Source organism: Eurosta solidaginis, chromosome 3 (genome assembly GCF_040869045.1).
Source record: "Eurosta solidaginis isolate ZX-2024a chromosome 3, ASM4086904v1, whole genome shotgun sequence".
In the NCBI taxonomy this organism is placed as follows: Eukaryota; Metazoa; Arthropoda; class Insecta; order Diptera; family Tephritidae; genus Eurosta; species Eurosta solidaginis.
In genome coordinates, this window is record NC_090321.1 from 160,140,313 (window position 1) to 160,284,491 (window position 144,179).

A 144,179-nucleotide genomic window follows, 5' to 3' on the forward strand; every position below is an offset into this window, starting at 1 on the left:
TTAGTATTAATTAAATTTTGACACGGTCTCGGTCGATTTAAAGTCAAATGGCAGTGGAATTGCTGGAATCTTTTTGGTAAGTGTTTTTTTATGTGTGTGAATAAATTCTTATCGTACGCACATACTGAATTACCATTACAAAAGGTACCTGCAGTATATATTTATACGTGCATACATATGTAAGTACCCAGCAAAAACTGGCATAAGCGTTTGTATGAAATAAGGGATATACTCGTGTGTGTTTAGTAGCCTGCATCGTAAAGTCGAATACTATACGATTGAATTGTGCCGTTTTGTAAGGATGCGCACTCTGGTAGCGACTAAATTGAATGTAAAGAAGCACGCGAGCATTACGAGTTTTCGAGATTCGAGAATCGCGCCAGAACCCGAGTTCTCGATTTCCCGATAAAAAATTAGAATATTAAGAGCAAAATTATATCAATATGTGTTGATTGAAGTATCATTGGAAAGGCAATATCATGGTGGAATCACCAGGTGAAGTAAGCCGTCAATTGTCTCGCTCTAAATTCTTCTTTGTTCTGTCATTCGGCTATCTGAAAAATTTTCACCAATGCTGTCCCCGAAAAAGTGTTGTCTTTTTGCATTTTTCAGGAGTAAAATATGGTAGTTTTAGTACTTTTTTCACATAAACTAGTAGATGAATATCGATGGACCTTGGCTTTCATAAGTAAGGCCGTGCTTAATTATTAGGTTCATATTTTGATGTTTCCATTATATATAAATTGTAACAAGTCTTTGGTAAAACAAACTATTTGTATTCACGTCAAATCCAACAAGGATTTTCGCCTGTGCAGCGCTACTGAAGACTTTCGAGAAATGTTTTTGTCATTCCTGCATCATGAACATCAAAACTGTTGTATTACACCTTATTTATGTAAAAACTTCGCTAAAACAACGGATTTCTAAATATAGTTACAAAAAATAAAAATTGTAACTCATTGTTGTTGTTTTCCCTAAAAATTATACCACCACAATTGTAATTTAGAATATATGAATCGGGCTCGATCGGATCACAATGGTTCCATCTGGTTCTAGGCCGACTGCCACGGGGCTAGTATATCCCTTGGCATATTTTAGTAATTAATAACATGTTAACATTAGCAATACATCATGAATTCAGCTGTCAGGAGTTTTTGGGGGACCTTCGGATTCAATTTGTATAATATTGTAACGAATTTTACTTGCAAATCCTCTTATTTGCAATCCTCTGCTAAGATCGAATCACTAAACTGTTGAATAAATAACTCCAACATTGAATAATGTAAAAATGGCCTTTATTAAAGTACTTCACAATGACACTTATACTTTGCTACTCGCTGGCTTAATAACCAAACTGATTGATAACTCAAATTGAACTCTACTATTGGCCGCCAGATCGCGTGCTTAATCAATAACTGATTGATTGCTCAACTCAAACTGAATTACAGCGCCTCTTCATCTGTTGCCTTTTATACCCTTTGGTTTCCTCGTTCGCATTTTTCCAGAATGTACTAGAATTGTCCATGAGCTCTCAAACTTCTCAGCTATAACTAAAATTGCACAATTTTATACATCTTTTAGGCGCTTCCAGAATCTACTAGTCCAGTAGCTCTCAAACTTCTCAGATATATGCATGTGTTTGCGCATTGACTCTCCGCTGCTCGTATTCGTACATGGTACATATGTGTAGACGCAATTATTTATTCGTTTATATAGATACATAAAGATTGAATTATTGATGTGAATGTTTGTAGTTTACAGTCTCTCGCGCGCACATAGGCGGATAAGTAAATGCATCTGTGTGTGACATCTCTCTGGGCTGCCTTATATATGTGTATACTTGATTTGATTATTAACGTAAATACTGCTTGGCATGGCCTTAGCATCGCCTTAGTGATGCTAATATCCGTGACACTGCCCTCCACCTAAGTCTGATCGTCCCGATCAGACAAATCTCCCGATCTAACTGCCGCTATCATCTCCAAATGTACCACTATTCTAACCCGTGGTTTCCCAGTGGTTTGTATGCGGTAGATGGTATCACTGATCTTCTTCACAACTTTGTACGGGCCTTCCCAACTGCACCGAAATTTAGCTGGAACACCTTTCCGCCGGTGAGGGCTGTTTAACAGTACCAAATCTCCCGCCAAGAAACCTTCCGAATTAAAGTTCTTGTCATGCCAGTGTTCCATCTTACTACTCATTACCCTGGGCCGTTCCTTCACACTCTGTTGTTTGGTCAATGAACCACTTCGTAGAGCTTGCGCTGGACAGATTTGCTTTGCATAATCGGTATCGTTCCCACATTTCACAACAGTATTGCGATCCGGCTTGAAACACCCTCGCATTCTTTCTTCGTTTTAGTACGTCCGTTAGGGCTTTTCAATGCCAGTGTTTCTCTCACAAGTACCTTCGGTTTTGATTTGTTTGGCCCATTTGTTCCATCAACCTTTACCTTTGAATTTCGTGGCCTTCGTTGAGTCTTCTCCACCAGTACCCGGTTACTGCTGAACCCTTTTTCCAAACTAAAGTTAAGTGGCACATCTTGATTCTCATAACGCATCACCCTTCTCTGCATATCGATCTTGATGTCATGGTCAACCAAGAAATCCACTCCCAATATGACTTCATCAACGATCTCTGCCACAACGAATTTGTGTAGAACCATGACTTTTCCAATTAATACCTCACATACCACTTCGCCTTGGACTTGATTATACTCGCCTGTGACCGTACGCAACCTTGCTCCAGGTAATGACTTTACTCTCCTGTAGACCAAATCAGATCGAATCAAGGAATGAGATGCCCCCGTATCTACAGTCAGTACACGCTCTTTACTATCCACATTCCCTCTGATGGTAAGACTGCTTGATTTCCTTCCAATCTGCGACACAGATATCACAGGGCATTCAATAGCCGGGGCAAGTTTTCGTTCCTTACATCCGACACGCTCTTGCTCATTTCCGCCAGCTTTGCGTTTACGGCCACCCACATTGTTGGAACTATTAGGACCAAGATCGCAATGACGTGCAATGTGACCTGGGTTGCCGCACTTGAAACATTTAATAACTCCGGCATTCTTCTGTTGAGATCCCTTCAATGCTTCCAAAATTGTGTCTACCCACTCTGGCCTTTCTACTTCCACACGGCGTGCTTTGAAAACTGGCTTACACAGAAGCGACGCTGTTTCCTGAATCAGAGCATGCGATACTGTTTCAGCAAATGTTAGTTTTGGATTCGCATATGTAGCCCGCTTCTATTCCACATCTCGTATGCCATTTATGAAACTCTGGCTTTTTATCTTCTCGGTGTATTCCACGGGTGCGTCCGCATTTTCGAGATGAGCCAACCTTTCAACATCCGAGGCAAACTCCCGCAAAGTCTCATTCGCTCTTTGGTGACGGTTTTGCAACTCAATTTGGAATATCTGTTTCCTATGCTCGCTTCCATAACGTCTCTCGACAGCGGCCATCAATGCTTCATAGTTGTTCCGCTCTCCTTCGGGAATCGTCTGTAGGATTTCGGCTGCTGGCCCTTTCAATGCCACGAACAGAGCTGCAACTTTATCCTCAGCATTCCAGTTGTTCGCTGCCGAGGTCTTCTCAAATTGGAGCTTAAATACCTGGAATGGAACAGAACCATCGAACGTTGGGGATTTTACCTTCAGAGTAGACGTTGAAGTGATTAGACGGTTCAATTGTAACTCCTGAATCCGATCTTTCAAAGCATCCATCTCGGCCTCCACTTTATTTTGCCGTTCACTAACAGCCTCCAGCTGCGATGACAATTTTGTTTCCTGTGCCTCCAGCTTTGTTGCGATACGTTCTTCTTGTGCTTCGAGCTGTAATGTTATGCGTGCCTCTTGTTCTTTTAATTGTTCTGCAATTTGTGACGCCATGTGTGTGTTCTGTTCTTCCAATTGTGATGCCATATATGTCTTCTGTTCTTCCAGTTGTGATGACATGTTGGTGGATATTTGTGATGACATTACTGTTATACGCGTTTCTTGTGCTTCAATCTTCGATGTAATCTGTGTCGACATTTCTGACATACGCGTTTCTTGTGCTTCAATCTTCGATGTTACTGTCGATGTTTGAGCAGTTATTGCAGCCAATATCATGTTCAAGTCGGTGCTGGTAATTGTCTGCGATGTTTCGTTTTTCTCTTCAATTTTTGTTGTTGTCTCGTCCCCATCAGGATAAAAGACATACTCGTCCACATCAATTCCTTCTGCCATGCCAGTGTTTCATCTTACTACTCATTACCCTGGGCCGTTCCTTCACACTCTGTTGTTTGGTCAATGAACCACTTCGTAGAGCTTGCGCTGGACCAATTTTCTTTGCATAATCGGTATCGTTCCCACATTTTACAAGAGTAGTGCGCTCCGGCTTGAAACTACCCTCGCATTCTTTCTCGGAAATTCGTTGATTCGTTTTCCTGCGTCTTTTAGGTTTTGTCAATGCCAGTGTTTCTCTCGCAGGTACTTTTGATTTTGATTTATTTGGCCCATTCGATCTATCAACCTTTACCTTTGAATTTCGTGGCCTTCGTCGAGTATTCTCCACCAGTACCCGATTACTGCTGAACCCTTTTTCCAAACTAAAGTTAAGTGGCACATCTTGGTTCTCATAACGCATCACCCTTCTCTGCATATCGATATTGATGTCATGGTCAACCAAGAAATCCACTCCCAATATAACTTCATCAACAATCTCCGCCACAACAAATTTGTGTAGAACCATGACCTTCCCAATCAATATTTCACATATCACTTCTCCCTGAACTTGGTTATACTCGCCAGTGACCGTACGCAACTTTGCTCCAGGTAACGGTTTTACTCTCCTGTTGACCAAGTCAGATCGAATCAAGGAATGAGATGCGCCCGTATCTAAAGTCAGTACCCGTTCTTTGCCATCCACATTCCCTCTGACGGTAAGACTGCTCGATTTTCTACCAATTTGCGACACAGATATCACAGGGCATTCAATAGCTGGATCTAGCTCTCTATCTCTTACTCGCTCTTGCTCATCTCCTCCAGCTTTGCGTTTATGGCCACCCACATTGTTGGAACTATTAGGACCAAGATCGCAATGACGTGCAATGTGACCTGGGTTGCTGCACTTGAAACATTTAATAACTCCGGCATTCTTCTGTTGAGATCCCTTCAGTGCTTCCAAAATTGTTTCTACCCACTCTGGCCTTTCTACTTCCACACGGCGTGCTTTGTACGCTGGCTTACTCAAAAGTGAGGCTGTTTCCTGAGTCAGTGCATGCGATACCGTTTCAGCAAACGTTAGTTTTGGATTCGCATATGTAGCCCGCTTCGTTTCCACATCTCGTATGCCATTTATGAAGCTCTGGATTTTTACCCTTTCAGTGTATTCCACGGGTGCGTCTGCATTTGCAAGATGAGCCAATCTTTCAATATCTGAAGCAATTTGGAATATCTGTTTCCTATGCTCGCTTCCGTAACGTCTCTCTAAAGCGCTCATCAATGTTTCGTAGTGGTTCCGCTCGTACTTTGGGGTGGTCTGTAAGATTTCCGCGGCAGGCCCTTTCAGTGCCACGAACAGAGCTGCAACTTTATCTTCAGCATTCCATTGGTTCACTGCTGCGGTCTTCTTAAACTGTAGCTTAAAGATCTGAAAAGGAACAGAACCGTCAAAGGATGGTGTCTTTACCTTTGGATTACTCGCTGAAACAGCTGGGCGGTTTAGTTGTAAATGCTCCATACGACCTTTTAACGCTTCTATTTCGGCATCAATTTTGTCCTCGAGTTGTAAAATTTTTGCATCCTGCTCTTCCAGTTTCACAAAGAGCTGCGATGATACCTGTTCCGAAATTTGTGCCGACATTTCAGATATACGTGCCTCTTGCGCTTCCAGTTGAGATGCCAAATATGTCTTCTGTTCTTCCAATTGTGATGTTATACGGGTTTCCTGCGATTCCAGTTGGGATACCATATACGTCTTCTGTTCTTCAAGTTGTGAAGAAATTTGTGTTTCCTGTGCTTCAATCTTCGATGTTATTCGGTTCTCCTGCGATTCTAGTTGTGATGCCATATATGTCTGCTGTTCTGCCAGTTGAGATGACACTGTCGATGTTTGAGCAGATATTGCAGCTAAAATCATGTTCAAGTCTGTACTGGTAACCGTCTGCGATGTTTCGTTTTTCTCTTCAATTTTTGTTGTCTCCTCACCATCAAGATGAAAGACATGCTCTTCCACATCAATTCCTTCTGCTTCCATTGCCTCTCGTAGCCGTGCCTGAAGTTCAAGTTTAACGCCGCTTGTATTCAATCCACGGCTCTCCAACTCCTTCTTCAGTTGCTGGATCTTCAATTCACTGAACTTTGCCATGTCCTTGTTGTCCTCTGGAATTTATTCAACAATTCCTCTTCTGACACCAATTGTAACGAATTTTACTTGAAAATCCTCTTATTTGCAGTCCTCTGCTAAGTTCGAATCACTAAACTGTTGAATAAATAACTCCAATATTGAATAATTTAAAAATGGCCTTTATTAAAGTACTTCACAATGACACTTATACTTTGCTACTCGCTGGCTTAATAACCAAACTGATTGATAACTCAAATTGAACTCTACTATTGGCCGCCAGATAGCGTGCTTAATCAATAACTGATGATTGATTGCTCAACTCAAACTGAATTACAGCGCCTCTTCATCTGTTGCCTTTTATACCCTTTGGTTTCCTCGTTCGCATTTTTCCAGAATGTACTAGCATTGTCCATGAGCTCTCAAACTTCTCAGCTATAACTAAAATTGCACAATTTTATACATCTTTTAGGCGCTTACAGAATCTACTAGTCCAGTAGCTCTCAAACTTCTCAGATATATGCATGTGTTTGCGCATTGACTCCGCTGCTCGTATTCGTACATGGTACATATGTGTAGACGCAATTATTTATTCGTTTATGTAGATACATAAAGATTGAATTATTGATGTGAATGTTTGTAGTTTACAGTCTCTCGCGCGCACATAGGCGTATAAGTAAATGCATCTGTGTGTGACATCTCTCTGGACTGCCTTATATATGTGTATACTTGATTTGATTATTAACGTAAATACTGCTTGGCATGGCCTTAGCATCGCCTTAGTGATGGTATAGCTTAGTGATGTTAATATCCGTGACAATATATTAGAAGGGCATATGTTTTAGTTCCGACTCTCAACGACAAATCAACAGAGCAGATGGCAATATCAATGCATTTTTAGGGATGGAAACACATTCAGAAGTATTATGGTCACTTCCAAGTGGGACTGTAAAATTTTTCACCGAACCCATTTAAATGCGCAAAGTTACTATAAATCAACTAAATAGTGGATAACACCTCTCCCTTTTATGTCCGGTTTTTCGATGAAAGCTTCAACTTGAAGTTGAGGTAAGTTTACTTTAGACGCATTATTGAATTTTTCTTTCAATTTATTCGATGCCACACTCGCACTGGTCCTCTAGATTCCCTTTTGTATTGGCGTTAGGTGACACTGATATGCAAAAAAAAAAACAGTTTCTGTAATGGCTTTCGTAGCAATCGTAATTTTTCTGCCCCTATTTTTCAAACCGGGTAAACATTTTACCCTCTTGTCGCCGCTGAAAATACATCCTTACCGTTTCAGATAGCGTACATCGTCTGTCTTTGTTTATTTACGTCACCTGGTGATTTCACCATGGGCAATATAATCAACAAAAAAGCCAGAAGTAACAAAAAACAAAGTTTGTAAATACTGTCAATGCAGCGACTAAATCGTGTGTCGAGAATCTCGCAAGACTTACGAGTATTTTGAGATGCGAGAACCTCGCCAGAGGCCGAGTTCCCGATTACTTGGGTCTCGAAATTCTCGCTTGTGCTCGAGATGAAAGCTTTATTCAAAATAAATCGAGATTTCTTTGCTATCGTATGTTTTAGTCCCCCCATTAAACTTTTACGACTGACGTATCACGTAATTTTCTTTCGTATGGTATTCAATCTGTGATAGTATGTTTCCATTCAGCCAGGATTTGTTTTCATTTCAAAAATGAGAACTCTGATAAAACTAGTTTCAATAAGTAAATATACTTTTGTATATTTCCCACACATTAGCGAGAGCTACGTCTTTCACGCCGACTCCGATCGGCATTTTGACCTGGCCGTACTATTGCCGAGGACTGTCTCCTTTTAGAAAAACTTTGAAAGGTATATAAAATGTTACTTGTCACGTAATTTGCACGTAGGACCTGGGAATGAGTTTTCGACAATAGATTAGCAATCTTTACTTAAATAAAGTTTTGAAAGAGGTGATTATAATGAGAATTAAAGGGAATTAATTAAAGCTAAATGCTGTCGTATTATAAGTTCTATGCAAGCCAGATTTTTTATGTACAATGAGATTTATAATTACGTTATAATATGGCATCTTATTCCTTATTCTACATGATTCATAAACTATATAATCTAGTTTTATTTTGTGTACTCAATGTATTATCTTATTATAACGCCATAATTAAGTCTGTCTTTGCGCGGGTTATAAGCGTTATATAAAAGACCTTACAGAGTAAGTAAAATCTTATAATAGGCCTTATGTAAGCTTTATTTGATTTGGTCTATAAGTCTTGTTAGAAAGTTGCTTAATTCTACCTAATGGCTTAAAACAATTCCTCATGTAAGCCGTACTTTATATGAGCTAAAAGTGTTATACACAATGTTATCTTTCAGATAAACCTTACACCTGATGACATAAGTAAAGAAAAGTAAAAAGTATTATAAGGAATATGCCATACAATTCATATTAATGTAGAATAAAGGCTTGATGGCATAAGACTTTTGGCCATATGAAATAAGCCTTATATAAGGTTCAAATTATTTGGTGGGTACTATTAATGCCCCTATACGGTTTACAACTCAACTCTGTTTCAGTTGCAATTTTGCAACTTGGTATTAAAACCTTAAAAAAATGTCGGTTGAAGTTTCCTAGCCTAACAACTTTTTGTTGCATTAAGCTGTAGTCATTGGTGCCGTTTGTCGTATCGCTGTAGTCGTATCCCTAACGTAATCAGCTGTTTATCGTTACGATGGTAAACCAAAAACCAATTAGTTGGCTACGATACGGATACGACTAGTGTTGGGAACTATCGAATGAATTCAACTATCGATAGTTAGTTACTGAATGATTTTAACTATCGAACGAATTTTTTCATTCATTCATTCATTCATTTGATTTGTTCTTTAGCTTGCCAGAAGCTGTTTTAGTTACCCCTCGGGATAGCTAAAGAACAAACCTATATAAGACAAAAAACGTCGTGTTCCAATGAAACGTGATCCAGATACGGCTAGAGATTTAACATGCCAATGCGACAACAATGTGAACCATATGGATCAATTTGTTGTTGCATTTGTATGTTAAATTTCTATCCGTATTTGGATCACGCTACATTGGAACGTAACAAAAACGTTAAATATGACTAAAATGGTGTAAATTGTGTTTGAAGTAAATAATGAAAATATTCAATTTAAATGCCTTTGTTACATGTTATGCAAAGCGCATGAATGATATGCAAATGACCTTGGTTCGCAACCCACAGAGTTTTTTGATCTCCCCCAAACCTGTGGGAGATTTTATGCCTCTACAACAACAACAACAACAGGAAAGAAGGTTACTTAAAGTGGATTTTTATCTGTATTATTCAAATATGTTTCAGAGGCATTATTGATTGCCTTAACTTATACATAAGCTACTGTTTTTTTTTTTTTTCAAAATTCAGGTCACATTTAATTAATATAAAAATTGCACATTAAATTTCATTTATAAAAGAAACATAAAACAAATATTTCAAGCACTTAAATACTAAAAGTCGCTATAGTTGTTCTAGCCAAAATCGGATAGTGCATGAGGGTCTATATTAAATTTTCGCCGCAGAGATGGCAACTGATTGTGTTATTAAACCCCTAAAAAAATTGATTGTAAAGTAAATAATTCAAGTATGTACATCGAGTTGACATGAAAAATACCTTCAATGTTTAAATTGCTGTTCAAAAATATTATCATATCTAGTTTATCTCCTTTAAGTCGGTTTCTCCTGTCGTTAATTATTTGCCCTGCTTTCGAGAAAACTCGTTCTGACGGAACCGATGTTACGGGTATACATAAATATTTTTTCGAAAGCATATATAGTTCCGGAAATGTTGACTGGCTACGATTCCAATAGTCTAGGGGATTATTTGAGCGATCAACAAAATTTTGCCTTAGATATTGCTCCAACTGAATATTTGCATTCACATTGGGCGCGTTTCGACAAATTGTTTTTGCTTCAGCAACTTTTTCATCGAGAAGGTCCCAGAGAGATACTTCGCTTTTATCGACCGATACTTCTCTTGGGGTGTTGGTAGAAACACTTGTGTTTTGTTGCCGTATTAGGGAAGTTACTTCTTCCACTAGCCATTTTGTTGTATTATTTGCATTAATTTCATTACCGAACGCAATTTTTTTAAACCTGGGATCTAGGAATGTTGATTTGGCGCACATTTTGTCAGACTCCAACTGCCCTAATAGTCTCCAAACCACCTCTAACAATCTGCTCTTCAAACTTTCTCCCTCTACAGTTTTCATTTTGCGATTTCGTACTGCGTATTGAAGACCTCTGATTAAGGGCACTACCAGTGACATCGTGGGATAATTTTCTCCTGACAATTCGATTGTCATGGCCTCTACGGGCTTGAACAATGTTTTCCATTCTGATGAATTGAGGAAATCAGGAGCATTTGGTAAAGAAGTTATTATGGCAGCATATGCGCTCCATCATTATAAGGGTGGAATTCCACCGGGTAGGGACATCTTGTTTTAACCTCAGTTCAGTAACGCCCATTTGCTTTTGCATATTTTTTAATTTTTCCGTCGCTTGAGAACTATGGTTAAAGTAAGTGACTATGGCACGACACTTGTTTATGAGCACAGTAACTTGTGGAACAGCTTTGATGGCATCAATTACACATAAATTTAATGTATGCGCTACACATGGGTGGTGGTGCTTCTGTAGCATTTCAATTATAGCCTTTTTAATATTAGCTCCGTTATCACTTACTACAGTAACTATTTTGTCAAAAACGGACCACTCATCAAATATTAACTTCAATTCTGTAGCTATATTTTGGGAGGTATGATTTCCTAAAATTTCCTTTGTTGATAAAACTGCAGAAATCATTTTGTTATCCCGAACGAAATGACTAGTAACTGACAAAAAAGATTTTTGACTATCAGAAGTCCACATATCAGTTGTAACTGAAATATGTGTTACAATGTTGAGCAAGTCATGCAGTTTCTTTCTTACTTCATTGTATTTAAAAGGTAGCATTGTATTTGATAAAACTTTTCTGTTTGGCAAGGAATATAATGGCTGAAGCTTTTTTGTATATTCTACAAATCCTACATTGTCAACGATGGAAAGCGGCTGCAAGTCTTTTGTAATCATCTTTAAAAGAGATTCATCAATATTATTTTTTTCTTGCTCTGAGAGCTCAGAACGTGTGCTGGTAACCAATAATTTTGTTTGAACAGTCCTTCTCAAACATCCACTATTGGAAATGTCTTCGGTAGGTACTGTTAACGAACTGCGAGCTGCACTTCCTGCAGTAGTTGACGAAAGAGAAGTGGAACTACGTTCGAATAATCCGCTCAACTCATCGGCCCCTTGACAAAGCGATAAGATACAGAAACATCTTCATTAAGTACAGCTACTGATCACATTTACGCAATATCAGATGCAATCGGTTAGCATAGCCTCACGCAGTTTCAAAAACTCCAAAAAGAAGAGTGAGCACAAACTCACTCTTATCCACCATTTACTAAACAGGTTTACTCCAGGGTCACAATTTTGGGATGTGATCAACCCTTTCTTTGACCTTTCGCACAAGAATCTTTGAAATATTTATGCTTAGGTTGGAATAAGTAAAGAGGCAGTTTACCCTAGTCGACGGACCAAGAGTAAACTATATGCCAACTTTTCAACGAATAATACCGCATTACTCCGAAGAGAATGCTTTATTGCCAACTCCAACAAAGAATAGACTGCATAGCTTCGTTAAGTATGCTTTATTTTCAACTTCCCCGAAAGTGAGTTCATCGCATTAAGGAACAAGTCGAAGGCAAAAGCCAAGGAAAAAGCCGAAGACTACGGGCAAAGTATGATATTGTAACGAATTTACTTGCAAATCCTTTTATTTGCAACCCTCTGCTAAGCTCGTATCGCTAAACTGTTGAATAAATAACTCCAATATTGAATAATTGAAAAATGGCCTTTATTACTACAGTACTTCACAATAACACTTATACTTTGCAACGAATAGCAAGCTTAATAACCAAACTGATTGATAGCCAAATGAAACTCTACTATTCAAAATAATTCTGCTATAACTCGCTAGATAGCGCTTAATCGAAATCTCAAATCAAACTGAATTACAGCGCCTCTACATCTGTCGCCTTTTATACTCTTTGGTTTCCTCGTTCGCATTTTTCTAGAATCTACTAGCATTTTCCATGAGCTCTCAAACTTCTCAGCTATAACTAAAATTGCACAATTTTATACATCTTTTAGGTGCTTCCAGTAGCTCTCAAACTTCTCAGATATATGCATGTGTTAGTGCATTGACTCTCCGCTGCTCGTATACGTACATGGTACATATATGTAGACGCAGTTATTGTTTCGTTTATGGAGATACATAATGATTGAATTATTGATGTGCATTCACGTCACTGCTTAGCATCGGCTTAGAGACGATAGCATCGCTCAGTGCTGCTAACATTCGTTACACTGCCCTCCACTTAAGTCTGATCGTCCCGATCAGACAAATCTCCAGATCTAAACGCCGCTAGCATCTCCACATGTACCACTCTTCTCCTCCGGTTTCCCAGAGGTTTGTATGCGGTAGATGGTATCACTGATCTTCTTCACAACTTTGTACGGGCCTTCCCAACTGCACCGAAATTTGGCTGGAACACCTTTCCGCCGGTGAAGGTTGTTTAACAGTACCAAATCTCTCGCCAAGAAACCTTCCGAATTAAAGTTCTTGTCATGCCAGTGTTTCATCTTACTACTCATTACCCTGGGCCGTTCCTTCACACTCTGTTGTTTGGTCAATGAACCACTTCGTAGAGCTTGCGCTGGACGGATTTGCTTTGCATAATCGGTATCGTTCCCACATTTCACAACAGTAGTGCGCTCCGGCTTGAAACACCCTCGCATTCTTTCTTCGTTTTAGTACGTCCGTTAGGGCTTTTCAATGCCAGTGTTTCTCTCACAGGTACCTTCGGTTTTGATTTGTTTGGCCCATTTGTTCCATCAACCTTTACCTTTGAATTTCGTGGCCTTCGTTGAGTCTTCTCCACCAGTACCCGATTACTGCTGAACCCTTTTTCCAAACTAAAGTTAAGTGGCACATCTTGATTCTCATAACGCATCACCCTTCTCTGCATATCGATCTTGATGTCATGGTCAACCAAGAAATCCACTCCCAATATGACTTCATCAACGATCTCTGCCACAACGAATTTGTGTAGAACCATGACTTTTCCAATTAATACCTCACATACCACTTCGCCTTGGACTTGATTATACTCGCCTGTGACCGTACGCAACCTTGCTCCAGGTAATGACTTTACTCTCCTGTAGACCAAATCAGATCGAATCAAGGAATGAGATGCCCCCGTATCTACAGTCAGTACACGCTCTTTACCATCCACATTCCCTCTGATGGTAAGACTGCTTGATTTCCTTCCAATCTGCGACACAGATATCACAGGGCATTCAATAGCCGGGGCAAGTTTTCGTTCTTTACATCCGACACGCTCTTGCTCATTTCCGCCAGCTTTGCGTTTACGGCCACCCACATTGTTGGAACTATTAGGACCAAGATCGCAATGACGTGCAATGTGACCTGGGTTGCCGCACTTGAAACATTTAATAACTCCGGCATTCTTCCGTTGGGATCCCTTCAATGCTTCCAAAATTGTGTCTACCCACTCTGGCCTTTCTACTTCCACACGGCGTGCTTTGAAAACTGGCTTACACAGAAGCGGCGCTGTTTCCTGAATCAGAGCATGCGATACTGCTTCAGCAAATGTTAGTTTTGGATTCGCATATGTAGCCCGCTTCGTTTCCACATCTCGTATGCCATTTATGAAACTCTGGCTTTTTATCCTCTCGGTGTATTCCACGGGTGCGTCCGCATTTTCGAGATGAGCCAACCTTTGAACATCCGAGGCAGACTCCTGCAAAGTCTCATTCGCTCTTTGGTGAAGGTTTTGCAACTCAATTTGGAATATCTGTTTCCTATGCTCGCTTCCATAACGTCTCTCGACAGCGGCCATCAATGCTTCATAGTTGTTCCGCTCTCCTTCGGGAATCGTCTGTAGGATTTCGGCTGCTGGCCCTTTCAATGCCACGAACAGAGCTGCAACTTTATCTTCAGCATTCCAGTTGTTCGCTGCCGAGGTCTTCTCAAATTGGAGCTTAAATACCTGGAATGGAACAGAACCATCAAACGTTGGGGATTTTACCTTCAGAGTAGACGTTGAAGTGATTATACGGTTCAATTGTAACTCCTGAATCCGATCTTTCAAAGCATCCATCTCGGCCTCCACTTTATTTTGTCGTTCACTAACAGCCTCCAGCTGCGATGAGAATTTTGTTTCCTGTGCCTCCAGCTTTGTTGAGATACGTTCTTCTTGTGCTTCGAGCTGTAATGTTATGCGTGCCTCTTGTTCTTTTAATTGTTCTGCAATTTGTGACGCCATGTGTGTTTTCTGTTCTTCCAATTGTAATGCCATATATGTCTTCTGTTCTTCCAGTTGTGATGACATGTTGGTGGATATTTGTGATGACATTTCTGTTATACGCGTTTCTTGTGCTTCAATCTTCGATGAAATCTGTGTCGACATTTCTGACATACGCGTTTCTTGTGCTTCAATCTTCGATGTTACTGTCGATGTTTGAGCAGTTATTGCAGCCAATATCATGTTCAAGTCTGTGCTGGTAATTGTCTGCGATGTTTCGTTTTTCTCTTCAATTTTTGTTGTTGTCTCGTCCCCATCAGGATAAAAGACATACTCGTCCACATCAATTCCTTCTGCTTCCATTGCCTCTCGTAGCCGTGCCTGAAGTTCGAGTTTAACACCGCTTGTATTCAATCCACGGCTCTCCAACTCCTTCTTCAGTTGCTGGATCTTCAATTCACTGAACTTTGCCATGTCCTTGTTGTCCTCTGGAATTTATTCAACAATTCCTCTTCTGACACCAATTGTAACGAATTTACTTGCAAATCCTTTTATTTGCAACCCTCTGCTAAGTTCGTATCGCTAAACTGTTGAATAAATAACTCCAATATTGAATTATTGATGTGCATTCACGTCACTGCTTAGCATCGGCTTAGAGACGATAGCATCGCTCAGTGCTGCTAACATTCGTTACAATATCAAACCACAACCCCCGCAATTCATCCGAGTTCTCAAGGCAGGAATATCCTGAAATGTCCTGGGTTAACGCCCCGGGCAAAGCAATATCAGAATCTTAGAAACAAGTTTTTTCAATTAGAAGAAAATTTGTCTAATCAGTGCCGCCTCTCGGCAATGTTTGGCAAGCACCCCGATTGTACCTTCTACCATGAAAACTCATCTGCCTTGCAGATGCCTTTCCGAGTACGCATAAAATAAGTAGATCCCGTCCCGCCGATGTGTAGGAAAATTAAAAGGAGCACGACGAAAATTGGAAGAGAAGCTCGGCCTTACATAAATTTTTTTTTTTTTAATAATATGACGGGCATTTGCTACATGGTATTATAATTGCCTTTTACGTTCGATATACCTACTGCGGGTAAACTCTACAGCCCCTAACCCGCAGAGCGAATGTATTTGTCATGTCCAGACTCTTTTGGGAGAAGGTCATATAGGAGTACGATGGACGGGGCAAGGCAGACGGACGATAGAGCCTTGAAATTTGGAGGTGTTCAGGTGTTTTGCATGGTGTTGGTTTTGTGGTGGGAAATAAAGTTTGCCGCCATATACTGTCGTTCACGTCTGTCATGGCGAAGTTTTTCAATATATCGGTTGTATGAGCTTACGTAATAATAGACGATGCGGACGACGATAAGGACTCCTTTTATGAGAAAATAGAAAAAACATATGATTACTGCAACGCCATGATAATAAAATCATGCTGGACGACTTTAAAGCCAGGGTGGCCAAGAAAGGGGCTTTGGTCATACAGTCGGAAATTGTAGCCTTCACGTCAGGCAAAAAACTATTTGAATTTTTCATTGAAAGTATAAGAAGTGAACTCAAAGTTGACTTAATTTGTGTGTAGCCGATATTTGACATCTGTTATGGCTGGTTGATGCATTAGCTCCTGATCTAACAAACTGGATCAAAAAAGCAGGCGGGCAGGTTTGCTCTCTAAGCCGACGATATGACATTTTCAGTTTTCTTTCGATGTGAATATTAAGCTTTAGTAGTAAAATGTTTCCTAAGCTCACTTTTTATAACTTTTCTTCTTACACCATATTGCCCCATCAGGAGTACAAAAGGTAGTACAAAAGTGACAATTGCCGCCCGACCAACAATAAAAATAAAAAAAAAAATAAAAAAAAATAAAATTAATATCGCGACAATTTTCAAAGGAACTGCCTGCTTACAAGCCTGTATTATGTAGTTTTGTGCAAACACGTGTACAATGTACATACATAAATACATACATGAAAAGGGCGTATTTTAATAATGAGTGTTCTCCCTTATAGCTTTCCATATTTCTTGAGAAGAGAAGTGATATTCTCATAAATTACAACCAATTATCAGATTAGGACTCTACAACACCAACCATTTACATACTACTACATCATCTATAGGTACATATGTATATGCACATCGAGCATTCAATGGAAATCGTGAATTTTAGCCGCTTTTTTAATTGCGCCGCTTAATAATTTTTAGTGCCAATATACATACATATTTCACTCCTTAATGTAATATAAACTAAAAAAATAAACAAAAACAAATAAATAAAAAAATTGGTATAGAAAAAATAAATCTACAACATCATCGCCCACTTCATCACCATTTGTTCCCGCTGGTTTGCCGAGAACATATAGATACACACCTGTCCCACCATTTCCCCGCCAGCCTCTTTCCGAACAGCCTCTGCAACTTCTTCAGCGTTTTTCAGGCAATCCATGCCCAGCACCTCAAACCGCATTCGCCGTGTAAGCTGCTTCCAATTTACGTTGTGTTCCTTTTAACTTTCCCTACAAATTGGTGGGACTAGTCTTACATGTTTTACGCCGACTCCGAACGACATTTGCAAGGCAGATGAGTTTTCACTGAGAAACTTTCCATGGCAGAAATACACTCGAAATCATTGCCGAGGGGCGAATCCGCTTAGAGAAAGTTTCCTAATTGAAAAAACTTAATTCTAAATTTTTGAAGTTGCTCCGCCCGGGATTTGAACTACAGGTTTACGCCGGTCGCTTGATCGGCGTAAACCTGTGAATTGAATGGCTGGACTTCAGAGTTTCACATTGTCCACAACTAACGAATATGGAAACATACTGCTGACGTCAATGGTATGTTTGACGATCTGGAACAATATCTTTAACTTGCGGATGAAGATCTGGGAGGCTTTTAAAGCGAAAATTAAAAAAAATAATATTTGGAAAGGTTATGTTTATATGTATTTACGGAAATCAACGTTTCGGCCATTTCGGAAAGATCCGCGGATTTTGCCTCAAAATCTCGTGGATGGTTCAAAAATTTCCGGAATGGCTCCTTGCGGAGAGAGGGAGAAATACTTAAGGTGGTCACACTTTTGTAGCGTAGTTTCACCTAAGGAGATGTTCTGGGCTTACTCTAATACCCATCGTAGGCTCGATTTCTTTAAATCATTTGCGGCTGCATGCTGGTCACGCATAAAGGCGATTTACGATTTACAGTTTTAACGATTAGCATCAATGCTGGCTTATTGTTGATCGCGCCAAAGGGCGCCTTCAGTTTTTTCGGCTGTTTATAACAGCTACATTTCCCGACGTGCAAACAGTAGCAATCCCGACCACCAGTCGCTACCATGCATCCTAGCCCTTATACCATATGTCAGCACAGAAGCCATAGGACTGCGACTTCGAACTCATATCTTCGTCGACGTTACTTTCCTAGAAGCTCTAGGTGTAGCTCCGAAGACTTTCTAACGGATGTTTTTGTCGCAATATGCTTCCGAGCTACACCAAAATACGCCTTGAAACGTTAGGGTGTAACTATTCCGCCAAGGATGCCGCCCTCGAAATCAAAAGCAGTCTAAGTGGATATCATTGCGTAACACATGGGTGAAAATCGTATAATCCTAGGCGCATCTACGTAGTTTAAACTTTACAAGGACCGTAGATTAAAGTTTTAAAAGTTAGACCAAAATTTGCAGACGTTTGTGTTCGATACATTGACCTCAATAGTCTTTGTTTCCGGCCTTAAGATATAAGAGCTCATTATGGATAACCGCCTTCAGTTTTCAGACTAGTTCGACTATCCCCTACGTTAGGCTAGTAGAACACCCGGTCATTTGTTCGACTGTCTTGAGAAAGCTTTTGCTTCACCACTTTGAGTGTTCTTGCGAAGGACAAAGCCTGGTTAAAAAATGTGCTTACGTATTCACATTTGTAACAGGAGCCGTCACGTTTTAGTCATAAGGGATACTTGGGTGTTGAATGGTGAAGTGTGAAAATCAAAATTAAGATTTCCGAGACTATTTTATATTTCAGCAAATAAATTGATTTTTCAAACTTTCTCATACGTGTTGAAGATATATGCAACTAAGCATGACAGAATCTTTTCATAAGAGAATTTAAATGACTGGAGCCTAAAGGATTTGCATTACTGATTTCGCTTATTCTTCCAGAAAATCGGGGTATGGAATTCGGCGCCTTTTTTGGTTAACATGCTTTTTTAACAGCTTGAGTACAATTTGAAAATATATTCGACTTGGGACACTTTATTTAAATTCATTTTACTTTATTAATTTTATGAAAAAATTATGCGAAGTGAGCATTTAAATTTTTTATATAACTTTTCTTTTAGTGTTTTGTTTTAATAACTTGGTGAATTCGGTGATGCGAAATACGTGTTAAGCTGGCATTGAAAGCGCCTGTGTTTTCAAATAACTTTTGAACGGTTATAAAGTGTTAAATTTCGCAATTAGATTTTTATAACTAGAAGTGATGCGCATCCCTTAATACCCCATCGACCTATGGGACCAATTTTCGAGATGCACAATAAATAGCCTAGACAGTCTTAAAAGAGTAGAAAATATAGTAAAGTGCCGAACGCCGCCGCGCCTATATTTTTGACATTTGGCGGCGGCGTTTATCGGCGGCGTATGTCTCTAGTTTGAACCAACGATTTTTGGAGGAGGTGGAGCCCGCTACGATATATAGTATAGGGGAAATCGAAATTTTAAAAGTGAATTGCACACGCCCCGTAAAAACAGTTTATTATTAAACACCTTTTTTTAATCAACGTATTTAAATTTTGTTTATTGATATTAAAGAAAAATTGCAAAGTTTACAAACGGCGACGGTTACTTGGACATGTTTCTGAATTTTTTTGCGATTTTTCACACACATATATAAATATATCAAGAGCAGGTTTCTATCTTCATTTACACATGTACCATACAATCCTAATGCACTAAAAACTTTGTCTGAAAAAGTTATAGTTTTTCTTTAGTTAAGGCCTAAAAATAAAAAAAAATGTGTACAATTTGTCCCGTACCAACCATGGAATGATCTAATAGCAATTATTGTGATGAGCGGGTTTAACATTATCAACATCGCTGGGTGCTTAAAAGCTGCATCCGTTTAAGAGATGTAGACGACTTTCCTCTAGAGCAGTGGTCACCAAAATGAAAACTGTGGCTGTGTGAGTGAAACTAAAATCATCTTATTGGTAGTGGTTTAGTTGTTGATGAAAAATCAATGACGTAATTCATAAATATGCCATACAAATACTACTTTATTGCTTGAGTCTAAGGAAAAATTTAAACATGAGAGTTTGTTTGCAAAATATGTTTTCGCAAATGCGCAAATAAATAATAGCCTCATACGATGTTGCTACTCTGCTTGTTCAGCGACAACTAAAGACGAATAAAGAGAATAATAATACGTGTGAAGTGGCGCCAATAATTATTTCATTAGCTGAAGAACTGCTCTAGAATCTGAGCATTCCCTGAACATTAGCTACAAGATCGGCCTTTTCGTTCTGGGAGAAATTTGACCCAGGTTTGAAACCTTCCGTCTTTGGTCGAATTTTCGATAATATTTTAATATTCTGTGCCGTACTTTTCTATCGGGTGACAGCCATGCAGCTTTATGAATCTTCATTTTTTTTCATTTGGGGCATTTTTTTTGGACGGTTTTTGCAACAATTGTAAAAATAGAAATTTATTTCACAGAAATAAAAATTTGCTCTTAGAGAGTTTTTAATTACAAGAAAATTGGTGTTTGAATTGTCGGTAAAAGTCTAGTTCAGGGGTCGACTGCTAATACGCTACCAAAAATATCGAGAGAAGTGTTAAACGACGCGTATTGACCTCGAAAACAATAATCGGAAGGCGGAAAAGAAAAATTTTTTCTCTGCCGGGAGATATTTGCAGTTGAAATTGGCTATTTTCGTACCCACAAAAAAAAATTTAACATAAGTGGTTTGCGCGGATATAGTTTTGGTCTCCAAACTGGTGTTGGACCCACCCAGGGTAATTTTTTATAAGCGCGGCCGAAGGCCGCCAATGCAAAAAGGTATTCTGCGCAAAAATACTATGGATACCACCCCCGGTTTCGGAGCGACCCGCGGGTCATTTTTCGGTTTTTGTTTAATATCTTTTGAACGAATTAAAATTTTTATTATCCGCCTTCGGATTCTTAATACTGAGGTCAATACGCGTCCTTGGACACCTCTCTCGATATTTTTGGTAGCGTATTAGCAATCGACCCCTCAACTAGACTTTTACCGAATTTGCAAAATCGGTGGAGCCTATCGGCTGCTATTCAACTTTAAAGGAAAAAGGACAAAGAAAATTCAAATGGCGATAATTAAGGATACAGTATCTTTGGAAAAATTGAAGACGAGCATTTGTTTGTATTAGCGATAGCTACCAAATAATATCTTTGTTGCTCAAAAATAAATTAGGACGTTATTCGGTGATCACTTTGTCTTTAAAAATAACGTTTATTTACATAGTTATTATTACATTGTTTTATTAAAATTATATAAGTGTGAAATGTGCACACCCAGTGATGATAAAAGTACCAAATAAAAAATACAAAAAGTATTTAAAAACAGAATACATACATACTTTCGAAAATACTTTGAAATCGAAAGCTTACATTTTGGTATTATTAAGCGCTCTTCGCAGATCAAAAGCAAGCATTCAAGAAAAATTTTGCATTTTTCTTGAGCATGATTTTCAGTAGCATGATTTGAGCAGTAGGCACAAAATTTTGGCATTTCACGATGCATGGAAATTTACACATGAATACCGCTTTTATAAAAATAAAACAAAATTTATGAAACTTTTTGATGCCATTCCCCCGCCCCCACAGCCAAGCTCACGATCCGCCACTGCTCGTCCCATTTGATTTTTATCAATGATTTGGGCATGAGAGGGGTCGCCGCGAAATTCGTACCAAAATTGGTCAATTTCGACGCGACTTTTTGGCCAAAAACAACACACTTATGATGCCGCAGCCACCGTATTCCCCAGATCTGGCCCTCTGTGACTTTTTCTTGTTCCCTAAACTGAAGAGACGAGATAAAATAGATATTCATGAATAAATAAATAATTTTTGAAAAAACACAAAATTCGTGATACTTTTTGAACACACCTCGTACATATATATATATAAGAACACAGTAAATATATACTTATGTAAATAGAACAAAGAACATCTGCTCAAATATTTGATGATGTCATAAATAGATATGTATTATGAATAAATAAAATTACACAAAACGAGCAGACAGATTATGACAAATGTTAAAAAACCCTAATACCAAATTTAAAGGAACAACTTAGCTAACACTAAATTAAACGGCGTGTGGTTTTTTGTACTAAAAGGGGATGCGGGCGAATCAACCCCTAATGTGTTTTGAAGACATGTCCGCACTTTTATCTTTCTCTAATATATTTTGTATTGTTGATTTTGTATTTGTTGATATGCCAAGTGTCGTTCCAATAAGCAAAATAACTAGGCAATTCACCCCAGTAATAATAGTGCGGGTTAATGTATTAGTTTTTAAACTGACACAATTGATTATAACCTTGGTTAGGAGCTATACGGGAGACTTGGTATTTTTGTAAGAAGGTCGGGCAAAATATAATCACCTACGCAAAGAGAGCACTCTCTCTCAATATTCGTAATTTTCTCTCATTTCCACTCGTATGCCTTTGGATAACAATTTATGTATGTATGTCTCTTTTACAGGTTAAAAGTTACTAGAAAAAAACCACTTCCGTTTCGCCCTCTTCGCATTCAGTCAAGATTTGATAACAGGGTCACGAGGTCTCTTACTGTCTTAAGGAGTATTTTTTTTAATACGGCCCTTGTGAACACTTCAATGATTTGTGTGTCGTATTTAAATACATTCGTAAGAATAGCCCCTCAGTTCAAAGCATAAAGAAATATAAATTTATACAACCGCTAGTCTTTTTATTGAAACCATTTTTTCGGTTATTATTAAAGAGGGTTCTGCCATCAACGTACACAGCTCGCCAGCTTCCTGTGCTTGTTTCTTGTAAAGCAAATACATTTTTTGCTTAATTTCCAGCAATTTTTCATTCACTTTAAATATTTTGTGTGCTGTCCTCTCTAGCTGGACTACTTTTTTTTAACGCAAAAAGAATTTCTGTCTACTTGGTTAGGACGCCTAGTGTCAATATTGCACCGTCGACGATTTCCTCTGTGATCTTGACAGAGTGGGAAGGTGCCCTGCGTTTGAGCCAGTGGGCTCCTTGTCCTGGACGCGGCTACAGTCATACTGTCAGCATTTCTTCGTCATCGATAGCCGGTGGTATATTCTCCGTCCCGAAAGCACGACCACTAGCAACTTAGCTTCTCATTTGAATGAGTTGCGCTACACTTTCCTCTAGCGGGCTTAGAGACTTTTCTTGCGACGGACCCCACCAGTTGCAACAAGATTGCTACGGTTGTTGGAAAGCTTTCTCTTCAAGTTCGCTTTATAATGTACCCAAACCTAAAAGAGAAATATATATGTATATGTATATGTAAAATATCAATGCCCTTTTAATGTGTTAATCTATTTTAACGACTATTACACACACGTGTCCAATCAAGTGCAGTTCTTGTCGGTGGTCCCAAACTATTTAGCTCTAAGGCGAATTCCTCCCATAGTTCCTTCACTCTATTTCGGCTGCATCCAAACTTGCGTCCAACTTCGGGATGTCGCTCCATAAGGCGAATAGGTTTTTCAATTTGATCCTTCGTCGAAACCATGTTTTTTCTATAAATGTCTAGAAAATTGCCGATTATAAAATATATTTAAATTGATTTTAAAAAGTTTAATTACCCGCTTTCCATTTTTTTGTAATATTTTTTTCAAACAACTGCAAAATTTTCTGAGGCAACTGCCATTTCATCATTATGAAGTCTGTTTTGGAGGTCAAATACAATCCTATATAGAACCTCTTTAAAATTTCTTTTGGAAATAGCAATTGTCGCAATTATCTCAAGATTTTGGGGGTATGTTTGCAAATCTAACTAAAAATTCGGAGTCAGCGCCCCCGAAAGGCATATACATAGGTAGATAGATTTAGTCCAATGTACGGGCCACTTTTCTTGTACCAGTGTTATCATTCTATACATCATTGGAGACTCAGTACCGTCAAGTTAACGATCAGTGGTCCAAGCATCGCTAATATAGCAATGGCGAAAGTCATTTAAAGCTTAACAACTAAACAACCAGTTTATATTAACGGTCAAAAACAAAACAAACAAATTAATATTTTTGAAGCCATCATTCCATTGAATTCATTTCGATTTGTTGGGTTTCTCCGTCTACAATATGTTTGACGGCGCCCTTTTGAGGTTTAAGTAATCGTTTTCTTGAAAAATACTTGGCGCGTGAAAATAGACAGACGAATAACTCGCCGACATAGCGCCAATGATCCGCCTCTTTCCAGTAATCAACTTCACAATCTTTTTCCTGCATTATTCTAGTAGTTGAGTGAGATTGATGCGGTGAGGAAAATCATAGATTAATTAGAAAAGTATGTATGGAAAATAGGGGAATCCAAATTATACGCCCCACGCATGTTATGTGTCGTTGCAAAGCTGTGGCGTAGCTGAAAGTGACAATATTAGATGTTAGTGTTTTGAAAATAATCCAAAACACTTATTAGTGACACTTAGCAGCGATTTATTGTTGAAGCAAGTTGCCGTCAAATACTTGTGGGATCTTTCTGTACACACGTACACCTACATTAGACCATTCCAGTAAATTTATTTTTTTTACTTATTATATATTAGTTAAGTTTGATGCTTTTCCGCCAATTTCCAAACAAAATTGGAAAATCTGTAACCCGGTTCTGAGTCAATTCCCGGAGAGCTAGATTCTTGAAACTTGGAACACACAACGGGAACCCATGACGATTTAACACAAGGATCGTGAAAATTCTAAAGAACGTGCGAACTTAGAAATTTTGCTTTGGAGCTTTAATGAACTTCCCGATAACCCAGTGACCTGAAACTTTGAACATAGCTTCGGGATTTATAACTTTTTAATATTTAGGGTAAAAGAGTTTTATAGATGGGACAGAGATCGAGATATTTAGAAAGTTCATTTACAACATATGGAATCTTGTGACCGCTGTTTGAGTAACTTCCCGTAGGGCTGCATTCCTTAAACTAAGAATATACTTCAGAATAGAGATGTACGCCGTCGCCAACGCCGCCGAATGTAAATAATATCGGCGCTGCGTCGGCGGCGGCGTTTGGCACGTTACTATATTTTCTACTCATTTACGACTGTCTAGGCCATTGTTCATTCCGAAAATTGGTCCGATATGGTCGAAAGGGGTATCAATCGATGCGCATCAATAAATAAAAAAATAAATGTAAGGCGCGATAACCTCCGAAGAGATCTAAGGCCGAGCTTCTCTTCCAATTTGCGTCGTGCTCCTCTTGATTTTCCCTACAAATTGGCCGGACGGGACCTACATGTTTTATGCCGACTCCGAACGGCATCTGCAAAGCAGATGAGTTTTCACTGAGAGCTTTTCATGGCAGAAATACACCCGGAGTGCTTGCCAAACACTGCCGAGGGGCGACCCCGCTTAGAAAAATTTTCTTCTAATTGAAAAATCTTATTTCTAAAATTTTGATGTTGCTTTGCCCGGGAGTTGAACCCAGGGCATACGGTGTGATAGGCGGAGCACGCTACCCATCACACCATGGTGGCCGCCAATATCAATGCGCATCAATGCCAGTTATAAAAATCCAATTGCGAAATTTAACACTTTCTAATTGTTAAAAGTTTATTTCAGAGAAAAAGCGCTTTCAATGCCAGCTTAAGACGGATTTTGCATCACCGAATTCACCAAATTATTAAAACAAAACACTAAACAAAAGGTTATATAATAAATTTATATGCTCACTTCGCATAATTTTTACAAAAAATTAATTTAGAACAATGAATTTAAATAAAATTGTCCTCGAGTTGCAAAAAAAGCAAGTTACCCGAAAAAGTTGACGATTTTTTCAAAATGTCTATATCCCGATTGGCTGAAAAAATGATCGAAATCAGTGATGCAAAATCCTTAAGTAGGCTCCAGGGGTTTAAATACTCCTTTGAAATGATTCTCAGCTCATACGTAAGTTGAAGATATATGTAAGTATGAGAAGGGTTTGAAAAATCACTTGGCCTTATATTCAAACATCTTTTGTTTATTTAAAAATAAATAAATGTAAGGCGCGATAACCTCCGAAGAGATCTAAGGCCGAGCTTCTCTTCCAATTTGCGTCGTGCTCCTCTTGATTTTTCCCTACAAATTAGCCGGACGGGACCTACATGTTTTATGCCGACACCGAACGGCATCTGCAAGGCAGATGAGTTTTCACTGAGAGCTTTTCATGGCAGAAATACAATCGGAGCGCTTGCCAGACACTGCCGAGGGGCGACCCCGCTTAGAAAAATTTTCTTCTAATTGAAAAATCTTATTTCTAAAATTTTTGATGTTGCTTTGCCCGGGAGTTGAACCCAGGGCATACGGCGTGATAGGCGGAGCACGCTACCATCACACCACGGTGGCCGCCACCGAAACATTAAAATAGCGTCTAAAATGTTAATTTTGATTTTCACACTTCATTATTCAACATCCAAGTCTCCGGATTTGCCATTTCCTAAAGTTCCCCAACTAGTCCCTTGGGGTGAATCACATTGGATATAACCTATCAACCGTGTTTAAATATCACCTACACGTTACGGCTGAATACGTAGGCACATATTTTAACCAGGTTAGCCTTTGTCCATCGCAAGAACACTCCAAGTGGTGAAGCTTTCCCAAGACAGCCGAACAAATGACCGGGTGTTATACTACACTAACGTAGGGGATAGTCGAACTAGTTACTCCCTAACGTTTAAAGGTGTTTCCCTTGTGTAACTCGGCAGCCTAGCGCGACAAAACCATCGGTCAGAAATTTTCGGAGCTACACCTAGAGCTTCTAGGAAAGTGACGTCGATGAAAGTATGAGCTCAAAGTCGCAGCCCTATAGCTTCTGTGCTGACAAATGGTATAAGGGCCAGGATGCGCGGTAGCGACTGCTGGTCGGGACTACTACTGTTCGCACATCGGGAATTGTAGCCCTTAGAAACAGCCGAAAAAACTGAAGGCGCCTTTTGGCGCGATCAACAATAAGCCAGCATTGATGCTAATCGTTAAAGCTGTGCCACGAGTCATGGCTATTAGTAGATAATTGATAGCAACCATAAGTCGCCTTTGTGTGTGACCAGAATGAAGCCACAAATCATTTAAAGAAATCGTGCCGACGATGAGAATTAGAGTTAGCCAAGAACATCTTATTCGGTGAAACTACGCATCAAAAGTGTGACAATTTTAAATATTTCTCCCTCGCTCCGCAAGCAGCTACTCCTGAAATTTTTTAAACGAGAGGCAAAAACCCCGGATCTTTCCGAAATGGCCGAAACGTCCATTTCCTTAAATACCGCCGCCGGTATACAGTAGAGTCTACGCCGCCGCCGCCGATAATGTAATGAAAATGCAACATGAAGGAAAAAAATGTGCGCTAGTTTGACTCTCGCCAACTTCCCGACAACCCTGAGATCTGAAACTTTAAACGATGCTTTAGGATTTATTGGGTTGTAATATTAAGGATAAAAGAGTTTTCTAGATGGGACAGGGATCGAGATATTCAGAGGTAGTATGAAGTCCATTTAGAATTTTGAGCTAGAAACATGAAACATTACGTATAGCTCAGGTGACCTCGGTAATGCAACAAAAGGTGAAGATAAAATGAAAACACACAATTTTTAACGAAAAACGCAACAAAGACATAATCTTGCTGAAGTTTTAGATTCAAATTTTAACATAACCACTGTAAAAATTTGTATGAGGAACAAAAATATAAAGGTGCAACGCACATTGCCGTACTTACATAGTTATATATATAGTTATATAAAAGTATATTTATTACACTAATTCCTCTGCTTTCAATCTCCGGGGTCTACTGAAATACTTTCTTGGCCTAGTCGCTGTCTTTGGGCTTTTATTCGCTGCACTATCGTCATATCTGCGTAGGGATCATAAAGCTCATTATACCTCCCTCGATACTCGCCGTCGGCATCACTAACAGGGTCATACATCTTAAGGAAAGTTTTTCTCTCGAACACTCCAAGAGCCATTAAATCTTCTCTCGTCACCGTCCATGATTCTGAGCCATATATCAGGACAGGTATTATGAGCGACTTGTAGAGCGTTATTTTTGTTCATCGAGAGTTGATTTTACTTTACTACCCATCGAAATTTTAACGCTCTTAAACTCGAGTAAGACGGTGTTCAACGCGAATATAAAATTCATTTTGTGAAAAAGAACTACAATCCATTTAAAAATTAGCGCTCAATAGAAAGATATAACAATATACCCTAAAGTATTTTTGACCATCTAGATTTATTTCTCAAATTAATTGCAACGCGTAGGCCCGACACATAAGTTATCGAGTTGTTAACGAAAAGTTATCGGTATAATATAGAAAATGTATCGATTTATTATCAATATGAACTGAAAAGTTTTTGACTTGTTATCGAAAATTTACCGTTTTGTTTTCAAAAAGATATCGATTTGATACCTAAAAATTATCGGTTTTTTATCAGAGTATGATCAAGTTGTTAACGACGTGCTATCGATTGGTTATCGATGGCTTAGCTGATAACAAACCGATAGTTTGACGATAATATCACACATGACCACGTTTACGCATGCCTTAATCTACAATAAATCGTCAACAAATAATCCACTTGTTTACATATATATGTTCCATCCCTAGCAAATAGATTATTTTATGTCAAATTTTCACGTTTCTTTTTCATTTTGTGCTTCAAATTAGAGATTACACTCTTAAGGTGGAACTTTTTTTATGAAAACAAGTAAGGAAGGCTAAGTTCGGGTGTAACCGAACATTACATACTCAGTTGAGAGCTATGGAGACAAAATAAGGGAAATCACCATGTAGGAAAATGGACCTAGGGTAACCCTGGAATGTGGTTGTATGACATGTGTATCAAATGGAAGGTATTAAAGAGTATTTTAAGAGAGAGTACGCCATAGTTCTATTGATGGACGCCATTTAGGGATATCGCCATAAAGGTGGACCAGGGCTGACTCTAGAATTTGTTTGTACGATATGGGTATCAAATGAAAGGTGTTACTGAGCATTTTAAGAGGGAGTAGGCCTTAGGTCTATCGGTGGACGCCTTTTCGAGATATCGCCATTAAGGTGGACTAGGGGTGACTCTAGAATGTGTTTGTACGATATGGGTATCAAATGAAAGGTGGTAATGAGTATTTTAAAAGGGAATGGGCTTTAGTTCTATAGGTGAACGCCTTTTCGAGAAATCGCTATAAAGGTGGACCAGGGGTGACTCTAGAATATGTTTGTACGATATGGGTATCAAATGAAAGCTGTTAATGAGTATTTTGAAAAGGAGGGATCCTTAGTTCCATAGGTCGACGCCGTTTCGAGATATCGCCATAAAGGTGGACCAGGGGTGTCTCTAGAATGTGTTTGTACGATATGGGAATCAAATGAAAGGTGTTACTGAGCATTTTAAGAGGGAGTGGGCATTAGGTCTATAGGTGGACGCCTTTTCGAGATATCGCCATTAGGGTGGGCCAGGGGTGACTCTAGAATGTTTGTACGATATGGGTATCAAACGAAAAGTGTTACTGAGCATTTTAAGAGGGAGTGGGCATTAGGTCTATAGGTGGACGCCTTTTCGAAATGTCGCCATTAGGGTGGGCCAGGGGTGACTCTAGAATGTGTTTGTATGATATGGGTATCAAATGAAAGATGGTAATGAGTATTTTAAAAGGGAGTAATCCTTAGTTCTATAGGTGGACGCCTTTTCGAGATATCGCCATAAAGGTGGACCAAGGGTGACTCTAGAATGTGTGTACGATATGGGTATCAAACGAAAGGTGTTACTGAGCATTTTAAGAGGGAGTGGGCATGAGGCCTATAGGTGGACGCCTTTTCGAGATATCGTCATTAGGGTGGGCAGGGGTGACTCTAGAATGTGTTTGTACGATATGGGTATCAAACGAAAGGTGTTAGTGAGCATTTTAAGAGGGAGTGGGCATTAGGTCTATAGGTGGACGCCTTTTCGAGAAATCGCCATTAGGGTGGGCCAGGGGTGACTCTAGAATGTTTGTACGATATGGGTATGAAACGAAAGGTGTTACTGAGCATTTTAAGAGGGAGTGGACATTAGGTCTATAGGTGGACGCCTTTTCGAGATATCGCCATTAGGGTGGGCCAGGGGTGACTCTAGAATGTTTGTACGATATGGGTATCAAACGAAAGGTGTTACTGAGCATTTTAAGAGGGAGTGGACATTAGGTCTATAGGTGGACGCCTTTTCGAGATACCGCCATTAGGGTGGGTCAGGGGTGACTCTATAATGTTTGTACGATATGGGTATCAAACGAAAGGTGTTACTGAGCATTTTAATAGGGAGTGGGCATTAGGTCTATAGGTGGACGCCTTTTCGAGATATCGCTATTAGGGTGGGCCAGGGGTGACTCTAGAATATTTGTACGATATGGGTATCAAACGAAAGGTGTTACTGAGCATTTTAATAGGGAGTGGGCATTAGGTCTATAGGTGGACGCCTTTTCGAGATATCGCCATTAGGGTGGGCCAGGGGTGACTCTAGAATGTGTTTGTACGATATGGATATCAAATTAAGGGTATTAATGAGGGTTTTAAAAGTGAGTGGCCCTTAGATGTATATGTGAAGGCGTTCTCGGGATATCGACCAAAATGTGGACCAGGTGATCCAGAAAATCATCTGTCGGGTACTGCTAATTTATTTATATATGGAATACCACTAACAGTATTCCTGCCAAGATTCCAAGGGCTGTTGATTTCGCCTTGTAGAACTTTTTCATTTTCTTCTACTTAATATGGTAGGTGTCACACCCATTTTACAAAGTTTTTTCCAAAGTTATATTTTGCGTCAATAAACCAATCCAGTTACAATGTTTCATCCCTTTTTTCGTATTTGGTATAGAATTATGGCATTTTTTAATTTTTCGTAATTTTCGATATCGATAAAGTGGGCGTGGTTATGGTCGGATTTCGGCCATTTTTTATATCGAGATAAAGTGAGTTCAGATAAGTACGTGTGCTAAGTTTAGTAAAGATATATCGATTTTTGCTCAAGTTATTGTGTTAACGGCCGAGCGGAAGGACAGACGGTGAACTGTGTATAAAAACCAAATTTCACAAGGATTGGTTAATTTTTGTTCGACTTATGGCATTAAAAGCATCCTAGACAAATTAAATGAAAAAGGGCGGAGCCACGCCCATTTTGAAATTTTCTTTTATTTTTGTAATTTGTTGCACCACATCATTACTGGAGTTGAATGTTGGCATAATTTACTTATATGCTGTAAAGATATTAACTTTTCTTTTAAATTTTGAATTTAAAAAAAAATTTTTTTAAAAAGTGGGCGTGGTCGTTATCCGATTTTGCTAATTTTTATTAAGCAGACATAAAGTAATAAGGGTAATGTTCCTGCCGAATTTCATCATGATATCTTTAACGACTGCCAAATTACAGCTTGCAAAACTTCTAAATTACCTTCATTTAAAAGTGGGCGGTGCCACGCCCAATGGCCAAAATTTTACCAGTTTTCTATTCTGCGTCATAAGCTCAACTCACCTACCAAGTTTCATCGCTTAATGCGTGTTTGGTAATGAATTATAGCACTTTTTTGATTTTTCGAAATTTTCGATATCGAAAAATTGGGCGTGGTTATTGTCCGATATCGTTCATTTTAAATAGCGATCTGAGATGAGTGCCCAGGAACACATATACCAAATTTCATGAAGATACCTCAAAATTTACTCAAGTTATCGTGTTAACGGACAGAAAGACGGACGGACGGACGACTGTGTATAAAAACTGGGCGTGGCATCAACCGATTTCGCCCATTTTCACAGAAAACAGTTAACATCGTAAAATCTACTCCCCTACCAAATTTCAAAAGGATTGGTTAATTTTTGTTCGACTTATGGCGTTAAAAGTATCCTAGACAAATTAAATGAAAAAGGGCGGAGCCACGCCCATTTTGAAATTTTCTTTTATTTTTGTATTTTGTTGCACCATATCATTACTGGAGTTGAATGTTGACATAATTTACTTATATACTGTAAAGATATTAAATTTTTTGTAAAAATTTTACTTTAAAAAAAATTTTTTTTTAAAAGTGGGCGTGGTTCTTCCCCGATTTTGCTAATTTTTATTAAGCGTACATATAGTAATAGTAGTAACGTTCCTGACAAATTTCATCATGATATCTTCAACGACTGCCAAATTACATCTTGCAAAAGTTTTAAATTACCGTCTTTTAAAAGTGGGCGGTGCCACGCCCATTGTCCAAAATTTTACTAATTTTCTATTCTGTGTCATAAGTTCAACTCATCTACCAAGTTTCGTCGCTTTATCGGTCTTTTGTAATGAATTATCGCACTTTTTCGCTTTTTCGAAATTTTCGATATCGAAAAAGTGGGCGTGGTTATAGTCCGATATCGTTCATTTTAAATAGCGATCTGAGATGAGTGCTCAGGAACCTACATACCAAATTTCATCAAGATACCTCAAAATTTACTCAAGTTATCGTGTTAACGGACGGACGGACGGACGGACGGACGGACATGGCTCAATCAAATTTTTTTTCGATCCTGATTATTTTGATATATGGAAGTCTATATCTATCTCGATTCCTTTATATATGTACAACCAACCGTTATCCAATCAAACTTAATATACTCTGTGAGCTCTGCTCAACTGAGTATAAAAAATCCGCATCTCTAACATTTTTTTCATAATTACCGATTATCGAAGGCAAAAATTTATATGAAAAATCTAGATATATAATCTGCGATTAGGAGTTATATAAGTACGAAAATGAAGATAATCTCGTTATATGTAAACTTTGTCTTACAGATAAGGAGCTCACGAAAATGTTCTTAAAAAGCCCGGAATAATTTGTCTCCGGTAAACTTGCCTGTGTTGTGGTTGAACTTCAACCCCTGTGTATGCTTTAGTAAACTTAAAAACACGAGTTTTCTTATTTTTGTACGTCGAACTGCACTAGTAGTTATTACTCACGGCTTTTTTTCTCAAATTTTCTTCTCTGAGATCACAGTAAATCCAATCCCAATCAAAACGAAACATTAGCAACGGAAATACATCTGGGAAGTGCCATGAGAAAGTGAAACTTGGTGCGGAGATAATTTTTCTTATAAAACTGTAGACAGAGTGGATACAAATGTTATAAGAACCTTCAATCTACCTAAAAGTACTAAATTTAAACTTTAAATTTTTAATAAATGCCTTCTTTTCTTTTAAAGTGAAGTGCTGATTTATCTATTTCAATTAGGTTGAAACACCTTGTTTTGATAAACCTATCAAACAATTTGTAATTTACCATTCGAGTGATAAAAAAATAACTACAGTAACTCATCTTTATTTAATAAAGATGATTTAAATACCATTTTATATAAGCCCTATACTGTTATTATTAGATGTATCGAAGAGTATTAGCTTTTTCCCACCTGTGACAAAGCGTCGTTATTCTTAATTTTGCAAATCGTTCTCTCATTTCATATTTATTATATAATGTTAGAAGCTAGTTCCCAGTGTCTCCAACAAATCAGTTTTGACTTCTTCGAAGTTGTTAAGGAATCATTCAACAGTGAAGTATGTTCGCCCCTTGACAGGTACGTAGAAACCCTTGTCAGAAATTAGTAGTCATTGCTAATACGCCTCATAATACTAATAGAGATATCAACTTATTACATCCAGTATAAGTTTTAATCCAAATATGATATGTATGAAATAGGTTTTTTCATGGCCCCTAAATCTGAGTCAAAGCCTTAGAGAGTGAAAACTCCTAAAATTTTCTGCAACTTAAATTTATTTAGCCCATGAACTGATTCAATGACGTCAACCATAATTGGAACCTTTGAAATACTATATTTACTATTAATAAGTTCATCAAAGGATTTTAATTGAAACATATCCCACCCGTGACAAATGCAATGCAAATCATCTAAATAAAAAATTATTTACTCTTACGTTATTTGATTCCCCAAATGTTCGTATATCTAAAGATATTGAAAAAACAAGCTATTTCTATATATTCACAGAGTTAATATATAACTGTACTAATGGATATCGTCTTTTTTTGGTCCTACCCGTGACAATTATATAAGTTATTATAATTTGCATATATACTTAGATATCATAGATTTATTTTTTTATGCAATGAACGCAGAAGAAATGTCATATTTTGATGTTTTGCCATGATAAAAAATATAAAGCAAATACTTTTCATTCAATGAATCGGCGATGGAAATTCGAACATTTTTCCGGAGATGCAGACATTTCAAGAACTAACGGACGCTGCCAGCCAAATGTATGTTTTTAAATCCTTTTTGTGTTACTTTGAAGTTCTTTTTGTTTTTAGTTTGTCATTAAATTATTTAATTGCAGTGTATTCAAGATACATTAGAAGTAATTTTTTGGAGTGAAAATTTTTGAAAAATAACATGTCTTATAAAGAAGTAGTCGTATATAACTGGTTTAATTGATAAGTTTTGAAATCAATGAGAAACAATTAATTAAATATACATATAAATACTAAATAGACACGTTTCAAGATATTAAAAATAGTGTGGCCTGCTCAACGCGTCAAAAATATGACATTCTCAGTCTTGGTGTACGAAATCTAGAACCGTTAAGGCTTATGAAGCAATGGAACCTGAATTTGCAAACATATCAAGAAGGGTTTTGCAACGTCACTTTTGGTATTTATCTGATGAGGTTTTCGAACTAATTTTACTATGAGACAGTCTGACTTGAATGCAAAAAAAGGAAATCGCTCGAGGTATAAATGTTGAGCCAAGTCCACGACCGCCGTGGTGTGGTGGTAGCGTGCTCGGCCTACGACACCGAAGATCAAACACTAACGCGTGGCAAATGACACTGCAGAGAGAGGTGTAAAATTGTTCGGAGTCTAATAATAATGTTGTTGTTGTTGTTGTAGCAATGCTCGCCCCACCTAATAGCCGCGACCGAGCACAAATTGTCATCAATATCCTCTAACGGGAGTCCAAGGAAACTTGCCGTTTCAACAGGGGTGGACCATAAGGAAAGGGGTGTTAGAGGCGTTGGTTCCACATTACAATTGAAGAGATGGTTGGTGTCATGTGGGGACACATTGCAAGCGGGGCATACATTTTGTATGTCGGGGTTGATTCTGGATAGGTAAGAGTTTAACCTGTTACAGTATCCAGAACGAAGTTGAGCAAGAGTGACACCCGTTTCCCTGGGGAGTATGCGTTCCTCTTCCGCGAGTTTTCGATAATTTTCGTTAAGTACTGGATTCACCGGGCAATTCCCGGCATAAAGGTCCGACGCCTGTTTATGGAGTTCACCAAGGACCTGCTTGTGTTCTTTCACTTCATACGGCTGGGTTCTCAGGTGCCGTATTTCCTCAAAATGCTTACGGAGATGACTCCTTAAGCCCATAGGCGGTGCTGGTTCATCAATCAGATGTCTGTTAGGATGCCCAGGTTTCTGGGTATTCAACAGGAACTGTTTGGTCAGCATCTCATTTCTCTCCCGATGGGGATTGTTCTCGCCTCATTATGCAGATGGTGTTCTGGGTACATAAGAAGACAGCCCGTGGCGATTCTGAGAGCAGTATTTTGGAAGGCCTGTAGTTTCTTCCAGTAGGTGATTTTTAGGCTTGGCGACCATATGGGTGACGCGTAGCACGTAATCGGCTGGCTAATTGCTTTGTATGTAGGCATGAGCGTTTCTTTATCTTTTCCCCAAGTGCTGCCAGCGAGGGATTTGAGGATTTTGTTACGGCTCTGAATTCTCGGAACAATTGCGGCTGCGAGCTCACCAAAATGTAGATCCTGATCAAACGTCACACCCAAGATTTTGGGGTGTAGGACAGTCGGTAGCGTAGTGCCATCGACGTGGATGTTCAAAATGGTCGACATTTGGGACGTCCATGTTGTAGATAAGGTCGCGGAAGATTTAATCGGTGATAATGCCAGGTTTCGCGAGGCGAAAACCCTGGAGAGATCAGGGAGGTAGCCGTTTATTTTATTGCATAGCGCATCGATCTTTGGGCCTGGGCCTGTGGCCATTATTGTGCAGTCATCGGCGTAGGAAACGATTGTGACTCCTTCCGGTGGTGAGGGTAGCTTAGATATGTAGAAATTAAACAAAAGTGGGGATAGGACACCACCCTGTGGCACCCGATGCCTGCCGACCACCCAGATAATTTGCGGTCCACCTTTTAAGACATGGGGGAAGGGTAGACCCTTCCAGGTCTTGCAGTAACGAGCCATGCTTGACCGTATCAAAAGCTTTTGATAGGTCTAGGGCTACGAGTACTGTTCTATGGTGGGGGTATTGATTTAAACCGCAATTTATCTGGGTGCTAATGGCATTTAGCGCGGTGGTAGTGCTATGGAGTTTTCTGAAGCCATGCTGATGAGGGGCTAGCTGCAAATTTGCTTGGAAATAAGGGAGCAAAATGGCTTCAAGCGTCTTTGCCACTGGCGATAGGAGAGATATCAGACGATACGACTCACCTATGTTAGCTGGTTTCCCAGGCTTTAGTAGCGGGACCACCTTGGCCATTTTCCATTTCTCAGGTATGACAAAGGTGGAAAGAGACAGGTTGAAGACATGCGCTAAATATTTGAAACCCTCTTTCCCTAGGCTTTTAAGCATCGGCATGGCTATGCCGTCTGGGCCCACTGCTTTGGATGGTTTAGCACGACCAATGGCGTCCTCAACCTCTTTAGCGGTGATGGTGATTGGTGGCCCGCTGAATTTGTGTTTATGTGCGTGTCTATTGGCTCTCTGTCTATCTTTGTCGACCGTAGGATGCATTATATATTGTCGGCAGAAAGCGCTCGCACATTTTTTCGTGTCCGACAGCACTTTGTCGCCAAAGGCGATGGAAATTTTGTCTTTGTGCTTAGTCGGATTCGATAGCGACTTTACGGTGGACCAAAGTTTACCCACACCGGTAGAGAGGTTACAACCTCTTAGGTGCTCCTCCCATTTCGCCCGCTTGTGTTCATCCACAAGCAATCTGATGCGTTGATTTATATCCCTTATTTGGGGGTCACCTGGATCAAGCTGTCTTATAAGGTCACGTTCTCTCGCTAAGTTTGCGGCCTCCGCCGGGAAGTGGGGCCGGATTTCCGGAATTCTCCCGGCGGGAATGAAATGTGCCGCGGCGGATTTAATGACCTTACGGAAGGCACGCTCCCCTTGGAGGGCATCAGTCGGGATAGGGAGGGAAGCAAAGCGGCTGTCTGTAAAGGATTTATATTCTTCCCACTTTCCTTTTTGAAGTTTATGAAAGTGCGTTTTTCGGTAACGATGAAGTCGGCGGTACGCTCAAGCGAAATAAGTATGGGCAGGTGGTCGGATGCCAATGTTACCATCGGCTGCCAGTTGACGCAGTTTACGAGTTCTGCGCTCACGATTGAGATATCTGGCGAGCTGTGACAGCTTCCTACCATACGTGTGGGGGCGTCTCCGTTTATTGTGCAGAACGTATTTTCTTCTATTTGATCCGCCAACATCTCACCTCTACTGTCCGCCCGCAAATTTGAATGTCATAGATCGTGATGGGCATTGAAATCGCCTAATATAATGCGATTGTTGCCAGTGAGTAAAGCCCTGATATTAGGGCGGTATCCACTAGGGCAACAGCTGGCAGGAGGGATGTAGATGTTGATGATTTCTAGGTTTGCATCGCCTGACCGGACAGATAGGCCTTGACGTTCTAAGACATTCTCCCTGCGGTCGATGCCAGGATCAAATATATAATATTGCACAGAGTGGTGTATGATAAACGCGAGACCGCCTCCATTTCCGCTCTCGCGGTCTTTCCTGTGGACATTATACCCAGAGCAGGTCTGCAATGCAGATCTAGCTGTGAGTTTAGTCTCTTGAATCGCAGCAATGCGGATGTTGTGCCGCTTCATGAAATCGACTATCTCCGTAATCTTCCCAGTTAGTCCATTACAGTTTAACTGCAGAATTCTGAAGTGCATAAGGGGAGACGTCGCCACTCTGGGGGTAAATGACTGGTGACTACGCCTTGGTTGTGGAAGGCCAGGACGCAATTGCTGTTGTGGCCCTGGGACTGGGCGTCCTTGGGCAAGCATTGGGGTACCCGGATGGTTTGGGTTGGCAACCTGGCAACATGGCGCGATGAAAACCGTCAGGGGGTTGCCGTCGCGGAGACCAGAACATCTAGGAAAAAGGCACCACCCAAGGCAGGAGCTGCATTGGGCGGATGTCGCAAACCTATATATTCTGTGATGGCAGACGGTGCAAACGGAGGTAGGGACTAAGAGTCTGTTTCCCTGACCTGCACGATTGCTGACGGAAAAGAGGGGGAGAAGACGGGGTCAGGGGCTGATTGGATTCGATGCCTTCCCGGAGTAAGAGAATATGGAGCAGTCCTGCTGCAAGGAGCTGCTGGGAGGATGACAATTTGTGGGAGGGACGAAACAAATTAGATGGGGTCACACTGAAATGACAGTCCTTGGTCGGGAAAAATCTCAAGTCGCTCCGGTACATAGAACCGACTGCCTTGGGAAGCCTAATAATAATGTGGTGAGGCTGTATTGTGGTGGTATCGTGCTTCGCCTACTACACCGAAGATCCCGGGCTCAATTCTTAGGTAATTTAAAACATGAAAAATTTGAAAACACGTTTCAGTTAGAAAACAAGTTTTTCTAAGCGGGAGTCGCCCCTCGGTGGTGATTTGGCAAACACCACGAATGTATTTCTGACATGAAAATCTTCTCAAGTGAAAACTCATTTGCCCTGCAGATGTCGTTCGGAGTCGGCGTGAATCTTGTAGGTTCCGTCCCACCAATTTGTAGGAAAAATTAAAAAGAGGACGACGCAAATTGGAAGAAAAGGTTAGCCAAAGATCTCTTCGAACGTTATAGCGCCTTTTTTATAATGTGGGCCACCCTAATGCACATATTCAAATAAGGATGCTTGTAAATAAAAGTTCATATAGGCACGTGTATTTATATTTTATGTGTATAGGCATATGTTAGACCTTGAACGCCATGAAAAGGGCGGTAAATAGCGTTTATGTCTTTGATTGCAGGGCTCATTAGGGTCGTCACTGTGCTTAACGACATAATTGAGCTGTTTATACATATATGGTGGTTCATACCGCGTTGTATTAAAACAAAATCCTAATATTTATAATATAGGGTGTTATAGTTAGTTTGTCAATGCTTTCCCTTTAAGAACATGTTAATTTATTGCTTATATGACATCCGTCCCTCGGGTGGGCAAATATGTTTTTGGCCGCGGGTGAACCAAGGAACAAAAAACACAAGGAGAGGTAGACGTCGAAAGGCTGCAATCGCAACAGACTGCCAATGATTTCGCAACTCGACTCTCACACCTACTTACTGAGAGCACAAGTAAACCCGACGGAATGCAGGGGCAGTGGGAGCATATCTTCAAAACACTTCGTACTGCCACCGCGGAAAAGTTGGTACGATGGAAAATTCCGCGTTGCAATCGAAAGAAAAGACGTTGCTTCGTTAAAAGCGAGCGCCAACAAGTGGAGTGTTTGAACGCTTTCGCGAGTTGAAAAGGGAAGCGACACGCCTTTTCAGGAGGAAAAAAACAGAGGCAGAAAGGCGTGAGTACGAGGAGCTTGAACTGCTAGCTCCAAGAAATAACGTCCGAAAATGTTACCAAAAAATTCGGCGACAGACGGAAGTCAAGTGCAAACTCATGTGAGAACGAAAACGGCGAGCTTGTAACCGATGTATAGAGAGTACTTAAATTATGGAGGTAACACTTCTCTGCACTCCTAAATGGATACAGCGATTTACCGCACAGCGATGACGAACCCCATCCCGCAATCGAAGGTGATGGAATAAATCTTGCGAAGTCAGAATAGCAATAACCAGATTAGCCTGCGGGGCTATTCAAATACGGCGGCGAGGAGTTGGTAAGGTACAGTCCACAAGACCCCTTTCTGCAAACTGCGCCAACTATCGCGCAATCAGCATTTAAGGTCCTATCAAATGTATTGGGCGAAAGATTGAAGCGCACCGTGAGTCGGCTGATTGAACCTTATCAGTGCGGCTTCAGACCTAATAAATCTACCACCGACCAGATTTTATCGGCCGATTGCAATTTTTCGGTTTATCGGTGGCTGTGTGAGCGTGCACTTATGCTTTTCCGCATTAATTATCTTCCCACTTCCAGAACAACTTTTTGTTAGGATATTTAAGTTTATACACCTAACCTCCCCAATCCTTACTTTCACGTTTCATATTTCCTCCTTTCGAAAAATGGTTTCGAAAGGGCTTTCTGTTTGAGTTTCCAATTCGGAAAAATATATGGTATATTTCTTATAGCCTCATTCTGTTTGACGATATCGTCTCCAAAACAATCATCGTTCGTGTGTTCGTATTATGAATTGCAATACGATAGACAAAACGATAACAGCTGACTGTTACGTAACGAAAGTGCTCGATTGGTATTCTGTATCACGAAAAGGTGCAACCAATACGAAAACAAATTGTCAAAAACAAACAACAGGTATTCACCTATCGTTTTGGTTGAAAATGAGCGGCACAAACAAAAAAGTGAGTATTATTAATTAATTAGTTATTATTGTATAAAAAAACTTGTATTTTATTTTAGAAGATTAAAAAAAACCACAAGCGCCCAATTCCTCGTGCTTGTTCGAGCGGTCTCTCAATATCCGCCTTTGGATTTTTAATTCTTTTTCTTGCAACACTAATAGAGCAATAGCTTGATACATTTTTATTATATTTATATCACTATATTTATTTCACTAACAACTTTATTTTTATTTCACTTATTTTGTAAACTTTATGGGCGTGCGCAAAAACAAAACATATGTGCACAGAGTTGCAAGTGTGACACTTAATATCGCGTAGTTTACACACGACGTCAAGCTACACGATAAACGGCAACTCAAGATTCAGAATACCAATTCGTTGAGCGTATCGTTCGCCAAACAGAATGAGGCTATTAATTGTGCCCAGCTTGAAGGACTTGGTTCAATTGGAATGGGAGCAGCTCCTGGATACAACCGAGAATGTTTGTAAATACTCAGATATGAAGGACAGCTGATAAAATCAGTTTCCTTAAAACTATTTTCGAAAAGGCGAGATGAATTTGTTAACACAACCCCATAGCTTTATTCACATCGCTTCCATCTCTGTTCGCAAGCTGGCGAAAAAAAGGACTAGTTTGCTGTTCTCGCTGTTGAAACACGCATCGCAATGTTCATACCTTGTGGTCTTTTTCATACTTTTACCTTCTATGATCTAAATGGAATTGTAAGAGGATTCAAGGGGTTGATAAGCGCATTACATATTGTCAACCACACCTACCCGGAGCGAATCTTGTTACCAATATACAAATATTTAGCAGGCGAAGCTCTGGCGCCCAAATCTCGTCATGGAACTAGAGGTGGGTGGCGGGGTTGCCTTGTATCCGGGGTGATACGGACTTATACGATAATGGTGTTTGTTTTCGAAACGTACCAGATCTATTTTCGAAAAAGGGCCATAAACATCGATAACACTCGCCAGAACCTTCGGGGAGTGTCTTTACTGCTACAACAACAACAACATGGGCTTTTAAGCTGCGAAATATTAAAAATGTTCTTGGTATGTTCTTACCGCAAATGATGGTGTTTTATTTAAATTTAAAAGATATCTTTCACAAATTTAAAAATTTTGAAAAATTTTCTGAAACGGCTAAGATTTTTTTCATATTGACATGACACTTTGAACACACCACATACAAACATAAATAAGAATTCCATGTAGTTTGTTTTTGTAAATCCATAGACTACCTTCAAATTTCGACTACGCCGGAAATTGAAGTGTCAAATCATACTAAAAAAGTACCAATCAACCGAATCCCGGCAGTTGTTCCTGGCTCCGCCATGGCATGCGGCCTGCTGGTTTTCTCAACACAACAACGTCAAACACACGTAGCGTCCGTAGTGAGAATAAACATTCTTACAGCTTATATACGTGATTGGTATTGTGCGTGTGATTTATAAATTGATATTCAAGCGCTATACATATTTAACTTCTTTAATGGCCGGCATTGCTTCTTGAGAAGACCTATCGATACATATGTATCTAATTGTTTGTACTTTAGCATTATAGTTTGGCCATAAAATGAACTGAAAATTTCAACTATTTCTATAATAGTTGAGCAAAATTATGTCGAAATTTACATTAATTCTTAAAAATCTAATAATTCACTTCACTACTCAGATATCAGAAAATCTGTTTCAAATAAATTTATAAAGAAACTAGCGTACCTGGAAGACTTTGTTCAGCCAGAAAACTGGTTTACCTACATATATTCAAAAATAAAATCTTGCTTCCAGTCTTCACTCTCTATCCTATTTTCTTCTACTTTACCTTCTATTTTTATTCTTATTTTTCTCCATACCTTATTCCGCTTATCTCCCTCCCACTCGTAAACCAATTCGCACTCCCGCTCTCGCTCCCACTCTCAACTCCACTCCAACTACCACTCCCACTCCCACATCCATTTCCCTTCCAACTCCTCCTGGCATCCCATATCTCTCTCCCATTCCAATATAATTTTTAACATAAAAACCAATATCAACCGTACATATACTTATATATATGTATATTAACCTATAAATAATTTCGAGTGACTAAAATAGAAATGAATGTAAAACATGATTGAGGTAGATTTTAGTAGATCGTAATGGTGGTTGAAAAATAAAAACTACTTTAATCTAACTTAAAAAAAAGTTGAGGTTATGATTGTAATCCTCTCGAAGCGGCATAGACAATGAGTTTCGACCATATGCATATGAACATATGTATGTATCTTACTGCAAACATGTCCATGCCGATGTGTGTATGATGTGCGAAAATTGTACATTCTTGGAAATTAATTACAACATATGCTCATCAACAAGGTCTATAAATCTGCCAACAAAACTATCCGAGTTAATAGATCCGAAAAAGTGTTTGATATCAAATTGTTGACTACAGCTGTCAGCCATGACATTGTAATGCTGAGAAAATTGGCCGCAGAATAAGTAACCACATATCTAGACATCAGGGGCGTATTTTATGTCATCAGAAAACTGACAACGACAAACTATTCATTCGTCCCGCAACAAATAGTTTTTATTTGTTAACAGCCGTCACTCGATACTTTGGCACATTACTCTATGTTTTCTGAAGGTCGTAGCTGGTTTTTTTTTGTCAGATATTTTGACAAAAAATGCCTTCTATACATTTTCGTGGCGTATTTGTTTTTATTTTAAAGATTGCATTAAGTTAATGAATTTATTCTCTTTCCAAAAATTGCAATTACTCAAGGTCACTACTCCGCATACATAAATATTGTAACGAATTTTGAGAAATTTCACTTATTTGAAACCTTCTGATAACGTTCGAATCGCTGAACTGTTGAATAAATCACTCCAATATTTTGTATTGAAAATTGGTCTTTATTAGACTACTTTGAGAGTAGTACAATCATACTTCACTTCGCACTGATAGCGTGTTTAAATCAAATGTAGTCCTGATTCAGCTTTCGCTACATGTATACTCTCCGTTGTTTCGTTCGCATATTTCTCCAAAGGTCTAGACGTTTCACCTTCTAGATTTCTTGTATCTCCTGCTTGGTAATTAGTTGTATGAGTACATTCATATGTGTATTTTATAGCCATATCCGTGTGTATGTGTGAGTAACTACTTCGCCTGATGACCACATCTGTGTGTGTGAGATAGCTCTTCGTCGCCTACATAAGTGTTGCTAGCTTTAATGTGTTCATGTACATAAAAGTGGCTGCTTCATGTTTTTGTTGTTGTGTGATTATTTACTAACAGCTTAGTGATGTTAATATTCGTCACAATATATAGGATGCAGTTAAAGAAAACTAACCAAAACTTCCTTAGGTAAACATTTGGTATGAATTGGTTGTTTTGTTGTTGCCAAAGTATCGAGTGACGGCTCTAAACTAATAAAAACTCTTTGGTGTGAAAGATGACGGGGTCCTTGGCCTTGGAAAGAACGCTACTGATGCTCAATCATTTGCATTTATGTATGTATATACATATATATGTATGTATACACATGCTCACGATATGTACAAATGTATGGAATCATGATGGAAAGTTAAAAAATAAATAAATGAATGTCTCCCCAAGCTTTAGGCCTAGTATAGGTACATACATACATATATAGATATGTATGTAGCAAAAAAACACGCATGCATACATATGTATGTACATCAATGCATATAAAGATGAGGCTAACAATGAAATGAATTGAGTCGAACAATTTCAGAGTTATGCTAGTGACACTTCTTTGATAGCAAGTAGAAAGGGGAGACTTGTCTCCAGTAATTTGCAGCGATTTTCAAGGAAATCAACCAGCACAAGTCCCATATAAACATACATTGGAGTACCCAGTAGGAAAGGAATATAGCTAAAAGTGGGTATCCAGTAAGTACACATGAATTAGTGGCGGATCCACTAGGAGGGGGAAGTGGCCAACTGGGGGAGAGTACCCCCAAAACCTATGGAAGCTATGTTAATCTGTGGCACAGTTATCAATTCCACACTCAAAAAAATTTTTTCCTAAAATGGAAATGATTTTCGTCATAGGAATTTCTTCTCAAAACAATAATATTTTTCTAAAAACAAAAGAAAAAACTTAAAAAATGCATATAATAAATTGAGGAAAAATGTCTTTCCCTATTGTAAAAAATCCCTCCAATGTTTATCTTCTGATGAAGTTTTTTTTGAGTGTTTTTTTCATATTTGGCACATTGGTTGCCACGACCGCTAGTGCTTAAACGTATTTTGCTTACGTGTGGCGCTTAAAAATCTTGTTCAGAAGTACAATGACTCTATCTATAGTACGAGCATTACATGGAAAATCGTTAATTTTCGCCGATTTTCGAACTGCTCTCCATATTGATTTTCAGTGCTAATATATTTTAAATATATCACACCTCAACGTACCAAGGAGGAAGAATATAAAATTAGTATCAGCTTGAGAAAAAAAAAAAAGTAAAATAAAATTGGTATAGAAAAATTTGAAAAATCAAATAATTTCAAAAATTCCTTATCGACCATTTTTTTATTCCTTCATATTAATTAGCTGTACTAATACAGATTGTTAATTTCTGTGCATAGGCTATGCCTGTACCTTTAATATGTATGTACAATTTCCAGAAGAGCGTTTAGGCCTAGCTTCTTTTCCAATTTTCATGTTTTACGCCGACTCCGAACGACATTTGCAAGGCAGATGAGGTCTCACTGAGAAATTTTGCATAGCAGAAATACACTCGAAATCACTGCCGAGGAGCGACTCCTCTTAGAAAAAGTTTTCCAATTGAGAAAATTGTTTTCTAAATTTTTGAAGTTGCTTTGCCCGAGGCTTCAACTCAGAATTTTTGGAGGAGGTGGAGCACGTTACGATATATAGTATAGGAGAAATCGAAATTTGAAAAGTGAATTGCAAAATTGTTCCGTAAAAACAATTTATTATTGAACACAATTTTTTTTTAATCAACGTATTTAAATTTTGTTTATTATTTTAACAAACCTTGATGCAACTACGAAGACATGTATTTGTTTTTGTATTTTTTTTTATATTATAGTTTCCCTGAAGTTTCACCTGACTGACTGGTGTCAAATATTTCAAGAGCAGGTTTCTATATATATTTGGATATGTACTACACAATATTAATGCACTTAATACTTTGTCCGAAAAAGTTATAATTTTTCTTAAGTTAAGGTCTAACATTGAAAAAAAAAAATGTGTACGATTTGTCCGTACCAACCGTGGATTGCTCCAGTAGCAACTATTGCGAAGAGCGGGTGGAACATTATCACCTCTGCTGGGTGCTACCTCCGTTTAACATGGCGTTGACGACTTCTCTCTAGAATCTGAGCTCTCTCTGAACATTGGTTTCCAGGGCTGTATTCACACTTACTGAATTAACCCCCAGATCGCCCTTTTCGTTCTAGAAATTTGATCCGGGTTTGAAACTTTCCGTCTTTCGCCGAATTTCATGTAAAATTTTAACCTTTTCCTATACTTTGCGCCGTATTTTTTGATCGGTGACAGTGATGTAGTTTTGTGGATATTAGGCGACGCACTATTTTTCAAGTTTTTAAGTCAACCTTACGAAGTTGGTCATATAAAATTTCAGCATTTCAGCTTTATAAATGACGGAAATATGCCGCTAAGTATTAAATTATCATAGAATTACATTCATTTTAAAATAATATTTATTTTTTACAGTAGTATTAGTCGCAGTCAAAAAAACAATAGTTTGTTAAAATTCATATCAATACATTTCTGCAAATGTTATTGCAAAAAAACGTGCGATGATGACCCCTCGGAAAAATAGTCAGACGGATAGGCTGATGAATGGACAAAAAATGCTAGCTTAAATTTTTTGTCGGTTGAGACTACCAATTTTTCGGTTGACTTAAGTTACATATAACAAGTAAAAGTGTCTAAGTTCGAGGGGAAAACGGACATTATATACTCAGCGTGAGCTTCAATTGTACATTTCATTTCAGATAATTTACTTTTCTACATAACACGTGGCACCGCCCGTTTAAAATAAATGTATACCCATTTCCTCTTACAATAAAACTTGATAAGTGAAATATCATTGATTCAATACTATTTTTTGCTAAGTTATAGCTTATTATTCTAGTCTACGACCCTTTTAAACTTGTTTTATATCTAAGTTGCGGTGGTCTTTAACCGATCCCGTCCATTTTTACTGGAAATATTTTCTGCTATAAGGAAAATATGTGTACCCAATTTTTTTACGATATGTAAAGTTTTCTTCGAGTTATGGCTCCCGAAACATTGAAAATTGCTTAGACAAAAAAGGGGCCCCATTTTCAAAAATTCTAGTGTTTTCCGATTTAATGTTATAATTCAATTTACAAAGTTAAATTCTATTTATACAAAGCTCTTTCGGTAAGATATAGCTTATTTTATTCGTCCACGACCCTTTTAAAAATATTTTATATAAAAGTGGGTGTGGTCCTTAACCGATTTCGTTAATTTTTCTTCAAAGCATTCCTTATAGTAAAGGCACCTTCTCTGCCGAATTTTGTTACGATAGGTTTACCGATTTTTGATTTATGATTAATAATATTTGTAAAATTGATTTTATCACAACTGGGCGGTACCACGCCCATTTTAAACATTTTTTTCAAATTTTTATCAAGAGTCTCAATATCAGTCCACATGTCAATTTTCAGCATTCTAGGTGTATAATCAGTTTTTTGTGTTTTCCAAAATATTATATACATAAAAAGTGGGCGTGGTTATCATCCGATTTCGCTCATTTTCAATACCAATCTATTCTGGGTCCAGATAAGCTCGTGTAACAAGTTTGGTGAAAATATCTCAATATTTACTCAAGTTATCGTGTTAACGGACAGACGGGCGGACGGACGGACATGGCTCAATCAAATTTTTTTCGATACTGATGATTTTGATATATGGATATCTATATCTTTCTCGATTCCTTTATACCCGTACAACCAACCGTTATCCAATCAAAGTTAATATACTCTGTGTGCAAATCTGGCTGTGTATAAAAAATGCTAGGCGCTACAACCGATACAGTCATAGTGGCACACGAAAAAATCGGATTTTTTTCGTGAAGTTCCCCTCCAAAATGCCTCCCTGGACCTGCGTATGATTGTCATCGGATTCTGAGGTGTGATTAAAGAATCTGGTTTTACGGGAAGTTAAAATAAAGTGGATATCTTAGGCGGCAATACTTTGAGTAATAGGTCCAAATATGTCAAAACGACTTATGGACTCAGTTTAATGTATTCTAGATTTTTTTCGCTAGAAAAGTACCATCTTTACTTTTTATAAAATCCACTAATATTTAGTTGTACCTCTTTTGAAATCGGTGTGTGATAGATGCATTAATATCCGTCCCTACTAAAATTTGCATTGGAGCAAGCATTTTAAATGCGAAATGGCGTCGAGTTTAATTGGTACACATGCCGCATTTTATCCAAAATTAGCTGCCAATAAGCACTTTGGCCTAGCAGCTAATTAATTTCAGCAATTACTCAAATGTGTCAGTTGACATGCAAATATCTTTCTTCACCTCGAAGCGTAATCCTTTTCAATAAGGAGAGGTTTTCTTTTCATAGCATCATTGTTATAATGATGTTGAGGTCCCGTAAGGAGCGTAAATAAGCAAAACAAAATGCTGAACAGAGCTATGCGAAACCAAATAAGGGCGTTCTAAAGCATGACATTTCTTTTGAAAAGGCATTTCCATCCTCTGAACTAGATCGGAAAGGTGCAATATGCACGTCAATGTTGCCAGATAAATAAAAATAAATGCAAGGGCGATAACCTCCGAAGATATCTTAGGCCAGGCTTCTCTTTCAATTTGCGTTGTGCTCCTTTTAATTTTCCTACAAATTGGTGGAACTGGCCCTACATATTTTACGCCGACTCCGAACGGCATCTGACAGGCAGATGAGTTTTCACTGCGAGGCTTTTCATGGCAGAAATACACTCGGAGTGGTGCCGAGGGGCGATCCCGCTTAGTTGATAAAACTTGTTTCTAAATTTTTTGATGTTGCTTTGTCCGTGGTAGGCGGAGCACGCTACCACCACGCCACGGTGCCCACAATGTTTACATACATTGATACAAATTTTGAAACCACCTAGGAGGAACTTCCTTTATTTTGGAACCAGTATTAACAGGCTAAATAATGCTATCTTACAAATCCAACGGGCAATTACTCTTGTCAAGAAATAGAGGACTTTACTCGACAAGCAATAATGACATTTAAAATTTATACAAGACTAGAAGACCCGGCAGACGTTGTCCTGCCCTAAATTTGGCCTATCTGCATACATTTTAATAAGCTTTTTCCGTCTGACTCTGCCCTCCCCCCTGTTCACTTTTTCCTAATCATTTTATTCACTCCTCCCTCCGTCTTTTTCGCTTCATCTATCTCCATCTTTGTCTCATTCTATCTCTTTCTCAATCTCCTTCTCCCTTTTCTCTTCTCTCAATTTCTTCTCATTCTTCTGCATCCCTTATTGCCTGTCCCAGAGGGTGGTATGTATTTTATTCCAGTCCCAGTCCCAGTCCCACTCCGAGTCTCAGTCCCAGTCCTAGTTCTAATCCCACTCCCAGTCAGTCTCTAGATAATATATTACTCTGTACTAAAGCACTCATCAACAGCTTTCATTTGATATCCATATTGTATAAACACTGTCTAGGCATTCATTGGCCCACGTTTTGGCCTATATCTCGAGACCCTAGTCACCAGGGGTATGAAAATTACCCTCTACACAACTAAAGACTCTCCTGAATTAAAAAAAATTTCATAGTACCTCTAAATCGCGGGCCCCCTCAGAAACCCCCCACCCTCTCGGCAGGCCTGGTGATGTGCTATACTTGATATGATTCGCTATAATATTTTTTTATTGATAAGCACGTTGTTTAATTAAGCACCGGCCAATTACACGGAAGTATATCCGCACCACCTGAAAATATGAGTGCCACTGCGTATACGTAACATTTTATTATTACGTATAAACAAATAAAAAAATTTGCAATAAAATAATATTGCGACTATAAACTGAGATATAACGTCTCCTATCTCTCAAGTTAGATCAAACTACACACGGGGTGCAAAGCAAATTCAAAATCGGTTCAGTAGTTTAGGAGTCCATCGCGCCCAAAAATGTTGTGACACGTGTTTTTTATATATTAAGATTTTAACAACGCAATAGCTGTGTTTTTCTTTACGCGCATATACATATGCACTTATACTTTATATGGACTTCTAAGTGCATGTGTGTGTCTCCACTATTCTCTACATTCGATTTTGGTAAGCGTTATACACCATTACCGAAATAGGGCGTGTCTCCACTATTTCTCCATCCATTACTACAATATGTAATTCCCGATTAGGATTTTTTTAGTCGCAAAGGCAGCTGTATATGGGTCGTTATTTTAGAAATCTAACAACTTATGAGATTTCATAATTTTGATTCGGCTCAACCTTTTTTTTAAGTTGCTCGCACGAAATAAGCAAATACCTGTATCAGGATTTCCTCGAAAATTTTTTTTCCAGAGATCTGCATGTGATCAGATTCGATGGGTAAGCAAACTTGCCCACATTCAAAATGCTATATCTTTGGTCCGCTCGTCTTATCTTATTAATTTTTGTTTTATTTTGAAGGTAACAATATTTACTTTATAACTGCATTAAAAAAATATTTAATTTTATAAAATAAAAATAACGAATAAAAAATGAAATTTTTAAATAATTATCACATACTATTTTCCCCCACGAATATTTTCGAAAAAATATATATAATATGCGATACACTTTCATCTAAAAAAACCGTTTTTATTTTAAATTGGACAATTTTGTAGTTCAAAAGATATTAACTCATTTCTGACCTGACCTCGAGCAACTTGCTTACATTTACTTGCAGCAGGTACGTGCTACAATTGTATACAGTCAACGCCTGCCTATGGATGCATGCATGGTCAACTTAACTACAACATATGTACATTCATACATATTTATATGCACTTGTAAACAAACCTACTAATCACTTAGCAGGTAGCTAGTATTTGTGTTTTACCAAATCATTATTGTAGTACAATAGGCAATAGAATACAAATAAAAATACAATTTCTATTTTTTTAGTTATTAATATATTAATTAATTACTACAAACCGTTAAACCAACTTAACAATAATTTTTAATTTCATTTAAATTTATACATATTTCATAATAATTATTTCTTTCTGGAAAAACGAATAAATGTATGATAAGTACCTAATTGACGAATTTATTAATACTGAAGTTAAAATAAGGAAAACCATATGCGTACATAAGGGTAGCTGCTAATGTCTTAAATATGAGTTCCATAGATATATTGTTTCTAAATTTGTATATTCAATTATTATATGTGGAAGTATATACAAACCTCATTATCTTTTTTTGATTTTAGATAGCTTAAATCGGCATTTGTTGCAAATTCGTTGTCCCATCGCTTTTTTTGTTACAGGAATATCAAGCGTCAATAAGTGTTTTTTTTTTTTTTACTTTTCTCAGAGTCCCGTAGTTTTTGGTGTTTGGGTGCGAAGACAAATCGAATGGATTAAAAAATTTAACTTTCGGCATTTTCCTAATAATATTTATTTAAAACTCGAAATAATAAAACAAGAACTTTCTGAATTAAGGAAATGATTAAGGAATTTCTACATTGAAATGAAATTTAATTCTGTTTCCTATTTACAATCTTACATCTACTTATACTAATTGTGACATAAATAATAATTTCGTAAAACTAGCTACCTGCTAAGTGATATTAGGTTTATTTACAAGTACATATATGCATGTCTGTTGTAGTTAAGTTGACCATGCATGCATACACAGGCAGGCGTTGGCTGTATACAATTGTAGCATGTACCTGATGCAAGTAAATGTAAGCAAGTTGCTCGAGGTCAGGTCAGAAATGAGTTAATATATTTTGAACTACAAAATTGTCCAACTTAAAATAAAAACGGTTTTTTAGATGAAAGTGTATCGTATATTATATATATTTTTTTTTTGAAAATATTCGTGGGGGAAAACAGTATGTAATAATTATTTAAAAAATTCATTTTTTATTCATTATTTTGATTTTATAAAATTAAATATTTTTTTAACGCAATTATAAATTAAATATTGTTACCTTCAATTTAAAACATTAATAAGATACGACGAGCGGAACCAAAGATATAGCATTTTGAATGTGGCAAGGTTGCTTACCCATCGAATCTGAGCACATGCAGATCTCTGAAAATAAAATTTCGAGGAAATCCTGATATATGTGTTCACTTAAATTGCGAAAAGATTTCAACAAATAAATTTGGTGTCTTTTAAAAATGTGAAAATTTTTTTTTCTACAAATCCGTACGATTTGTGAAATAATGACCCATATGCAAGTAAAAATAAACTCGGCCAGTATTCTTGTCGGCGACTATTATTAGAGGAAATTGTGTTTAATAAATCTAACAATATGTATTGTTGGCGGATATTAATTTCCCAAAATTTGCTACAATATCATCGATATAAATGTTGAATAATATTGGAGCCAATACAGACCCCTGTGGAAGTGCAATTGGTATCTCCCTATTCTCTGATATAGACGGTAAATTGGCAATAAGGCTTTCAAACCATTTTAGTTCAATTCCAAATATATCTACATATATTACTTTTTCAGTGGTTGAGCATGGTCAATTATCTTAAAAACGCTCTTTAAATCCGGAAATTCGGCTAAAAAACAAAAATTAAATTCAAGCGCGATACACATCCGAAGAGATTATTCAATTTGCTTTAAAGTGAACATGGATCTAATTGCATGAACTCTCAGCTCCATGTTTCATAGCCAAACGATTCAGTGCACGATCGTTGGTACCAAATTCGCTTGTAATATGTGCGTACTTTGCTGTCATGAGATCCGCCACATTTGCTCCACGCTCCTTTTTTTCGTGCACTCGCTGGCTTTATACTTTATTTCCTACATTAAAGCATCTCAAGACGATGGGATGCTCGGCCAAGTATCCCACTTTATATATGAGCCGTTTATTTTGAAAGTGGCATAAGTCATTTTCAACTCATGGTCTTAAATGCATTGTTATTTTTGAACGAATGCATATATAGATGGTTCTACAATTATAAAATAATAATAAGATTTGCATCTTTTGGATATTGGACTCTAAAAAACTGGAGGCGAGGAGAGATACAAACAAATTACCACTGAACCTAAACGACATGAAATGACTTATGCCACTTTCAAAATAAACGGCTCATATAATCTCTTTTGTTGCAATATACCTCCAGCAGTAAATGCATTAGTTTCAACTAATGCAATAAAGCCTTCTTCTCTGCAATTCGAATTTTTATACATTTTTAGGAGTTTGACCTCTTTTTCAGTAACAATGCTGCCTAAAATTTGATCCCCACTACACCAAAGATTAAGATATGTATGTGCGTTGCAGGCAAGCTTAACCAACGAACCGATATCATTTCGTTACGATAATTAACGTTAATAAACGAAACAAAGTCATTTCGTTTCGTTTATTAACGTTAAGAACGTCAAATTAACGAAATGATTTTGTTTCGTTTTCTGCCCTATCAAAACGAAATCAAATCGTTTATGTTGATTATTAATTTCAAACTATGCTGGCAAAGCTGATTGATGGCGGAGTCATTAAAGGTGAAAGCATTAGCCAAGCTGATTGCAACTTTTCTCATGAATCTTGACAGTACGAACATTTCTCAGAGTATTTTTGACATTACCACCAACGAATTACACAAACAAATTACATGGAGTTTGTGTGTGTATGTCCGCTCGCTGTTACCACCTTACGGCTTCACCATGGCTATAACATTTCCAGCACAATTCAACCAATTCAAACATAAAGTATCACGTTTTTGTTAACGTTTTTAACATTAATGAAAGCTTTTCGTTTAGGTTAAAAACGAGATACAATTTATCTTGATAATTTCTTTATCGATAATATTTCGAAGTGTTTCAACAGAAACGGTGGAAATTTTTTGATAAACGATTAGCTTAACGTTAAGGTGCATCCCTGGTGCGTTGTGAAGTGGGAAGACGCACTGAATCGTTTTAGTTCTTATCTCGGCCCACCATCAAGGAAGGAGTTGGTTAATAAAATAAAATAAAGAAAGTAAAATAGAATAAAATTAGATTAAAAAATGAAAAAATAAAAATAAATTAAATAAAGTTAACTAAGATAAAATAAAATTGAAGGTAATACAATGAAATAAAAAAATAAAAATTAATAAAATAAAAAGGAAAAAGTAGAATAAAATATAATTAAAAAAATTAAATAGAATAAAATGTAATAAAGGGAAGGATAGAAAAGGAAAGTAAAGAAAAGGAAGAGGAAGAAAAGTAAAAGGAAATAAAAAGATGGAAAATAATATATAAGAAATGGAAAGAAAGGGAGGTGAAAAAAATTAAAGGAAGGGAGAATCCGAAAAGTTTCAATTCGATTTTGAACCAACAAAACACATTGCGCCATAAATAAAATTGATACAGCTTTAATCCTAGAGTTCGCCCAGTGGTTGAAATTCACCACTACAAACGGCACTATACTTGGATTTCCTTCACTTTCTTTACCTTCCTTTCGTTTTCTTTCATCCCCTTTTCTTTGCTTTCCTTTTATTTAATTTTCCTTATTTTTCATTTCTTTTCATAGCTTTTTGCTTTGCTTTTTCCGATTTATTGATTTCCTTTATTTTTTTTTTCTTTTCCTTTCCTTTCCTCCTCTCCCTTTCCTTTTCACTCTTTTCCATCCTTTCCTTCCCTTTCATATTATTTTCTTTCCTTTTCTGTCCTTTCCTTGCTTTTCCTTTCCTTACCTTTCATTCCCCCTCACTTTCATTTTCCTTCCTTTTCTTTATATTACTTTATTTTCCTTTCTTTTGCTTTCTATCATTTCCTCTATTTTTTGTTAATTTATTTTTTTTATTTTTTTTTTTCTATTTCATTGTATTTTCTTTACTTTCATAAAAAAATAAAGAAAATCCAATCTAGTTTGTTAAAAGCAAACGATCCAGTTTGTGTTTCGTAAGGTTTTTTTTTAACATTTGGCTGTTTTTTCTATATGTTTTTCTGACAAATGAAAATTTTGTTTAGACGAAAAATAAAGTTTTCAAAATCAACAAAAACATCTAGCTCACTTATTTTGTGTGCAATATTGGCCTCGGCTTCGCATATGGGTAGAGATGGGATTCTACCGGGTATTTACCATTTTTATGAGTAAATACCAGGAAAATACCCGGAATATTTGTATCTTTTTTTGGATATTTAAAAATAATTTGAATCGAGGCTGCTTGGAATGACAGTTCAGAAATTGAATTGCTACGTCATTTGAAATTAAGAAATTTACGTTTTGATTTTAAACAAGCAACCTAGCAAAAAATCGAAATCAATAATTAGTGCGAACTCATTAAGGAGCGTGAAGTAAATACAATATGACTCCTAGCAGGCGCATAAGCAGCTCATATCTTACCGCTAATATTACTCCTACACAAGCATCTTTCCGATGTCATTTATAAGCCTTATTGTTATGAGGCCAATGCTTACTTTGAGTTCTATAATGATGCAATTCAGAACTCTTAGGAAGAATTATTGACATATATCCGAAGCGGAGAATATAGGAAAACAATTTTTGTAATAAAAGTCCCCTGAAATTATCCTGTTAATAGGAATGAAATAAGTTTTAATTGAAGTCAAATTTTATTTAAAATAAATTGTCACAGAAAAATTTCTGAATTTTTATTCCTGAGCTGCCAAGTTTACCAATTTTAATATTTTTCGTTTGAGTCATAACAGACTCTTACGTGATAAAATTTCTGAAGCTCATATATTTCACATATTATTAGACTCCAGAATTATAGGTGCTTCGAGAATGTTTATAGGGTACACATAAGCTACCCCTCAAACATGCCCTTGGCGCTCATAATTTAAGAATCCAAAGGAGTGGTAAATTAAGGAATCAGAAAAAGAATCATATGGGAAGCTTTTATGACTCCGATATGATGGCATTCCAACTATTTATATTTGTCAAAGCAAGTTGGGAACAAATATTGATATTTTATTAAGACAATTTTTCATTAAAAAAAACAAATGAATTCCATTTCTACATTATTGCTACCCTTCCTGTTCAACTATTTGTATTGGCATCGTCGTTTTTCTGCTCGGGTGCTTCTCCACAAATATTTATCAAGAGTCTCAATATAAGCCCACACGTCAAATTTCAACATTCTACGTGTATTGTTTACTAAATAATCAGGTTTTTTGTGTTTTCCAAAATTTTATATATATAAAAAGTGGGCGTGGTTATCATCCGATTTCGCTCATTTTCAATTACAACCTTTTCTGGGTCCAGATAAGCTCGTGTACCAAATTTGGTGAAGATATCTCAATATTTACTCAAGTTATCGTGTTAACGGACAGACGGACGGACGGACGGACATGATGATTGAGCCAATCAAATTTTTTTTCGATACTGATGATTTTGATATATGGAAGTGTATATCTATCTCGATTCCTTTATACCTGTACAACGAACCGTTACCCAATCAAAGTTAATATACTCTGTGTGCAAAGCACTCTGAGTATAAAAACAAATGAGCCAGTTTGTGTTTCGTAAGGTTTTTTTGACATTTGTCTGTTTTTTCTATATTTTTCTGACAAATGAAAATTTTGTTTAGACGAAAAATAACGTTTTCAAAATCAACAAAAACATATCTAGCTCATTTATGTATTTTGTGTGTAATATTGCTCTCGTTTTCGCATATGGGTAAAATGTTATTGTAATTTGTTTTTCTGATAAAGTTTCGTAATTTTTTTAAGCTTGGAAACCAAGCAAAAATAAAGCAATGTAATTGAGTTATTAGAGTTTACGAATCCGTAAAATGCCTTCGGATTGGAAGTTATACATACATATTTCTTTTCATTTTCCGTTCATAAGCTTTGTAATAGAGCTGGATTCGATTCGATTTTTTTAGAATCAATTTTTTCGATTCGATTCTAGAAAATATTCGATTAAATCGAAACAAACAAAGTTTATTTAAATTATGCTTTTTCTTTGTAACAGTGTACTTGCTTACGTACTTAACCATTTACACGATTTTTCCCGACAAATAAAGCTGGACAGTTTCTCTCTTGTTTCGTTGCCTGCCGACAAAATTGGAAGCATGAAGGAATGCCACATGGGTCTTCACTTGATCCTTTCATCGGAGTGAGATAATTAGTATACACTCAAAGAAAAAATCGTTCTAAAACGAACGAAACAAGTTCACAATTAAGAACATTCGTTGACAAAAGTGTGTTAAGTACGTTTTTTGTTAACTCGTGACCGATGGGCTTGTTTTATGAACAGTTTTTCCAAGCACACCGTTCGTATTTTAAGACCATTTTGTTATTGATGTGTGAATCTTCTGTGCTCATTTCAAGCACTACTTGGGCTTGATTTAAGATTTTTCGTTCTCATGCTTCGAGAACGATTTGTGGTCGATCTAACATTTTTCGGTCTCAATTCAAGAACGGTTTGTGCTTGATCATTGGTGGGAGTGGAAAGGTACCATTTATTTATTTTTTTTATTAATAAATAATTTTTTTGTCATTAATAAAAAATATTAATAACAAAAAAAAATTATTATTAAAATTCCAAAAGGTTTGAAAAAAAGCATAATATGCATTTTTTATATAATTTCTCTTATTGAGAAATTTTTCTTATTTGATGATGCAATCTGAATATATATTTAAAGCACAGCATAACAAGATTGAGAATTAGCTGTGCATATGTGAATGGAACTCAACGAAAAATAAGAGTTAAAAAAATAGAATATACAAAAATTGTTTTAAAAAACTTTAGAGTTTGACGATGATCGAACTCGCGTCACACGATCGCAACCGCAACAACATAGCCGCTGGGCCACTACAACTGCTTGGCAGTTCGTGCCAAATGTTGTATTTAACATTGTAGTGTACACGAATTTTACCGTTTCTTTTTTCTTGTACTTAATTTAAGAACATTGTTCTCATTAATAGAACATTTGTTCATATTTTAAGACCAGCCGTTCTCTTTTCAAGAAAGTCGTTGTCAGTTCAAGAACAAGGTTATTGTTTTGCGAACAGGTCGTTCGTTTTTCAAGAACAAAAAAGTAAGAACATGAAAAGCTTGAATTGAGTACGGTGGTACTGGATTTTAGAACGGCGTTTTTCTCTGAGTGTATTCTTTACCGAAATGTCATACTTTTAGCGCTTTTTTGAATCTTTTATTTCAAAATGTAGGGAAACTAACCTTGGGAACATTAACCAATACACTTTCCTCTTTAATACTTATTTTTACAATATGTATAATGTTCTCGCTTCGTTTACGGCATTAGAATCGATCTATGTTCAGCGTCATATAAAAAGGAAGTATTTATTAAATACGTAAGGTAACATGTTCTCAGTACACGTTTGCAGCTTTTTAACCAATGAGGTATACGGAACTTTCAATTGGCAACATACGGCAATTTGTGTCATGTTTTGCGTAGTTTCAGTTTAAAACTTTATGGAAGTATTTTCTTAGCTTATTTCATAAAAATTGCCACTTCTGTTTTCGTGTTTGCTGCTGTCTAAATCATAAATGTAATTGATTTTATATATTTGTTAAAAGTGTGTTTCTTAATGTTACTCGTTAAGGCAAAACGTACCGAGGATCCAAGCATTGTGTAAAAGATCTGTATCCGTTATCTTCGAAAATCCTAAAGGGTTGCATATCTGTGGCAATCATTCTAATCAAAGCACAATGCAGTTGTTTTTTCGCTCATCTACAGACTGAGACTTCTTATGTTGTTGTTATTAGGTTCAAAAAAGGATTCTATTAGAACTGTTGATGAAGACATTTCCATCAACGTTGGATGTGATCGCTTCAAGTGATTTAACAAATTGGTTGTATTTCCACCTGTTTTGCATTTTTTTCTGTACGATTTGCATTTCGTAGAATCGCCCTGCACTTGACTAAAATACTTCCAGACAACACATCTGCGAATCTTTGGATTACTTATAATATTGAATTCCTCTTCAGTCACTTTCAATTGGTTTACTAGAATCTAAAACTGTGGTATTAATTTCGTACTGAACACAATATCATACCACAAAATAGATAAACACATGTTCAATATATTGTTTACCAGAAGTGCGAAGAAATTTCTTCAAATTTCTCCTTTCTCTCGAAGCCACAAACACAATAAAGCTAAATTTATAAAAACAAAAATTATAGAATATGTATTTCCTCAAGCATCCGTAAAGTAGATAGTGATGAAAACTTCGATGCCTAAATAATCGAATGATTTAAAAAAAATTGATTCTACATTTCTAAAAACAAGAACGATTAAATCGATTAAGAATCGAATCGAAATCCAGCTCTACTTTGTAACACTTTTAGTTTAGTTGATAATAATTGAGTATTGTAAGCATATATGTAATACTTCTATATTGCTACAAAAAGCTAAGTACATTCCCCAACATCAGAGTGCCGATATATTGCTGTTTACATGTTTTTTTTTTGTATTCAATAATCGAATGTACCAAAATTTAAGTTTTTCCTTGTCACACTTATGCTGCTACAATCACAAAAATTGTATAGGCTGTCTTGCTTTGATTTCGCATCCAAAACATATTGCGAGCATTTTCTATGTATTACATATATGATTGTAAGTAATGGGTAAGTAAACCCGTCTTCTTAAACAACTTAAAAGACCGAGCCTTTATTTTTTAAGATTTTTATACATACGTGGATTGTACATAAACCCGCTTAGGTAAGTATTTTCCCAAAAGAAAGTAAATGGTATTATAGAAGTGTCAAACTCTTTGCTCCAACCAATCTGTACGTTGGCCACGCTATTCGAGAAAGATCACGATTTAATTTGTAGAAGTTGGCCCTCGTAGCGATAACTGGAGTCATGTCGCTTACTAACGCGGTTAAGGGCATTACTTTCTAATTCGTAAACTATTTTGAGGAACGGATGGTAATCATCTTCGTGGTCAATAATGTGATCGCGGGATATAACAGATAGCCAAAAAAATATAGCTATTAATTTTTCCAAAAGGAACTTTTCGGTCGATAAATAAAAAGACAAACACTTTTGTTTTTTCTTATTCTCCTACGCGTTTCGATGTTTTTTTTATAACGTCTTCATCAGGGAATCTGATTAATTCTAATAAAACATAAAACGAAAAAACAAACATTAAAAAGTTATTAATAATTAACATCAACCAATAACATATTCCAACAGTTCACTTACATTTAACATAATACAATAACATTGGAACTACAACTACTAACTTTTAACATAAAATGTTTACTTTTTACATGCAACATTTATTAACAACAAGTAAGGAAGGCTAAGTTCGGGTGTAACCGAACATTACATACTCAGCTGAGAGATATGCAGACAAAATAAGGGAAAATCACCATGTAGGAAAATGAACCTGGGTAACCCTGGAATGTGTTTGTATGACCTGTGTATCAAATGGATGGTATTAAAGAGTATTTTAAGAAGGAGTGGGCCATAGTTCTATAGGTGGACGCCATTTAGGGATATCGCCATAAAGGTTGACCAGGGGTGACTCTAGAATTTGTTTGTACAATATGGGTATCAAATGAAAGGTGTTAATGAGTATTTTAAAAGGGAGTGGGCATTAGTGGGCTTTTTCGAGATATCGCCATAAAGGTGGACCAGGGGTGACTCTAGAATTTGTTTTTACGATATGGGTATCAAACGAAAGGTGATAATGAGTGTTTTAAAAGGGAGTGATCATAAGTTATACATGTGAAGGCGTTTTCGAGATATCGACCAAAATGTGGACCAGGGTGACCCAGAGCATCATCTGTCGGGTACCGCTAATTTATTTATATATGTAATACCACGAGCAGTATTCCTGCCATGATTCCAAGGGCTTTTGATTTTGCCCTGCAGAACTTTTCATTTTCTTCTACTTAATATGGTAGGTGCCACACCCATTTTACAAAGTTTTTTCTAAAGTTATATTTTGCGTCGTATTTGGTATAGAATTATGGCATTTTTTTAATTTTTCGTAATTTTCGAAATCGAAAAAGTGGGCGTGGTCCTAGTCGGATTTCGGCCATTTTTTACACCAATACAAAGTGTATTCAGATAATTACGCGAACTTAGTTTAGTAAAGATATATCAATTTTTGCTCAATTTATCGTGTTAACGGCCGAGCGGAAGGACAGACGGTCGACTGTGTATAAAAACTGGGCGTGGCTTCAACCGATTCCGCCCTTTTTCGCCCTAGTTCGATTTCGTTCATTTTAAACAGCGATCTGAGATGAGTGCCCAGGAACCTACATACCAAATTTCATCAAGATACCTCAAAATTTACTCAAGTTATCGTGTTAACGGACGGACGACGGACGGATATGGCTCAATCAAATTTTGTTTCGATACTGATGATTTTGATATATGGAAGTCTATATCTATCTCGATTCCTTCATACCTGTAAAACCAACCGTTATGCAATCAAAGTTATTATACTCTGTGAGCTCTGCTCAAGTGAGTATAAAAACATTCATTCAACAACATATAGAAATTCGCACAATTAAAATTTTCGAATGCGTCCATTGCTTCGACCATTGCATTTGATGGCAGTTGTGTATGCGCCATTTATATTATTTACGTCTTCTTTGAAGTTTACCGTCTTCTCTATTTTTTGTTGTATGCGTAACCCTTCGAGTGTTAAACTACAATTACCCACGAAGGTACTTAAAAAAAACGTGTCAGCTGATACGACCTATCTTATGAATGTGCAATGTAAACGAAAACTCACCGCGGTGCAACGCACTTACGTACGTAGCCCGGAACGTAGAAATCAAAACAATTTTAATTTTTTCCGTAATAAAGTGTCAGCTGATCGCTCTCTCACTAGACAGAGTTGGCTAGTAAACTTTTGTGCTCTAATTTTTGACCGTTTGCAGTTTTATGCAAAAACACCTAATTAAAGTTTGAAAAATTGTGAAAATAATTCGAAATAATTATGTAAAAGTGCAGATTACAAATATGTAATCTACTTACACTTATTTAATATTAATTCCAGCCTTTTACAACATCAAAAATTAAAATAGAAAAAGTTGATGTTTCCGAAAGCATGCATTCAAACAGGTCAATGGCAACATTTTTTTTGTTGCCACTACGGGCATATCTTTTTCTCAAATGTGTGTATGTACCGCATACGTATACGTACGTTACATACGTCAGTGGGTAACTGCAGCTTTAGTCGCGTCCTCTCTCTCCTCTCTATATCAAAAATCTAAACATTATCGAAGTCCGCTGTATGGCAAGGCGAATCTATACCAGGGGGCATACTCTGTATTGAGATGCGAAAGGCAGTGCGATGCGAATATAAATTGCGATGCGAAAGGTAATTGGAACTCTGTAGCGCTATCGCATCGCTAACAATGTCGCTTTTTTATTTTTCGCTAATTTTTTGCTTGAGTATGCATCACTGACCAAACTCAAAGAAAGAGAACAAAAGAAACAAGGCGATTACAATTTCGGCAAACGATTAATTTTTGTTGAACAAAATAAAAAAAAGGATTCTGTAGCATTATGGAACGATTTAAATGAAGAAAGGATTGATTTAAATGAAGAAATCCTCCCAGTTCAGAAATTGAACTGGAAGAAGTGAACGTGATAAATACAGAAAACGTGGAAAATAGAGAATGGGAAATATTGCTAGTTGTATCAGAGAACAAATAAAAAATGACATGATTTCCAATAGAAATGCTTTATAAAAAAGTGGTATCGATTTAATTGTTATTTATTTATGTATTTTAAGTCCACTAGGATTACAAATTGTTGCTTTTGTGTTTGTTTTGTTTTTTGAGTTGTCCTATATATTTTTAAATGAATATAAAGATATCAATTTATAAAATCATCAATTAATACTTACATATTTGAACAATGCGAAAATGAATGCTGTTTGACATTCGCTTTCGCTTTACAGAGTGCCGGCAATGCGAAAAGGGAGAAAAATTGCGAATGGGCAAAATGTGAATGCGAAAGTCAAAATATACATGCGAATGTCAAGTTACAGAGTACCTATTTTGCGATTTCGCGTATTTTTTCTTTCGCATCGTAATACAGAGTAGGCCCCCAGGTGGTGGCAAAGCGAATTCAATCAATTCGTCGTGCAGATGAATGTCAAGTAAAAAAAAAATTTTCATAGATTTCGACAAGGCGAATCCATACCAGGTGGTGGCAAAGCGAATTCAATCAATTCGCCGTGCAGAAGAATGTCAAGTCAAAAGAAAATTGTCATTGATTTCGATTAACTGACATATTGTTGTACAAGGTTTTGTATGGAAAGTTATCAAGAAGAAGCAATTAGCTGTTGGGATAACACCACCTGGTACTGAATTCACCTTGGATTTCGATTAACTGACATTTTGTTGTACAAGGCTTTGTATGGAAAATTATCAAGGAGAAGTAATCAGCTGTTGGCTGTATGGCCTTTATAGGTGCTCAGCAATAGCAGTAGTCGTTTTCATATTTTTCGCAACTGATTTATGCTCACTCATTCGGAGGCCCAATGATCTCTTCGTTGTACCAATCATGGCGGAACGATACAAGGTGGCAGCATGGGTCAGCTGATTATACACTTTTTTATTTGATGTGATACATCAACTTCCGGCGCAGTGCGATTTTAACATTTGTCCATCGATTTTACAAAAACAAAGTACATGTAATTTATATTTATGTTTGTAGGTATGTCACCATGCTGCCACCTTGTATCGTTCCGCTATGGTACCAATATAAACTTTTTCGCATACTTCTCCTTCCTTTCCGTTGCATTTTATTTCGTAGACTACATAGTGTATATTTTATTTAGTGACTGGTTTGGTTTGTGTTCTAATGTTATGTTGTTGTTTCGCATAAAATGTTCCATTGATTTGTTATCCGTTAGTCCTGGTATGTATGTTACACCTGTATATATCCTCTTATTGTTCTCATTATTCAAATTTGCATTGTTGGTTACATTGTTAGTTATACATATTTTTTTAGCTGTGTACGTATGTATGCACAAGAATTCAATTGTATCAATGGCGGGTACGCTGACGTCTTAAGATGGTATAGAAGAATGGACAGCAAGCAGAACTCCAACTCCAATTCTGTTCAAGCGGGCATTTCTATTTACTTGTTAGTCATTGCACAAAATCTCTGAATTAAAGACATGCGGTTCTAACCAAGTTTCGGTAAAACCAATGATGTCGTACCGAAAGTTAAATGATTTTAAGGATTGATCAGTTAATTTAATGTTTAAGCCTCCTATAATTTGATAGGATATATATAAAGCAATTCATACATTCAGTGTTTTGAAGCAGTGCTATTAGGAGGGATTTTTGCTTAGTTTTTCTCCTATATTCAAATTACGCACAAGAGCCCCGTCCAAAAACAATTACTCAAAAGTACGTATTTTCTGAAGGAAGATATATTTCTTTGATAACTCAAATTATCTATTCCTTTCCTCTTGTTATCACGGTTAACCCTAATAATGCTAAGAAGTTTATCTTTTACACATTTAAAAGTATTAAATAAACAAGTTTTCACAATACCTAAATTTACCGCAAAGTGTAGAAAGGTCTTTGCTGACTTCCGAGAACGCATTGCGGGTCTGTTTAAAGAGCTAGAAAAGATCAACTTCGGTTGATCTACATTTCAAGCACGACCAACGCAAACCCTTCTTGTCGTTGATCGCATCTACAGCTCTTCCCGTAAAACCAGCACACTTCATGTGAGCAAGCGCATCACAAAGCCAACATTACACATAACGTTCGGAGTCACCTTTCACTTGGCAGTTTACAAATAATACATTATTTTATAAGTATTAGAAATTATTAAGAGAATAAACGAAAATAGTTTAATAAGATAAAAAAATAAATAAAGTAACAAGGGGTACCAAAAAAAGATGCAGCTTCGCCCCATCCAATAGGTGCGACCGATCACAAATTGTCATCAATATCCTCTAACGAGAGTCCTAGGAAACATGCTGTTGCAACAGGCGTGGACCATAATGAAAGGGGTGTTAGAGACGTTGGTTTCACATTACAATTAAAGAGATGGTTGGTGGCACGTGGGGACACATTGCAAGCAGGGCATACATTTTGTATGTCGGGGTTGATTCTGGATTGGTAAGAGTTTAACCTGTTACAGTATCCAGATCAAAGTTGAGCTAGAGTGACTCGCGTTCCATGTGGAGTGTGCGTTCCTCTTCCGCAAGTTTTGGGTATTGTTCTTTGAGTACTGGAAGAAGACAGCCCGTGGCGGTTTTGAAAGCAGAATTTTGGCAGGCCTGTAGCTTCTTCCAGTGAGTAGTTTTTAGGCTTGGCGACCATATAGGGGACGCGTAGCATGCAATCGGCTGGACATTTGCTTTGTAAGTGATAATGAGCGTTTCTTTGTCTTTTCCCCAAGTAATGCCAGCAAGAGATTTGAGGATTTTATTACGGCTCTGGACTTTCGGCGCAATTGCGGCTGCATGGTCACCAAAATGTAGATCCTGTCAAACGTCATACCCAAGATTTTGGGGTGTTGGACTGTCGGCAGCGTAATGCCATCGACGTGGATGTTCAAAACAGTCGACATTTGGGACGTCCATGTTGTGAAAAAGGTCGCGGAGAACTTAGTCGGTGATAATGCCAGGTTTCGCGAGGCGAAAAAACTGAAGAGATCAGGGAGGTAGCCGTTTATTCTGTTACAAAGCTAATCGATCTGTGGGCCTGGGCCTGTGGCCATTATTGTGCAGGCATCGGCGTAGGAAACGATAGTAACTCCTTCTGGTGGCGAAGGTAACTTTGATAAGTAGAAGTTAAACAAAAGTGGGGATAGGGCACCACCCTGTGGCATCCCTTGTTTAATTCTTCTTGGTTTTGATGTTTCGTTGGTCCTCCGTCTATCTCTGTCGATATTGTCGGAAAAAGCGCTCGCCCATTTTTTCGCATCCGACAGCACTTTATCGCCAACGCCGATGGAAATTTTGTCATTGTGCTTTTACGGATTCGATAGGGACTTCACGGTGGACCAAAGCTTACTTACACCGGCAGAGAGGTTACAACCGCTTAGGTGCTCCTCACACTTTGCCCACTTGTGTTTATCCACAAGCAATCTGAGGCGTTGGTTTATATCCCTTATTTGGGGGTCGCCGGGACCGAGCTGTCTTATAAGGTCGCATTCTCTCGCTAAATTTGAGGCCTCCCCGGAAAGTGATGCCGAATTTCGGGAATTCTACCGGCGGGAATGAAGTGAGCCGAGGCGGATTCAATGACCTTGCGGAAAGCACGCTCCCCTTTGCGAGCATCAAAGCGGTTGTCTGTAAAGGATTTGTATTCGTCCCACTTTCCTTTTTTAATGTTATGAAAGTGCGTTTTTCAGTGACGATGAAGTTGGCGGTACGCTCGAGCGAAATAATTATTGGCAGGTGGTCGGATGCCAATGTTACCATCGGCTGCCTGTTGACGCAGTTTACGAGTCCTGCGCTCGCGATTGATATATCCGGCGAACTGTGGCAGCTTCCTACCATACGTGTGGGGCGTCTCCGTTTATTGTGCAGAACGTCGTTTCTTCTTTTTGATTTTGGCATCGCCTGACCGGACAGATAAGCCTTGACGTTCTAAGACTCTGTCCCTACGGCCGATGTCGGGATCAAATAAATGATATTGCACAGAGTGGTGTATGATAAACGCGAGGCCACCTCCATTTCCGCTCTCGCGATCTTTTCTGTGGACGTTATAGGCAGAACAAGTCTGCAGAGCAGATATTGCTGTGAGTTTGGTCTCTTGAGTCTCAGCAATGCGGATTTTGTGCCGCTTCATAAGGCGTAGACTACGGGACGCCCTTGAGCGTGAACAACAAGGAGCCACAAAAGAATTACAAAAGTTACGTGGACGTCGGGTTTTGGGATCTAGCCCAGAACAACCTGTCCGATGCAACCATCCCTTGCACGAGACACACTGACAAGAGTATCATCGTCCTAAAAAGATTCTTTTCCAGCAGACGCAGCAAAACCGGGGTTAGGAGACGGGCCTGGATTGGATTCGATACCTTCCCGGAGCAAGAGAATATGGAGCAGTCCCGCTGCAAGGAGCTGCTGGGAGGATGAAAATTTGTGGGAGGGATGCAACAAATTACATGGGGTTACACTGAAATGACAATCCTTGGTCGGGAAAAATACCGAGTCGCTCCGGTACATAGAACCGACTGCCTTGGGAAGCGATTAAAATGGGCATCTAATTAATTGATTAATGCTAGTTCAAGTTTAACAGGTGTGCATCAAACGCAAGTATCGATACATATGTAATTGTTTGTACCTTGGAATTATAGTTTGGCCATAAAATTGGCGCGAAATTTTCTCGCCTATTTATATAATAGATATTGTAACGATTTTAGGTAAATTCCGCTTATTTGCAACCTTCTACTAACGTTCGTATCGCTAAACTGTTGAATATATAACTCCAATATTCAATAATGCAAAATGGTCTTTATTAGCCTACTTTGAAAATACTTCACAATAACACTTAACTTCACAACCAATACCGTGCTTAAATCAAACTGATTGCCCATGCCTCAGCTGCTGCCGCTTCTATACTCTTCGGTTTCCTCGTTCGCATACTTCTAGGCGTTTCTCCTTCTAGAATTTACTACTTGTTTACCAGCTATAACATAACTACAGATGCACGTTTATAGCTTCTCATATGCGCGTGTATATGTGAGTGATACTTTGACCGACGATTGCATAATTTTGTGAGTATCTCAGATATGTACATGTGTTTGTGCATATCTCTCCGCTTCTTGTATGTACATATGTGTAGACATAATGATTGATTTGTTTATGTAGATACAAGTGACTGCTTAGTATCGGCTTAGAGATGATAGTATGCCTTAGTGTTGCTAATATTCGTCACAATATGTTGCTTGAAGAACCATTCCGCCACCATTTTCAGGCAGCATAAACCATTTCGCTGAATTCTAAGAAAATATAATGTCACCTCAAATATTAGATACGTTTTCGGAACGTCCGAACAAAAACTTCAGGGCACCATAATTTCGAAGATTATGTGTAGGTTTTACAATCTTAGACTAACAAAGTTGCTTCTCATGATAGGTATTCTGACTGGACACTGCCTTCTGGCGTCACATGCCTTTAAATTAGGCTTGTTCAGTGATAGCAGATGTAGGAAGTGCGGTTTGGAGGACGAAACGATCGAGCACGTTCGCTGCTCGTGCCCTGCGATTGCCAGGCTAAGACTTCAGCTATTGGGAGTGATACAGCTGTCAGATCTAGAAGAAGCAAGTGGCTTAAGTTCTAGGAAGCTTCAAGTATTGCCAAGAGGACGGAGTTATTTTATAACATAGGTCCTGGTTTTTGATTGGGTTTTTCAGTTTGGTCGTTAAAACAAACTTCTGGGAACACTACAGACTCATTCAGTCTACGTGAGGTCCTCATGGACCGGCCAGGTCAACCTAACCTAACCTTGGAAACTGGTGTGGAGTTGGACCTACTTATAAACATGACTTTCATTGCCAAATGTCCGAATTCGCATGATTTTTTAAATTTTCACGATCATTGGACATAATATAAGGTGCGATAACCTCCGAAGAGATTTTAGACCTAGCTTCTCTTCAAATTTGCGTCGTGCTCCTTTTTTCTTGTTGGCATAGCGAAGAAGCGACTGGTGCACCTCGTTGGACGGCAATAACCGTTTAAACGGTCAAGCGGCAATTAAGTAAGTAATCCCTCACCTAGCAACATCTTAAATTGTCAGAGGGTTCTGACTTGTGTTCCAAGATTCTAGCTCCACGGGAAGTTACTCAAAAATGGATTGCAAGATTCCCAATTTTGTACTGAAATTCGCGGAAAACATAAAACTGAACTAATACAAAAGAAGTAGAAATATGAAATTTCAATTAAATATTTTTTTTTTTTTGCATTTCTTTATGTTATAAGAACTTACATTCTACATTTCCATTTAATAATATGTGTCATTAAAAATATAATTCCCTTGGCGTTTTTAAAATATGGGGACTCAGGTGAGTGGTTGTTGCAATTTTTTTAGGTAGTGATATTAGGGATTAAATAAAAATGTGGGCCGTATATAAAAAATTGTATTCCTAATCCACGCCAAAGTTAACAAAACCGACGTTAGTTATATGCTTTGTTGATCTAGCCAGGAATAGTCTCAACGGTTACACGCCAATTAAGAGGAAGCAGAGTAATACATAATAAGGTCATCTGTTTATACAAAGGTTCGTATTACCTACTGTATACAATTTTCGACTGCGATTTTACGTCGTCATACTACATTCCAGAAATGGGAAAACGTTTCTTAATTATAATTATATTATACATACATACATATGTATGTACATATGTCAGGACATTCCATTGATGACGCCAAGGGGTACATCCGCTTGTAAATTCAAAAATTAGTAACATCGATGAATAATTTCACATCTTAAAAAAAGGAATTCATTTATTTACATGTGGGTAGTAAAATATATGTATATGTGAGTAGTTCATACATTAATGCCTACGGGTGTGCATATGTTTGGATTAGTGTCCGACCGAAAGTCGATTTTTTTGCCTAATATAAACAAAACCTCATATTCTCAAACCATCATAATTAAAGTTTTAAGCCTAAAAAATGGGTAGCCACTGTTTAACACATATATACATACATACATACATGCACATTAGTATCCCTGCATATAGTTACGAATGAGGATTATAAACCCCTAGACACACTTCCCACAAGAAGATTATGCGGAAGAGTTATGTAACAACGTCTACACTCCTAATACGGAGCGAGAGGCATCAGGAACGGTGACAAATTGCAAAATTAAACGGGCAATGAAAACGTTTGCCAAGTTCAAATCACCGGGTCCAGATGGGATATTCCCTGCTATGCCGCAGATGGCAGATGGAGCGGTTGTAGAATGGCTTAGAATAATTATTAAGGGTTGCATAAAACTGAACCACGTCCCGCAATCTTGGAAAACGAATCGAGTAGTCTGCATACCGAAAGCGGGAAAAACCAGTCATCTGCACCCGAAAAACTACATGCCTATTACTCAGTGGCGTAGCCCGGTGCGGAAGTTGGTGGTGTCACCCCATAACAAAACACAATAATAACTAAGACAGAAAAGGAATTGTTATACAATTAAAATTTCTTCTTTCTAGCTTTGACAGCTGCAAACTCAGCAATTACTTTATCGAAATTTATATTTTGTATTGTCTCGTGTTCGATGGCTTCGTATACTAGATTACTAAGCCGCGATTGGGTCAGTGTTGCCCGCAAATAGTTTTTTTATTAATTTTAATTTACTGAAACTTCTCTCACATGAAGCTACGGACACGCAAACCGTCATGAACAATTTCAGTGCAATCATAAGATTAGGAAGAGATTATGTAAAATCCCATTCTACAATAAACTTTAAAAAATCTAGAGACACCCACTCAGTAACCGTAACATTAGCGGGTTTTAAATGTATTCGCAGTCTTGGTATCTCCAAAACTAATTCGGATACAGAGACCTCATCATAAAAATCAGTAAATTTAGATGTAGCTAATTTCAGTTCTTCAGTATTCGCCAAAAGCAAAGCATTAGTTTGTACGATCTCGAACAATGAAGCTACATCTTGAAGAGACAATTTAACAATTCACGCCAACCAAACACAACACACATCACGAAACAAATGAGAAATGTTGCTACTGAGACGTCAAAGATCGCGAGTTTGGGACGAGGAATCCCCCAAGACAGCGTCAGACTCTTTTACGAAAATCCCCGAATTATACATTGAGCTGAGCTAGTTGGGGAATTCTAGAAAAAGAAATTTTTGTGCAAGCGATTTTTTTTGTTTGTACATTGTTCTTAAAGTTGAGAGACCGGGTGGGTGTCACCCCAAAAAAGGTGACACCCGGTGCGGCCCGCCCCCGCCTCCCACCCTTTTACTACGCCACTGCTACTACTTTTACATCTTTTCTGCTCAAAGCCGTAGATAGATTAAAAGATGTATTAGAGAAATACGCCGTCACCGATTTCCTTCGTTTTTCGCACGCCACTGCCGAATGTCAAAAATGTCGGCGCGGCGGCGTTCGGCCTGTTACTATATTTTTCTACTAATTTAAGACTGTCTTGGCCGTTTATTGTTCATGTCGAACATTGGTCCGATATGTAATCTTTTTAACCGTTCAAAAGTTATTTAAAAAGATATGCGCTTTCAATGCCAGCTCAGCATTGCAACGGATTTTGCATCACCGAATTTCAGCAAGTTATTAAAACAAAACACTAAATGAAAAGTTATATAAAAAATATAAATGCTCACTTTGCATAATTTTTTTCAAAAAATTAATAATGAACAATAAATTCAAATAAAATGACCCAAGTCGAACATGTTTTCAAATTGTACTTAAAAAAACTTAAGTAAAAAGCAAGTTACTCGAAAAAAGTGCCGATTTTTTCAAAAATTATTTATTCCGATTGGCTAAAATAATAAGCGAATTCAGTGATGCAAAATCCCTTAGTAGGTTCCAGGTATTTAAACACTCCTTTGAAATGATTCTCATCTCACACTTATGATACGTTGGAGAAGGGTTTGAAAAATCACTTGGCCTTATATTCAAACAACTGGTGTTTATTTGCGAAGCTTTAAAAAAGCGTCTAAAACGTTAATTTTGATTTTCACACTTCATCATTCAACACCCAAGTCTGACGTTTCCTAAAGTTTTCGGCCGTATCCCAACTAGTCCCTTGAAGTTGATTAAATATTACCTACACGTTACGTTACGTAAGCACATATATTTACCAGGTAAGGCTTTGTCCTTCCCAAGAAAACTCAAAGTGGTAAGGCAAAAGCTTTCCCAAGATAGTCGAACAAATGACCGGGTGTGCTACTGCACTAACGTAGTGGATAGTTGAACTAGTACGGAAACTGAAGTTACGCGGTTATTCATAATGATAATGAATTTATCAAAAGGCCCGACAACCGCAGTTTGGACTTATCATATAACCTTAATATCTTTCAACTTAAAATCGGTCGACTTTCATTCCAAAATATCGTTTTGGGTTAACGAAGACTATTTAAATCAATGTTTCGAACACATACGGGGTCCTGGTAAAATTAAAATTATATAGATGCGCCTAGGATTATACTATTTTCACCCATGAGTTACGCAATGATACAAGACTTAGAACTCACGATGTGCATTCTAACTGCCTTCTGGCGTCACATTCATTAGTGATTGACGATATGGCGATTTTGAGCTATCAGTGAAAATAGATATGGCTCTTTTTGAATCGCGGCTATTTTTTATAGCTATAGCGATCGCTTTATTATAACAAGCGATTCTATACAGAAGATATGATGGGCGATACAGCGATTTTGAGCTATCACTGAACATAGATATGGCTATTTTTTACAGCTATGGCGTACGCTTTAATTTATCTTTAATAAGCGAATCTGCAATTATTTGTATACTTGGATATAAAAAATTAATGTTTAAGTTTGTTTAGCGGAGTAGATTGAATGTTATACATTAATTTAATTTAGTATACAGAGGGCCAATTCACGTTCTGTGACGTGATAAAATGAAAAAAAATCTCATACAAAATTTTTTTCAAATGTATGAAAATTCGTTTTTATTTTATCACTTCACAGAACGTGAAGTGGCCCCGTATACAGAATATGTGAACCAAAATTGGAATAAAAAGAAAAAAATATGTACCTTTTATTGTAAACTGATGTAATATAAAATTCTAATTTTCTGAGATATTGTGATACAATATTATTAACTGGCTGACAACATTCTGTTAAGTCTCGTATTACACTCAATGAGATGAAAATAGCGGAAATATATATCTATGCATCTTTGTTTTATAAATTTTGGTAATTGAAAATGCTTTGATTTTTAAATGTAAGATTAATCAACCCGAAATAAATCTGTATATGTAACACCATAAAACATGATTTATTTACTATATTATAATACACCGATGTATTCAGAAATACTTGGTATGAATTTATTCTGAAAGTTTTATTTGGCTGCATAATATTTGTATAGTAAAGTGAATCAATTTTTAATGAAAAATACAGAGGAAAAATATAGCAAATTCTTCAAACTATTATAAAAATATTCTTTAGCAGAAAATTACCCACCCACTTCAGTGCACTAGAAATGAGCCGCAGAATTCAACCATATACAAACCATATGACAAAGCTTGAATTGCATTCTCCCAAAAAACTTAAATTTTGAGTTAAGCGAATACAAATTTTATAAAAATGTTAACGGCTACAGCCTAGAAGTATTAACTTATGAATAACACATGCATTAGTTTCGGTAACGTTTTACAAGACGGTGCACAGGCCCTACGAGAGAGGGGAAGGGGGGGGGGGATTCCGCCGGTCCCGGGGTTTCTCAGGAGGCCCACGATTTAGAGGTACTAAGCCATTTTTTTTAATTCAGGACAGTCTTTAGTTGTTCCATGTGCAAATTTTAAGCCGAATTTTAAAATCAACGAATATTGATAATAATTTTTTGCCTGGGCCTGAGGAGACAATAAAAACATCAAACAAAAATGTGTTTCTCAGGGGGCCCACGATTTAGAGGTACTAAGACATTTTTTTTTATTCAGGACAGTCTTTAGTTGTTCCGTGTGCAAATTTTAACCCAAATTTCAAAAGCAACGAAAATTGATAATGATTTTTTGCCTGGGCCTGAGGAGACAATAAAAACATCAAACAAAAATGTGTTTCTCAGGGGGCCCCCGATTTAGAGGCACTAAGATATTTTTTTAATTCAGGCGAGTCTTTAATTGTTCCATGTGCAAATTTTAAGCCGAACTTTAAAATCAACGAATATTGATAATAATTTTTTGCCTGGGCCTGAGGAGACAATAAAAACATCAAACAAAAATGTGTTTCTCAGAGGGCCCACGATTTAGAGGTACTAAGACATTTTTATACTCAGTTGAGCAGAGCTCACAGAGTATATTAAGTTTGATTGGATAACGGTTGGTTGTACATATATAAAGGAATCGAGATAGATATAGACTTCCATATATCAAAATAATCAGGATCGAAAAAAAATTTGATTGAGCCATGTCCGTCCGTCCGTCCGTCCGTCCGTCCGTCCGTTAACACGATAACTTGAGTAAATTTTGAGCTATCTTGATGAAATTTGGTATGTAGATTCCTGGGCACTCATCTCAGATCGCTATTTAAAATGAACGATATCGGACTATAACCACGCCCACTTTTTCGATATCGAAAATTTCGAAAAACCGAAAAAATGCGATAATTCATTGCCAAAGGCAATTAAAGCGATGAAACTTGGCAGATGGGTTGACGTTATGACGCCGAATAGAAAATTAGTAAGATTTTGGACAATGGGCGTGGCACCGCCCACTTTTACAAGAAGGTAATTTAAAAGTTTTGCAAGCTGTAATTTGGCAGTCGTTGAAGATATCATGATGAAATTTGGCAGGAACGCTGCTACTATTACTATATATGTGCTAAATAAAAATTAGCAAAATTGGATGAAGAACACGCCCACTTTTAAAAAAAAAAAAATTTTAAATTCAAATTTTAACAAAAAATTTAATATCTTTACTGTATATAAGTAAATTAAGTCAAAATTCAACTCCTGTAATGATATGATGCAACAAAATACAAAAATAAAAGAAAATTTCAAAATGGGCGTGGTTCCGCCCATTTTCATTTAGTTTGTCTAGAATACTTTTAATGCCATAAGTCGAACAAAAATTTACCAATCCTTCTCAAATTTGGTAGGTACATAGATTCTATGACGGTAACTGTTCTCTGTGAAAATGGCCGAAATCGGTGGAAGCCACGCCCAGTTTTTATACACAGTCCACCGTCTGTCCTTCCGCTCGGCTGTTAACACAATAACTTGAGCAAAAACCGATATATCTTTACTAAACTTATCCCACCTACTTATCTGAACTCACTTTATCTCGGTATAAAAAATAGCCGAAATCCGACCATAACCACGCCCACTTTATCGATATCGAAAATTACGAAAAATGAAAAAAATGCCATAATTCTATACCAAATACGAAAAAAGGGATGAAACATGGTAACTGGATTGGTTTATTGACGCAAAATATAACTTTGGAAAAAATTTTGTAAAATGGGTGTGACACCTACCATATTAAGTAGAAGAAAATGAAAAAGTTCTACAAGGCAAAATCAACAGCCCTTGGAATCTTGGCAGGAATACTGTTAGTGGTATTGCATATATAAATAAATTAGCAGTACCCGACAGATGATTTTCTGGATCACCTGGTCCACATTTTGGTCGATATCGCGAGAACACCTTCACATATACATCTAAGGGCCACTCGCTTTTAAAACCCTCATTAATACCTTTAATTTGATATCCATATCGTACAAACACATTCTAGAGTCACTCCTGGCCCACCCTAATGGCGATATCTCGAAAAGGCGTCCACCTATAGACCTAATGCCCACTCCCTCTTAAAATGCTCAGTAACACCTTTCGTTTGATACCCATATCGTACAAACATTCTAGAGTCACCTCTGGCCCACCCTAATGGCGATATCTCGAAAAGGCGTCCACCTATAGACCTAATGTCCACTCCCTCTTAAAATGCTCAGTAACACCTTTCGTTTGATACCCATATCGTACAAACATTCTAGAGTCACCCCTGGCCCACCCTATTGGCGATGTCTCGAAAAGGCCACCTATAGACCTAATGCCCACTCCCTCTTAAAATGCTCAGTAACACATTTCGTTTGATACCCATATCGTACAAACATTCTAGAGTCCCCCTGGCCCACCCTAATGGCGATATCTCGAAAAGGCGTCCACCTATAGACCTAATGCCCACTCCCTCTTAAAATGCTCAGTCACACCTTTCGTTTGATACCCATATCGTACAAACATTCTAGAGTAACCCTTGGTCCACCTTTATGGCGATATCTCGAAAAGGCGTCCACCTATAGACCTAATGCCCACTCCCTCTTAAAATGCTCAGTAATACCTTTCGTTTGATACCCATATCGTACAAACATTCTAGAGTCACCCTTGGTCCACCTTTATGGCGATATCTCGAAAAGGCGTCCACATATAGAACTAAGGATTACTCCCTTTTAAAATACTCATTACCACCTTTCATTTGATACCCATATCGTACAAACACATTCTAGAGTCACCCCTGGCCCACCCTAATGGCGATATCTCGAAAAGGCGTCCACCTATAGACCTAATGCCCACTTCCTCTTAAAATGCTCAGTAACACCTTTCGTTTGATACCCATATCGCACAAACATTATAGAGTCACCCCTGGCCCACACTAATGGCGATATCTCGAAAAGACGTCCACCTATAGACCTAATGCCCACTCCCTCTTAAAATGCTCAGTAACACCTTTCGTTTGATACCCATATCGTACAAACACATTCTAGAGTCACCCCTGGCCCACCCTAATGACGATATCTCGAAAAGGCGTCCACTTATAGACCTAATGCCCACTCCCTCTTAAAATGCTCAGTAACACCTTTCGTTTGATACCCATATCGTACAAACATTCTAGAGTCACCCTTGGTCCACCTTTATGGCGATATATCGAAAAGGCGTCCACCTATAGAACTAAGGATTACTCCCTTTTAAGATACTCATTACCATCTTTCATTTGATACCCATATCATACAAACACATTCTAGAGTCACCCCTGGCCCACCCTAATGGCGACATTTCGAAAAGGCGTTCACCAATAGACCTATTGCCCACTCCCTCTTAAAATGCTCAGTAACACTTTTCGTTTTATACCCATATCGTACAAACATTCTAGAGTCACCCCTGGCCCACCCTAATGGCAATATCTCGAAAAGGCGTCCACCTATAGACCTAATGCCCACTCCCTCTTAAAATGCTCAGTAACACCTTTCATTTGATTCCCATATCGTACAAACACATTCTAGAGACACCCCTGGTCCACCTTTATGACGATATCTCGAAACGGCGGCCACCTATGGACTAAGGATCACTCCTTTTCAAAATACTCATTAACAGCTTTCCTTTGATACCCATATCGTACAAACATATTCTAGAGTCACCCCTGGTCCACCTTTATGGCGATTTCTCGAAAAGGCGTTCACCTATAGAACTAAAGCCCATTCCCTTTTAAAATACTCATTACCACCTTTCATTTGATACCCATATCGTACAAACACATTCTAGAGTCACCCCTGGTCCACCTTAATGGCGATATCTCGAAAGGGCGTCCACTGATAGACCTAAGGCCCACTCCCTCTTAAAATGCTCAGTAACACCTTTCATTTGATACCCATATCGTACAAACAAATTCTAGAGTCAGCCATGGTCCACCTTTATGGCGATATTCCTAAATGGCGTCCATCCATAGAACTATGGCCTACTCTCTCTTAAAATACTCTTTAATACCTTCCATTTGATACACATGTCATACAACCACATTCCAAGGTTACCCTAGGTTCATTTTCCTACATGGTGATTTTCCTTATTTTGTCTCCATAGCTCTCAACTGAGTATGTAATGTTCGGTTACACCCGAACTTAGCCTTCCTTACTTGTTTTTAATTCAGGACAGTCTTTAGTTGTTCCGTGTGCAAATTTTAAGCCAAATTTCAAAAGCAACGAATATTGATAATGATTTTTTGCCTGGGCCTGAGAAGACAATAAAAACATCAAACAAAAATGTGTTTCTCAGGGGGCCCCCGATTTAGAGGCACTAAGATATTTTTGTTAATTCAGGACAGTCTTTAGTTGTTCCGTGTGCAAATTTTAAGCCAAATTTCAAAAGCAACGAAAATTGATAATGATTTTTTGCCTGGGCCTAAGGAGACAATAAAAACATCAAACAAAAATGTGTGTCTAAGGGGGCCCCCGATTTAGAGGTACTAAGATATTTTTTTAATTCAAGCGAGTCTTTATTTGTTCCATGTGCAAATTTTAAGCCGAATTTTAAAATCAACGAATATTGATAATAAATTTTTGCCTGGGCCTGAGGAGACAATAAAAACATCAAACAAAAATGTGTTTCTCAGGGGGCCCACGATTTAGAGGTACTAAGACATTTTTTTTAATTCAGGACAGTCTTTAGTTGTTCCGTGTGCAAATTTTAAGCCAAATTTCAAAAGCAACGAAAATTGATAATGATTTTTTGCCTGGGCCTAAGGAGACAATAAAAACATCAAACAAAAATGTGTGTCTAAGGGGGCCCCCGATTTAGAGGTACTAAGAAATTTTTTTAATTCAAGCGAGTCTTTATTTGTTCCATGTGCAAATTTTAAGCCGAATTTTAAAATCAACGAATATTGATAATAAATTTTTGCCTGGACCTGAGGAGACAATAAAAAAATTAAACAAAAATGTGTTTCTCAGGGGGCCCCCGATTTAGAGGTACTAAGACAGTTTTGTTAATTCAGGCGAGTCTTTAGTTGTTCCATGTGCAAATTTTAAGCCGAATTTTAAAACCATCGAATAGTGATAATAACTTTTTGCCTGGGCCAGAGGAGACAATAAAAATATCAAACAAAAATGTATGTTTACATGAATCCGAAATCGTAAAGTTTTCGTGGTGACACTGATGAAGGTTCGTCTTCAAAAAGTCTTCCAACAATACCACCAACTCTGTATCAAAATCCAGATTATTTAAACGACTTCGATATCGGTACCGTGAATAATGAGTTTTTGCGATCTGAAGAAGTCAACGAAATAATTCGTCAAGGTCGTCAAAAGTGCCCTGTTATTTTTCCACGTGATTGTCATGATGAGGCATTTCCTACCTCGTTGTTAAACAGAATCTTGCCAAATAAGCGAATCTGCAATTATTTGTATACTTGGATATAAAAAATTAATGTTTAAGTTTGTTTAGCGGAGTAGATTGAATGTTATACATTAATTTAATTTAGTATACAGAGGGCCAATTCACGTTCTGTGACGTGATAAAATGAAAAAAAATCTCATACAAAATTTTTTTCAAATGTATGAAAATTCGTTTTTATTTTATCACTTCACAGAACGTGAAGTGGCCCCGTATACAGAATATGTGAACCAAAATTGGAATAAAAAGAAAAAAATATGTACCTTTTATTGTAAACTGATGTAATATAAAATTCTAATTTTCTGAGATATTGTGATACAATATTATTAACTGGCTGACAACATTCTGTTAAGTCTCGTATTACACTCAATGAGATGAAAATAGCGGAAATATATATCTATGCATCTTTGTTTTATAAATTTTGGTAATTGAAAATACTTTGATTTTTAAATGTAAGATTAATCAACCCGAAATAAATCTGTATATGTAACACCATAAAACATGATTTATTTACTATATTATAATACACCGATGTATTCAGAAATACTCGGTATGAATTTATTCTGAAAGTTTTATTTGGCTGCATAATATTTGTATAGTAAAGTGAATCAATTTTTAATGAAAAATACAGAGGAAAAATATAGCAAATTCTTCAAACTATTATAAAAATATTCTTTAGCAGAAATTTACCCACCCACTTCAGTGCACTAGAAATGAGCCGCAGAATTCAACCATATACAAACCATATGACAAAGCTTGAATTGCATTCTCCCAAAAAACTTAAATTTTGAGTTAAGCGAATACAAATTTTATAAAAATGTTAACGGCTACAGCCTAGAAGTATTAACTTATGAATAACACATGCATTAGTTTCGGTAACGTTTTACAAGACGGTGCACAGGCCCTACGAGAGAGGGGAAGGGGGGGGGGGGATTCCGCCGGTCCCGGGGTTTCTCAGGAGGCCCACGATTTAGAGGTACTAAGCCATTTTTTTTAATTCAGGACAGTCTTTAGTTGTTCCATGTGCAAATTTTAAGCCGAATTTTAAAATCAACGAATATTGATAATAATTTTTTGCCTGGGCCTGAGGAGACAATAAAAACATCAAACAAAAATGTGTTACTCAGGGGGCCCACGATTTAGAGGTACTAAGACATTTTTTTTTATTCAGGACAGTCTTTAGTTGTTCCGTGTGCAAATTTTAACCCAAATTTCAAAAGCAACGAAAATTGATAATGATTTTTTGCCTGGGCCTGAGGAGACAATAAAAACATCAAACAAAAATGTGTTTCTCAGGGGGCCCCCGATTTAGAGGCACTAAGATATTTTTTGAATTCAGGCGAGTCTTTAATTGTTCCATGTGCAAATTTTAAGCCGAACTTTAAAATCAACGAATATTGATAATAATTTTTTGCCTGGGCCTGAGGAGACAATAAAAACATCAAACAAAAATGTGTTTCTCAGAGGGCCCACGATTTAGAGGTACTAAGACATTTTTATACTCAGTTGAGCAGAGCTCACAGAGTATATTAAGTTTGATTGGATAACGGTTGGTTGTACATATATAAAGGAATCGAGATAGATATAGACTTCCATATATCAAAATAATCAGGATCGAAAAAAAATTTGATTGAGCCATGTCCGTCCGTCCGTCCGTCCGTCCGTCCGTCCGTCCGTCCGTTAACACGATAACTTGAGTAAATTTTGAGCTATCTTGATGAAATTTGGAATGTAGATTCCTGGGCACTCATCTCAGATCGCTATTTAAAATGAACGATATCGGACTATAACCACGCCCACTTTTTCGATATCGAAAATTTCGAAAAACCGAAAAAATGCGATAATTCATTGCCAAAGGCAATTAAAGCGATGAAACTTGGCAGATGGGTTGACGTTATGACGCCGAATAGAAAATTAGTAAGATTTTGGACAATGGGCGTGGCACCGCCCACTTTTACAAGAAGGTAATTTAAAAGTTTTGCAAGCTGTAATTTGGCAGTCGTTGAAGATATCATGATGAAATTTGGCAGGAACGCTGCTACTATTACTATATATGTGCTAAATAAAAATTAGCAAAATTGGATGAAGAACACGCCCACTTTTTAAAAAAAAAAAATTTTAAATTAAAATTTTAACAAAAAATTTAATATCTTTACTGTATATAAGTAAATTAAGTCAAAATTCAACTCCTGTAATGATATGATGCAACAAAATACAAAAATAAAAGAAAATTTCAAAATGGGCGTGGCTCCGCCCATTTTCATTTAGTTTGTCTAGAATACTTTTAATGCCATAAGTCGAACAAAAATTTACCAATCCTTCTCAAATTTGGTAGGTACATAGATTCTATGACGGTAACTGTTCTCTGTGAAAATGGCCGAAATCGGTGGAAGCCACGCCCAGTTTTTATACACAGTCCACCGTCTGTCCTTCCGCTCGGCTGTTAACACAATAACTTGAGCAAAAACCGATATATCTTTACTAAACTTATCCCACCTACTTATCTGAACTCACTTTATCTCGGTATAAAAAATAGCCGAAATCCGACCATAACCACGCCCACTTTATCGATATCGAAAATTACGAAAAATGAAAAAAATGCCATAATTCTATACCAAATACGAAAAAAGGGATGAAACATGGTAACTGGATTGGTTTATTGACGCAAAATATAACTTTGGAAAAAATTTTGTAAAATGGGTGTGACACCTACCATATTAAGTAGAAGAAAATGAAAAAGTTCTACAAGGCAAAATCAACAGCCCTTGGAATCTTGGCAGGAATACTGTTAGTGGTATTGCATATATAAATAAATTAGCAGTACCCGACAGATGATTTTCTGGATCACCTGGTCCACATTTTGGTCGATATCGCGAGAACACCTTCACATATACATCTAAGGGCCACTCGCTTTTAAAACCCTCATTAATACCTTTAATTTGATATCCATATCGTACAAACACATTCTAGAGTCACCCCTGGCCCACCCTAATGGCGATATCTCGAAAAGGCGTCCACCTATAGACCTAATGCCCACTCCCTCTTAAAATGCTCAGTAACACCTTTCGTTTGATACCCATATCGTACAAACATTCTAGAGTCACCTCTGGCCCACCCTAATGGCGATATCTCGAAAAGGCGTCCACCTATAGACCTAATGTCCACTCCCTCTTAAAATGCTCAGTAACACCTTTCGTTTGATACCCATATCGTACAAACATTCTAGAGTCACCCCTGGCCCACCCTATTGGCGATGTCTCGAAAAGGCCACCTATAGACCTAATGCCCACTCCCTCTTAAAATGCTCAGTAACACATTTCGTTTGATACCCATATCGTACAAACATTCTAGAGTCCCCCTGGCCCACCCTAATGGCGATATCTCGAAAAGGCGTCCACCTATAGACCTAATGCCCACTCCCTCTTAAAATGCTCAGTCACACCTTTCATTTGATACCCATATCGTACAAACATTCTAGAGTCACCCTTGGTCCACCTTTATGGCGATATCTCGAAAAGGCGTCCACCTATAGACCTAATGCCCACTCCCTCTTAAAATGCTCAGTAACACCTTTCGTTTGATACCCATATCGTACAAACATTCTAGAGTCACTCTTGGTCCACCTTTATGGCGATATCTCGAAAAGGCGTCCACATATAGAACTAAGGATTACTCCCTTTTAAAATACTCATTACCACCTTTCATTTGATACCCATATCGTACAAACACATTCTAGAGTCACCCCTGGCCCACCCTAATGGCGATATCTCGAAAAGGCGTCCACCTATAGACCTAATGCCCACTTCCTCTTAAAATGCTCAGTAACACCTTTCGTTTGATACCCATATCGCACAAACATTATAGAGTCACCCCTGGCCCACACTAATGGCGATATCTCGAAAAGACGTCCACCTATAGACCTAATGCCCACTCCCTCTTAAAATGCTCAGTAACACCTTTCGTTTGATACCCATATCGTACAAACACATTCTAGAGTCACCCCTGGCCCACCCTAATGACGATATCTCGAAAAGGCGTCCACTTATAGACCTAATGCCCACTCCCTCTTAAAATGCTCAGTAACACCTTTCGTTTGATACCCATATCGTACAAACATTCTAGAGTCACCCTTGGTCCACCTTTATGGCGATATATCGAAAAGGCGTCCACCTATAGAACTAAGGATTACTCCCTTTTAAGATACTCATTACCATCTTTCATTTGATACCCATATCATACAAACACATTCTAGAGTCACCCCTGGCCCACCCTAATGGCGACATTTCGAAAAGGCGTCCACCTATAGACCTATTGCCCACTCCCTCTTAAAATGCTCAGTAACACTTTTCGTTTTATACCCATATCGTACAAACATTCTAGAGTCACCCCTGGCCCACCCTAATGGCAATATCTCGAAAAGGCGTCCACCTATAGACCTAATGCCCACTCCCTCTTAAAATGCTCAGTAACACCTTTCATTTGATTCCCATATCGTACAAACACATTCTAGAGACACCCCTGGTCCACCTTTATGGCGATATCTCGAAACGGCGGCCACCTATGGACTAAGGATCACTCCTTTTCAAAATACTCATTAACAGCTTTCCTTTGATACCCATATCGTACAAACATATTCTAGAGTCACCCCTGGTCCACCTTTATGGCGATTTCTCGAAAAGGCGTTCACCTATAGAACTAAAGCCCATTCCCTTTTAAAATACTCATTACCACCTTTCATTTGATACCCATATCGTACAAACACATTCTAGAGTCACCCCTGGTCCACCTTAATGGCGATATCTCGAAAGGGCGTCCACTGATAGACCTAAGGCCCACTCCCTCTTAAAATGCTCAGTAACACCTTTCATTTGATACCCATATCGTACAAACAAATTCTAGAGTCAGCCCTGGTCCACCTTTATGGCGATATTCCTAAATGGCGTCCATCCATAGAACTATGGCCTACTCTCTCTTAAAATACTCTTTAATACCTTCCATTTGATACACATGTAATACAACCACATTCCAAGGTTACCCTAGGTTCATTTTCCTACATGGTGATTTTCCTTATTTTGTCTCCATAGCTCTCAACTGAGTATGTAATGTTCGGTTACACCCGAACTTAGCCTTCCTTACTTGTTTTTAATTCAGGACAGTCTTTAGTTGTTCCGTGTGCAAATTTTAAGCCAAATTTCAAAAGCAACGAATATTGATAATGATTTTTTGCCTGGGCCTGAGAAGACAATAAAAACATCAAACAAAAATGTGTTTCTCAGGGGGCCCCCGATTTAGAGGCACTAAGATATTTTTGTTAATTCAGGACAGTCTTTAGTTGTTCCGTGTGCAAATTTTAAGCCAAATTTCAAAAGCAACGAAAATTGATAATGATTTTTTGCCTGGGCCTAAGGAGACAATAAAAACATCAAACAAAAATGTGTGTCTAAGGGGGCCCCCGATTTAGAGGTACTAAGATATTTTTTTAATTCAAGCGAGTCTTTATTTGTTCCATGTGCAAATTTTAAGCCGAATTTTAAAATCAACGAATATTGATAATAAATTTTTGCCTGGGCCTGAGGAGACAATAAAAACATCAAACAAAAATGTGTTTCTCAGGGGGCCCACGATTTAGAGGTACTAAGACATTTTTTTTAATTCAGGACAGTCTTTAGTTGTTCCGTGTGCAAATTTTAAGCCAAATTTCAAAAGCAACGAAAATTGATAATGATTTTTTGCCTGGGCCTAAGGAGACAATAAAAACATCAAACAAAAATGTGTGTCTAAGGGGGCCCCCGATTTAGAGGTACTAAGAAATTTTTTTAATTCAAGCGAGTCTTTATTTGTTCCATGTGCAAATTTTAAGCCGAATTTTAAAATCAACGAATATTGATAATAAATTTTTGCCTGGACCTGAGGAGACAATAAAAAAATTAAACAAAAATGTGTTTCTCAGGGGGCCCCCGATTTAGAGGTACTAAGACAGTTTTGTTAATTCAGGCGAGTCTTTAGTTGTTCCATGTGCAAATTTTAAGCCGAATTTTAAAACCATCGAATAGTGATAATAACTTTTTGCCTGGGCCAGAGGAGACAATAAAAATATCAAACAAAAATGTATGTTTACATGAATCCGAAATCGTAAAGTTTTCGTGGTGACACTGATGAAGGTTCGTCTTCAAAAAGTCTTCCAACAATACCACCAACTCTGTATCAAAATCCAGATTATTTAAACGACTTCGATATCGGTACCGTGAATAATGAGTTTTTGCGATCTGAAGAAGTCAACGAAATAATTCGTCAAGGTCGTCAAAAGTGCCCTGTTATTTTTCCACGTGATTGTCATGATGAGGCATTTCCTACCTCGTTGTTAAACAGAATCTTGCCAAATTGAGAGAAAGTGGAGCGTGACTGGTTAGTGTGGAGTGCAAGTAGCAATTCTTTTTATTGCCTACCATGCCATCTGTTAAGCACCAATAATAACCTATTCCTAAAGTTTTTTGTGCGGATATTCGAAATTCCAGGTATGGAAGAAGCTATACGATAAACTGCCATCACACGAAAATACTCAAGATCACATTAAATGTTATATTCATATATCTAATTCAAAAGGAGGATACAATTGATACACTTATCAATGAACAGCTAATCACTGAAACTAAAAAGTGGAAAGAAATTTTATATAGAATTTTGGAAACTATTTTATTTCTGGGTAAAAGAGATCTAGCTTTCAAGGCGAAGGTATATATCTTGGTGAACGAAACGATGGACAATTTTTGGGCATCTAAGATCTCATAAGGCAATATGATCCGATACTTAGAGATCATTTCGAGAAAGTTAGGATTTCACAACAGCAGCACACACGTTTACAAGTTCACTATCTTTCCCCAGACATTCAGAACGAGTTTATAGAAATTTATGCAAAGCACGTGAGAGAAACTATATTAGATCAAGGCAAGAAAGCCAAGTATTTTGCTATTATCGTTGATGCTATGCCTGATGCTAATCACGTTGACTACGTTCATTTTGCGCTAAGTCTATTTCAATTTGAAAGCAACAAATTTTACAATTCAAGAACGGTTTTTGGCTTTCGTGAATTGTCAGAAAATCGCTGATCTAATTTGCCATACTTGATTGAAGATTGTCGTGCACAAGGGTACGATAACGGTGCCAATATCAAAGGAGCTTACAACGGAGCACTACGTCACATTCTCGACAAAAACTCGAATGCTGATTACTCGCCTTGTGCAACCCACAGCCTCAATGTATGTGGTGTTCATGCTGCAGAATGTTGTACGGCTGCAATTACTTTCTTCGGAGTTGTACAAAAATGTTTTACTATTTTCAGCAGCACTCCACAACGATGGGACATCCTCAAAAAAAATGTGCCGAGCTCTCTTCATAGTCTTTCAACCAAAAGCCAAATTTGACTGCGCAAGCATACGGCGATATTACCGGCATATTCAAGTACATCAACAAGTTCGAATGTATCTTTCTGTCCTCAATTTGGTTCAAAATACTGACTATCATTAATGAAAGAAACGTGGTCCTCCAAGCTAGAGACGCCACCATAGATGTTGAGGTCCGACATCTAGATGCCTTATTAGCTGGTGTGAAGTTGATCAGGAACCAATGGTAAACAATTTTAGACGAATGCAAAACAGTTGCTATTCAATTGAACATCTCGCCAAAGTTTCCGGGTATTCGAAAGAGAAAGCCCAAAATGTTCTGAAGATAATTTAAACGAGATGATTACGGATGATTCAGAGTCTGATTTTAAACCAATACATTCCTGGTGATCGTTGATTCGGTAATCACTGGCATTACTGAATGATTTGCAGCTATGAGAAATTTGAACGAGACGTTTTCCTTTTTGTGGCGATTTGAAGACATGTATGAAACTACGGTTCGGGCGAGCGCAGCAAAATTTGTCGAAAAATACAAGTCGGACATTTCTCAAAGCTTAGAATGCGAAATAATTCACTTGAAACACATTAACGAAGCTAATTTTGATAAAGGTCTGTCACCATTGGAATTGCCATATACCATCTACATATGTTCAAAATATGTATACGATTTTCCCCAACATCTGTGTGCTTTACGTATCTTTTGCACTATACCTGTCACTGTAGCTAGTGCAGAACGTTCCTTCAGCGTCCTTTCAAGAATCAAAAACTTTCATAGATCATGTTCATCTCAAGAGCGAGTTTCTGGACTTGCCACGCTTTGTGTTGAATCCGGTTTGGCAAGACATTTAAATTTTGATATTATTATAAAAATTTTGCAGCGAGAAAAGCAAGTGAGCCACTGTTTGATATCCGAACTTTCTATATAGAATAATTAAAATTTATGATCATCATTAAATTTATGAGAAATGTATTAAAATGTTACCAAATAACCAGAAAAGATTATTTGAAACAATATGTGGCTGTTAAACTAGAATTTTATTTCTACGTTACAATAGAACAGTATAAATAGTAAATATTCTGTGTTAATTTTATTTTCAGCTCTTAGTCCAAAAATCATTTTTTTTTTATGTAATCCAACAATAATGATTCATGAATGAGACATCATTAATTCAAATTAATCAAATGTATTAGTGGATTTTTTATAGGGGGCCCGTAAATTGTTTAGTCACGGGCCCGGATTTTCTCTCTACGGCCCTGACGGAGCACCACCTAATTTTTATAGAAATTTATCAAAATCAAAACGTCGTATCAAAAGACAGACGCGTCTCGCCTCCGTTTTAAGAATCCGAAAGCGAAAATAAAATTTTTATTTTTGTCAAAAGATATAAGCAAAAAATCGGTTCAAATTTCCATGTGGTTGTTGCTTGTTGCCACATTTGATGTACACACACACACACACACACACTAATTCAGAAAGGTGTTCTGTGCGCATTTAGTTTTGATCCCCAAACCGGTGTCGGATCTACCCAGGGTAATTTTGTATAAGCGCGGCCGAAGTCCGCCAACCCTGAGAGGTGTTCTATGCAAAAATATTGTGGATCGGGCCCCATATTTCGGACTCTCCCGGGGTCGTTTTACGGTTTTTTGTAAATAACTTTTGACCGAAATAAAATTTTTGATTTTCGCTTTCGGATTCTTAAAACGGAGGTCTAGACTGGGCTTTTGATACTACCTTTGAGAAACTCCTATAAAAATTAGGTCTTGTAAAACGTTACCTTAGTTTCATGTCCGAATCAGTTTTAGCAAGCTGTGCTATTGTTTTTTTGTTTAAGCCAACATCCCATCTTATTTCTTTACCCTCCTGTGTTTGCGATTCTTTTAAATTTTTATCGTATTCTGTTTCTAGGCGCACAAGTGGGCCAAAAACTTGCTCGTATTGATAACCATCTTCATAACGCAATAGCACTTGTGATGGTTCAGTATCTCTACCTGGCTTCTCTAAATCCTGAAATGTTGCATCAATATATTCTTCCATAATTGCTCCAATTTGTTTATTTGTGCTGCTGATATTTGTCGTGCACGCAACTGCTCTTGCTCGGTAGGCACCTTAACCAACCACGGCAAAAAAAGAACGATGAGGGGCCCTATTCAGTAACTGTGAGTTTTAAAATGTACACTTTTTCTTCATATAATTTGTATGAAAGAGAAATGTACATTTCAAAACTCATAGTTACTGAATAGGGCCCGAGTTATAAGTGGCTTCCATTGTTCTTGATCCCAATTCATATCTTTCAAAGAGTTTTGCGCTGCACATGGTTCACTAAAATTTAAATTTATTATACTCAGTTGAGCAGAGCTCACAGAGTATATTAACTTTGATTGCATAACGGTTGGTTGTACAGGTATAAAGGAATCGAGATAGATATAGACTTCCATATATCAAAATCATCAGTATCGAAAAAAAATTCGATTGAGCCATGTCCGTCCGTCCGTCCGTCCGTCTGTCCGTTAACACGATAACTTGAGTAAATTTTGAGGTATCTTGATGAAATTTGGTATGTAGGTTCCTGGGTACCCATCTCAGATCGCTATTTAAAATGAACGATATCGGACAATAACCACGCCCACTTTTTCGATATCGAAAATTTCGAAAAATCGAAAAAGGGCGATAATTCATTACCAAATACGGATTCAGCGATGAAACTTCGTAGGTGAGTTGAACTTATGACGCAGAATAGAAAACTAGTAAAATTTTGTACAACGGGCGTGGCACCGCCCACTTTTAAATGAAGGTAATTTAGAAGTTTTGCAAGCTGTAATTTGGCAGTCGTTGAAGATATCATGATGAAATTTGGCAGGAACGTTACTCTTATTACTTTATGTCTGCTTAATAAAAATTAGCAAAATCGGAGGACGACCCCGCCCACTTTTAAAAATATTTTTTTTTTAATTCAAATTTTAAAAGAAAAGTTAATATATTTACAGCGTATAAGTAAATTATGCCAACATTCAACTCCAGTAATGATATGGTGCAACAAAATACAAAAATAAAAGAAAATTTCAAAATGGGCGTGGCTCCGACCTTTTTCATTTAATTTGTCTTGGATGCTTTTAATGCCATAAGTCGAACAAAAATTAACCAATCCTTGTGAAATTTGGTAGAGGCTTAGCTTCTAGGACGATAACTGTTTTCTGTGAAAGGGCGAAATCGGTTGAAGCCGCGCCCAGTTTTTATACACAGTCTACAGTCTGTCCTTCCGCTCGGCCGTTAACACGATAACTTGAGCAAAAATCGATATATCTTTACTAAACTCAGTTCACGTACTTATCTGAACTCACTTTGTATTGGTGTAAAAAATGGCCGAAATCCGCCTATGACCACGCCCACTTTTTCGATATCGAAAATTACGAAAAATGAAAAAAATGCCATAATTATATACCAAATACGAAAAAAGGAATGAAACATGGTAATTTTATTGGTCTATTGACGCAAAATATAACTTTAGAAAAAACCTTGGTAAAATGAGTGTGACACATACCATATTAAGTAGAAGAAAATGAAAAAGTTTTGCAGGGCGAAATCAAAAGCCCTTGGAATCTTGGAAGGAATACTGTACGTGGTATTACATATATAAATAAATTAGCGGTACCCGACAGATAATGTTCTGGATCACCCTGGTCCACATTTTGGTAGATATCTCGAAAACGCCCTCACATATACAACTAAGGGCCACTCCCTTTTAAAACCCTCATTAATACCTTTAATTTGATACCCATATCGTACAAACACATTCTAGAGTCACCCCTGGTCCACGTTTACGGCGATATCTCGAAAAGGCGTCCACATATAGAACTAATGCCCACTCCTTTTTAAAATACTCATTAACGCCTTTCATTTGATACCCATATCGTACAAACAAATTCTAGAGTCACCCCTGGTCCACCTTCATGTCGATATCTCGAAAAGCCGTCCACCTATAGAACTAAGGCCCACGCCTTTTTAAAATACTTATTAACACCTTTCCATTTGATACCCATATCGTACAAAAAAATTCTAGAGTCACCCCTGGCCCACCTTTATGGCGATATCTCGAAAAGGCATCCACCTATAGTACTAAGGCCCACTTCCTTTTAAAATACTCATTAACACCTTTGATTTCATACCCATATCGTACAAACAAATTCTAGAGTCACCCCTGTTCCACCTTTGTGGCGATATCTCGAAAAGGCGTCCACCTATAGAACTAAGGCCCACACCCTTTTAAAATACTCATTAACACTTTTCATTTGATACCCATATTGTACACAAAAATTCTAGAGTCACCCCTGGCCCACCTTTATGGCGATATCTCGAAAGGGCATCCACCTATAGAACTAAGGCCCACTCCCTTTTAAAATACCCATTAACACCTTTCATTTGATACCCATATCGTACAAACAAATTCTAGAGTCACCCCTGGTCTACCTTTATGGAGATATCTCGAAAAGGCGTCCACTTATAGAACTAAGACCCACGCCCTTTTAAAATACTCATTAACACCTTTCATTTGATACCCATATCGTACAAACAAATTCTGGAGTCACCCCTGGTCCAAGTTTATGGCGATATCTCGAAAAGGCGTCCACATATAGAACTAAGGCCAACGCCATTATAAAATACTCATTAACACCTTTCATTTGATACTCATATTGTACAAACAAATTCTAGAGTCACCCCTGGTATAGTGTTAACTACTTTGTATTCTTTACTTTAATTTTTAAAAATAATTTTTATTGAGTTTTCGTGTTAACTTAAAATTTTTGAATAACTTCAAAAAAAGAAAATTCTAAGTAGTTGGAAAATATCTAAACTCAAAAATAAACAAAAATAAATTTTTATACTTAAAATCAAAATAAAAGATTTTTAAAATATCAACTTGAATGTTGATATACCTGGTCCATCTTTATAGCGATATCTCGAAAAGGCGTACATCTATAGAACCTAGGCCCACGCTCTTTTAAAATACCCATTAATACCTTTTATTTGATACCCATATCGTACAAAATAAATTCTAGGGTCACCCCTGGTCCACCTTTATGGCGATATCTCGAAAAGACGTCCACCTATAGAACTTAGGCCCACTCCCTTTTAAAATTATCATTAACACATTTCATTTGACAAATTCTCGAGTCAGGCCTGGTCCACCTTTATGGCGATATCCCTAAATGGCGTCCATCTATAGATCTATGGCCCACTTCCTCTTAAAATACTCTTTAATACCTTCCATTTGATACACATGTCATACAAACACATTCCAGGGTTACCCTAGGTTCCTTTTACAACATGGTGATTTCCCTTACTTTGTCTCCACAGCTCTCAACTGAGTATGTAATGTTCGGTTACACCCGAACTAAGCCTTCCTTACTTGTTCGTTTAAATAGATACGCTTTTTAATATTTACTCCATTTTCATCTTACCGGCATAACAAGACTACAACAGAATCAGCCTGTGCTGGAATGAATCCTAATACAAATACATTACGTACGCCACACGAGTAACATTTTAGTACTGTTTCTCCAAGTGGACCTTTATCATTTCGTCGTCGAAATTGTTGTTGCACAAGTTTGCTTTGTTCCGTTCGCCGTTTCCATAATTTCTCTGCACAAAAACAGCTCTGGTATTCCGTCTTTTCTCGCGAGCGGTTGTACGGTGTCATCCTCGGCTCAGCGTCAATTTTCGGGATTTTTTGCGTTGAGTGGAAAATTAAAATAGGCCTCAGGGTTGGCTTCGGTGCTACCCTCGGGCGTTTTGGCGGAGTTGGGAGATGCGACACATCCCTGACCGGAGTTAGCGTGGTATTCTTGCATGCCTAACAGGAATCAAAAAATCGAAAAAACATGGCGTCTAGCCACATATGGAAAATAATATAAATTTATACAAAGAAAATTCTCGAAATTTAACATAGCGGGAAAATGAAAAAACATGGCGTCTAGCCACATATGGAGAACAATACACGAAGTGAAAAAACATGGCGGTTGGCCACATAAAGAGAACAATACAAATTTATATATTAGATACTCAGTTGAGAGCTGTGGAGACAAAGTAAGGGAAATCACCATGTTGTAAAAGGAACCTAGGGTAACCCTGGAATGTGTTTGTATGACATGTGTATCAAATGGAAGGTATTAAAGAGTATTTTAAGAGGAAGTGGGCCAGAGATCTATAGATGGACGCCATTTAGGGATATCGCTATAAAGGTGGACCAGGCCTGACTCGAGAATTTGTTTGTACGATATGGGTATCAAATGAAATGTGTTAATGATAATTTTAAAAGGGAGTGGGCCTAAGTTCTATATGTGGACGTCTTTTCGAGATATCGCCATAAAGGTGGACCAGGGGTGACTCTAGAATTTATTTTGTACGATATGGGTATCAAATAAAAGGTATTAATGAGTATTTTAAAAGAGCGTGGGCCTAAGTTCTATAGATGAACGCCTTTTCGAGATATCGCCATAAAGATGGACCAGGAGTGACTCTAGAATTTGTTTGTACGATATGAGTATCAAATGAAAGGTGTTAATGAGTATTTTAAGAGGGCGTGGGCCTTAGTTCTATATGTGGACGCCTTTTCGAGATATCGCCATAAACGTGGACCAGGGGTGACTGTAGAATTTGTTTGTATTATATGGGTATCAAATGAAAGGTGTTAATGAGTATTTTGAAAGAGAGTGGGCCTTAGTTCTATAGGTGGACGCCTTTTCGGAATATCGTTATAAAAGTGGACCTGGGTTGCTCTAGAATGCGTTTGTACAATATTGGTGTCAAACGAAAAGTGTAATAATTTTTTTAATATGGAGTGAGCCTTTGTTCTATGGGTGGACGCCTTTTCGGGATATCGCCATAAACGTGGACCAGGGGTGACTCTAGAATGCGTTTGTACAATATGGGTATCAAATGAAAGGTGCTAATGAGTATTTTAAAAGGATGTGGGCCTTAGTTCTATAGGTGGACGCCTTTTCGAGATATCGCCATAAAGGTGGACCAGGGGTGACTCTAGAATTTGTTTGTACGATATGGGTATCAAATGAAAGGTGTTAATAACTATTTTAAAAGGGCGTGGGCCTTAGTTCTATAGGTGGACGCCTTTTCGAGATATCTCCATAAAGGTAGACCAGGGGTGACTCTAGAATTTGTTTGTACGATATGGGTATCAAATGAAAGGTGTTAATGAGTATTTTAAAAGGGAGTGGGCCTAAGTTCTATATGTGGACGTCTTTTCGAGATATCGCCATAAAGGTGGACCAGGGGTGACTCTAGAATTTATTTTGTACGATATGGGTATCAAATAAAAGGTATTAATGAGTATTTTAAAAGAGCGTGGGCCTAAGTTCTATAGATGAACGCCTTTTCGAGATATCGCCATAAAGGTGGGCCAGGGGTGACTCTATAATTTGTTTGTACGATATGGATATCAAATGAAAGGTGTTAATGAGTATTTTAAAAGGGCGTGGGCGTTAGTTCTATAGGTGGACGCCTTTTCGAGATATCGACATAAAGGTGGACCAGGGGTGACTCTAGAATTTGTTTGTACGATATGGGTATCAAATGAAAGGTGTTAATGAGTATTTTAAAAAGGAGTGGGCCTTAGTTCTATATGTGAACGCCTTTTCGAGATATCGCCATAAAGGTGGACCAGGGGTGACTCTAGAATGTGTTTGTACGATATGGGTATCAAATTAAAGGTATTAATGAGGGTTTTAAAAGGGAGTGGCCCTTAGTTGTATATGTGAAGGCGTTTTCGAGATATCTACCAAAATGTGGACCAGGGTGATCCAGAACATCATCTGTCGGGTACCGCTAGTTTATTTATATATGTAATACCACGTACAGTATTCCTTCCAAGATTCCAAGGGCTTTTGATTTCGCCCTGCAAAACTTTTTCATTTTCTTCTACTTAATATGGTAGGTGTCACACCCATTTTACCAAGTTTTTTTCTAAAGTTATATTTTGCGTCAATAGACCAATACAATTACCATGTTTCTTTGAAATTTGTTGAAATTTTCTTTTATTTTTGTATTTTTTTGCACCATATTATTACTGGAGTTGAATGTTGGCATAATTTACTTATATGCTGTAAAGATATTAAGTTTTCTTTTAAAATTTGAATTAAAAAAAAAAATTTTTTAAAAAGTAGGTGTGGTCGTTCTCCGATTTTGCTAATTTTTAATAAGCAGACATAAAGTAATAAGAGTAACGTTCCTGCCAAATTTCATCATGATATCTTCAACGACTGCCAAATTACAGCTTGCAAAACTTCTAAATTACCTTCATTTAAAAGTGGGCGGTGCCACGCCCATTGTCCAAATTTTACTAGTTTTCTATTCTGCGTCATAAGCTCAACTCACCTACCAAGTTTCATCGCTTAATGCGTATTTGGTAATGAATTATCGCACTTTTTCGATTTTTCGAAATAACCGTCCGATATCGTTCATTTTAAATAGCGATCTGAGATGAGTGCCCAGGAACCTACGTACCAAATTTCATCAAGATACCTCAAAATTTACTCAAGTTATCGTGTTAACGGACAGACGGACGGACGGACGGACATGGCTCAATCGAATTTTTTTTCGATACTGATGATTTTGATATATGGAAGTCTATATCTATCTCGATTCCTTTATACCTATACAACCAACCGTTATGCAATCAAAGTTAATATACTCTGTGAGCTCTGCTCAACTGAGTATAAAAACAGCCCTTATTTACCACTATCTGTTGACGAGAAATTTGTTTCGTCGTGCAGTTCTTAAAGCTGCAAACATTGGTGCGTTATCGGTAACCGTATTGGTAACCTTACAACAGCTGATTCGACCAACCTTATGGGAATCAATGCAATCGATTATTGGTGCCGCTAATGTCGTAACCGTATCGTAGCCAACCAATTGGGTTTTGGTTTACCGTCGTAACCATAAACAGCTGATTACGCTAGGGATACGACTACAGCGATACGACAAACGGCACCAATGACTCCGCTTTAAGGTCGTAACCGTATCGTAGCCAACCAAATGGTTTTTGGTTTTCTGCCGTAACGATAAACAGCTGATTACGTTAGGGTTACGACTACAGCGATACGACAAACGGCACCAATGACTCCGCTTTAAGACAACTATCCCGGTTTTTCGATAATAACTATTTTTCCAATTTTCGAGAAAATTATTCCTTTTTGTATCCAATAAACTGTTTTACTCAGTCGGAAAGTAAAGCACACAGATGAGTAGTGATGGGCGATATTTCACTATCGATGATTGCATCGCTGCTATCACTATTAGTATTACAATTCCATGCTGACAGAAAATCGCCAATCGCTATTGGCGATATTCTGGCAGAGGTGATTGCCATTCAAAAGAATCGAATGAAGGAAAATCGCCAATCACTGATATATTTGGATTGCAATAGCTATAGCTATTATCGATTTGTCAATAGCGGCGATGCAATCACCAATAGCGAAATATCGTTCTATCACTAACATGCATAAGATAGGTATTGCCAGTAATAGCAGATGTAGGAAGTACGAGCTGCAGGAAGAAACGGTTGAGCACGTTTTGTATTCATGTGTCACAGTCCTGTTTTTTTGCTTTCGAGTTATAAGGAACTTTCCGTTAACCCAGAGACCTGAAACTTTGAATGAATTAATACATCACATTCGTAACACATAGGTCTGGCTGGACCCACACACATTTCTATGTAATATTTTGCATGCAACCGCGCATAATGCATTTTTTTTTTCAAATTTTTTAGTGTCAAGGCAACCTTTGCTTTTTTTTTCATGACAAGAGTTGATATTCTTTTTAGTTCAGATTTTTGAATTTGGTCGGTCGAAAAAGAGTTGATTTTCTTTTTAGCTCATATTTTTGAATTTTGCTTTGATGGCAGTTGATAAATAAAAGTTGAATGTTCAGGATGTGAGTGCTAAAATATAATTTTTTACTACGTGTAATTTTTTGGTGTGCTATTTTGATAAAAAGAATATGAGTGACGAAATTGATTTTATTTATAACACTCGACCGCATAGAAGAAACTTTGACAGTGAATTTTATGAACGTATAGCAGATGCTTTAGCTAACGATCTGGAACGTGAAAGGGCTGCTGAAGAACTTGAAGATAACTTTCAACCGATAAATCTACCTGATGATTACAATGACATCGAGGATTTGGATTGTATTCCTGGCAATGAAGCTTCAGACATCGAGAACGACCCAATAATCCAACCAAATGAATTATCCTTTGATGATGATGATGACGCTGATGATGATGGTGATGATGAGTTCGAAGAAACAATGGCAGGACATAATTCCAATGACTTTGTGTATGGTAAAGACGGCACAAGATGGAGCAAAAATGCACCAAGCGCAGTTCGTTTTCGAGCACACAATATCATGCGATTTCGTGCAGGACCAAAAGAAAATAATTCCATTGCGATCGAGCTATTCAAAAAATTGTTTACTCAAAACATTTCTTTTATTATTATAAAAGAAACAAATCGTTAGGCCAAAGACACAACTGAGAAGTGGAATAAGGCCAACCCTGACAAGCAACAAAAAACTTGGAAAGATATGACTGAAGCTGAATTGGATGCCTTCTTGGGCATTCTTTTTGCAGTTGGTGTTACACACAATAATATGCAAAAAGCAGATGTTTTGTGGCGTACGGATAACCTACCAATCTTTAGAGCTCCCATGTCTTACCATCCCTTCGTTGCCCTGGCTCGTCATATTCGGTTTGACGACCGTCGTACTCGTGAACATCGTCAAAAGTTGGACAAAGCGGCACCAATTCGTGATATTTGGAATTTTCTAAACCAAAATCTGATAACTACGAACCTCATGAGACAATTGTAGTTGATGAGCAGTTATTTGCATATCGAGGAAAAACCAAATTCACCCAATACATACCTTCAAAGCCAGCGAAATATGGCATCAAAATTTGGTGGGCATGTGATTCCAAAACTAAATACCTATTACAAGGAAAATTGTATACAGGACGAAATGAAGGCGAGGAAAGAGAAGTAAATCAAGGTGAAAATGTACTGTTACAGCTCGCTAAGCCGTATACTAACACCGGGCGCACAGTTGATAATTTCTTTACAACCTTGGAAAGTGTAAAGGCTCTCGCCAAAATTGGTATGGTTTTCTTTGGCACTATTCGGGCCAATAAGAGATTTATTCCCAGCGAATTCAAAACAAGTCCTGCTCGTCCCATTCTTTCATCTTGTTTCGGATTTCACGACAATTTGGTATCAATTTGCAGTTATGTGCCGAAAAAGAAAAAGGTAGTCAATTTGATTTCCACCGTACATTATACAAAAGAGTGTTTTGGCGAAGCAAAAAAACCTGAAGCAATATTGTTTTATAATAAAAATAAAGTTGGTGTCGATTGTATGGACCAGATGGTAACGCATTTTACTACGAAACGTTCAACAAAACGGTGGACATTTGCCTTTTTTGTAATATACTGGATGTTAAGGGACTGGCATCTTACTGCATTTTCAAAGAAGTTGAAAATACCCAAAAAAATGACGCTCGACGCAACTTCTTATGGACACTTGCTAGTTCGTTGGTTCTACCAAACGTTGAAGAAAGAATGAACAACGTTCATATCTCCAAACAATTTAGCACAATAAAAATAAGTAATTTAATACATATTTAAATAACATACAATTAAAAGGTTCAAAAAAAAATGTTGTATATAACTCCTATATTTCAAAGTAAATGCATACAATTTGTATGTGGGTCCAGCCAGACTCATGTGTACCGAATGTGACTATCGAAAAATGTGTCTGACGATGAGTTAAACATTTAACATAAATAAAAGCTTTTAAAACATGTATACGCTACACATGTTCATGTGAACAGATATTTAAAATTTTACCAAAAGAAGCTTTTATTTACATGTTATTCTGTTAGTTTAATATTTTTCTTATTCAAGTCCCAATGCACCAGTCGTCTTCGTGTAGAGATCGGTGTTGCCGTTTTGTGCGTAATTTCCAAAATATGGGGAATTTGTAGCATTTGTGGTAAACTTTTGGAAGAATTTCATTTTAATAATTATCTATGAATACAAGGTTTTGAATAACACTTATTAGTTTCCTTATTTCTTGTTCTCCTTGAACAAATAATATTCTTTTCAATTAAATTTGGTACACAAGTAAGGTTTTTTGGAAGCAGTGTGTAACAAGCAATTTCGCAGTAGTTTGCAGCAATTTTTTGGGTATTGCAGGTAATTTTTGTGCACATTTTTGTGTAATACATCAAAGTCAATGCCATGGACATGCGTTTAAGCGTTTTGAACGCTTCTATTACTATAAGAAATTAAATTTTCAGAAGTGGAGGTTGCTCTGCTTTTGAGTTTACAAAAGACATGTTAGTTTAAAAAGCTTCCAAGTAGCATTTATATATGTAATTTCCTTTTTATATTTTGCAAACAAAATTTGTTTTTATACGACCACCTATGTATGTAGATCTACAGGGAGCTAATTAAAGAATCTAGATATTTAAGTTATGCGTCTACATACATGTATCACATTAGCTGTGTTTTTTTTTTCAAGTGTATATACGTTTACGCTTAAACTTTATATGGACTGTTAAGCGACAAACTTTAAATACACCTCTGAAATTGCTACGCATAAAATTAGTACTACTAAATTTCAATACGCATTATACTCAGATGTAACTGCAATATGTGTCCATGTTTCACCCTCTGCACTAATTCCATGTATTCTATGCGCGTCCACTATCTATCACAACTGATTCAGCTATATGTTATAGACAGAAATATAACAGAGGCTTTTCGGTGCACCCTGTAGCTGTAGCTAGTTGTTTAACCACTGCCGCTAGATGGGTCTCCTAATCATTATCTAAGCGAGGATAGGCGGTTTTTTCATGCGCAAACGAAACCCTTTAATAATCGGTCATCATGATCAAGTTTTAGAGATGTTTTTTTCCATAGTGACCATATACATGTCATCTCTAATAGAACGTTCACACCATATACTCTATAGGCAAATGAATTGAGGAATTTAACAGAATTCTGGTGCGTGGCAGAAGAATTTAACATAATTCTGGTGCATGGCAGAGGAATTTAACAGAATTCTGGTGCGTGGCAGAGGAATTTAACAGATTTGCAATTTTCCAGAGGAATAACAGAATTCTTGTGTTTGGCAGAGGAATTTAACAGAATTCTGGTGCGTGGCAGAGGAATTTAACAGAATTCTGGTGCATGGCAGAGGAATTTTACAGAATTCTGGTGCGTGGCAGAGGAATTTAACAGATTTGCAATTTTCCAGAGGAATAACAGAATTCTTGTGTTTGGCAGAGGAATTTAACAGAATTCTGGTGCGTGGCAGAAGAATTTAACAGAATTCTGGTGCATGGCAGAGGAATTTAACAGAATTCTGGTGCATGGCAGAGGAATTTAACAGCATTCTGGTGCGTGGCAGAGGAATTTAACATGTTTTGGCATTCATGTTGGTGCTGTGTGCGGCTCTGTAGGGTGGGTGTTGTGGCTTGTGATGGATGATATTATATTCGTGATTCGTGTTTCGTGTATTCGTGTGCTAGGATATATTTTCTATTATAATTTCAAAGTAAAAAACACAGAGCACAGAGCATCTCCACCTTGAAACACCACCCCACAACCACCCACCCACCTACCACACAACAACTTAAATTTTAGGTATCAAATGAAAGGTATTAATGAGAGTTTTAAAAGGGAGTGGTGGTAGTTGTATGTGAAGGCGTTTTCCAGATATCGACCAAAATGTGGACCAGGGTGACCCAGAACATCATCTGTTAGATACCGCTAATTTATTTATATATGTAATACCTGCCAAGATTTTAAGGGTTTTTTATTTCGCCCTGCAGAACTTTTTCATTTTCTTCTACTTAATATGGTAGGTGTCACAACCATTTTATAAAGTTTTTTCTAAAGTTATATTTCGCGTCAATAAAACAATCCAATTACTTTACCATGTTTCATCCCTTTTTTCGTATTTGGTATAGAATTATGGCATTTTTTCATTTTTCGTAATTTTCGATATCGAAAAAGTGGGCGTGGTCCTTCTCCGATTTTGCTAATTTTTATTAAGCGTACATATAGCAATAGGAGTAACGCTCCTGCCAAATTACATCATGATATCTTCAACGACTGCCAAATTACAGCTTGCAAAACTTCTAAATTACCTTCATTTAAAAGTGGGCGGTGCCACGGCCATTGTACAAAATTTTACTAGTTTTCTATTCTGCGTCATAAGTTCAACTCACCTACCAAGTTTCATCGCTGAATCCGTATTTGGTAATGAATTATCGCACTTTTTCGATTTTTCGAAATTTTCGATATCGAAAAAGTGGGTGCGGTTATAGTCCGATATCGTTCATTTTAAATAGCGATCTGAGATGAGTGCTCAGGAACCCACATACCAAATTTCATCAAGATACCTCAAAATTTACTCAAGTTATCGTGTTAACGGATGGACGGACGGACGGACGGACGGACATGGCTCAATCAAATTTTTTTTCGATCCTGATTATTTTGATATATGGAAGTCTATATCTATCTCGATTCCTTTATATATGTACAACCAACCGTTATCCAATCAAACTTAATATACTCTGTGAGATAACTCCGTCCTACTCGCAAATACTAGAATCTTTCTAGGATCTATGATCCTTGCTACTTCTAGACCTGACAGTTGTATCATTCCTAATATCTGGAGTATTAGCCTGGCAAACGCAAGACATGAGCACAAAACGTGCTTGATCGTGTCCTACTCCAGCCCGTACTTCCTACATCTGCTGTCACTGAACAAGCTCAATTTAAAGGAATGTGACGCCAGAAGGCAATGTCCAGTCAGAATACGTGTCATAAATCTATACGCGTGTAAAAAAAAGCACAGCTATTATTAAAGACCAAAATACATGTGCAGCAGTTTTGGGTGCAGCGCTGCTAATTTTGTTACTGCTTGATTGTTTTGTAAATACACATGCAGTAATATTTACCTGGCAGCTCTATGCAGCGACTTACATATACCGAATTTAGAACAATCAGTGAGTTTTACAGCTCCGGCTCACGGGAATGCTCTGGATCATTGAGAGACTTGAGAAGCAGATGTCGTGAAATTTTCGCACACGTGAAATGTGATAGGCAGATGTCGCCGCTGTTTTTCATTTAACTCGTACGGTGAAAGGCTAAGCAGCGACATCTATTTTTGAAAATGTAGGTTTTTTAAAGGCAACGTTGCCAAACTAAAAAGAAGTAATTCACAAATTATCTGACTCACAAATTGAACCAGACCGCTATCTGGATTTATCTGTCGCAAATCATTGTTGTTGCATTTACATGCAAAATTATTTATCTAGCTCAGGATTTGGCCACCGGATGATGGCAAATATTTTTGAAACTCACCAAATATTCAATTTGCTCGCCTAAAATCCACTTTAAAATGCAAGAACTTTTTTTATATACATAAATATTTGCCTTTAAATGAGTGAAATAGCAGAAATTACGGAAAAATATTTGTTTGTTTGACGTTTTGTTTTGTGCTTGTGCGTGTAATTTGGCAGACAATCCGCTTCTCAGTGAAAATTCATCTGCCTTGCGGATGCCGTTCGGAGTCTGCGTCCAGCCAATTTATAGAAAAAATTAGAAAGGAGCACGACGCGAATTGGAAGAGAAGCTCGGCCAAAACTCTCTTCGGAGGTATTTCGAGCCTTGTATTTACTTATTTACTAGCCGATACCCGCGGCCCAGTCAGCACGAAGAAAACAAAAACATTTATATCATAATATTCCCCTGATGATGCTAAAAATAAAAATATTAGCGAAATGTTGGGAAAACAGTGGAATAATTTAGTTTTATTCGCACATAAAAAATACAGATTGGAAATCCTACTTACATATATATTTAATATCAAAGAAGAACCAATCGGAATACATATAAAAAATACAAAAACATAAAATTATTGCCTTATACCAATAAATGATTTTGAAAACTATACCAATACCGTCCATAAATAATATTTAAATAGTTCAAACAAATCGCGAAATATTCGCAGTCGGGGAGATATTCACATAACGATAAATAAAAGGAAAGATATACTGGATTTTTTTAAAAAGTTCCAATACTCCCCTTATATACTTTTTCGAAATGATCTTGAAATAGTTCCGAAAACAACGAACACATCCGGCGATAGTTAAATAATATTACGTAGCAGTACTTGCGATATGGTTCCTGAAAAAGTCCTGAAATACTTTCGAAAACAATATTGAAAGTATAGTTTTCATTTCTAAAAATAATGTCGCCCTGTTGGTTCTTCTCTGCTCACCAGTGAGATTGTGTGTTCCGCTTAAAAAATTACCTACAAAAAGAGCCATTATGAATAGCGCCAGATGATTTTTATTCAAGAGTTAGATTTTAAGAGGGCAGCATGAGTAATATTTTTTCATCACCATCAGTCATAAATATCATATGAGATCATCATAGAATGTCTACTTGCAGGAATGACTTTACTTCAGTGCTGGCCAGAAAATACATTACACCAAAAGATAAGCTGTATCTACTGACGAAATATTTAAGTGTATCCAAGGCGAATCTGTACCAGGTGGTGGCGAAGCGAATTCAACCAATTCTCCGTGCAGAAGAATGTTAAATCAAAAGAAAATGTTCATTGGTTTCTATTAAATTACATATTGTTGTACAAGGCGTTGTATGGAAAATTATCAAGAAGGAGCAAACAGCTTTTGGGATATCACCTGGTATTGAATTCGCCTTGAGTGTATCGCTTTGCTGAAAAGTTCGGTATATTTACTCATTGGTGGGTCTATTTTAAATTTTTATTCGATCTTGTGAAATAGGACTATAGGGCTATAAATTGAATAACAAAAGCTGCTTAAATAAAAAATAAGACAGTAAAAGTCGGAAAAAGTTAATTCCGTAAGAAAGACCAGGCTTGAAGAAAATTGCGAAGGTAAACCTTAGCCACTATTTGAAAAGCAGAATTCATCGACTAGTGTAACGGCTTATCCCATTCGATTAATCTATTCATGTACTATTCGATTCTCAAGACCTGTACCGTACACTTAGGCTCGGTTTTTCAGTGCGAGTTTAAACTCCAGTTAATGTTGACTATAGCTAACCCTGTCATTTTGGCCGCTTAAGCTGAGATAAACAGCAAAATTTTATGTTATCGAACAAAGAGGCAACGTTAAACTCTAATCTACTTTAACTCATTCAACGATTTATTTTAATGATTGCCTAAAGCTTACCTTTTCTAATTGTTCGGTTCAAAGTTTTACTCAAACTTATTTCAGAGATAGTGAGAAAGCGGCTTCGAGTCCAGCTGATATGTAACCACAAAATCATGCTCGATTTCGAAGCGTATATAGTGTTTATTGTTAAGATGTAAATTCTTATTGAAATGCCCTATATTTCCTTGAAGTATCAAAACCAGAATGAGGGCTTTACAATTAACATGCATGAAGTACATACATTTGTACATATGCGTATATGCCTTATTATGTGAATGAATTGTATAATAATTTAGATTTGGATATTGTTTTCATAAAATAAATTACCGAAGTAATGAATTGGAGGCATAATAATTTTTAAGTTAATTAACTGACTTAAAACAAAATAAATTTAAAAATTTCCTTGAATCAAAAATAAAAACTTGTATATTTAAATATCATCGAAAAGTTTAATCTTAATTTGCGGCACGGTTGGAGAGATAATTAAATGAGTAACATATTACGAATTGTTAAAATTATTTGTTACTAAAAGTTGGTATGGTGTACACTGGACACGAGTTAATTTTTTGATTGTCAAAAAGCAGTGTTTGTAGCCATGCACAATTCTTCAGTTTCTTTTCCAGAGAGGTATGAGAAATCAATTGAAAACACTTTAAAATGTCTTTTTTTTTATAATTAGGTTGTCCTTCGATGGTGGAATTTGACTGTAAACATTAAACTCTTTTGATATTTTGTTTTTAGGCTATTTGACCTATTGTGGGTTCCAGTAGGAAATAAAAAGATGGTAATTATTCCACTGTTGCGGCCCTACGTTTCGCTAGCCGTCCTAGCTTCTTCAGGGGCGAAGTCTATTTATTTTTAACAATAAAACATAAGAAATAATTACATTAGTTTTGGTGACGATTTTTTAAATTATTTACATCAACAACAATAAGGTGTCACAAAACAACAATTTTAGCTAAGCTAATACTAATTAAGGTACAAAAAGGACGCACATACATATATACACGTAAACAAAAATTAATATCACTCACATGATATTTTTTCTTAACTCTAAAAATTTTTGGTACCATTTGCAATGGGTATCATAGTCATACTAAACATAAAAATATTATAAACATAAAAGATAGCTTGCTGCAATCGCTTCTGTATCCTTCTTCTTGTTTATCGTGATTTCCCTTTTTTGCATTATTCGAAGGCTCTCTAACGTGTATCGGACTTTTCCTCTTTTATTTTTGTCTATTATTGTGGTATTCGCGAGATCAGCCGTATGTCCAGTTGATGTTATGTGTTGTGATAACGCAGTGTTGTTCTTTTTCTTCTGTATGTCAGCTTCGTGTTCTCTTAGTCGTACGCTCAGATTTCGCTTTGTGGTCCCAATATATACCCGGTTGCAATTTTCGTTAACTTTTTTGTTTCCCATGCAACTGATTTCATACACAACATTATTTTGTTGTAGTATATCGATGGGGCTCTTTGTGTTTGTAAATATGCTGGATAGGGTGCAGTTGGATTTATGTGCTATTGTAATGTTCGGCTTAATATTCATGCTTTTGCGAACAGATTCAGTAAGTTTGGGGATATATGTAACGCTGTAGTATTGTTTCGTTGAATTCGTTGTTTGCGATGTTAGTGCTTTGGTATGTTTCGTTTCTGTTCTCAGTGTTTTTTGCTGTATTAAATTTTGTATCATGTTATGTGGGTAGTTGTTGTTTCTTAATATTTGGTATATTTTTTCGATATTGGCATTGTGAAATTGTTCGTGGCTTATAGACAGAACTTTGTTTACGAAATTTCTCGCTGTGTTTAATTTATATTTAAAGGGCTGCGATGAAAGGAAATTGATCATCCGTCCCGATGACGAAGGTTTGGCATACCAATCGAATAAAAGAGATCCATTATTTTTGTGGATCTTGACGTCAAGAAAGGGGATGCTGTGATTTTGTTCTACTTCCAGGGTGAATTGTAACTTATTGTGGTAGCTGTTGAGCGTATTTAAAATTATTTCCAAATCGTTGCGGGTGACTATTGCCAATATGTCGTCTACATATTTGACTAGAAACTTTATTTTCGTATTGTGTTGTTGATTTAATGTTGCGAAAGTGTTCTCGAGTAAATCATCCATAATTATATCTGCTATAGTTGGGGAGAGGGGGTTGCCCATGGGCATTCCAAACATTCGGGTATATATTTTGTTGTTACACATGAAATAGTTGTTGTCCATGAGACAAAAGTTTAGTATATCGCGGAATTTGTTTTTGGGTATGTTCGTTGTATTTTGTATTTTCTCCCATTTTTTCATAATAATGTTGATAGCGAGATAAGTTGGAATGTTAGTAAAAAGGGATATAACATCAAAAGACACTAAAACTTCGTCTTCGGCGACACTAATGCCATGAAGCCTCTCTTTTAAGTCAAACGCATTCTTTATATTGTATTTTTCACATATTATATTCTTTATTATGTTGCCTACATACCTGGATAGCTGATAGCACGGAACGTTCCAAGAGGATGCGATTGGACGGAGGGGGAAGTTAGGCTTATGGATTTTTGGTAATCCATAGAGTCTCGGCGCATTGGCTGCTGAGCATGAAAGTTGCTGTTTTTCTTTCGCAGTGATGTATTTGTTTTTGAATAAATCGTTGACGATGTTATTGTTTTTCTTTTGTAGTGCGTGTGTTGGATCAGTTCTGGTTGCTCTGTATGTGTTTTTATCTTGCAGTAAGTCGTTCATTTTCGCGTTGTAGTCTTTTCTGTAAAGTACGACTGTCTTTTTCCCTTTGTCTGCTTCTGTTATCACTATTTCGTTTTTGTATTGCTTTAGGAAAGTTTTGCTTTTGTTATACACCTCTGTTATGAACTTTTCTGCTGAGTTGTTTTTGATGTTCCTTTTAAATTGGAGTATTCGATTACTTAGTCTGTTTCTCGCTATTTCCTTCGTTCGCTCGTCGTCTAGAGTCTATATGATTTGCTCCATTTCTGCAATTATGTGTACTGGGGTAAAATTCGTTTTCGTTGTAGGAATCGTAAATTTTGTTCCAAGAGAGAGCAACCACTTGGTTTCTTCGGGGAAGTGTATGTTTGTTTTGTTCACAAACCAGTCGTTGTTTGTATTGATACCGAGGTTGTGAAGTTGTTGTCGTTTCAAGTTTTGTAGCTTCGATGTATGAGTATCCCGTGTCTCTTTTGCTATTCGTTGTCCTAAGAAGTGTTGATTGCTAGTGAATGTTCTGAGCTCTGTTTCGCTAAGATTGCCTTTAAGCTTCTTTTCCGCGTGATGTATGTAATCTTTCGTTATTTTTATGTTTATATTTGTGTGTGTAATTTCTATGTTTAATATTTTGCGGAGAAATAATAGCTTTGTTTTGTGTAGTTGTTGTCTTACAATCTGTGAAGTTGAGTTGATGGTTATGTTTTTGACTGCGTTTGTTAGGTGGCTCGGTGTTAAATCATATTTTTTGCATTCCAAAAGAAATTTTAGTTGTTCCGTTTGTTTTGCTAATTTTTGTTTCTGCTTGCTGTAGTGTTTCATAGTCATACAGGTGTGCTCACCATGTTTGTATTTGATGGCTTGGTAAAAATCTTTCATCTTTGTATAATATGAACTAATGCAATTTTTTCCTAGCGCTTTTTGTTGTTGGTATCTTGATATTCGGCTGGCCTTCCGATGTTATAAGCGAGAAATTTCGTAAACAAAGTTCTGTCTATAAGCCACGAACAATTTCACAATGCCAATATCGAAAAAATATACCAAATATTAAGAAACAACAACTACCCACATAACATGATACAAAATCTAATACAGCAAAAAACACTGAGAACAGAAACGAAACATACCAAAGCACTAACATCGCAAACAACGAATTCAACGAAACAATACTACAGCGTTACATATATCCCCAAACTTACTGAATCTGTTCGCAAAAGCATGAATATTAAGCCGAACATTACAATAGCACATAAATCCAACTGCACCCTATCCAGCATATTTACAAACACAAAGAGCCCCATCGATATACTACAACAAAATAATGTTGTGTATGAAATCAGTTGCATGGGAAACAAAAAAGTTAACGAAAATTGCAACCGGGTATATATTGGGACCACAAAGCGAAATCTGAGCGTACGACTAAGAGAACACGAAGCTGACATACAGAAGAAAAAGAACAACACTGCGTTATCACAACACATAACATCAACTGGACATACAGCTGATCTCGCGAATACCACAATAATAGACAAAAATAAAAGAGGAAAAGTCCGATACACGTTAGAGAGCCTTCGAATAATGCAAAAAAAAAGGGAAATCACGATAAACAAGAAGGAGGATACAGAAGCGATTGCAGCAAGCTATCTTTTATGTTTATAATATTTTTATGTTTAGTATGACTATGATACCCATTGCAAGTGGTACCAAAAATTTTTAGAGTTAAGAAAAAATATCATGTGAGTGATATTAATTTTTGTTTACGTGTATATATGTATGTGCGTCCTTTTTGTACCTTAATTAGTATTAGCTTAGCTAAAATTGTTGTTTTGTGACACCTTATTGTTGTTGATGTAAATAATTTAAAAAATCGTCACCAAAAACTAATGTAATTATTTCTTATGTTTTATTGTTAAAAATAAATAGACTTCGCCCCTGAAGAAGCTAGGACGGCTAGCGAAACGTAGGGCCGCAACAGTGGAATAATTACCATCTTTTTATTTCCTACTGGAACCCACAATAGGTCAAATAGCCTAAAAACAAAATATTAAAATTTATTAAAATTGACCGGAATAACCCAAATACTTAAACTCTTTTGCGCTACATATATGTATGACCGCGTATGCGCTACATATATGTACGACCAAACCAAATTTTTTTTTTTTTTAAACCAAATTTGCTTTAAAATTGAAACTTTACTATTATTTTCAAAAATGACAGTGCTGCGTTAAGTTAGAAATTAAAATTTTGTGTATTTTAACTAAAACTATTGTAATTTTTCAAGTGCAAACTAAGATAGGTTTGAATTGAAACCCGTTGGGATTAAAAGTTAGTCCATATCGACCTATCCTAACAGAAAGGTCGTAACTTAAAAGTCTTGCTAAGAAGGACGTATCTCAGACATTCTGTTAATAAGCTCGTATTTGAGAAGTCGTTAATAAAGTCGTATCTTAGGAAGCCGGTTAAAAACGGTTGTGATTGAAATACATAGTTTTTTGATATAAGAGATATGACCTAAATTTATAGCCTTTTATTCAGAAAAAAATTGTTGCTAAATAATTGGTAAACCTTAAGAGAGTTACTCCTACCCATGAAAACTGGAATCTTTTTTATATTGCATGAAAAGAACATAAATGGCTACCCTGTGGATCAGCTGATTCTCACAAGCGCGCTGTCAATAATAATAAAATTCCGTTTCAATTTTCTTCGCTAAAAATATCAGACGTTACTAAAATAAAACGGGACGATCAGCTGGTTTAGTAGGGTTACACTTCATTGCCCACTATTGTTAAAAAACGATTTGTTAAATACGCCACTATTGCCAATCGCTTTACTAATATTTTGTAGTAAGACGCTTAAAGCCCAAAAGAAAAGTGCAGAATTGTTGCACAACTACACTCAGAGAAAAATCGCATTTTAAAATCAATAACAAAATTTTTATTCTTCCCATGCACGTTGTTAACGAGGTCATTCTCGTTTTAAAAATTAAAATTTTCAAAACAAAGCAAAACATCTTAAATTAAAAATGGAATTTTTAAAATAAAAATGCATTTTGCATTTTAAAATGTTTTATATTTGAAGCAAAGTTTTCATTTTTGATTTAAATATGCTCGTATTTATTTTAAAAATGGGTGAGCTTACAACTTTCCATACTTAAATCAAAAATGAAAACTTTGATTCAAATATAAACATTTTTATTTTAAACATTCTCATAGTTAAATTTGTGACAATGCTCATAAATGTGCAAGAAGAAGCAATTGTCAATTCTGATCAAAAAGTAAATTTCGCGTACTTTCTTTAATATTTTGTGAACAAAATGACCGAATGACCTAAAAGAAATGACCAACATTGATTTTCTTCAAGCGTGACCCAAGTAATCTGACTCGCGGGCTCCTGAATTGGTAAGAAGACAAGGAAGATTGTTTGTATTCGAAATGGGAAATGTTTACCAACTTTCAACTATTTTATGAAACTAATCTCCACAACGATTCCTGCAAACAGCTCTTTTCTATTGCCAAAGCTTCAACGAACAAAGGTAAATAAAAATGAAGGCTAACAAACCAACAATAGAAAACTACTAAATCAATCTATTTTCATTAAATCTTTAAAGATACGTAAGACTACATTCTGACATTGCTGCTAAGTGGAGTTCTTCATCCTTCGTCAAGGTTTCAAAGTTCCTGCGGAAAACTAAAAAAAAAAAGCTACAATAGCAGACTCGCAAGAAAGCTTTGTTTTGAGATTACGAAAGAAAAATTAATGAGTTGATAAGTATGTACTACTCTGTAGGATTGACAATACAGCCTTCCATAATTGTCGAGGGAATAGATGAGGGTAATATAAGTAGATTTTTTATATACTTTGATAAAACGTTGTATAAATTTCAATCCTTTCTTGGGTGCTTAGATATCTGCTTCAAAATGTTTCAAACTCTTTTTCTAAAATATCCCCAGGAACGCGAAAATTCATGGGGTTTTTTTAAGGAATTTATACAGAATATGTAATACTTTTAACCGTAAAACTGTAATACTTTTAATCGAAATACATTATAAAGGAACTTATTATAAAAGCAACAATTATCTATGTTCTGATAATAATCTTGAATTGTTTAAAATTAATTCATTTTTGCATCAAAATAATAATATATGTTATATGCTATCCTATATGTGTTAAAAGGTTTATTATTTCTAAGTTTAACTTTATTCATAATTTAGTTTCTTATTTCTTAGTTGTATTTTCTTCATAATTTAGTTAATTTTTATGCTATAGCTTATATTATAACAAAAGTCCTAACAATGTTTATACAGCCTAAAAAAGGTGAATATGTATATGAGGAGTGGTGAATAAAAAAAAAAATGTTGCATTATTAAAACAAAAAAACGCATTTTTATTTCAACAATATAGGTATTTAATTTCATATCAATCATATTTGAATTAAATATGAAAATTTTTATTTCAAACACGTTTGTTATTTAAATTAACAAAAAGTATGCTTGAATCAAAAATTAAAATTGTTAAATTAAAAATGAAAGCTTTTGAATCAAAAATGTACAGTTTTTAAAATAACAATGGAAAATTTTTAAATCAAATATGTTTTTACTTGATTTTACGATGTTATAATGCTCATTTTTTAAATAAAAATCTGCATATTTGCATCACTTTTAAACACGTTTTTGGTTGATTTAAGCGCGTAAAATCAATGTACAATGTTTTTCCCTGAGTGTAGTCCAAAGTAGCATATATTGGCACGAGTGATTCTTCGCTGGATTTCAGGATTTCAGTAGAAACACTGGAAGAAAATACCTTCAAATACAGACGCATCAACTTTTATATTGACAGCCAAGCAGCAATTAAGGCAATAATCTCGCATAGCACAGCATCCAAAAGTGCGTTTAAATGTAAGCAATCCCTGGAAAGAATCGCGATAGGGAGAAGCATACATCTATATTGGGTCCCAGGGCATACGGGAATGAAAAAGCGGATAAACCAGCTTAAAACGGCGCAACCCTCGTAGCATACTCCTTAGACGTCCCAATTAGAGATTTGCCCATGATCAACCAAGTGGGAAAGGCGTGGACCCAAGTGTCAAAGAGCATGTATAGATTTATGACACGTATTCTGACTGGACATTGCCTTCTGGCGTCACATTCCTTTAAATTGAGCTTGTTCAGTGATAGCAGATGTAGGAAGTACGGGCTGGAGTAGGAAACGATCAAGCACGTTTTGTGCTCATGTCTTGCGTTTGCCAGGCTAATACTCCAGATATTAGGAATGATACAACTGTCAGGTCTAGAAGTAGCAAGGATCATAGATCCTAGAAAGATTCTAGTATTTGCGAGTAGGACGGAGTTATTTTATAACATGCATAGGTCCTGGTGTTTGATAGGGTTTTTCGTTAAACAAACTTCTGGTAACACTACGGACTCATTCAGTCTATGTGAGGTCGTTACGGACTAACCAGTTTAACCTAACCTAGCCTTCTCTTCCAATTCGCGTCGTGCTCCAAGGCAGATGAGTTTTCACTGAGAAGCTTTTCATAGCAGACATACACCCGGAATATCTGCTAAATCACTGCCGAGGAGCGACCCCTCTTAGAAAACTTGTTCTAACTTCACTTTTAACTTTAGGGACAAAAAAGTTACATACATCCGCGGACATCCGGGCTTAATTTTACATATGGTATAGTCGCAAGTATTCTCTAATAGTCGAAAGAAAAAACTATTGCGAATTCTTTGCACATCTATTTTTAATTTTTTTTTTTTTTTGTAGATTTAGTTATCTCTACATATCAAATAGGATGTATGTACGTACCAGCTCCGACGAGATATTTGAACCTTTAAAGCTGATCTACAAACGTCAAAACCAATTCCCAGGTACAGGGAACAAATACGTAGCCATAAAACACACAAAAATAAACGCGCAAAGTCAATAAGAGCACACCAAAAGCAAAAAGGCAAAGATCACTGACTTCAACCTGCCACAACCTACCGCACCAGTCACCAAGGCATAAAAACAGGTACATACAATGGATTGATGAAGATAAATCAAACCCAGGTTTCGGCAATACCAATGACGGCAACACTGCTCGTAGGTTTTTCGAAAATTCTGAGGCTAGTGCTGAGATTACGGGATTGGATGTAACGCTCATCAAAAGATTCGACACTCTCCTTCGCGCATTAGCATCTGGTTACAATATAAATATCCAAAAATTTGAAAAATTTGCGGTCGAGACTAAAAAACTATACATAGATCTCTATCCATGGTTTAATATGCTTGTTACAATTCATAAATTCTTAGTGCATAGTACTGATATTATAAAATCAGCAATTTTACCTATTGGTCAACTTTCCGAGGAAGCACAGGAAGCCCGTAACAAAGAGTGAGACGATTCAGGGCTGATAACACACAAAAGCAGTCGCGTGAAGCCACGAATAGAGATCTTATGAATATGTTGCTTATAACATCGGATCCTTTAGTTAACAGTTTTAGGGAGATACCTAAGAAAAAATTTAAAAGTCTGACTTCAGAAGTCTTAAATTTACTGTCTCCCGATAATGTTGAGGAGTCAATAAATACCCCAGTTATTTCAAGCTTTCACAGTAGTGTTGCTGATGTTCATGACTATTCCACAAGTGACTCATCCAATGAAAGTGATGATAGCGAATAATAACATAATTATAAAAGATAACCTACCCTATAACTTATTGTTGGATCAGGTTTTATTCAATTTAAATCTATTGTCTTTTCTACTTTGTATGATACTTTACTTTTAAGTTTTTGTAATAAGTAATTTTCACATAATTAATTTAATTATATCCATTGTTATTATTATTATTGTAATTCACTTTTACATTCCTGACTGGTACTATAAAATAATTCTGTAAAAATTGTAGTGCCAGGATAAATACTCAAATAAATACAAAATATGTATGTACATATGTACAGTCACTCACATAAATAAGTAGACACCCCTTTTTGGATAATTCTTACAATTTTCGCTTTCGCAAATTTATTTTAACTAATTTCCCATAAGAAAATTTGTCACGATCTATAAAAAAAAAAAAATAAATGTAAGGCGCGATAACCTCCGAAGAGATCTAAGGCCGAGCTTCTCTTCCAATTTGCGTCGTGCTCCTCTTGATTTTTCCCTACAAATTGGCCGGACGGGACCTACATGCTTTATGCCGACTCCGAACGGCATCTGCAAGGCAGATGAGTTTTCAATGAGAGCTTTTCGTGGCAGAAATACAATCGGAGCGCTTGCCAGACACTGCCGAGGGGCGACCCCGCTTAGAAAAATTTCTTCTAATTGAAAAATCTTATTTCTAAAATTTTGATGTTGCTTTGCCCGGGAGTTGAACCCAGGGCATACGGTGTGATAGGCGGAGCACGCTACCATCACACCACGGTGGCCGCCACGATCTATAACAAAAACTAAATTATATTTAAAAAATTCAACGAATTTTCATAAAAAATTTTAATTTTTTTTTCCGAATTTTTAGAATTTTTTAGAGTATTGAGATTTGTATTCCATTCAATTTAAGTACAATAAAGTAATATTCTTAAGTCCTTTAAATTTTTTTGGATCTATGTCACTTATTCACATGAGTTACTGTATATGAAATAAGCAAATGTATGCATATGAAGTAAAATTTTGAAAAAAAAAGAACATATGGCTGAAAAAAATGACGCAGTTGTAATAAATGACTGCATATGAAACGGAAAATCTCATAAAATAATTTTGTCCAGCTAGCTTGTTCTACACGAAACACTGTGCAACGTGGTGAATCACACGTGGTGAATCCCACGCTTGCGAAAAGCGGAGACACAACCCTCTGTTGTATTTCTGTGTATAACATAGCTGAATCAGTTGTGATAAATAGTACACTGTAAACGTATATATAAAATTAAAGAAAAAAAAAACTATTTAAAAATAAGCTTTTATTAATGGCTAATAAAATTAACTAAAAAGTAATAAATACTGTAATGACTGTAAAGAAATATAACACTTTATAAGTTCATTGTAACCTTTAACGATAATTAGGCTTTTTCGTCTGCGACAAAAAAATTCTATATTGTACATAATTATATATTTTTAACATTAAAACTTTATACCAAAATTATTAAATCTTTCAGTTTATACCACAGTCCTTATTGTTCTAATAAAAAACGTGTTAAATTTTGATGGTATTTAGGACCTCCTTTTCTTGCTATCACAATGTAACACGCTTTTATTAGGACAATAAGGACTGTGATATAAACTGTAATATTTAATAATTTAGGTGTAAAATTTTAATGTTAAAAATATATAATTGTACAATATAGAATTTTTTTGTCGCAGACGAAAAAGCCTAATTATCGTTAAAGGTTACAATCTATATATATAAAAACTAGCAGACCCGTCAGACGTTGTTCTGCCCTAAATTTGGTCTATCTGCATGCATTTTAATAAGCTTTTTCTCTCTAATTCTGCCCTCCCCTCTTCACTTCTTCTTAGTCATTTTATTCACTCCTCCCTCCGTCTTTTTCCCTTTATCTATCTCTATTTTCGTCTCACTATATCTCTTTCTCAGTCTCCTTATCCTTCCCTCTTTTCTCTTCTCTCAAGTTTTCCCATTCTTCTTCATCCCTTATTGCCAGTCCCAGAGGGTGGTATGTATTTTGTTCCAGTCCCATTCCGAGTTCCAGCCCCACTCCTATTCTCAGTCCCTATCCTAGTCCTAATCCCATTCCCAGCCCGTCTCTGGTCTACTTCCCCGAAAAAATGATCGTAAATACTAATATAGGCAAATTTATATACCAAATTTCAGGCAAATCGAATAGGACGTATATGTATAGGTATGTGGGTATTATCAATTCATGCTTTTTTTCGGCTTCGAAAGTATATTTATCAGTTTTTCCAGGTTGATGCGACTAAATCAAATATCACAATGAAAATTACTTTAAAACTCTGAGCAACAGCTTTCATCTGATATTTATATTACACACACATTCTAGCGGTATCAGGGTCCACGTTTTGGCCTATATCTCGATACCCTAGTCACAAGCGGTATAAATTACTCTGTACTAAAGCACACATCAACTGCTTCAATTTGATACACATAATGTAAAAACACATCCTAGTTTTACCCTGATCCACGTTTTGGCCTATATCTCAAGACCCTAGTCACAAATAGATATGAAAATTACCCTTTACTAAAGCACGCATCAACAGCTTTCATTTGTTTTCCTTCTTGTATAAACACTTTCTAGGGGTATCCGGGTCCACGTTTTGACCTCAATTTCGAGACCCTAGTCACCAATAGGTATGAATACTACCCTGTACTAAAGCACTCATCCACAGCTTTCATTTGTTATCCATATTCTATAAACAAATTCTAGGGGTACCAGGGCCCACATTTTGGCCTATATCTCGAGACCCTAGTCACTCGCGGGTACGAAAAATACCCCGTATCAATGTATTCATAAACAGCTTCCATTTGATACCCATATTGTACAAACATATCCCAGAATTAACCAGGTCCACGTTTTGATCTCAAGACCCTATCCAGAACGGGATAAAGAGTATCCTATGTCTGTCTCCTGGTTCTAAGCTACCCCTGCGCCAATTTTCAGCCAAATCTGTTCATCCGTTCTTGAGTTATAAATAGTGTAAATAATACCACTTTCTTTTATATATATACATCACATTAGAAATTTCAAAAATAACAGTATTTCTCCACTAGTTAATGGATGCTATTATACAATCTACAAACTTCAATCACTCTATCTATTAAAAAAGAGCGCATGAAAATCCGTTGCGTAGTTTTACAGGTTTAAGCATTCAAAGGGACATAGAGACAGGAAAGGCGACTTTGTTTTATACTATGTTGTGATAGTGCTAGTGATACATGCAAAAATACCAAAAAATAAAACTTTTTTGAAGAATTTTATGGAAATGTTTAATATTTTTAACGAACGATTGTTTTTCAATAGATGTATGCATTCTTAACCATGTATGTTGCAGCATTAACAATTAACCATTTATGTTGCATAAATATGTATGTACATACCTAAGTCAAGCTGATATGATATGAAAATACATACATATGTACATTCATACATACCTATAAACCTACGGCAGAAGTTAAATAACGCAGCGAATGCTATGTACATATGTACGTATGTGTCGCATCGCCTCACTCAAAAGCAATTAGCGCGCACGGTTGACACTGAACAATCACACACACGAATTTTTTGGTAAAAATGTTACTTATGTTTAAACAATTTGACTGATATAAGAAAGCAATCAAGTATTTTTTGATGCAGAACGAAAGCAAATATTTCATTTTTACTGAAAGAAAGAATTTTTTAAATCCATCCATCCGTTTATGAGTTATAGCTGTGTAAACAAAAATTTTGCGATTTTTACTACATTTTGACAATTTGCCACGCCCCTATAATATATACCTTCAAATTATAGTAACTGTACCATCTCACGTAGCTAAGCTTTCAAATGCAAAAAACCGTTTTAAAATCGGAGCATTCTGTGTGAAGTTATGTGCATACATGGCATTTAGTGACTTTATTTTATAAGATTTATAGATAAAATTCTGTGTGTGTATTACCTATGGAAACGTATTTCCCACACGTCAATCATCACCAAATTTTGGCTATAGGTTCCTTCGATCAACACGAAGGTTTTAGGCTAAACATAATTTCGATATATAAAAGGGGCGTGGTACCTCCCATACAAATAGAATTTTTGGTACTGCATAACTCTGAGGGTATACATGCCAGAACATTGAAATTCAGTAGGGGGTTATATGAGGTCAATCCTTAACACCACCAAGAAAATGTGGAATTGGGAAAAAGCGGGCGTGGCACCTTCCCTACAAATGGGATTTTCAGAACTATGGCTGCCGTACAAACTTATGTTATTTTAATACCTAAAGTTTTACTGCATTGTTGAGTTTGGCTGTTATTCCTTTTGAACGTTTAGTAATCTGCCGCCGTTAAAAAAAAATTTGGTTCCTTTGATCACGACGAAGGTTTTTCATATTTCACAATAAAGAATTTTAAATTCAAGTTTTTTTTTGGCTATGCGAACGAGCAATCTTAGATCCCAAAAATGATCATGTTAACAAAGTCAATGATCGCATTCAAAACCCAATTCCTGGTGCTGTGGCGAAATATAAATCTATCGACACAGTTACACATGAAGATCAAATTGTGAATTATCCAACTGAATTTCTAAACTCTTTAGAACCACCTGGAATGCCTGCGCATATATTAACTTTGAAAACTGGCTCACCAATCATGCTTCTTCCGAATTTAAACCCACCAAAATTGTGCAATGGAACAAGACTTTGCGTTAAGAAATTAATGCCGAATGTAATCGAAGCCACAACCATCAGCGGTAAACGCGAAAGTGAAGATGTGCTCATTACACGGATCCCAATGATTCCTACAGTTTTTTTTAAGCTCGTACAGTTTCCTGTACGCCTTGCTTTTGCAATTACAATCAACAAAGCACAAGGACAATCGCTTACTGTTGCAGGATTAAATTTAGAGAGTCCGTGCTTTTCCCATGGCCAGCTATATGTTTCTTGCTCTAGAGTTGGAACGCCAAAAAATGTGTTTATCTTTGCACCGAACGAAAAAACCAAAAATATTGTGTACCCACATGAATTATAATAAGATACAATAATAAAATGTTTTAACCGGAAATTTTACCAAATATGCGTACAAAATTCAATTCAATTTACAGAACAATAGACTAAATTATCAACAAACAAAACAGAAAAAATAATGCAACATTCATTCGATCACGGGCGTTACAACGTACGCCGGGTATAGCTAGTGAACTTATAGTGTAATATTTCTTTACAGTCAGATTTTACTTTTTAGTTAATTTTATTAACCAATAATAAAAGCTTATTCTTAAAAAAGTTTTTTTCTTTAATTTTATTTTTATTTAGAACTCATATAGTAATAGCAGTAACGTTCCTGCCAAATTTCATCATGATATCTTCAACGACTGCCAAATTACATCTTGCAAAACTTTTAAATTACCTTCTTTTAAAAGTGGGCGGTGCCACGCCCATTGTACAAAATTTTACTATTTTTCTATGCTGCCTCATAAGGTCAACCCACCTACCAAGCTTCATCGCTTTATCCGTCTTTGGTAATGAATTATCGCCCAGGAACTTACGTACAAAATTTGATTAAGATACCTAAAAATTTACTCAAGTTATCGTATTTACGGACAGACGGACGGACGGACGGACATGGCTAAATTAATTTCTTCTTTCGCCCAGATCATTTTGATATATAGAAGTTTATATCTATCTCGATTAGTTTATGCCGTTACGGATTACCGTTATGCGAACAAAATTAATATACTCTGTGAACTCTGCACAGTTGAGTATAATAAAATACTTGCAGAGTTCTTCATAGATGTTGCACCTACACCAGAGAAAAAATCGTTCTAAAACGAACGAAACAAGTTCAAAATTAAGAACATTCGTTGACAAAAGTCTGTTAAGTACGTTTTTTCTTAACTCGCGACCGATGGGCTTGTTCTAAGAACAGTTTTTCCAAGCACACCGTTCGTATTTTGTGACCACTTTGGTATTGATTTGTCAATCTTCTGTGCTCATTTCAAACACTACTCGGGCTTGATTTAAGATTTTTCGTTCTCACGCTTCGCGAACGATTTGTGGTCGATTTAACAGTTTTCGGTCTCAATTTAAGAACGGTTGTGCTTGGTGGGAGGAAAATAATTTTTTAATTATTACCCATTTATTTATTTGTTTTTTATTAATAAATAATTTTTTTGTTATTAATAAGAAATATTATTAACAAAAAACTATTATTAAATGCCAAAAAGGTTTTAAAAAACGCATAATATGCATTTTTTCATAGATCTCCCGATAAGAGAAATCTTTCTTATTTGATGATACAATCTGAATATATATTTAAAACATTTCATTGCAAGTTTGAGAATTACCTGAATAGAACTGAACGAAAAATAAGAGTTAAAAAATAAAATATAAAAAAATTGTTTTAAAAAGCTTCAGAGTTTGACGGCGATCGAACTCGCGTCACACGATCGCAACCGCAACAACATAGCCGCTGGGCCACTACAACTGCTTGGCAGTTCGTGCCAAATGTTGTATTTAACATTGTAGTGTACACGAATTATACCGTTTCTTTTTTCTTGAACTTAATTTAAGAACATTCGTTCTTATTAATAGAACATTTGTTCTTTTCAAGAAAATGGTGTCAGTTCAAGAACAAGGTTGTCGTTTTAAGAACAGGTCGTTCGTTTTTCAACAACAAAAAAGTTAGAACATGAAAAGCTTGAATTGAGTCCGGTGGTGCTGGATTTTAGAACGGCGGTTTTTTCTGAGTGTATGCCTATTTTTTAAAAACCCATATTATCTTTTGCTGCAAAAATAATAGGGGGACTCATTTAACCTTATAAATGCCTTATAAAGAGTGTAAATGTATAAATTTATCTAGTGCATATACGAACTGTCAAATTTTATATGAACAAGTAAGGAAGTCTAATTTTGGGTGAAACGGAACATTACATACCCAGCTGTACACTTGAAATGCTGTTGTTGTTTGTTTTGTGTGCTTAATAGTAATACAATGCTGCGCAATAATACATATACATATGGTTCTATTCTGCACTAATTTTCGTTTAAAAGAAGCAAAAAGGATACACAGGCTCACACCAATGACCTTGAGCGGGAATAATGAAGTTTTTCTTCAGATATGGGGATTTCCCTACTGTTTATTTTAAAATAAAGATATAACCGAACAATAAACATAAACACATAAGTGCCATTGTACTAAAAAGCGTTCTTACAAAAAAACAGGGCAGGGTTATTAATAAAATTTCCCAACTTTTACTAGAAATAGGTTATTACCTGCATCTACGCACTTTTACAAAACCTTTTATATAAAAGAAGGCGATTTAACATATTTAGTCCATTTTTACTGAAAATATTTCCTGTTAAAAGGCATACATGTGCACCAAATTTTTCGTCGAGTTCTGGCTCTAGAAAAGTTGGGAAATGCATTGTAAGAGAGGGGTAGTGCCACGCCAATTTTTTCTATTTCTTGTTATAATGGCACAAATACGAGTGGAACAAAACTATTTTTCGCTAAAATTTAACTTATTATTTTTGCCTACGACCCTTTTTAAAGTCATTTATATAAAAGTGGGCGTGGCCCTTAACCGATATCGTTAATTTTTCTTCAAAGCATTCCATAAAGTAAAGGCACCCTCTCTGCCGAATTTTGTTACGATATATTTATTGATTTTTGATTTATGATTAATAATATTTTAAAAATTGATTTTATCGCAAGTGGGCGGTACCACGGCCATTTAAAAAAATTTTTCCAGATTTTTTTCAAGAACCTCAACATCAGTCCACATGTCAAATTTTAACATTCTAGGTGTATTATTTACTAAATTATCAGGTTTTTTGTGTTTCCTAAATTTTATATATATAACAAGTAAGGAAGGCTAAGTTCGGGAGTAACCGAACATTACATACTCAGCTGAGAGGTATGGAGACAAAATAAGGGAAAATCACCATGTAGGAAAATGAACCTAGGGTAATCCTGGAATGTGGTTGTATGACATGTGTATCAAATGGAAGGTATTAAAGAGTATTTTAAGAGAGAGTAAGCCATAGTTCAATGGATGGACGCCATTTGGGGATATAGCCATAAAGGTGGACCAGGGCTGACTCTAGAATTTATTTGTACGATATAGGTATCAAATGAAAGGTGTTAATAAGTATTTTAAAAGGGAATGTGCCTTAGTTGTATATGTGAAGGCGTTTTCGAGATATCGCCATAAAGGTGACCAGGGGTGACTCTAAAATGTGTTTGTACGATATGGGTAGCAAATGAAAGGTGTTACTTAGCACTTTAAGAGGGAGTGGGCTTCAGTTTTATAGGTAGACGCCTTTTCGAGATATCGCCATAAAGGTGGACCAGGGGTGACTCTAGAATTTGTTTGTACGATATGGGCATCAAATGAAAGGTGGTAATGAGTATTTTAAAAGGGAGTGATCCTTAGTTTTATAGGTGGACGCCTTTTGGAGATATCGCCATAAAGGTGGGCCAGGGGTGACTCTAGAATATGCTTGTACGATATCGGTATCAAATGGAAGGTGTTAATGAGTATTTTCAAAGGGAATGGGCCTTAGTTCTAAAGGTGAACGCCTTTTCGAGATATCGCCATAAAGGTGGACCAGGGGTGACTTTAGAATATGTTTGTATGATATGGGTATCAAATGAAAGGTGTTAATGAGTATTTTAAAAGCGCGTGGGCCTTCGGTGTATAGGTTGACGCCTTTTCGAGATATCGCCATAAAGGTGGACCAAGGGTGATTCTAGAATGTTTGTACGATATGGGTATCAAATGAAAGGCGTTAATCGGTATTTTAAAAGGGAGTGATCCTTGGTTCCATAGGTGGACGCCGTTTCGATATATCGCCATAAAGGTGGACCAGGGGTGACTCTAGAATGTTTTTGTACGATTTGGGAATCAAATGGAAGGTGTTAATGAGGATTTTAAAAGCGAGTGGGCCTTCGGTGTATAGGTGGACGCCTTTTCGAGATATCGCCATAAAGGTGGACCAAGGGTGACTCTAGAATGTTTGTACGATATGGGTATCAAACGAAAGGTTTTACTGAGCATTTTAAGAGGGAGTGGGCCTTAGGTCTATAGGTGGACGACTTTTCGAGATATCGCCATTAAGGTGGGCCAGGGGTGACTCTAGAATGTGTTTGTACGATATGGGTATCAAATTAAAGGTATTAATGAGGGTTTTAAAAGCGAGTAGCCCTTAGATGTATATGTGAAGGCGTTTTCGCGATGTCGACCAAAATGTGGACCAGGGTGATCCAGAAAATCATCTTTCGTGTACTGCTAATTTATTTATATATGCATTACCACGAACAGTATTCCTGCCAAGGTTCCAAAGGATGTTGATTTCGCCCTGCAAAACTTTTTCATTTTTTTCTACTTAATATGGTAGGTGCCACACCCATTTTACAAAGTTTTTTCTAAAGTTATATTTTGCGTCTATAAACCAATCAAATTACCATGTTTCATCCCTTTTTTCGTATTTGGTATAGAATTATGGCATTTTTTTCATTTTTCGTAATTTTCGATATCGAAAAAGTGGGCGTGGTTTAGTCGGATTTCGGCCATTTTTTATACCAAGATAAAGACTTCAGATAATTACGTGAACTAAGTTTAGTAAATATATATGGGGTTTTGCTCAAGTTATCGTATTAACGGCCGAGCGGAAGGACAGCCGGTCGATTGTGTATAAAAACTGGGCGTGGCTTCAACCGATTTCGTCCATTTTCACAGAAAACAGTTACCGTCATAGAATCTATGCTTCTACCAAATTTAAGAAGGTATTCTAGACAAACTAATGAAAATGGGCAGAGCCATGCCCATTTTGCAATTTTCTTTTATTTTTGTATTTTGTTGCACCATATCATTACTGGAGTTGAATATTGACATAATTTACTTATATACAGTAACGATATTAAATTTTTTGTTAAGATTTGACTTTAAAAAATTTTTTTTTTTAAAAGTGTGCGTGTTCTTCATCCGATTTTGCTAATTTTTATTTAGCACATATGCAGTAATAGTAGTAACGTTTCTGCCAAATTTCATCATGATGTCTTCAACGACTGCCAAATTACAGCTTGCAAAACTTTTAAATTACCTTCTGTCTTTTAAATTACCATTGTCCAAAATCTTACTAATTTTCTATTCTGCGTCATAAGGTCAACCCACCTACCAAGTTTCATGGCTTTATCCGTCTTTGGTAATGAATTATCGCAATTTTTCGGTTTTTCGAAATTTTCGATATCGAAAAAGTGGGCGTGGTTATAGTCCGATATCGTTCATTTTAAAAAGTGATCTGAGATGAGTGCCCAGGAACCTACATACCAAATTTCATCAAGATACCTCAAAATTTACTCAAGTTACCGTGTTAACGGACAGACGGACGGACGGACGGACACGGCTCAATCAAATTTTTTTTCGATACTGATGATTTTCTCGATTCCTTTATACCTGTACAACCAACCGTTATCCAATCAAGTATAAAAAGTGGGCGTAGTTATCATCCGGTTTCGCTCATTTTCAATACCAATCTATTCTGGGTCCAGATAAGCTCGTGTACCAAATTTGGTGAAGATATCTCAATATTTACTCAAGTTTTCGTGTTAAAGGACAGACGGACCGACGGACGGACGGACATGGCTCAATCAAATTTTTTTTTTCGATACTGATGATTTTGATATATGGAAGTCTATATCTACCTCGATTCCTTTATAATACCCTATGTACAAGTACAGCTGTATTTAATAATGCTAAATGGCCTTTATTCAAGTACTTCACAATAAATAACTCTACTATTGCCCGACAGATAGCGTGCTTAATCGACTGATTCCAGCGCCTCTAAGTCTTTTATACTCTTTGATTTCCTCGTTCGCATCTTCTAGGCGTTTCCATTTCCAGAATCTACTAGTTGGCTATCAGCTATCAAATTTCTCAGCTGTAACTACAATTGCACGATTTTATAGCTTCTCTCATTGCATACTTTCGGGAGTATCTTAGATATATGCATGTGGTTGTGCGTTGCTTCTCAGCTGCGTGTACCTACATATGTATTACATAATGATTGATTTATGGATGTGCATACAATCACTGCTTAGCATCGGCTTAGAGATGGCGGTACCCCTTAGTGTTGCTAATATTCGTAACACTGCCCTCCACCTAAGTCTGATATTACCGATGAGACAAATCTCCCGATCTAAACGCTGCCAGCCTTTCCAAATGTTCCACTTTCATTTTGGTTCGTGGTTTGCCAATGGTTTGTATGCGGTACTCTACATCGGTGATCCGTTTTACAACTTTGTATGGGTCTTCCCAATTATACTGCAATTTCGGGGACAAACCTTTTATTCGTTGTGGGTTGTATAACAGCACCAAATCTCCTTCCTGAAACCCGTACGAATTAATTGCTTTATCGTACCTCGCATTCATCTTGTCACTCATAATCTTTGCTCGTTGCCTTACCAGATCGTGTATCTCTCGCAGCTCTTCTTCCAAGACACCAGTGGATTTCTTGACATTTCTCTCCGCATCGGCATCTATCCCATACTTCAAATCAACTGGCAGTCGAAGGTCATTGCCAAAAATTACCTATGCGTGAGTTTGGCCCGTTGTCTCATGTACTGCCGATCGGTAGGCCATCAAGAATAATGATATGTGTATATCCCAGTCCTTATGGTACTTGTCTACTACTTTCCTTAAATGCTCCTCCAATGTTCTATTGATACGTTCCACCATACCATCGGACTGAGGATGCAATGGAGTTGTCCCTTTTTTCCAGATGCCCAACTTCTTGCACATTTCTTGGAACACAGCTGATTCAAAATTCCTGCCTTGATCAGAATGTAACTCCATTGGTACCCCATACCTTGCAACCCAACATTTGTAACCACTTCTGCTACTGTTTTTGCTTCTTGGTTTGGGATTGGGTATGCCTCTGGCCATTTACTGAAAGAATCCATAACCACCAGTACGTACTTGTTTCCGCGGTTGCTAGTAGGAAATGGTCCTGCGACATCCATGGCGATCCTTTCAAATGGTGCACCTGAAATATACTGCTTCATCTGGCCATGACTTCATGTTTTGGGCCCTTTCGCTCTCTTGCAATCCTCGCAGTTGGCAATCCACTCGGTGACCTACTGACGGCAACCAATCCAATAGAATCTCCGCTTAATTTTCTCGAGCGTCTTCGTGATTCCAGGATGACCTCCACTTGGACCATTATGCAGCTCGCTCAGCACGTCAGGAATCCTCTTTCTGGGAACAACTATCAGTTTATTCTTGCATTTACCATCCTCACTCTCCCATACTCGATGAAGGTAACCTGATATCAATTCTAAACTGTTCCACTGTGCCCAATATGACATCGCAATGGGACTCTCTGCTGACATCTCTTCTCTGTTTGGTCTTTCGTTTCATTCGAGCCCTTGCATAACATGTGACAGATCAGTATCTTCTAGCTGACACTTTCTTAGCTGTTCCTTGTCCCATTCACCAGTACACGTTATAGTCATTAGCCGGACATCTATAATGTCTTCTTTAGCCTCGGCCTTTGAACAGTGCTTGCATTCCAAACTACATGGTCTTCGTGATATTGCATCAGCATTTCCATGGGTACTACCTTTTCGATGCTCAATGGAAAAGTCATAGCTTTGTAGTCGCTCGATCCACCGTGACAATTGTCCTTCCGGATTACGGAACTGCAGAAGCCATTTCAACGCTGCGTGATCTGTCCTGACACGGAATCGCTGGCCGTAGAGGTGTTTGTGAAGTGTTTAATGCACTCTATCAACACCAACAGCTCTCTCCGCTTAACGCAGTAGATCCTCTCTGGTTTTCCAATCGAACGGCTGTAATATGCAACTACCTTCTCCTGTCCATCGACCAGTTATGATAAAACGCCTCCTATAGCATATCCACTCTCATCTGTATCTAGAATATATGTTGCTCCTGGAATCGGATATGCTAATATTGGGGTAGTGCGCAAACGCTTCTTCAATGTTTGGAAAGCCACTTCTTGCTCCTTCTTCCATTCAAAAGCTTTATTTTTTCTTGTAAGCTCATGGAGGCTATGGGGTACGCTGGAAAAATGTGGTAAAAATCGGCGGTAATATGTGCACAGCCCAAGGAAACTTCTTAATTCATGTAGGTTCTGTGGTCTTGGCCAATCCTTTACAGCCTCTATCTTTTCGTTCTCAGTGCAGATGCCCTCTGTCGTTACCTTGTGACCCAAATAATTTACTTCCTTTTTAAACAGCGCACACTTTTTGGGACTTAACTTCAGACACAGCTATTCTCTGGAAAACTTCCTCCAAGTTCTTAAGATGTTCATCAAAGTTCTTGCCCAATACGATGTGTCGTCCAGGTACACCAAGCATGTTTTCCAATGTAGTCCTTTCAGTACCTGGTCCATGAGTCTCTCAAAAGTAGCTGGTGCATTACAAAGTCCAAAAGGCATCACTGTAAATTGCCAAAGACCATCACCGACACTGAAGGCTGTTTTCTCTTTTTCTTCCTCCTTCACCTCAACTTGCCAGTAGCCGTTCTTCAAGTCCAGCGTGGAAAACCATTTCGTACCAGATAGCGAATCCAGAGTGTCGTCAATTCTTGGCAATGGTAGCGAAAAAGGATCGTTACGTCGTTCAACTTGCGGTAGTCCACTCAAAACCTCATTTTCCCATCCTTCTTCTTTACAAGTACTACCGGTGAGCTCCATGGACTAGCTGATGGTTCGATGACGCCGCAGTCGCTCATTTCTTGGACGATTTGACTCACAACTTCCCGTTTTGCCAGTGGAATACAACGAGGAGCTTGACGTATCGTCCTCGCGTCTTCAGTGTCAATTTGATGTTTCACTACATTGGTGCGGCCTGGTTTGGAACCATCCTCGTCAAATATGTTTGCGTACTTTAGGAGCAGTTGCTTTGCCTTACTCTGATAATCTTCATCTAGCCCCTCAGTCCATGCCGTGAGGTCATTTGAAAGATCAGTATTACTAGATAGAACATGTTCCTGGAGCTGTTTACAGTTAATAACTACTTCTGCCTCTTGGCATCTTCCAAAAATAGCTCCTTTGGTCAGTTTGAGTGGTGATTTCAACCCATTGAGTACTTTTACCGGAATACGTCCATCTTGTTTTGTCATAGCGAGGGTTTTTCCTACAAGTATTTTCAGTGCTGATTTGTTTGCTGCTTCGACAACCCACAATTTGTTTGTCCCACAATCTCCATCAACCTTTGCCCAGATGACTGCTTCGGATTTTGGGGGTATTTGCTGACTCTCTTCCACCAGCACTCGTTTACTGCTGTAGCCTCTCTCTTAGCCGAAATTAAGTGGCACATCCATGTTCTTATATCGCATTGTCTTGCTTTGCATATAGATGTTGATGCCTTGGTCGATTAAGATTTCCAATTATGATTTCATCAACAATCTCTTCCACTATAAAATTGTGTAGTACCGTGACGTTCCCAATTGCTACTTCACATGCCACTTCTCAAATTACCTGGGTGTCCTCTCACGTGACTGTACGTAATCTTGCTCTAAGCAATGTTCTTGTTGACTAAATCTGATCGAATGATGGAATGGGATGCACCCGTATCTACAGTCAGGAAACGTTCCTTTCCATCCACATGTCCTCCCACAGTAATATTGCTTGACCTTCTTCCAATTTGCGAGATAGAAATCATGGGACATTCAATTGAGGGAGCCAGCTGTCGCCCCTTGCGGCTGTCTCGCTTTAGTTTAACGATTGATTGGTATTGGAGATCTGCTCATCTCCTTCAGCTATGCGTTTACGACCACCCACATTGTTGGAATTGTTGGGGTTGGTGTTGCAATAACGCGCAAAGTGCCCTGGCTTTCCACACTTAAAGCATTTGACTGCATCATTATTCTTCTGCTGCGTACCCTCCAATGTTTCCAAAATTGTGTCTACCCAGTCTGTCCTTTCCACTTCCACGCGATGAGCTTTGTATGCAGGCTTACTCAAAAGAGACGCTGTTTCTTGAGTCAGTGCATAGGATACCGTTTCCGCGAATGTGGGTTTTGGGTTTGCATATGTCGCTCGCTTCGTTTCTACGACCCGTATGCCATTTATAAAACTCTGGATTTTTACCCTCTCGGCATTTGCCAAATGTGCCAACCTTTCAACATCCGAGGCAAGCTTCTGCAAAGTCTCATTCGCTCTTTTGTAACGGCTTTGCAACTCAATTTGGAATATCTGTTTTCTATGCTCGCTTCCATAACGTCTCTCGACAGCGGCCATCAATGATTCATAGCTGTTCCGTTCGTACTCTGGAATCATCTGTAAGATTTCCGCGGCAGGCTCTTTCAATGCCACGAACAGAGCTGCAACTCTATCTTCAGCATTCCAGTTGCTTACTGCTGCTGTCTTCTCAAACTGTAGCTTAAAGACCTGGAAAGGAACAGAGCCGTCAAAAGATGGAGTTTTTACCTTCGGATTGCTTGCTGAAACTGCTGGGCGATTTAGTTGCAACTGCTCGATACGTCATCTCAAAGCATCCACTTCGGCCTCGATTTTTTCCTCAAACTGTAATATTGTTGCATCCTGGGCCTCCAGCTTCGATGTTACCCTTATCTCCTGTGCCTTCAGCTGCGAGGATATGCGGGCCTCCTGTGCTTTCAACTGCTCAACCAACTGAGATGTCATACATGTCTTTTGCTCTTCCAGTTGGGATGCCATATATGTCTTCTGCTCTTCGAGTTGTGATGACATATTTGTGGATATTTGTGATGACATTTCTGTTATACGTGCCTCTTGCGCTTCCAGTTGGGATGCCAATTGCGACGACATTGATGCTACTGTCGATATTTGTGCAGATATTACAGCCAATTGAATGTCAAGACTGTGCTGGTAACTGTCTGCGATGTTTCGTTTTTATCTTAAATTTTTGTTGTCTCCTCGCCATCAAGATGAAAGACATACTCTTCCACGTTAATTCCCTGTAATTCCATTGGCTCTCGTAGTCGTGCCTCAAGTTCGAGTTTATTGCCGGTTGTATTCAATCCACGGCTGTCCAACTCCTTCTTCAGTTGCTGGATCTTCAATTCACTGAACTTTGCCATGTCCTCGTTGTCCTCTGGAATTTATTCAACAATCCCACTTCTGACACCAATTGTAACGAATTTACTGCAAATCCTCTTATTTGCCCTTCTGCTAAGTTCGAATCACTAAACTGTTGAATAAATAACTCCAATATTTAATAATGCAAAATGGCCTTTATTCAAGTACTTCACAATAAATAACTCTACTATTGCCCGACAGATAGCGTGCTTATTCGACTGATTCCAGCGCCTCCACATTTGCTGCCTTTTATACTCTCTGATTTCCTCGTTCGCATCTTATAGGCGCTTCCATTTCCAGAATCTACTAGTTGGCCATCAGCTATCAAATTTCTCAGCTGTAACTACAATTGCACGATTTTATCGCTTCTCTCATTGCATACTTTCGGGAGTATCTCAGATATATGCATGTGGTTGTGCGTTGCTTCTCAGCTGCGTGTACCTACATATGTGTAGATATAATGATTGATTCGTTTATGTAGATACATAATGATTGATTTATGGATGTGCATACAATCACTGATTAGCATCGGCTTAGAGATGGCAGTACCCCTTAGTGTTGCTAATATTCGTAACAATATGTAAAAAGTTTTTGTTTTGATTTTTCACTTAAGCTAAGGCCCCACTGAGCTGCAAAATATTCTTCGCATGTATTCTTATGAAGCAATTCACACCTAGCGGCAGCAGCACTGCGCGGCGCGGCCATGTTGATTAAATAGGCAAAAAAGTGAAGTGCAGTGTAGTGCAGCTTAGTGTGGCCTTAGCCTTAGGGCATCATTCTGTATTGCGAACGATAGCTTAGGCGAAAGACTCGTCTCTTGACGATTTCGTCTAGCAATGATATTCTCTATCATTTTCCTTCGGCATTTACGTGTCTTAAGCGCCCATTACTGATACTTAGCATAGACTTGACTTGACTTGAGAACTGTCACTTACAGTTCTGTTAAATGAACATTGTATGTTACTGATTACTCAAAACTTTGCAACACTTTACTTGACTTAGAAGTCTGTTGAATTTTGATTTTCTATGTAGGTTCTAAGTGACGTTTACATTTTGAGATGCCATTTCATTTTGACATTTTGTCATACAAATTGACATTTATGATTATGATGCCAGATTGTATGCGCTAAGTGGAGTATAATCGTGGCTAAATTGCCAAGTCAAGTCAAGTCTATGCTAAGTATCAGTAATGGAGTCTTTAGAAGTCTGTTGAATTTTGATTTTCTATGTAAGTTCTAAGTGACGTTTATATTTTGAGATGCCATTTGTTTGTTTCCATTTCATTTTGACATTTTGTCACACCAATTCTTTCAGTTGCAGTTCAGCTCATTCTCAATTTCTTCTCTCGCATGTAGTTGCCACAATTGATTGTTTCGAATAAAACTTGTAGGTTGTAATATAAATGTTTGACACAAAATTTTAAATAGAGAACTTGTAAGTTATAGAAAAGTAAAGAATCAAATCGCAGGAACGTAATTCACTAAAGGATGTTTTTTATGATCTTATTAGATTCGTTCGCGTGAGTGAAAATTTGTAAAAACTTGAACAATTTGTTACTAACTTTGGAAAAATCCTGTTCCTTTTGCATTTCGCTTGGGGGAGAAGTTGCAAAATTGTACCCGATAAATAGGTGTCCCGGTATCTCATAATTTTTTGCACAGTAAATTCAAAAAAGGGTTTTTTCGTTTTGTATTGATAACTGGAAAACTATTTTTTTCCCCATTTTGTGTTTTTCGATTTGGTGGTTTTCTTATTTTGGTGTTTTTTTTAACACTATCGGCACTATCGTCATAAGTACAAAATAGAGAGCGCAGTGAGCGTAAAATTCTTTTTGAAATTTGCTCATGTATTGAATGTTTAACGCTGTTGAAATGACCAGTGAGATCAGTTGTGTTAACAGAAAAATCAGTTAGATTGATTAGGAATCTGTCAATTTTACAGAATTTTGTTAACTTAAGAGCGACAATTTCTCTTCTGTTGAAATGACTAAACTAATTTTTTCGCTTGACAAAGAACTCGGTCGAATTAACCATAATTCGATCAATTTCATCGAATCTCCGTTAAGTCAAGAACAACAGAACCGATGTGTTAATTTTACTAGCACCATTTCTTTCAGTGTAGGCATATATAGACGAAACAAAAAGGCATATGTAAACCTCGTTCCATAACACTCACTTGCCAGTGCAGTTGAACCTATCAACATTTCTATGATTTCTACCCACTAGAAGTTACCAAAAGTCGATAGGAATGAACACTTTTCGGCTATGGCCCAACCGACAGCGGCAAGAGTCATCGGGGAACCTTTAAAACCTTTTAAGAGCATTTTTGTAAGAAACGGATAGTTTTCCAAAAAAAAAAAAACTCAGTATATGGAGAATAGCTTGAAGGAACATTTTTTCAACTTATGTGGTATTCCGGGGGTTATAGGCAGGGCCGTAGAGAGAAAATCCGGGCCCGGGACTAAACAATTTACGGGCCCCCTATAAAAAATCCACTAATACATTTGATTAATTTGAATTAATGATGTCTCATTCATGAATCATTATAGTTGGATTACATCAAAAAAAATGATTTTTGGACTAAGAGCTGAAAATAAAATTAACACAGAATATTTACTATTTATACTGTTCTATTGTAACCTAGAAATAAAATTCTATTTTAACAGCCACATATTGTTTCAAATAATCTTTTCTAGTTATTTGGGAATATTTTAGTACATTTCTGATAAATATAATTATGATTATAAATATTAATTATTCAATATAGTAGGTTCGGATATCAAAGAGTGGCTTTTCTTGCTTTTCCGTTGCAACATTTTTTATAATAATATCAAAGCTTAACTGTCTTGCCAAAACGGATTCAACACAAAGCGTGGCAAGTCCTGAAACTCGCTCTTTAGATGAACACCATCTATGAAAGTTTTTGATTCTTAAAAGGACGCTGAAGGAACGTTCTGTACTAGCTACAGTAACAGGTATAGTGCAAAAATACGTAAAGCACACAAATGTTGGGGAAAATCGTATTGGCAATTCCAATGGTGACAGACCTTTATCAAAATTTGCTTCGTTAATGTGATTTAAGTGAATTATTTCACATTCTAAGCTTTGAAAAACGTCCGACTTGTATTTTTCGACAAATTTTGCTGCGCTCGCCCGAACCGTAGTTTCATACATGTCTTCAAATTGCCACAAAAAGGAAAACGTCTCGCTCAAATTTCTCATAACTGCAAATCGTTCAGTAATGCCAGTGATTACCGAATGAACGATCACCAGGAATGTATCTCATTTAAATTATCTTCAGAACGTCTTTTGTGTTTTCTCTTTCGAATGTCCGGAAACTTTGGCGAGATGTTCAATTGAATAGCAATTGTTTTGCATTCGTTTAAAATTGTTTCCCATTAGTTCCTGATCAACTTCAAATCAGCTAATAAGGCATCTAGATGTCGGAGCTGAACATCTATGGTGGCGTCTTTAGTTTGGAGTACGACGTTTCCTTCATTAATGGTAGTCAGTATTTTGAATCACATTGAGGACAGCAAGATACATTCGAACTTGTTGATGTACTTGAGAATACCGGTAACATCTCCGTATGCTTACGCAGTCAAATTCGGCTTTTGCCTGAAAGACTATGAAGAGAGCTCGGTACATTTTTTTTTTGAGGATGCCCCAACAGTGCTGCTGAAAATAGTAAAATATTTTTGTACAACTCCGAAGAAAGTAATTGCAGCCGTACAACATTCTGTAGCATCAACACCACATAAATTGAGACTGTGGTTTGCACAAGGCGAGTAATCAGCATTCGAGTTTTTGTCGAGAATGTGACGTAGTGCTCCGTTGTAAGCTCCTTTCATATTGGCGCCGTTTTCGCACCCTTGTGCACGACAATCTTTTAATGGGATTTCATGTTTACCTAGAGTATGGTAAATTAGATCAGCGACTTTCTGACCAGTTTTTTTGTTACAATTCACGAAAGCCAAAAACCGTTCTTGAAAGGTAAAATTTGTTGCTTTCGAATTGAAATGGAGTTAGCGCAAAATGAACGTAGTCAACATGACTAGCATCGGGCATAGCATCAACGATAATAGCAAAATACTTGGCTTTCTTGCCTTGATCTAATATAGTTTCTCTCATGTGCTTTGCACAGATTTCTATAAAATCTTTCTGAATGTCTGGGGAAAGATAGTGAACTTGTAAACGTTTTTGCTGCTGTTGTGAAATCCTAACTTTCTCCAAATGATCTCTAAGTATCGGATCATATTGCCTTATGAGATCTTAGATGCCCAAAAATTGTCCATCGTTTCGTTCACCAAGATATATACCTTCGCCTTGAAAGCTAGATCTCTTTTACCCAGAAATAAAATAGTTTCCAAAATTCTATATAAAATTTCTTTCCACTTTTTAGTTTCAGTGATTAGCTAGCTGGTCATTGATAAGTGTATCAATTGTAGCCTCCTTTTGAATTAGATTTTGTAAAGATCGCCATTGAATATAACATTTAATGTGATCTTGAGTATTTTCGTGTGATGGCAGTTTATCGTATAGCTTCTTCCATTCCTGGAATTTCGAATATCCGCACAACAAATTTTAGATCGATTTAAAGTATTGGTGCTTAACAGACGACATGGTAGGCAATAAAAAGCATTGATACTGGCACTCCACACCAACCAGTCACGCTCCACTTTTTCTCCATTTGGCAAGATTCTATTTAACAAATGAGGTAGGAAATGCCTCGTCATGACAATCACGGGGAAAAATAACTGTGCATTTTTATTGACCTCTACGAATTGTTTCGTTGACTTCTTCAGATCGAAAAACTCATTATTTACGGTACCAATATCAAAAACGTTTAAATAATCCCGACTTTGATACAGAGTTGGTGGTATTGCTGGAAGACTTTTTGAAGATGAACTAGTGTCACCACGAAAACTTTACGATTTCGGATTCATGTAAGCATACAATTTTTATACTCAGTTGAGCAGAGCTCACAGAGTATATTAACTTTGATTGGATAACGTTTGGTTGTACAGGTATAAAGGAATCGAGATAGATATAGACTTCCATATATCAATATCATCAGGATCGAAAAAAATTTTGATTGAGCCATGTCCGTCCGTCTGTCCCTCCGCCCGTTAACACGATAACTTGAGTAAATTTTCAGGTATCTTGATGAAATTTGGTACGTAGGTTCCTGAGCACTCATCTCAGATCGCCATTTAAAATCAACGATATCGGACTATAACCACGCCCACTTTTTCGATATCGAAAATTTCGAAAAACCGAAAAAGTGCGATACTTCATTACCAAACTTGGTAGGTGAGTTGAGCTTATGACGCAGAATAGAAATTTAGTAAAATTTTGGACAATGGGCGTGGCACCGCCCACTTTTAAAAGAAGGTAATTTAAAATTTTTGCAAGCTGTAATTTGGCAGTCGATAAAGATATTATGATGAAATTTGTTAGGAACGTTACTCCTATTACAATATGTATGCTTAATAAAAATTAGCAAAATCGGAGAACGACCACGCCCACTTTTAAAAAAGGTTTTTTTAAGTCAAATTTGAACAAAAAATTTAATATCCTTACAGTATATAAGTAAATTATGTCAACATTCAACTCCAGTAATGATATGGTGCAACAAAATACAAAAATAAAAGAAAGTTTCAAAATGGGCGTGGATCCGCCCTTTCATTTAGTTTGTCTAGAATACTTTTAATGCCATAAGTCGAACAAAAATTTACAAATCCTTCTTAAATTTGGTAGAGGCATAGATTCTATGACGGTAACTGTTTTCTGTGAAAATGGGTGAAATCGGTTGAAGCCATGCCCAGTTTTTATACACAGTCGACCGTCTGTCCTTTCGCTCGGCCGTTAACACGATAACTTGAGCAAAAATCGATATATCTTTACTAAACTCAGTTCACGTACTTATCTGAACTCTCTTTGCGTTGGTTTGAAAATTTGTCGAAATCCGACTATGACCACACCCACTTTTTCGATATCAAAAATTACGAAAAATGAAAAAAATGCCATAATTTTAAACCAAATACGAGAAAAGGGATGAAACATGGTAATTGGATTGGTTTATTGACGCAAAATATAACTTTTAGAAAAAAGTTCTGCAGGGCGAAATTAAAAACCCTTGAAATCTTGGCAGGAATACTGTTCGTGGTATTACATATATAAATAAATTAGCGGTATCCAATAGATGATGGTCTGGGTCACCCTGGTCCACATTTTGGTCAATATCTCGAAAACGCCTTCACATATACAACTAAGGGCCACTCCTTTTTAAAACCCTCATTAATACCTTTAATTTGATACCCATATCGTACAAACACATTATAGAGTCACCCCTGGTCCACCTTTATGGCGATATCTGGAAAAGGCGTCCCCCTATAGAACTAAGCCCCACGTCCTTTTAAAATACTCATTAACACCTTTCATTTGATACCCATATCGTACAAACATATTCTAGAGTCACCCCTGGTCCACCTTTATGGCGATATCTCGAAAAGGCGACCACCTATAGAACTAAGGCCCACTCCCTTTTAAAAAGACTCATTAATACCTTTCATTTGATACCCATATCGTACAAACAAAGTCTAGAGTCATCCCTGGTCCACCTTTATGGCGATATCTCGAAAAGGCGACCACCTATACAACTACAACCACTCCCTTTTAAAATCCTCATTAATACCTTTCATTTGATACCCATATCGTACAAACACATTCTAGAGTCATCCCTGGTCCACCGTTATGGCGATATCACGAAAAGGCGTCCACCTATAGAACTAAGCCCCACGCCCTTTTAAAATACTCATTAACACCTTTAATTTGATACCCATACCGTACAAACACATTCTAGAGTCACCCCTGGTCCACCTTTATGGCGATATCTCGAAAAGGCGACCACCTATAGAACTAAGGCCCACTCCCTTTTAAAAAGACTCATTAATACCTTTCATTTGATACCCATATCGTACAAACACATTCTAGAGTCATCCCTGGTCCACCGTTATGGCGATATCACGAAAAGGCGTCCACCTATAGAACTAAGCCCCACGCCCTTTTAAAATACTCATTAACACCTTTAATTTGATACCCATACCGTACAAACACATTCTAGAGTCACACCTGGTCCACCTTTATGGCGATATATCGAAAAGGCGTCCACCTATAGAACTAAGGCCCACTTCCTTTTAAAATACTCATTAACACCTTTCATTTGATACCCATATCGTACAAACACATTCTAGAGTCATCCCTGGTCCACCGTTATGGCGATATCACGAAAAGGCGTCCACCTATAGAACTAAGCCCCACGCCCTTTTAAAATACTCATTAACACCTTTAATTTGATACCCATACCGTACAAACACATTCTAGAGTCACCCCTGGTCCACCTTTATGGCGATATCTCGAAAAGGCGACCACCTATACAACTACAACCACTCCCTTTTAAAATCCTCATTAATACCTTTCATTTGATACCCATATCGTACAAACACATTCTAGAGTCATCCCTGGTCCACCGTTATGGCGATATCACGAAAAGGCGTCCACCTATAGAACTAAGCCCCACGCCCTTTTAAAATACTCATTAACACCTTTCATTTGATACCCATAACGTACAAACACATTCTAGAGTCACACCTGGTCCACCTTTATGGCGATATCACGAAAAGGCGTCCACCTATAGAACTAAGCCCCACGCCCTTTTAAAATACTCATTAACACCTTTAATTTGATACCCATACCGTACAAACACATTCTAGAGTCACACCTGGTCCACCTTTATGGCGATATATCGATAAGGCGTCCACCTATAGAACTAAGGCCCACTTCCTTTTAAAATACTCATTAACACCTTTCATTTGATACCCATAACGTACAAACACATTCTAGAGTCATCCCTGGTCCACCTTTATGGCGATATCTCGAAAAGGCGACCACCTATACAACTACAACCACTCCCTTTTAAAATCCTCATTAACACCTTTCATTTGATACCCATATCGTACAAACACATTCTAGAGTCATCCCTGGTCCACCGTTATGGCGATATCACGAAAAGGCGGCCACCTATAGAACTAAGCCCCACGCCCTTTTAAAATACTCATTAACACCTTTCATTTGATACCCATAACGTACAAACACATTCTAGAGTCACACCTGGTCCACCTTTATGGCGATATATCGAAAAGGCGTCCACCTATAGAACTAAGGCCCACTTCCTTTTAAAATACTCATTAACACCTTTCATTTGATACCCATAACGTACAAACACATTCTAGAGTCATCCCTGGTCCACCTTTATGGCGATATCTCGAAAAGGCGACCACCTATACAACTACAACCACTCCCTTTTAAAATCCTCATTAACACCTTTCATTTGATACCCATATCGTACAAACACATTCTAGAGTCATCCCTGGTCCACCGTTATGGCGATATCACGAAAAGGCGTCCACCTATAGAACTAAGCCCCACGCCCTTTTAAAATACTCATTAACACCTTTCATTTGATACCCATAACGTACAAACACATTCTAGAGTCACACCTGGTCCACCTTTATGGCGATATATCGAAAAGGCGACCACCTATAGAACTAAGGCCCACTCCCTTTTAAAAATACTCATTAACACCTTTAATTTGATACCCATATCGTACAAACAAATTTTAGAGTCAAGCCTGATCCACCTTTATGGCGATATCCCTAAATGGCGTCCACCTATAGAACTATGTCCCACTCCCTCATTAAATACTCTTTAATACCTTTCATTTGATACCCATATCGTACAAACAAATTCTAGAGTCACCCCTGGTCCAAGTTTATGGCGATATCTCGAAAAGGCGTCCACATATAGAACTAAGGCCAACGCCATTATAAAATACTCATTAACACCTTTCATACCTTTAATACCTTTCATTTGATACACATGTCATACCAACACATTCCAGGGTTACCATCGGTTAATTTTCCTACATGGTTATTTTCCCTTATGTTGTCACCATAGCTCTCAACTGAGTATGTAAGGTTCGGTTACACCCGAACTTAACCTTCCTTACTTGTTGGTTGATGTTTTTATTGTCTCCTCAGGCCCAGGAAAAAATCATTATCAATATTCGTTGCTTTTGAAATTCGGCTTAAAATTTACACATGGAACAACTAAAGACTCTCCTGAATTACAAAAAATAAAAGTGTTAGTATCTCTAAATCACGGGCCACCGAGAAACCCCGGACCATTCGTTTCGCAATATAGAATGAGGCCCTTAATCTTGGCATCTTTATACCTAGCTGTACTTGTACACAGAGTATTATAACTTTGCTTGGATAACGGTTGGTTGTCGAGCTCCATATATCAAAAACATCAGAATCGAAAAAAATTGATTGAGCCATGTCCGTCCGTCCGTCCGTGTGTCCGTCTGTCCGTTAACACGATAACTTGAGTAAATATTGAGATATCTTCACCAAATTTGGTACACGAGCTTATCTGGACCCAGAATAGATTGGTATTGAAAATGGGCGAAATCAGATGATAACCACGCCCACAATTTTATATATATAACTTTTGGAAAACACAAAAAACCTGATTATTTAGTAAGCAATACACCGAGGATGTTGAAATTTGACGTGTGGACTAATATTGAGACTCTTGATAAAAATTTGAAAATTTTTTTTTAAATGGGCGTGGCACCGCCCACTTGTGACAAAATCAATTTTACAAATATTATTAACCATAAATCAAAAATTGTTAATCATACAAACAGACAAAATTGGTTAATTCGTTGTAGTTCTATAAATAGAACAAAAACAGCAACAATACCAAAGTTTCTTTGAAAACCGCCGTACCAACAAGCATAGTAGCTTTAACACATAATTGCATACGAAACATTAAAATATGCAAAAAGAAGGCAATTGGGAAAAACTTTACAACTAAGGCATGACGTAGTTGAATGCGTTTGTAACCATTTCAACTATCGTAGGAGTGCGTGTTCGACTCGAAACAGCTGTCGCCTTGTCCGTCCTGATGTCGCGTTGTTTAAAATTTTCCAAAATTATTAAATAAACAAAAATTGTTAAACCTATCGTAACCTAATGTTTGAGCCTGGACAAGAGAAGATGTGCGGTGTTTTTTATATATATATAATTTTCCATTGATTATACCCAGATGTGATATTTAAATAATTGTTAACTTACCTTCCTGAGGAAGACGCGAATATGCGTCGAAACGCGTAGAAGATAAAAAAACGATGGTTTTATTTAAAAAAAAATCGGCCGAAAAGCTCCACAATTTAATAATTAAACTTTACGACCTGGCCCAATATAAAATAATCGTAACAAAATTCGGCAGAGAGGGTGCCCTTACTATAAGGAATGCTTTGAAGAAAAATTAACGAAATCGGTTAAGGACCACGTCCACTTTTATATAAAAGGTTTTTAAACGGGTCGTGAACGAATAAAATAAGCTTTATCTTTCCAAAAAAGAGCTTTATATCAATGGTATTTCATTTCCCAAGTGGATTTATAACAATAAATAAGACAAACTTCAAATTTAACAAGTAAGGAAGGCTAAGTTCGGGTGTAACCGAACATTACATACTCAGTTGAGAGCTATGGAGACAAAATAAGGAAAATCACCATGTAGGAAAATGAACCTAGGGTAACCTTGGAATGTGGTTGTATGACATGTGTATCAAATGGAAGGTATTAAAGAGTATTTTAAGAGAGAGTAGGCCATAGTTCTATGGATGGACGCCATTTAGGAATATCGCCATAAAGGTGGACCAGGGCTGACTCTAGAATTTGTTTGTACGATATGGGTATCAAATGAAAGGTGTTACTGAGCATTTTAAGAGGGAGTGGGCCTTAGGTCTATCAGTGGACGCCCTTTCGAGATATCGCCATTAAGGTGGACCAGGGGTGACTCTAGAATGTGTTTGTACGATATGGGTATCAAATGAAAGGTGGTAATGAGTATTTTAAAAGGGAATGGGCTTTAGTTCTATAGGTGAACGCCTTTTCGAGAAATCGCCATAAAGGTGGACCAGGGGTGACTCTAGAATATGTTTGTACGATATGGGTATCAAAGGAAAGCTGTTAATGAGTATTTTGAAAAGGAGTGATCCTTAGTCCATAGGTGGCCGCCGTTTCGAGATATCGCCATAAAGGTGGACCAGGGGTGTCTCTAGAATGTGTTTGTACGATATGGGAATCAAATGAAAGGTGTTACTGAGCATTTTAAGAGGGAGTGGGCATTAGGTCTATAGGTGGACGCCTTTTCGAGATATTGCCATTAGGGTGGGCCAGGGGTGACTCTAGAATGTTTGTACGATATGGGTATAAAACGAAAAGTGTTACTGAGCATTTTAAGAGGGAGTGGGCAATAGGTCTATAGGTGGACGCCTTTTCGAAATGTCGCCATTAGGGTGGGCCAGGGGTGACTCTAGAATGTGTTTGTATGATATGGGTATCAAATGAAAGATGGTAATGAGTATCTTAAAAGGGAGTAATCCTTAGTTCTATAGGTGGACGCCTTTTCGATATATCGCCATAAAGGTGGACCAAGGGTGACTCTAGAATGTTTGTACGATATGGGTATCAAACGAAAGGTGTTACTGAGCATTTTAAGAGGGAGTGGGCATTAGGTCTATAAGTGGACGCCTTTTCGAGATATCGTCATTAGGGTGGGCCAGGGGTGACTCTAGAATGTGTTTGTACGATATGGGTATCAAACGAAAGGTGTTACTGAGCATTTTAAGAGGGAGTGGGCATTAGGTCTATAGGTGGACGTCTTTTCGAGATATCGCCATTAGTGTGGGCCAGGGGTGACTCTATAATGTTTGTGCGATATGGGTATCAAACGAAAGGTGTTACTGAGCATTTTAAGAGGAAGTGGACATTAGGTCTATAGGTGGACGCCTTTTCGAGATATCGCCATTAGGGTGGGCCAGGGGTGACTCTAGAATGTGTTTGTACGATATGGGTATCAAATGAAAGGTGGTAATGAGTATTTTAAAAGGGAGTAATCCTTAGTTCTATATGTGGACGCCTTTTCGAGATATCGCCATAAAGGTGGACCAAGGGTGACTCTAGAATGTTTGTACGATATGGGTATCAAACGAAATGTGTTACTGAGCATTTTAAGAGGGAGTGGGCATTAGGTCTATAGGTGGACGCCTTTTCGAGATATCGCCATAAAGGTGGACCAAGGGTGACTCTAGAATGTTTGTACGATATGGGTATCAAACGAAAGGTGTGACTGAGCATTTTAAGAGGGAGTGGGCATTAGGTCTATAGGTGGACGCCTTTTCGAGATATCGCCATTAGGGTGGGCCAGGGGGACTCTAGAATGTTTGTACGATATGGGTATCAAACGAAATGTGTTACTGAGCATTTTAAGAGGGAGTGGGCATTAGGTCTATAGGTGGCCTTTTCGAGACATCGCCAATAAGGTGGGCCAGGGGTGACTCTAGAATGTTTGTACGATATGGGTATCAAACGAAAGGTGTTACTGAGCATTTTAAGAGGGAGTGGACATTAGGTCTATAGGTGGACGCCTTTTCGAGATATCGCCATTAGGGTGGGCCAGAGGTGACTCTAGAATGTTTGTACGATATGGGTATCAAACGAAAGGTGTTACTGAGCATTTTAAGAGGGAGTGGGCATTAGGTCTATAGGTGGACGCCTTTTCGAGATATCGCCATTAGGGTGGGCCAGGGGTGACTCTAGAATGTGTTTGTACGATATGGATATCAAATTAAAGGTATTAATGAGGGTTTTAAAAGCGAGTGGCCCTTCGATGTATATGTGAAGGTGTTCTCGCGATATCGACCAAAATGTGGACCAGGTGATCCAGAAAATCATCTGTCGGGTACTGCTAATTTATTTATATATGCAATACCACTAACAGTCTTCCTGCCAAGATTCCAAGGGCTGTTGATTTTGCCTTGTAGAACTTTTTCATTTTCTTCTACTTAATATGGTAGGTGTCACACCCATTTTACAAAATTTTTTCCAAAGTTATATTTTGCGTCAATAAAACAATCCAGTTACCATGTTTCATCCCTTTTTTCGTATTTGGTATAGAATTATGGCATTTTTTTCATTTTTCGTAATTTTCGATATCGATAAAGTGGGCGTGGTTATGGTCGGATTTCGGCTATTTTTTATACCGAGATAAAGTGAGTTCAGATAAGTAGGTGGGATAAGCTTAGTAAAGATATATCGGTTTTTGTTCAAGTTATTGTGTTAACAGCCGAGCGGAAGGACAGACGGTGGACTGTGTATAAAAACTGGGCGTGGCTTCCACCGATTTCGGCCATTTTCACAGAGAACAGTTACCGTCATAGAATCTATGTACCTACCAAATTTGAGAAGGATTGGTAAATTTTTGTTCGACTTATGGCATTAAAAGTATTCTAGACAAACTAAATGAAAATGGGCGGAGCCACGCCCATTTTGAAATTTTCTTTTATTTTTGTATTTTGTTGCATCATATCATTACAGGAGTTGAATTTTGACTTAATTTACTTATATACAGTAAAGATATTAAATTTTTTGTTAAAATTTGAATTTAAAATTTTTTTTTTTTAAAAAGTGGGCGTGTTCTTCATCCAATTTTGCTAATTTTTATTTAGCACATATATAGTAATAGTAGCAGCGTTCCTGCCAAATTTCATCATGATATCTTCAACGACTGCCAAATTACAGCTTGCAAAACTTTTAAATTACCTTCTTGTAAAAGTGGGCGGTGCCACGCCCATTGTCCAAAATCTTACTAATTTTCTATTCGGCGTCATAACGTCAACCCATCTGCCAAGTTTCATCGCTTTAATTGCCTTTGGCAATGAATTATCGCATTTTTTCGGTTTTTCGAAATTTTCGATATCGAAAAAGTGGGCGTGGTTATAGTACGATATCGTTCATTTTAAATAGCGATCTGAGATGAGTGCCCAGGAATCTACATACCAAATTTCATCAAGATAGCTCAAAATTTACTCAAGTTATCGTGTTAACGGACGGACGGACGGACGGACGGACGGACGGACGGACGGACATGGCTCAATCAAATTTTTTTTCGATCCTGATTATTTTGATATATGGAAGTCTATATCTATCTCGATTCCTTTATATATGTACAACCAACCGTTATCCAATCAAACTTAATATACTCTGTGAGCTCTGCTCAACTGAGTATAAAAAAATGGGCGTGGTACCACCCCTTTCATGATTAAGCAATTTTCTATATTTCGGAAGACATAACTCGAAGAAAAATTAGTTCAGAATAGAACCATATGTATATGTATTATTGCGCAGCCTTGTAACACTATTAAGAACACAAAAGCATCCACCAGTGAGTTTTCTAGCTCCGTATCACGCTCAATTCTCACGGGAATGCTCAGGATCATTGAGAGACTTGAGAACAGAGATCTGCTTTCAGTACTAATAAAATTAGTTTACTTAGTCATGAGCCAAAAAATTGTGTCTAACGCCCCGATTCTGAGCGTTACCGGTAAAATAGTACCCAGAACATTATGTAACCGAATATAGTTACCAGTTCTTTTATCCGCGATTCTGGCCCAAGTGGTAACGCTGTCATCACCGAGAAACTCACCAGTGTCTGTGGAGAAATTTGAAAAGTAGTTTACTTCGCTTTCACGGTTGCCACTTTGGTCCATTCGGAACAAACATGGTCCCTTCCAACCCATTTGGTCCGCTGAGCCCCTTTCTTCAATTCTGGTCCTTTTTAGGCAGTAGCCACGATTGGTACTTTTATTTCTTTTTCACTTAGGTAAAAATTCACAATATTTCCCAAAAATTCGCCACATTTTCGTTAGCCCCATATAATTTTGAATTTACTCTCACCATACAAACTTGCTCAGTGAATAAAATGTACCAGTACAATAACATTTCACCTAGGATATAATTTATGCCAGGCATTAAAAAGAGAAGTGTTAGCGAACACATTGTCGTTAATTGTTGATGAAATAACCGACTAATAAAAAAAAAACTCTTATTTTATAATAATATTAATAACGGCCTGATATTTCGATCGGTTAAGGCTTGGTTTCCTTGGAAAGCGGTGCCGCTTTATTACGACCGCTAAAGAACGCCCGGTATACTCACCGTTTTCAGCGGCACCGCTTTGTTGGAAACTACGAAGGCTTACGGATTCTTATAACACTACGGACTCATTCAGTGTATGTCGGGTCCCCATGCACCGGCCAATTCAACGTAACCTAGCCTATATAAAGTTCTAGAAAACAGTAAAAGAAACACTTAATTCATACGTGCCTGCCCATAGAAAAAAGAAATCCTTCAAAATCTCGTGGTATGCGAATGATGAATAGAAAGCGGTATTCATATCCCCAATTTATAAGTCTGGATCTCGAAACATGATAGATAACTATCAACCCATCACGACTGACACTCTGTGCACTGATTTTGTAAAATCATTTGATAGACTCAACCATATTGTGTTACTTGAATAACTTGAGAATGGAATCCACTCCAACGCTCTAAAATTGCTTGTATCGTATCTGAAAAACAGAGAATTGATAGCGAAGATTGGTAGCAATCTCTCCAAGCCCATAATAGTTACATCAGGGG